General features: G+C 37.8%; 1 protein-coding gene across 7 annotated transcripts; it reads left to right on the top strand.

Moving 5' to 3' along the window:
• Positions 1 to 29,882: 29,882 nt before the first annotated feature.
• Positions 29,883 to 118,524, top strand: MME (membrane metalloendopeptidase). 7 transcript variants are annotated; one of them, XM_033203617.1, is made up of 25 exons: positions 30,599 to 30,728; positions 31,093 to 31,191; positions 32,275 to 32,321; positions 34,397 to 34,566; positions 35,296 to 35,331; positions 63,472 to 63,633; positions 64,952 to 65,032; positions 65,131 to 65,226; positions 65,338 to 65,456; positions 67,222 to 67,287; positions 75,832 to 75,966; positions 77,939 to 78,040; positions 79,763 to 79,899; positions 80,009 to 80,102; positions 81,220 to 81,348; positions 82,148 to 82,246; positions 84,670 to 84,750; positions 86,066 to 86,169; positions 95,184 to 95,242; positions 101,654 to 101,773; positions 103,249 to 103,382; positions 103,492 to 103,557; positions 107,213 to 107,308; positions 107,643 to 107,719; positions 117,279 to 118,524. In XM_033203617.1, the coding sequence occupies exons 4-25, from the start codon at positions 34,407 to 34,409 to the stop codon at positions 117,376 to 117,378; spliced, it is 2,253 nt and encodes a 750-aa protein (XP_033059508.1). In that variant the 5' UTR covers positions 30,599 to 30,728; positions 31,093 to 31,191; positions 32,275 to 32,321; positions 34,397 to 34,406; the 3' UTR covers positions 117,379 to 118,524. The 7 variants fall into 7 exon arrangements, with proteins under 7 accessions (XP_033059503.1, XP_033059534.1, XP_033059504.1 ...); XM_033203625.1 differs by lacking the exon at positions 31,093 to 31,191 and having other exon boundaries at positions 30,541 to 30,728; XM_033203634.1 differs by lacking the exon at positions 32,275 to 32,321 and having other exon boundaries at positions 30,541 to 30,728.
• The last annotated feature ends 25,655 nt before the right edge of the window (positions 118,525 to 144,179 follow it).

Genomic DNA, 144,179 nt, shown 5'->3' with positions numbered 1-144,179 from the left:
AGGAATTGCCACATTGGTTTCCGTGATGCGTGAATTGATTAACACTCCCACCAGGAGTGTATAAGTGTTCCCTTTTCCCTGCAACCTTGCCAATATGTTATTTTTTTGACTTTTTAATAATAACCATTCTGACTCATGTGAGATGGTATGCCATTATGGTTTTGATTTACATTTCCCTAATGATTAGTGACATTGGGTGTTTTTTCATATGCTTCTTAGCTGCATGTATGTTTTCTTTTGAAAAAAAAGTTTGTTGATGTCTTTGCTCACTTTTAATGGTGTTGTTTGGTTTTTGCTTGTACATTTGTTTAAGTTCCTTATAGGCTCTGGATGTTAGAACTTTGTCAGATGCATAGTTTGTAAATATTTTATCCCATTCGCTAGTTGTCTGTTTACTTTGTTAATAGTTTCTTTTACTGTGCAGAAGCTCTTTAGTTTAATTCAATCCCATTTGTCAATGTTTGCTCGTGTTGCAACTGCTTTTGGGGTCTTCATCATGAAATTTTTGCTGGTTCCTACGTGGTGACAGAAGTCTTGAGTGAATTGTGTTCTATAGTTGGGCAGAAAGCAAAACACATAAGTGATGTGTTTTGGATGTTTGAGCTGAGGATATTTCTAAGCAAAGTGTGGGAGGTTCAGCCTTATTTCTCCTTGTTGCTTGTAGAAAAATGTGGCAGAAAAGACATAAATTGAAGAAGAAACTGTTAAGCAAAAGAAACCAGAGTTTGATGATTTGGAAAATTCTCAGCCTATCAAATAGCATGCTCTGGAAGTAAGAACAAACATTCTGAACAACATTTTGCTGAAAAGATCACATGTGTAACTCAATAATCAGATCAACCCTCTCAGCAGAATCCAAAAATTTAGATGACATTATTCAAGAAAATGTCTGTGGAGGACTCTTGTTCAATAGCATGGACTGCCATGAATTCCATGGGAAACTAACAAGGCTTTTCAGAATGCTACAGTAGCAGAAACACTATGTAATGGTTTATTTTCACACTGCTATAAAGACATACCTGAAACTGGGTAATTTATAAAGAAAATAAGTTTAATTGACTCACAATTCTGCATGGCAAGGGAAGCCTCAGGAAACTTATGATCACAGTGGAAAGCAAAACAGGCACATCTTACATGTGAGAGGCAGGTGAGAGAAGTGAGTGCCAAGCAAAGGGGACGCTCCTTATAAACCCATCAGATCTCATTAGAACTAACTCACTATCATGAGAACAGCATGAGGGTAACTATCCCCATGATTTAATTATCTCCCTTAGGGTTCCTCCCATGACACATGGTATTATGGGAACTACAATTCAAGATGAGATTTGGGTGGGGATACAAAGCCTAACCATGTCATTCTGTCTCTGACCAAATCTCATGTCCTCACATTTCAAAACATAATCATGCCTTCCCAACAGTTCCCCCAAGTCTTAACTGATTCCAGCATTAACTCAAAAGTCCAAGTCCAAAATCTTATCTGAGACAAGGCAAGTCCCTTCTGCCTATGAGCCTATAAAATTAAGAGCAAATTAGTTACTTCCCAGATACAATGATGGTTCAGGCATTGGATAAATACATCTGTTACAAATAAGATAAACTGGCCAAAACAAAGAGGTTATAGGCTCCATACAAATCTGAAATCCAATAGGGCTGTTATTCAACCTTAATGTTCCAAAATAATCTCCTTTGATGCCACATCTCATATCCAGGTTATGCTGATGTAAGAGGTGGGCTTCACAGCCTGGGGCAGCTCCACCTGTGGTTTTCCAGGGTACAGTCCCCCATCCTGGCTGTTTTCACAAGCTGGCATTGAGTGCCTGTGGCTTTTCCAGGTGCAGAGTGTAAACTGTCAGTGGATCTCCCATTCTGGGGTCTGGAAGATGGCAGCCCTCTTCTCACAGCTCTACTGAGCAGTGTCTCTGTGGGGACTTTGTGTGGGAGCTCCCATCCTACATTTCCCTTCTGCACTGCCCTAGAAGAAGTTCTCTATGTGCACACCTCTGCCTGGGTATCCTGGCATTTCTGTCCATCCTCCGAAATCTAGACAGAGGTTCTCAAAGCTCATTTCTTATCTTCTGTGTACCTACAGAACAAACACCATGTGGAAGCCAAGTCTTGGGGCTTACACTCTCTGAAGCAATGACCTGAGCTGTATCTTGGCCCCTTTTAGCCACAACTGGAGCTGAAGTAGCTGGGATGCAGGACACCATGTATTGAGGCTGCACAGGGCAGGGGGGTGCCCTGGGTGCAGCCCATGAAACCATTTTTTCCTCCTAGGCCCCTGGACCTGTGATAGAAGGGGCTGTCATGAAGGCCTTTCACATGCCATGGAGACATTTTCCCCATTGTGTTGGTGATTAATATTCAGCTCCTCATTACTTATGCAAATTACTGGAGCAGGCTTAAATTTCTCCCCAGAAAATGGGTTTTCCTTTTCTGTTATATCATCAGGCTGCAAATTTTCCAAACTTTTATGCTCTGCCTTCTGTTGAATGCTTTACTGCTTAGAAATTTCTTCCACCAGGTACTCTAAATCATCTCTCTCAAGTTCAAAGTTCCACAGATCTCTAGGGCAGGAGTGAAATGCCACTAGTCTCTTTGCATAGAAAGAGTGACCTTTACTCCAGTTCCCAACAAGTTCCTCATTGCCATCTGAGACCACCTCAGCCTAGATTTTGCTGTTGATGTTACTATCAACATTTTGGCTAAAGCCATTCAACAAGTCACTGGGAATTTCCAAACTTTCCCACATTTTCCTGTTTTCCTCTGAGCCCACCAAACAGTTCCAATCTCTGCCCATTACCCACTTCCAAAGTCACTTCTGCATTTTTGGGTATCTTCACAGCAGCACCCTTTCTCTGCAATACAAATTTACTGTTTTAGTCTGTTTTCATGCTGCTTTAAAGACATACTCAAGACTGGGTAATTTATAAAGAAAAGAGGTTTAATTGACACAGTTCTGCATGTCTAGAGAGGCCTCAGAAAACTTACAATCATGACAGAAGATGAAACAGGCACATGGTGGCAGGCGAAATAAGTGAGTATGGAGTGAAGAAGAAGCCCCTTATAAAACCATCAGATCTCTTGAGTACTTATTCACTATGAGAACAGCATGAAGATAACTGCCCCAGTTATTCAATTACCTCCCATAGAGTCCTTCCCATGACATGTGGGGATTATGGAAATTACAATTCAAGATGAGATTTGGGTGGGGGCACAGTAAAACCATATCACACTACCAGCCTGGACTGAAAGGGGCAGAGATAAGACAAAATGAAGGAAGGCCACCCAATTTCTGGGATTCTAGCAAGAAATGGGCTGATAGGGCTATTCAGTCGCAAATATTTGCTTATCTTTAAGAGAAAGGAAGAATTACTCTGAGGGCAGAACCACAGATAGAAATATAAAGGCCAGAGATAGCAGGGTGACTACCATGGGCCCAGAAAACAGAGGATCAAATCTCAGAGGATCATTTTCAGGCCTTGAGCTGAATGTAGTTTGTCCTGCCAATTTTTGCACTTGCTTGAAACCAGTAACCCTTTTATAACTTCCAATTGCTCCCTATGGAAATGAAAATGTTTATCCTATGCCTATCCCAGTGGTCCACAGATGGAGAGGATTGCTAAGAATTGCCAGCAATCACCAGAAGCTGTTCTCCAAAACTGTGAGAGAATACATTTATGTTGTTGTGTTACCCAGTTTGTGGTAATTTGTTTCAGCAGTCCTAGTACACTAGTACAATGTAGAATTTACTTTTATTTCTTTGCTATTATTTTCTTATATGATGGATTTCAACTATTGGATTTTTTAGAACTATGTGTCCTTCTTTAATCATTTTTATTTTAGTGCTTTTTAGGTAGGCTTTATGCCACTCCCTTTTGCCTTAATTATTTTTCATTTGTTCTATTAAGACCTTCTGTTTGCTCCTAGATAACTTTGAAATATTCTTCCTTTCATGTTACTGAGAGGAATTTTTTATTCTTCACAGCTTCAATATGAGTATTTTTATATTTCTGATTTAGCATGAAGAGGAAGAGTGAAGTCAGGCTATGGACAATCACAGATAGATTACCTTGCCTGTGCACTCTCCCATATAATTTTGTTAAAAGTTCACTGTATAAGAAAAATGGCTAGACTGGGTACAGTGGCTCACACCTACAATCCGAGCACTTTGGGAGGCCAAGGTCGGCGGATCACTGAGGTCAGGAGTTCGAGACCAGCCTCGTCATCATGACGAAACCCTGTCTCTACAAAAAGTACGAAAATTATCTGGGCGTAGTGGATCACCCCTGTAGTCCCAGCTACTCAGAAGGCTGAGGCTGGAGAATCGCTTGAACCCAGGAGGCAGAGGTTGCAGTGAGCCGAGATCACACCATTGCACTCTAGCCTGGGCAACAAGAGTGAAACTCCGTCTCAAAAACAAAAACAAAAATAAACAAAACAAAACAAAAGGCTAAAGACTTCAGTGAGTACCTCACAAGGGCATATCCAAATGACTGATTAATATATGACTAAAAAACACTGAGTTTCCAGGGTTCTAGAACAATACTAAATGTCATTGATTGCTGGCATAAATTAGTTAACCACCTTGAAAAATTGTTTGGAGCGTCTATCTATATGTATGGTAATATATCATGTGTTTGCTCTATGAACCAGCAATTAAACTTCTAGACGAATACTCAACAGAGGTGTATTTATGTGTTTACAAAAAGACATGTAAAATATGTTCATAGCATTTCCAAACTGAAAGCTGATCAAAGAACTCAACTGTAAAATGGAAAAAAAAAAAAAAAAAAAAAAAAAAAAAGCCTTGTATGCTCACGCAATGGAATACATACAGTAATAAGAATGGACAAACTAAAACTACACACAGCAATATACTAAATCTCACAAACATAATATTGAGCAAAAAAGAGACTTAAAAAATCTATTGTATTGACTGGGTGTGGTGGCTCATGCCTGTAATCCCAGCACTTTGGGAGGCCAAGGCAGACAGATCACTTGAGATCAGGAGTTCAAGATCAGCCTGGCCCAACATGGTGAAACCCTGTCTCTACAAAAATATAAAAATCAGCCAGGCATGATGGCATGCGCCTGTTATCTCAGTTACTCAGGAGGCTGAGGCAGGAGAATGGCTTGAACCTGGGAAGTGGAGATTGCAGTGAGCCGAGATTGTGCCATTGCACTCTAGCCTGGGTGACAGAGCAAGACTCCGTCTCAAAAAAAAAAAAAAAAAAAAAAATATATATATATATATATAATTTACATAAATTTCAAAAACAGGCAGAACTAATCTGTGAAATTAAAAGTTAGGATAATGGTTATTCTTGGGAGAGGTGGATAATGACTACAAAGGAGCCCAAAGAGGTCCCTGAGGCACTAGCCATGTTCTGTTTCCTGATGTGATTGCTAGTTATGCAGGTGTTTAAACTTTGTGAATATTAATTGAGATGTATACTTATGACTTATTCATTTTTCTAATTGTATGCTATGACTCAACATTATAGGGTTGAATTATAGGATTTTTGTATTAAGTTCAGTGCCTTTAATTTACTCCTCCAGGTTAGGCTATTATTTGTTTGTTTGTTTTTACTTTAACTGCTCTTAGGATGTAGCTCGTTAATTCGCTTACCATCACTCACCAACTGCCACTATCAACCCCATCCCATCCAGTTTTTCTTCTCTGTTTTTAACTACAAATTGTTGGTTCATAGAAAGGGAAATTGAATTCCACCTGCAGCACTCCAAATGCCTCTTCCCTCAGATAATGTTGTTTTATTTCCTCTTCTAGCATCCTTTATACTAGATCTCTGAACAGTTTTAAAGATCAATTGATTTAGATGATTGTCATAATTTTTCAGACTTCTTTACTCAGCTTGCCCTGCCGTAGTGAGCCCTGGTAGACTTGCCAGCCTCTGGTGCATTGATAGGGAGTGAGTTACAAAATACTCTCAAAGTGTTTGGTGTGTTTTCCCCAAGCTGACCAGATATTTCTGGCATTCATTTTTTTTCGTTTGTTTGTTTGTTTGTTTGTTTTCAAATTGTGGTGACTTTGAGAGGGAGGGGAAGAGAGAAGTAAAGGGAATGGAGATCAATGACATTTTTTAGGATCTAATTCATCTCCTCTCCCCACACTGCTTACAGGATAAGTGGAGGAGGAAATCTTCACTATGCCTGTCATATTTTGCCTCTCTTTTCCTGTCTTGCTTATATATCTATATATTTGATTCTTGCTGCCACACTAAATTATTTTTTTGTACATCTTATAGTTGTTGTTTTAAACTTATTATTTATTTATTTTTGAAGAGAAAGGTCTATGATACAACTTTTTTCCACTATCTTTCCCCAGAAAGCACAGGACAAGTTTCTCTAAGAGCTATTATATATTCTAAGGTATACCAGTAGAGAGTCTATACAAAAACAAACAAACAGCAACAAAAATCAAAACAAAAAAACCTTGTATAAACCCCTATAAATAATGATAATAATAATAAATGCATACAGTAAGTCAAAAAATTTAATGAACACTCACACAATATTTGACCCAAGGTGTTATATAGTAGAATTCGATCAGTTCAGATCCAGAAGTAAGATGAACATCTCCCTCTCCTCAAAAGACAATTAAGCACTGCATACTTTCTCCTTGAAGGTAATGACAGTATCTTATTTACTATTCCCTAGCCTAACCGTACCACTAAGACTGTGGACAAAGTCCAGTTCTAAACAAATATTTGTGACTGAAGAACTTAATGGATGAATAAGAATGTTGTCTTAACAAATAAAATATAAACATAGCATGTTAATGTTAGAAAAAAGAGAAAAACAGAAAACGTCTCTTTACCATTTCTTTACACTTTTTAAAGCAATTTGCTAGCATTGTGCCAAAGAATCAATAAGCATTTAACTTAATAATTTAGAAAAAGAAAAACCTAAGGAAAAAATATTAAAAAGGCAACATTGGAATTGAATGTATAATAAAGAAATAAATAAGTTGAGAAAACCGTAAACTGACTCTCAAATGAACAAATAAATAGATTTTAAGCCTCACCAGGAAAGGATTGAAAACTAAAGCTCCACATTGATATATTTGAAAAATCCTAATATTTTGCCAATACTAAATGTAATTTCGTAGTAAAACACCCATTTCCAAAACTACTTCATGAAGAATAAGAATCTGTGAACTTGTCAAAGTATTCTCTCACCCAAGGCACAGGTTCCAAATGATTTCATAACTGAGTTATTTTAAATTCTCAAGGAATAAAAAATTCTTCTTCCTCTTAACTATTTCCAAGTTATAGAAAAAGAAGGATTGGCCAGATGTGGTGGCTCATGTCTGTAATCCCAGCACTGTGGGAGGCCAAGGTGAGAGAGGTCAGGAGTTTGAGACCAGCCTGGTCTACACGGCAAAACAATGTCTTGGTGGTGTATGCCTGTATTCCCAGCTACTCAAGAGGCTGAGGCTAGAGAATCACTTGAAGCCGGCGGGCAGAGGTTTCAGTCAGTGAGCCAAGATCACGCCACTGCACTCCAGCTAGGGCTACAAAGCAAAATTCTGTCTCAAAAAAAAAAAAAAAAAAAAAGGATCACTTTTAAGTGCACTTTATAAGGTTAGCATATTGATATCAAAACCTGCCCATAATGACATCAAAAAAGCTGATATTTATAAAGAGCTTTCTGTATACCAAGAACATTGTAAGTGTTCTAGAAATATAAATCTATTTATTCCACAAAATACTTACAAGACTGAGCATTTCTCTCATCTTACAGATGAGAAAACTTAGAGAAGTTAAATAACTTCTCCAGGATTCCACAATTAGTAAACAGTGGGACAGAGATGGAACCTAGGTAACTTGCATTGAGGAGATAAGCTATTAACCACTATTTTGTATGTTTCCCATAGAAAATAGAAACTATAGGCCTATTTCATTTATGAATGATGATGCCACCATCTGAGATAATTTACTAGAAAGTTTATTTCAAAAGTATATTAAATGAAAAAAAAAGAAAACACATCTAAATCATGATGAAAGTAGGGTTTATTAAAGAAAATTAAAAGTAGATTAATAGCATTAGAACTATATAATTCTTAAATTCCCATTTGAATTTTATGTAGTCTAATCAATCAGAAAAGATATACACACACACACATATATGGAACAAAAATTATCATTACTCATAAACAACATAATAAACACACAAATAAAATGAAAAAGAAATTAAACAATATGATAATTTGTTACATGGGCTGCTAAGTAGATTTTGTTGGGCAGGCAACTAAACCCAGAGTCTCAAAGTAGGAGTTGTTAATCAGTTGACTACTCTTTTGAACAATAACAATAAGGGTAGAAGGTGACCACAAACACTTTACTTGCCACTTAAAATTACTTTGGCCTACTAAGTCATAGATTACTAACTCTAGGAATAGATCTTCATACCTGCCCTTTGGGAGACTGGGAACAAGAATAACATGCTGAGAGGTTGCAGCAAAATTATGATTTCACAGCTGTGAGACAGCCACTTTGATCTGCAAATGTCCTCCCTTTGGGCTTGCTGAAAGCTGAAACCCCATTATTAAAGATCCTTCTTGCTGGCTGGAAGTTTTCATACTGTGTTAAATGAAATACTTATGGTTAAGATGGTTTACTAACTTTCAAAAGGCATTTCTACCTTAGGACAGGTAATTAAGGGTAAATATATTGGTTTCTCTGGTCCTTAGTTTACTCATTTGTAAAATGTAGCAGTTTGAACAAGATAATTCACATTTTCTTCCAACTCTAACACTTCATGATCCTAGAGTCCTCACAGTCTTCCCTGTAAGTAGGTGCTTACTGTTGAGATGGAGCAGAAGTTCTGAGGCCCTGATGATATCAAGAAGGAGCAAAATGGTGAGAGTGGGGAGGTGTAAGGGCAAGATTCAGGGAGGGTGTCTCACTTTAGGCCGCAATAACAGAATACCATTTCTCACCACAAAGAATTGCCACAATAATTATTTTGTGGCTTAAACAACAAATATTTATTTCGCACAGTTCTGAAGGGTGGAAGTCTGTAATCATAGTGCCAGCATGGTCAGGTTCTTGGTGAGGGCCCTTTTTTCCTGGTTATGTTCTCACCTGGATTTTCTTGGTGAGTACCTGCAGAAAGACAAACAGAGAGAGAGCACTTTTGCTCTATTCTCTTTCCCTTCTCATAAGGACACAATCCCATCATGGAGGCTCCACCCTCATAACCTCACTTAATTACTTTCCTAAGACCCCACCTCCTAACAATATCCCTTTGGAGTTTTGGTTTCACTGTATTAGTTTTGGGTGGATGCAAACATCAGAGGGCTAAAGACAAATTCTAAATCTTTCAGAACTTTGAAGTATATACCTTATCAAATGATCCTTTGCATGTAACACCTTTTAAAAGTGTATCAAGTTAAAAGCAGCTGTATAAATTAAAAATATCAAGCATTTTTCACTCAGCTTTATTCTGGGACAGGAAGTCACAGAGAGGAAAGCTAAGACTTTAACAACCACATTAAAAACTTGTATTTGTTACTGATGTATATAAATAAAATTAATTTTTATAGTGACTTTATATATCTCAACCTTACTAGATTTAGTTATTAATTCTAACAATTTATCTGTATGTAGGTTCTTTTTTTTTTTTTTTTTTTGAGACAGAGTCTTGCTCTGTTGCCCAGGCTGGAGTGAAGTGGCACAATCTTGGCTCACTGCAACCTCTGCCTCATGGGTTCAGGCAATTCTTGTGACTCAGCCCCCTGAGTAGCTGGGATTACAGGCACCTGCCACACTCCCGTTTAACTCTTGTATTTTCAGTAGATACAGGGTTTTGCCATGTTGTCCAGGCTGGTTTTGAACTCCTGGCCTCAAGTGATCTGTCCACCTCAGCCTCCCAAAGTGCTGGGATTACAGGCATGAGCCACCATGCCAAGCCAGTCATCTACTCTGTATGTTCTTTTACATTTTCTAGGTACATACATATTATTTGCAAATAACAGCAGTTTTACTTTCTTCTTTCCAAACCCTTTAACATTTTGATTTCTATGTATTGCCTTACCACTCTAGCTAGGATTTCCTATTCAAAGTTGAATAGGAAGGGTGCTAAATAGCATCCTTGCCTCATCCTTGCCATTGTAATTCTATTGTTTTACATATTTAATATTAATTTATATGTACCTATCTATTTACCTTTGCGCTGTTCTTTCTGAAATTTCACCTGCCTTCTTTTCTATCTGCAACAACACCCTTTAATATTTCTCTTGGTTTGGATCTGTTGGTAACAAATGCTATTTATTTTATGTTTATCCTTCAAAAACATATTTTTTCAAAATTTTGAAGGCTATCTTTTTGTTGTCTTTGGACATCATTCTTCCTGTTGGAAATTCAGCTACCAGCCTTATTTTTAGTTCTATGAGTTCAAGATTATTCTTCCTTCATTACCAGCAAGAGGCAAATGTAATGCTCTGTGTTGAAATATAATATCAAACTAAACTTAGAATTATTTCACATTATTTTACATACAATTTCCAGCATTCAATCAAAACTAACAAGGCACACGAGAATAAAAAAGAACAGAAACAAAACTTTGGGGAAACAATAGGCAATAGAAGCAGGCAAGTATCCAGAAATAATGATATTATTGGAATACATTTTAAAATAATTATGCTTATTATGTTCTGAGACATAAAAGACAAGCTTGAAAATATTGACACACAATGGAAACTTTAAAAAGGAAAGAACTGGCTGGGTGTGGTGTTTCACACCTGTTATCCGAGGCCCAGGGATCACAAGGTGAGGAGTTAGAGACCAGCCTGGCCAACATGGTAGAACCCTGTCTCTACTGAAAAAACAAAAATTAGCTGAGAGTGGTGGCACGTGCCTGCAATCCCAGCTACTCTGAAGGCTGGGGCAGGAGAATCGCTTGAACCTGGAAGGTGGAGGTTGCAGTGAGCCACGATCATGCCACTGCACTCCAGCCTGGGACAGAGTGAGATTCTGTCTCAAAAAAAGAAAAAAAAAGAAAGGAAAGAACTAAATCAAAAGTAAATATATAATTAATGACTTTATTAATTATATAAATATATGTTATATATTTGTCATAGAAATATGTCATTATATATTATATAGTTTGTAATGTATGATATTTATATATTATCTATCATATATATATGATAGATAATATATATTATGATTATATATAATATATTATATATAATATATAATTATTATATTATAACATGTTAATATATAATTATATCATATATAATATAGATGATAATAATATATTATATAATTATACAATATGTATATATAATCATATATCATATATATCATATCAATTGTATTATATAATCATATAATCAATTATATTATGTATAATATTAGATATATAATTATATATATATTAAGCACTATTTATAATTTATGATATATAATAAATTATATATAACATTATATATTATTTATATATTATATATTTTGAATATATAATTATACTGAAATTATGTGCTAAAAAATATAAAATTATTCCAAGCCTAGTATGATCTTCCTCCACAGAGGATTTACGTTAGCTTTTTGCTAGTGATGAAAGACTAATAATCTCGGATTTCCTTAGTTCAATTTTAGGGATATGTACATTTAAGCTGGAATTCCGTTTCTAGAAAAGACACGTTGCTTTCACTATACCCTATTCCTTAAGGCACGACCCTTTGGGGTCTTAAGATAAAGCACTAAGGGACTTACAAGTCCTTTTCCTATTGGAAGGACCTAGGCTTCATTTTTTTTTCCTTCTAGTACTGCAAAGCTGTCAAAAGCACTGCTCCTTTTCCAGCTCTCACACGTCTCTTCAGGAATTGACAGATGACCATAGAGAAAAAGTGCTCCAAATGGAGGTCTCACCACTTAAGTTTCCTTTTTCTCATGGACCTTGACCTCAGAGTTCATCACTATTTTATCATATCCTTTCTTTTTTAAAAAAATCATATCATATCATATCATATCATTTCTTTTTTTAATCATGTCATATCTTTTGTTTTCTTTTTATTTTTGCACAGTGGAGTTTTGTTATGAGTTGTGTAGTCCGCTATTACGCTTAAACACTTCTCTTTAATTCAAATTCCTTAGGTCTCGTGGTAATATATATATTTTAAATTTTCTCAACAATGATGTGGCTAGATAAAAGTTACTGACAAAGTGATCACAGAAATACCTTGTAAGTTTTAGCTTAAAAGAAGTCAAATATTTTTTAAATTATATTTCTATTTCCCAAAGTATCTTAGTCCATTTTTTGCTGCTATAACAGAACACCACAGACTGAATAATTTATGAGAAAGAGAAATTTACTTTCTCACATTTCTGGAGGCTGGGAAGTTCAAGCTCAATGTGCTGGCACCTGAGGACCTTCTTGCAGCATCAGAACATGTTGGAGGGGCAAAGATAGAGTTAGAGAGAGAGAGAGAGAGAGAGAGAGAGAGAGGCTGAACTCATCTTTTTATAAGGAACCTACTCACATGATAACATTAATCCACTCATAAGGGCAAAGCCCACAAGGCCTAATCACCTTTCAAAGGTCCCACTTCTTAACATCAGCACACTAGGGATCAAGCCTTCCCCATTTAAACTTTGTTAAACTTTGGGAGACATATTCAAACCATAGCATCAAGGTATAGATTGTGCAGAAATATTTATTTTGCAGGCACGATAAAATGATTCTTTGTGTATCATATGACTAATTTTCTTTTGCCAACTGATCTTAGAAAATTTTTTACCACATCATTGTCTTATAAAGGATGCAATTGTTGACTGGCAAAGGCAACTAAAGCATAAAATAATCTTTAAGAGAAAGTTATTCAGAATCATGTTTTATCATATGATGACCTACTTCCTGTTAGATGGTTAGAATCTAATAGTTAAAAGTAAAGTCTTTAGCAACAAAAATGCCTGTGTTTGAATTCTAGACTTGTCACTTGTTGGGGCAAATTAATCTCTCCCACCCTTAGTTTCCTCATGTATAAAATAGAAATAACAGTAGTATATACTTAATCAGAGATATTTTGGGAAACATTGCTTAGGAATGATTTATTTAGCACAATGCTTGGTATGTAGTAAATATGTTATAAAGAGTATTCTTTATTAGCCATTATACTAGACTGCAATTTCTCAACCTTGGCTCTATTATTGACATTTTGGACTGGACAACTCTTTTGTAGTCAGGGGCAGGGGGTGTCCTGTATATAATATGTCCAAAAGCACCTTGGCTTCTATTCATTAGCTGCCAGTAGCATCCCCTCAATGTGACAATCAAAAATGTCTACAGACATTGCAAAATTGTCCTCTTGAGAACCTCTGTGCCAGACCATTATATATATATAGAGAGAGAGAATAGTCATCATACTCAAATAGAAAGAATGTTAAATTTGGAATTAAAATACCTCAATTAATTTTCTAGATATTCCCTTTATTAGTTCTACGAAATTCAGAAATTTCTTTGATAAATCTTCATCTCAGTTTCCCCACTATGCATCTATACCTATATACAGACACATCTCATTTTTTACACTTTGCTTTACTGCACTTCAAGATAAGGCATTTTTTACAAATTGAAAGTTTTTGGCAATCCTGTGTCAGGCAAGTCTATCAGCATCATTTTTCCAACAGCATGTGTTTACTTCATGTCTCTGTGTTAGCAATTTTAGCAATAAAGACTTTCTTAATTAAGATATGTACTTTTTTTTAGAGATAATGCTATTGCTCATTTAATAGACCACAGTATAGTATAAACATACTTTTATATATACTAAGAAACCAAAAAAGCTGTGTGACTCATTTTATTATAATATTCACTTTATTGCTATGGTCTGAAACTGAGCCTCCGGTATCTCTGAGGTATACCTGAATGCATATATAAGCACATATGTTACATAAATGTGAGTATATATATATATATATATAGTATATATAGGTAGTAGTTTTTCTCACACTGAAAAAGATCACAACTAAATAGTAAACAAAAGCTCTATAAACTTTCTCAAAATTTCATTGGCCTGGTAAAGAAAAAAATAAACATTGTCTGTCAACAGATGGCCAATAACCCACACTCCAATTTTGAGTCCTACAGAAACAGAAAATTGGCCATCACATAACCTTTTACAGTCAAGTTGAATTTTACTAGGAAGTTAGGTCCTTGAGTCAGTGGGTAGACAAAAATCATGTAGAGCCAAAATGACCCTTGAAAACTCATTAGGAAGGTGCTAAATTGGAAAGTTGTAACATACCTCTCAGTAATTAAAAATATATATCTAGTGTTCTGTCCCATATTTGAATAGATAGCTGTTTCTTTCAATGAGCACCAGATGAAGGGTTTGGCTCATCCCTAGGGAACAATTTTGTGTTTTTGTTTTAAAAATATATTTAGGGCTGGAAGCGGTGGCCCACGCCTGTAATCCCAGCACTTTGGGAGGCCAAGGTGGGTGGAACACCTGAGGTCAGGAGTTCAAGACCAGCCTGGTCAACACGGCAAAACCTTGTCTCTACTAAAAATGCAAAAATTAGCCAGGCATGGTGATGGGCACCTGTAATCCCAGATACTCAGGAGGCTGAGACAGGAGAATCGCTTGAACCCGGGAGGTGGAGTTTGCAGTGAGCTGAGATCATGCTACTGCACTTCAGCCTGGGCAACAGAGTGAGACTCTGTCTCAAAAAAAATTATACATATGTAATATAACATATATATATATATATGCACTGTTCTAACCCTCTGATTTGCAAAATATTCAATAATGAAGGCACAAGAGAGGACAGTCATGCAGTCACAAAGGCAGAGATTGGGTGATTCATTAAGTGAGGCTAAGGAAAAAAGGTTTATGTCTCATTTCTCTTGTTGATTCTGAGGCATATACGAAATGTGTGAAATAATGAGGAATATAACACACTGTGTATATGTTATTTATTGAACTGCACATATCATGTCATATTTAGGTAACTCAATTATGTTGATGAGACTCTTCTGAATACTTTTTCACTCCTTCATGCCTTTGAACATGCTGTTACCTTCACTTGGAAAATCTTTCCCCTTGGTCTACTTAATGAGCTCCTAGATATGTTATTAATTTTCCAGGGATGCTGCAACAAAGTGCAACTGGTGCTTAAAACAAGAAAAATATATTGTCTCACCATTCCAGAGACTAGAAGTCTGAAATCAAGGTGCTGGCAGAACTGTGCTCTCTCTAAGACTTTCTAAGGGAGAAACCTTCCTTGACTCTTCTGGCTTCTGGTGTTTGTCATCAACCTTTGGCGTCGCTTGACTTGTAAGTGCATCACTCAATCTTTGCTTCTGTTATCACATGGCCATATTCTCCCTGACAGAAATAGTGTCTCTGTTTCTGTGTGTCTCCTCTTCATCTTACAAGGATACCAGTCATACTGCATAAGGGCCCACCTACTCCAGTATGACCTTTTCTTGGATAATTCCATCTGTGACAGTCCTGTTTCCAAATTAGATCACATGATTCCAGGAAGGACACAAATTTTGCAAGGACACTATTCAACCCAATAAAGTATCCTTTGGCAGTTTCCTCAAAGACAGTCTCATTTCTGAAGTGTGTGTGTGTGTATGTGTGTGTTTTCTTTTAACCCACCACTTTGGACATTCTTTCATCAAGACACATATAGCTGTAGCTACGGTTTCTCTCTCTTCCTCTCTGCCTTACTAGACTAAGACTTAAGGAAAGGATCATTCTATTTATCTCTATGTCTTAAGGACCTACCAGAATGGCTAGCATATGTGTATACTTAGTAAACATTTATGAAATAAAATGAATAAATTTCCCTTCCCTTAAGTCCTAAAGACCCTACAGATAGGAAGACAAATGGGGACACCTCCCCCAGCACCAACTATAGAAACGTGGAACAGGATGTAGTCACACTCAGCCTTCAACAAATAACAGCTTATAGTTATCTTTAACTTTTCTTGAAATCTATATGAATAAAGTGAAATTTTGTCTCTTTATCTGCTAGTACATAACAACAAAAAAAGTTGCATGATAGATTCTTAGCAAGCACAAAGGTTAAGTTTTGGATTGCTTAACTTAAAACATGAGCTAGATGACTTACGCTCATGTGGAGCCCTGGGAGGTGCCTGAAATAGACAGGCAGTCAGTCACCACCCAGAGCAAGCCCAGCTGAGGTAAAGCGAGAGGGTTGTGACTAATTAGGAGAAGCATTTCATACATAATATGACACTGTGGTCATAAAAGACAGTGCTTTCAAATACGGGCTCAAGTTGTAGAGATATATACTGATGTTCCAGATTGTTGTAGTTTCTGTGCAGTGGAGCTGCTTCTCACATAGTCAGTTCCATGAACTGCTTTTCATGGTGAGTAGGATGGGGATTTAATTATTTAAGTAATTCAGGAGTGTTTCGCTATTCACTTAACAGAGCAAAGGGCTGTTAGACCAGGACGATATTCTAGATGTCCTCTAGTCCAATTTTCATTTTATATAGAGGTGAAGCTAAGATTTAGAGTTAAATAAATATTCTACAGTCCAAAAATTAATTTTTAAAGAGCACTTAATGACAGAAAATTAGCATGTTATAGTACTATTTTTTAAGTATGTAACATTATGACAATCTAATTTTAAAAATGTGTATGAGCTTAGAAAAAGATTGAAAGAATATACAGTAAAAGGAAATAATCATAGATGTGAATATGCATGATTATTGTCCTCTTTTTTTTTTTTAAGTTTCCTGTTTTCCATAAATAAGTAATGAGTTGCTCTAGTTGATTCCAGGGCTGGTTTCCTAAACTTGTTTGCTCACTCTCTCCTTGCCTGCTCATTGCCATCTCCTCAACGCAATGGTGGAGGCACCTCCTAGTAAACCCTAATTTTCCATGGAGTAAGTATAGTTTGAAAATAATTGGGCTAAACATTAAATAATTTTTCCCCAAACTGAGTCATTTGTGTATTGTGGTAACGACTTTTGATGAATCTGAATATCAATAGAATATTACTTATGTAATATGTTTTCTATCAATTAACTCATTTCCCTTAACTAAAATACATGGTGTAACGACATTTTATATCGCTGTCACTGGCTGACCGACTGAAAATCTATGTCACTTACTAAAAAGTAAATACAATGAAAAAATGCAAACAAAAAATCCTAGCTTAGTACTCTCAACTGCTGAAGACTTGAGACTAAGGACTGCTCTCTGTTGAGAAAAGTGATCAACTATTATCACAGAGATGTTACACAAACATAATTTCCAAGTTGAGACTTTTTTCTTTACATAAGTAAATGAATCTAAAGAGAAGTCAAAATAGAATAGCATTCTTATAGTGAGATTTATCCTTATATAATAACTCTGTATACCCCTACAACCATCTCACCTACTACCATTAGAACTCATAGCATGTTTTAGAACTCACTCATTTAGAGACTATAGAGGAACCATGAGTAATAAGGCAGAATATTTAGGCTGGATTCATATAATGTATTTTCTGGATGTAGATAATGTTGAAGAAAGCTATGCTTTCCTTGTGCTTGCAAATGATTCTCCCAGAGACTTTATTTGTAGTTATTATTCCAAAAATTATTTGAAAGAAAACATGGGCAATTTGAAAAAAAAAAAAAAACCTCTCATTCAAAGATAAAATAGAGAGACTTTTGTATGTTTTAAAAATTTATATGACAGTTAGCTTTCGCAATTTATTTTCCTTTTTTTTTTTTTTTGTTTTTGTTTTTGAGACTGATTCTTACTCTGTCACCCAGGCCGGAGTGCAGCGGTGCGATCTTGGCTCACTGCAACCTCCTTCTCCCAGGTTCGAGCAATTCTTCTGCCTCGGCCTCCCGAGTAGCTGGAATTACAGGTGCGTGCCACCATGTCTGGCTAATTTTTGTATTTTTAGTCGAGACGGGGTTTCATTGTGTTGGTCAGGCTGGCCTTGAACTCCTGACCTCGTGATCTGCCCATCTCGGCCTCCCAAAGTGCTGGGATAACAGGTGGTCTTGAACTCCTGACCTCATGATCTGCCCACCTCGGCCTCCCAAAGTGCTGAGATTACAGGTGTGAGCCACAGCGCCCGGCCCTTATTTTCCTTTTAAAATACTTTTCAAGCACTCACCAAACAAGATATATGGATAACAAATAGACACATGAAAAGATACTTGACATCATTAGTCATTAAGGAAATGCAAATTAAAACCACAATACACTATCATACACCAATTATAATGGCTAAAACTAAAAAGATTGACTGTACCAAGTGTTAACAAGAATGTGGGGCAAATGGAATGCTTATACAGTACTGGTGTGAAAAATGCTACAACCACTTTGGAAAATAGTTTGGCAGTCTGTTAAACAGTTAAACTTTACTGTCATATGATTCAGCCATTGCACTCCTAGATATTTACCTAGGAAAAGTGAAAGCATATGTTCCTATAAAGATTTAAAAATGAATTTACATAGCAGCTTTATTTGTAATGGCCCCAAGTTATAAATTATATAAATTTCTATCAACAAGTGAATTGATAAACTAAGGTATATCCATTCAATGGAATACTATTCAATAATAAAAAAGAATGAACTAATGCTACTGCATGAATGAATATCAGCATAATTATGCTGAATGTAAAAAGGCAAAAAATAGTATATACTGTGTAATTAGATCTATATAAAATTCTAGAAAATGCAAACTAGTATACAAATGGTATACTAACAGAGAGAATAAGAGATAGGTAGGGAAGGGCAGCAGAGAGAGATTATCAAGGCACAAGAGTTACTTTTGGAAGGTGATGGATAAATTTATTATCTCAATGGGATGACTCTTTCATAATAAATGTCACATTTTATTAAATTATACACTTAAATATGTGCAGTTTATTGTTATGTCAATTATGCATTAACAACTGTTGAGGCCAAAATAATTCCTCCCAAAACTTGAATACTTTAGGCTGGTCTGACACGGTGTCACTGGTGTCACGGTATCAGCTACTTTTTTTTTGTTTCTATACTTTTAACTACATTTCCCATTCTAACAGGCCTAGCACGTGTAAAGTAGCACAAGTTTTATTAAATTAGGCTTAGCTGGCATAAAATCTGAAAATACAGAATTTTGCAGACCTAGAGAGTTATTGAAAGTTTCTGAACATCTGAGTGAGTAAAATATTCTGAGTTTCTATTTAATTGACCAGGAAATAATGTGAACAATGAATTGAGATAAAGAAAAGATGAAATAGTGTCTTTCTAAGGATAATGTTCAAAATGTTAGTATAATAATCCCGGAAAAATAAGAGAATAGAATTTCTGCTGGCTGATGTTGGCTTTGGAAATAAAATGTAGGGAAAAGGATTCAGGAGATCCTGTGGAGATCAAAATGCTGAGATCTGTAAATTCATTGTTTGTTGGGGAGTAATAAAGGACTCATCAAAGGCCACTAGGATGTGTCAAGCCTAGATGAACTGGAACAAGGCTGAGCCTTTAAAGTATATAAGTTCATGAGAGCATGGGTTTGTGAAACATTCTACAAATGAAAGGATAAGTGGGGAATAGGTTGGACTAATTGTTGTAGGTTTGGGAGTTGTCTGCCATGAGATCAGAGCTGAAATAATGATATGCATAAAAACAGTCCAGCAAGAATTCCTAGAAAGAGAGAGATGAAAGGACAAGAAAAGATGCTTTATTTAGTAGGCAAATGGAGGACAAAGAGGAGGGAGAGACCAGCACAATGTTGTAGAAGCTAGAAGAACCGAAAGTTCAAGAAATAGATGTATTAAAGATTAAGAAATGTCATCAGGCTAGAAATAATGGAGAAAATTAAAGATACTTTCAGTGAGAAGGATGAAAGAATTGATCAGCTTGGGGCAACTCAGAATTAAGAGAGGTTTGTTAAGGCCCAGAATGACCGAGCTCACACGTGAATGACTTGGAGGGAAGATGAACGTACCAGTAATTGAACAGCACTAACCTGGCCCTTTTTCTCTGAGACAACTTCAAATAATATTATTCATATCATTCCTTGCTATAATATGAAATTGTGCCTTAGTAATTTATTGGTGATATTACAGGAAGAGAAACATTGTACTTTATGGAGAATCCTCCTTACTTTTATTAATACCTACTTAAATAGTGACTGGAGAAATTAATATCACTCTGAATTTCTTAGCAGGAAGAAACTCACTGGGTTTCAAATGAGTAAAAAGCAATACCTTCAAATTAATGAAGTAGGAATAGGCTCCATTACCTTCAGCTATTTTAATACCCTAGTACTCAACAAGAATGTGACTCCCTCGCCCTTGTCCCTGTGATGTCGGTTGACGTCAGCAGAAGGACCTTATTGAGAACTACCTCCCTACCCAGCTCCAGAAGCAACAGGAAATGGGCATAACCACAGGGAACAGGAAGAGATTGTTTTCCCTTTGGAATGGAACTGCCGCCTCTACCAATAACCACTACATAAGACAGGTGGACAAGGCAAACAGACAACAACTCTCTTGTAAGAATACAGTTAGTGTGATAGAGACAAAAGCAAGACAATCACATTGTTTAATATTTTTGGAGCTATTTTTCAATTATATACAACATCGTACTAGTCAAATGGGCCCTCTTAATGCTTTTATTTCTTTAATTTTTCTGGCCTAGTTTTAAAATTTGCAGTGCATTAATATGCATTGAATACGCTTTTGTGAAATAACATCCTAAATCAGTATACTTGAAAAGATTTCTTACATTAAAAGCATCTTGTAACAAGGAGCAGTTCGTTTCTTTAGAACTTGGCATTGAGATATTTTAAACATTGCAATGAAAGCATACAACAGAAGCCACTATGTACATACATCTGCATAAACAGATCAGGATGAGTTTTTAAAAGTGTTCTTTTTGCTTGGACTTAAAGGATCTAGGTAAATGCAATAATCTGAATTGGTAAGAATCCTTGTGGTAAGAATGACCAGCTGATAAAAAAAATTAAGAATAATGGGGTTCAAGATAAACTTTATCTTTGCAAAAGGATTGGTATGGTATAAAGCATAAATAAATAAAGCACGGAACATAAAAGTCTAACATTTAGATATTTCTGTTTCACCTGGCACTTTTCCTGGAAGCATTATGGATCCAAGAGAAGTTAGGAATTGATTACATTTGGAATATGATTATTTCAAGTTAAGACACAAACTTTCCCACTCAGGAGTTGCTTAGAAGACGCATTTCTTCATCTTGCTTGTCCTAGTTTTGATTATTTGGAATCAGCAACTCTGCCAAACATCAGAGTCAGAAAGAACTAGAGATTTAAAGGTTAATCATGCCAAAATTGAACAGCTGTCCCCCTGAGAAAAATCTGGGGTGTTTGGGTTTATTCCTGTGACTGCTGCTGTGTAGTATTCAATACCCTGCTCTCGCCCCCAGCATCAGGGCCACAGCCGTCCACAGGAAATGCATCAGAGAGGTCTAATATGAATGAATCATATGCACATGTTCCTTGGTATGTGATGATGGGTAAACCAAAGGCTCAAAATCAGCCCTCCCTCCAGGCCAGAATTGGTTCCAGGCTTGTGAATGCAAAGTGGCCACACAAGCTGTGCTGTGAAACTACCCTCCTTTCCCCTTTCTCTATGTATTGCCAGTAAAGGAATTTTAGTGTGTTGCTGGGATGAAACACATAATCATCTTGGAGACATGAGGGGATGAGCATATCTCTGTAACTGAGCTTAGTCACATACGCGTGGCATGTGCAGCATGTCTGGGAGGGACTTTCATCCCCACTCCATCAGCACATGGAACAGTTTAGCCAGGGAATAGGCCCAATTCCATGTTTGGAAATTTAATTTTCAGTCACTCAGCTATAGTCAGTTGAAAAACTGTTTAGTGAGTGACTATTTTCAGATAATCATTTGGTAATCATAGGGTATTTTTTCTTGAATGAAATTTGAAGGTATAATATTTCTGAGTCTTATTTGTCCCATCATCACAGTTAATTATTGCATTTGGCACATAACAAATATTTAGATGTTTTACTAAATTGTCAGGAGCAGCAAATATCCCATTGTATGACAGCAATGCTACAATTTCAACATGATGTCCGTCATCCTAGCCACAACTCACCACCACCACTATCAGATGTTCCCTATCTCAGTGAAGTGGTAGATCTATCCAGTTGCCTGATACTGTAGTGGTCATTCCGGATTCTTTCTTCTTTATCTTCAATATGAAAAAGTCGCTAAGTCCTATGGATTTTACCTCAAAAATCTATCCAATTGCCTAAGATCACTTATTTATATTTAAAACATCTCTCATAAGAATCACTGTCCAAGCTCTTTAACAATCTCCTTGCCTCCATCCTCCTCATTCCCATCAATGCAACATAGGCATTATAACGGACATTCCGACCTTATTGCTCCATTGCACAAAATTCCACCATGCCAAAAAGAGTAAACACTTTTCTATCACATGCAAATCTACTGTAAATGCTTGTTTGCATTTTTCTTACCCACTAAACTGTGGATTCCCTGATTACATAATCATTACATCTTCTGTTTTCTTTGTATCTGTAATATTCTACGCAGAGTTTTCTTGCTTTTTCATTCAACATTATTTTTCTCATTTGTTTAGCTGCAACTGGTTATTTTGTATTCTGTGTAGTTTAGCTGCAGTTGGTTTGTTTGGTTGGTTGGTTGGTTGGTTGGTTTGTTGGTTTGTTTAGAGCAGTTGGTTATTTTGTATTCTGTGTAGTATTCTATTTTATGAATGTATTACCATTATCTATCCATTCTCTTATCAATGGACTTTTGTATTGTTTCTACTTTTTTTGAAAATTAATATAGACCACGTTGCTACAGAATCTTGCACATATCTGCAGGTTTTTTTCTGAGACTGTGCACCTAAAGGTAAATTTGTTGGGCTGTAAGTCATGTGTTTCTTTAACAATTCTGGATAATATAAATGTTTTATAAACTGGTTTACTGAAAGTTTACCAAAGTTTAGTTTTTTAAAAACTATGTTGGCCTATCAAAACTTTTATTAGCCTATAAAATGTAATGTTTAGAGTTATCGTTTCCATGGAAATCAATAGGATCTCTCCCAGAAAAAGTTCATTTGCATGATTTTAAACAAGAATCATTTGTATTGTTGTGTTTCCTACAAATTGCTAAACTAATCCATTTTCATCACTACCTATTTCCAACAAGGACAACTTTTTCCGAGTTGTGGAATAGCTTGGTCAAGGAAAAGTCAACCAAAGGTGCATATCTCAATAGAATCACATAATCTCTGGAGGATCCACTGGCCAGGAATCTGCAAACTACAACCAGTCAGCCAAATCCAACAGTGGTCAGTGGCCCATTTCAGAGCCTACAAGCTAAAAATGATGTTACATTTTTAAGAACAAACAGACACTAAAATGAAGAATAAATAGAAATGACCACAGCACAGGAGATGCACAGTCTCATGAATTAATAAGTAAATGTCAGCTAAAACTCCAAATAAAACCAAGTCTTATTCACCTGACTTCTTATATACCACTAATAAGAATATCAATTTAGACACTAGTCAGTGCATAAAGTCTACTAAGCCTTGTACACCACATTAGTTTGCTGTAAATAGAATGTTTTAAACAATAGTAGTGGGTAATAATAAAACACAATGGCATTAATTTTAGAAAAGAGTATGAATTTGTACAATCTGCCAAAAGAGGAAAAAAAAAAAAAAAAACAGTGTCCTTGTAAAGAACAAAACCAATTATTGGTTGTCTTTTCAGTAGGATTCTGAGCATTGGCTAGCACAAAGGCAGTGAAACTTGCTCTGTATCAAGCCAGATAATAAATATTTTAGGCTCTAAGGATGATTTAGGTCTCTGTTGCATATTCTTTTCTTCCCTTTTTTTTACAACCCCTCATTTAGGATATATCTATATATTTATATCAATGCCTGTTTATCTGTCTACCTATAGGACTGTAGATGGGTCTTTTAAGGTTATGTTTTCTCATTTGTTTCTCTTGTAAAAATGCAATTAGTTTTTTAATATTCATCTTATATCCAGCAATCATATTACTCTCTTATAAATATGAGTAAAATTTTATAGATTACTTTGATTTTTCAGTATTGATAATCACACTACATAATTTACCATTATTTAACTAGTTCTGTCTTCTTTTCTATTCACTTCCCTTCATCTCTCCTTCCTTTTCCTCTCTCTCTCTCTCTCTCTCTCTCTCTCTCTCTCTTTTTCCAACTACACCATCCAGGCCTTCTAACCCAATACTTACTATTGAACTCATATTTAATTTTAATATTGAAAGTAAAAGAAAGCTATCTTTGGTCATTTTTATGTACTACTGCATTCAGTTTACTTTCTTAGGATTTGTTGTTTTATTCTAACTTTCCAAGTTATATGCTCACCTCATTAAATTTTAGCTTTTTCCCTCTAAAATAAAATTATTTAAGGCTACAAATTTTCTGCTATTGATAGACACCTCGATTGATATATATTGATAAGAAATATTTTTATTGCATTCAGTTACAGGTTTCTTCACTTCAATCATGATTTGCTCTTGCTGTTTGATTTATGTGTGTTTTCTTTCTTTTTCTTTTTCTTTCTTTCTTTCTTCCTTCCTTTCCTTCCTTCCTCCCTCCCTCTTTCCTTTTCTTTTCTTTCTTTTCTTTTCTTTTTTTTTCTTTTTTTTTCCAGAGTCGTACTCTGTGACCCAGGCTGGAGTGCAGTGGTGTGATCTCGGCTCACTGCAATCTCTGCTTCCCGCATTCAAGTGATTCTCCTGACTCAGCCTCCTGAGTAGCTAGGATTACAGGAAGGTGCCACCACACCCATCAAATTTTTGTATTTTTAGTAGAGGGGGTGGTTTCTCCATGTTGGCCAGGCTGGTCTCAAACTCCTGACCTCAGGTGATCCTCTCGCCTCGGCTTCCCAAAGTGCTGGGAATACAGGCATGAGCTACCATGCCTGGCCAATTTATGTGTTATTTTAAGGTGTTGGTGTGCATTGTTTTACAATTTCTAGATGTATATGTGGTTTTATTTTTATTTAATCATGTTAAGGTCCAAAAATGTGTTATGAAAAGTCTTCGAGATTCACTGAAGCTTATTTAATAGTTTGGCGTATAATCAATGTTTATAAATATTTCATGGGTGCTAAAAAATGTATAGTCTCCAATTCTTAAGTGAATTGTTCTATATATTTCTATTGGATTATCTTTTAATAGTTACCCAGATCATCTATATCCTTACTGATTTGTACACTTGATTTATCAAATATTGAGAAAGGTGTATTAAAATCACCCAGTAACATGGGTGATTTTACCCTTTTAATTCTTATATTATTTTTGTAATATATACTTAAAATTTATGCTACTCAATGTAATCAAGCTTAGAATTTTATCATCCTGCTGAATTGATTGCTCTCTTTTTTTGGTAAAATTTTAGTTTTATTACAACCTTGCTATACCAGCAATCCTTCAGTTATATTTGTTTGATGTATTTTTTACATTATTTTACTTTCAACTATTCTATAGCCTTATGTTTTAGATGTGTCTCTTTCAAACAGAAGGCAGCTGGATTTTGTTTATTTGTTTGTTTTATGCCAATCTGTCTTCTAACTGGAGAATTTGGTTCAATTATATTTATTGCAATTAATATATTTTGATTTATTTCTAGCATTTTATACTTCCTATATTTTATGTTATACTTCCTATGCTTTTTTTCTGTCCTCCTTTAGATTGACTTATGTTTAATTTTGTTTTTTCTTTCTGTAAAACTTGACCTTATGCACTATATTTTATCTTTTTAGTGGTTATATTAGAACTTTTTACATACATAATTAATCTAATGAAGTCTAAAGTATACAATTAATCAATATCATTATCCTTCTTTCCAACAGTGTAAGTAAGGACTTCATTTTATTTATTTAGCCAGCGTCTCACTATGTTGCTCAGGCTGGTCTCAAACTTGGGCTCAAGTGCTTTTCCTGTCTCAGCCTCCTGAGTAGCTAGGACTACAGGTGCACATCACCAGGCTTGATTGAGTAAAGACTTTTGAGTGTTTTAATTGTAATTAAACTCTCCCAACTTACACACCCCTGTTGTCTGGTTTTTTAGTTGATCTTTTTTATCACCATTTTTTTATTTTTGTTAATGTTTGCTTAGATTTTTTCATGTTGTTACTATATTCTTTGATTATCATTCTTTCTCGCATATCAGATCTTCCATAAACTATTACTTTGCTTCATAAATTCATTCTCAAGAAGTTCTTTTGGTTAGAGTCAGTTGTGGTAAGTTTTTCAATTTTTATTTTGAACAGTCTAGCTCGGACTGCTTTACCATAAATCTTTAACTTGGAAATACTCAGGCTACACAATTAGTATAAATTCTAGCCCTGCATCCATCTGAAGTCTAGCTGAATCATGAATTCTTAGAGAAAGTTTTTGTTGTAAGATTACCAGCCTGAATCAGGACTGAAAAAAGCAAATAGATTTATGTTTCTTGTGGGAGAGCAGGGGTGAGGAGTAGGAGTTGGGGCTGAGTTTCATTTTTTGTTAGCCCACCTTTTCACTTTACTCTGAACTAGGCTTTGTATGAAGTCCCTCGGCACTTGCAAGTTCTGTTAAAGTGAAAACTCTCGGTCACTTAAGTCCAATGAGGCCTCCTGAAATGGATAGATACCACCAGGGCATCCATATCTTTCTTGATTTTTTTGTCCGTGTTACAGGAAAGACATCTTGATCCCCCAAAAGAGGGTTCTTGGACCTCTTGCAAGAAAGAATTCAGAATGAATCTACAAAGTGAAATCAAATTTATTAGGAAAGTAAAGGAATAAAGAATGGCTACTCAAAAAATAAATAAATAAATAAATAAAATAATGGCTACTCTATAGGCAGAGCAGCAGCATAGGCCGCTTGACTGAGTATACTTACAGTTATTTCTTCATTATATGCCAAACAAGGAGTAGATTATTCATGAGTTTTCAGGGAAAGGGGCAGAGATTTCCTGGAACTGAAGATCCCTCCCCTTTTTAGACTACGTAGGTTAACTTTTGGATGTTGCTATGGCACAGGTAAACTGTCATGGCACTGGTGGTAGTGTCTTTTAGCATGGTAATACATTATAATTCACAAATAATGAGCAGTGAAGACCACCAGTGGTCACTTTCGTGGCCATCTTGGTTTTGGTGGGTTTTGACTGACTTCTTTACAGTATCGTGTTTTATCAGCACCGTCTTTGTGACCTGTATCTTGTGCCAACCGAACTTCTATCTCATCCTATGACTAAGAATGTCTCACGTCCTGGGAATTCAGTCCAGCAGTTCTCAGCCTTATTTTACCTGGCACCTATTCAAGATGAAGTTGCTCTAGTCCAAATGCCTCTGAGAGTTCTCTTTGTTTTTGGCTTCTAAGGTTTTCCTTTACTTGCCTCCTGGCTCAATGGTGCATATAAAAATGCACTATTGCATTTTGAAAGGACTTAAAAAAAATTCATCAAGCATTTGTGTCACACCGGTGGTTTTTTAAGGATCTATTCTGCATATTGCTAGAACCAGTGCATTCCATTCTTAATAACTTATGTATGGTCACCAGGATGACTACGTTTTCCTCCATTCCTATAAGTAGCCAAACTGAGTGATCTTGGACCACCTCAGTAAGCCTCAGTTTTCTAAATTTACTTACTGTAAATACTTGAGGACTCTTTATTAGATCCCTTAAAAATTTTATCTCAAACTTGCATAAACTTCTGGGAGGAGATTTAGCATTCTTGATTTAAAAACAAACAAACAAACAACAACAACAACAAACCCCTAAGTTTCTAATGAACTTGAATGAAATCAAGATATTGTAAGGCAGGTGTGGGTAGTAGAAGCCTGTAATCCAAGCTACACAAGAGGCTGAGGCTGAATGATTGCTTGAGCCCAGAGTTAGAGACCAGCCTGGGCAACACAGTGAGACTCTCATCTAAAAACAAAACAAAGCAAAACAAAACAGAAAGAAAAGAGAAAAAGAAAAAAAGATTTGTTCTGGGAAAACAGTTAACAATCCATACTGTCGACTATCAGCTGAAATTCAGAGTCTAAAAATAACTTTAGGCATTTTTTTTTCTTTTGTCATAAAGTAAATCCCCCCCTCCCCTTTTTTTCCTTTAAATGTCCTCACCGCCAGGCATGGTAGTTAACACCTGTAATTCCAGCACTTTGGGAGACCGAGGTGCGTGGATCACTCGAGGCCAGGAGTTCGAGACCAGCCTGGTCAACATGGAGAAACCCTGAAACTAAAAGTACACACACACACACACACACACACACACATAAAATAATCTGGGTGTGGTGGCGTGTACCTGTATTTCCAGCTGCTCAGGAGGCTGAGGCAGGCGAATCGCTTGAACCCAGGAGGTAGTTAGTGGTGGGTCGAGATCACACTACTGCACTCCAGCCTGGGTGACAGCGCGAGACTCTGTAGGAAAATAAATAAATAAATAAATTCCCGTTGAGATGCTTTCCAGGGCGCTAGTCAAGCCCCGTATGCTTATTTGTGGGAGTGAAAACACCAATATTTCAGGATTGTTCTGAGGACTAAGTAGTGTCTGTAAGACACACAGAGAAAGCATAAATAGTCGTGAATAGCACTTGTTAGGTCTACACACTCCATTTCTCTATATCAATCGAATTATTTAAAGATTGGCTAGCTTTTTGGGGAAATGTCTCTCCATTGTATTCCACTTATCTTACTAGCATGAACTACCTTTTCTCCTTGCTTTTCAGCTTTCTCTCCTATGAAAAAGATGGAAAATGTTTTAGTACAAGAGGATCCTCTCAAGCAGTAAATCATTTTGATATTAAAAACAGATGATTGCAAACCCAATTTTACTTCAGTATGAGTTCCACAGGGGAGTGTGAGTGTGTGTGTGTGTGTGTGTGTGTGTGTCTGTAATTACATGTGATTCAAAAGAGGAAAGGGATCAGAATTAAAGGTACTTGTATACTAGAAGCAAAGAAAAAAGCAAGTTTAGTTCCTCAGAGCTCCTTGTTAATTATAGCTGCTAAAGGTAGCTTTTACAAAGAAACTGCCTTTGTGCCAAAAGTAGTTATTTCCTTGTTTGTATTTATCCCTTTGAGGAGGAATCGCTGTGTCTTGAGTGAAAGGGGTGCTCTGCTTGCCTGCATTAAACTGATGAGGGTCCAGGCGCATGACGGATGATTTCAGTAGGTAGAGCAGACACACTTTAGTTTTATTTCTCTCTTTCTCACACCCCACACTCAACCTCCGATGTATACACGTTACAAGATTCCCTGGAGTCAGGAGGTGGGAGCGGAGAGTTTCAGTACAGATCTTGACATCAGAGTACTCCGACCAAGAAAAAGAAAGAAAAAGGGAAGCGAGGTGGAAAAAGCAGGAGCAAGGAAAGAAAGAAGGAAAAGCGGAGGGCCACTAAGAAAAAAGAAAACGAAGGATGGAGGGAGAGAGGAAATTTAAGTGAAGAAGGAAGGAAGCTTGGATTCAGGAAGGAAAGGGAGCGAGAAAGAGAGCGAAAGAAGAGCGTGAGAAGAGGCAAGCATTACAGTCTCCGGTCCACAGGAGAGAGATGGAGCCCTCATCAGCACTAGAGAGTCCCAAAGAGCCAGTGTATTGTTTTCTTGAAAGCCCCGAAGCTAAGCAATTCCGAAAACGTTTAGCAAAGCCCTTCTGGGAATGGTGAGATGACGGGTGGGGAAGATAGGACATTCTCATTGCCACCGCCCGCCCCCCTCCCCTCCCCCCCCCCCCACGTCTCCCCGGCCGCCTCACATGTAGTGACTGGATTTGGGAGACCTAGCGGAAACATTCAGGTCACCCAGGGAACTGCTCCTCTCGTTGGTCCTGCAGCGGCGAGGCGGGGTGGCGGGGTGGCGGGGTGGCGGGGTGGCGGGGGGGGGCGGGGGGGCCGTGAGAGCGCCGAGACGCGCGGGGCGCGGAGATGTGCAAGTGGCGAAGCTTGACCGAGCGCAGACTGGAGCAGCTGCCTAACTCCTGGCGCGGGATCTGCTGAGAGGTCACGGTGAGTCTCTGCGGGTGCGGGTAGGAGGGATGCCGAGGTGCCTCGTCGCCCCCCGGCCCGGGAGGAGGCGGGTCCGGAACCTCCCCCTAGTCCGGCCTCAGCCCGGAGCCCGCGCGCCTTGGGCGGATGCACCGACTGAGCGGCGCTCGGCGGCGCTCCCAGCCAGCCAGTGCCACCCGGCCCCGCGCGCTCATTGGTCGGGATGTGTCAGCTCAGCAGCCTCCAACTTCTCCCGAATCCCACTGGTGAGTCCCAGGAGAGCGAGCTGAGGGAGAAAGGTCCAAAGGGCGCGAGCGCCCAGGGCGCTGGGAGCCCGTGGGACGGGCACGGGGAGGGCAGAGCCAGCGGAGAGGAGTTGCTGCCGGGAGGTGCGCTGAGCAGGGTCCGCAGCTAAGGTCCGGCGCGATCGGAGCGCCCAGGACCCTGCGGCCGTGGAGGAGGCGTGCCCTGGGAAGGAGCCGCTACTGGGACCTGAAGAGTGAGGGAAGGGAGAGGGGCCCGGAGGTTGACCTGGAGGAGGGCTCTGGAAGTCACGTCAGGTTGGCTCTTCAGGTTCATTTCCATAGTTCCCTGCGGCCTCTGCCTCGGGGAATTATGTTTGGTTACCGAGATCCGCTCTACCAGATTGCACCGGGGCTGATTTGGGGGCTGGGAATTTGCCATTCTGCTGTACAGACACCGAATTTTTTTTTTAAAGCAAGGTTTGTTTTCATTTTGGTTTCTGTCGGATTTTCTCATTTGTAACTCACTTTTCTATGTTTACTTTTCTTAACCGGAAGATCTTTTCATTATCCCACCTCTTCATCTTGCTTTTAACCTGATTTCCTATTACATAATTTATGCTTAAATCTCACAAGGGTTGGTCGGTGCGGGGTTGGGGTGTCCTTTTGTAGATGAAAGTTTAAGACTTCTTACTTAACTGATTTCAATCTATTTGTACTGTTTCAAAATAAGGGTAATTGCAATCAAATATCCCTCTTTAGCCTCTTGATCAAGTCGATTCCTCCCCCATGTATGATTCGAATGACAGTTTTATTAAACTGAAAACTAGTACCTGACTTGCAGCGTCAGCATTTGGAAACTGCTTATCGGCAAATCGACTGTATGAAGGCGTGTCACTTCATGCCCTGCCATTTTTGTGGGTTCCAGCACTTTAACAACTTGGTCATGTCTTGGACTTAACGCTGCGTCTTTGGTTGTAGAGCAGCACTAAGCAGGGGAGTAACACAGTTGGCACTCTGTGTCCAGAACTCCGTTTTCAGGCTGGGAAACACGTAATTAATGTCTGGGAAACAAGCAGATGATTTATCCTGAGTACCTCTGTCCTCAGCTTCTGCAGACACAGTCTAAATATGCAAACTGTTTCTCCTTCTTCCTGTGCCTCAGTTGCCATAATACAAACTGTAATGGCAAAGCACAGCTTCAGGAACCTGCAGATATAAGTTAATGTGATAATGTACTAGGAAGATGAAAATTGCTTAGCTAAGTCTAAGTCTGTAAGTCTATGAGGTTTCCTTTTTAACAAATCAGTTATTCAGGTTTCCTGCTTTCACTATCTGATATAGTTATGCTTATGCTCAGCTGGTATAAGAAATGCTGCTTTACATTGCTTTGAAATTCAGCTTACACTTAAAATAGTAATTTATTTTCTTGGTAATGTCGAGCTGAAGTTTGCGGGTTCTTGTTATCTTACACCTCCTAATTCTCTATTCTCGTCTGTGGCAGTGTCCACTTTTCCGTTTAAGCTTTTTATTTAACACATCTTCAGTTGAAGTGAAATATTTTAAGAATACAGGTATGTTTTTGCATACCCTGCTTTACATGGGATTACAAGCATCAACTTTTTTTTTTTTATTATTTTGTTTACTTGTCCCCCTTACTCTTCTCTTACATGAGATTGGGTGTGGTTAAGTTGGATATTCAGGTATCTGGGGGTTAGTCATATGCTCCACAGTGAGATTCTAGATACTGTCCCCTGATTTCTTAAAGAAAAATAGTGAACCTTCCAGAATTAACTGGAAATGAATGACAAAGTTAATTAGGAGATTAAACTTGCATCATTTCTGCTTTCGCTCAATGCTTTTGAAAAAACGTTACTAAGAGCAAAAGACTTCCTTTAAGAATTTACAGAGCATTTACAAGAGGGGGAGATGGAGGGAGACCTTGTAGATTATTCAAAGATTATATTGTTTTGATGCAGCTTCTCTCACTGTCTTCATTTCTCTGTAACTGTTTCTGCAAACTTAGGTGCTGAACCATAAAGAGCCCAGCTGCTTCAGTACGCAGTCTTAAGGGTAAGGAGAAGCCAAGGGAAAGTAACTTACAGGGAGAAACAAATGCTTATAGCTTTACTACACCACAAGGCTTGGAGTTGCCACAGAGCACCTGTAATTTAGCCCTGAGGCTGCCCTGGTTCACCTCTTCACTTTACAGGGACACTGACTGCCATTTCTAAGGAAGAACTAAAAAAACAAACAAACAACAAAAAAACGTCATTTTGTACCAGTAAAACATTTCTCTACATTGCCTTCTGAAATATGCAGGGGAACAATATTCAGGAAAGGGAAATACTTTAGCAAATGTGTTTCATATTCAGATGTTCTTTAGGACAGTCATGAAACATGGGGAGACTGGGAGACTTATTATTGTTTACCTCTCTGTAAGGTGTCCAAAGTATTATTAAATTTGTTCCCATCTTTTCTTTGCCCAACCAATACACTATTAAAATAGGACTACAATCAATGCAATTCCATATCATAACCCCAGGGGTGGTGAGACTAAGCCAGCATGCCTTACATAACCATTAAGTAAGACATTTTAACATTCAGATACATTACATTCCACTTTTATTGAGCAGACACAGTTTTCATTGTCTAATAAAATATTTTTATTTGATAGTCTGTCCTTGCTTATAGCCTCAGGTAATCAAGGGGACAGCATGTTTAAGACTTTGTATCCAGAACCTTAAGGTCTAGTTGTGGTTCGCTTATTAATAATTCACTGGGAAGGGTAATTTCTAGTTTTCTGCTGGGTCTCCCCACCACACTTCAAATGTAAAATATGTTTCTTCTTTCTCCTATGCCTCAGTTTCCACAAAACACACCTTTAGAGAATTGTGTGTATTCAACAAAGATCTTTAACTCTAAGAGCATTTCTGAGCTATCCCTGCATCCAGGGACCAAATTCTCAGAGCAGTTTGTATTGAGCTATAAACAGCTAATCTGTCAGTTTAAGATGTTCTTTCATACAGTCATGCAGCAAAATGGAAATTGTGTGTTCTAATCCTTGGAAACAGACTGATAAACTGTCACTAGGCCCCTGATAAAGTTTAATATTTAGGCTTATACCGCCTTATTTGTCCCCCTAAATTTCTACAATAAGATCTAAATTAGCTTTTACTGCATGATGATACAGCTTTATTTTCAACAATGACCGAGTGTGTCCTTTCCAAAGAATATTGACTCGTTGTGTAGTCTTAAACACATTGTCTGACTTCTCTGTGCCCCAGTTTCCCAATTCTTTATTCTCTTCTGTGGCAGTGTCCACTTTTTGGTTTAAAGTTGTTAACACATCTCCAGTTGAGGTGAAAGATTTTAAGAATACAGGTATGTTTTTGCATACCCTGCTTTACACAGGACTACAAGTATCAACTTGGTAACTTTTTGTATTATTTTGTTTACTTGTCCCTTTTACTCCTCTCTTAAATGGGATTGGGTGTGGTTAAGCTGGATATTCAGGTATCTTTCGGTACAGTGAGTGACCATTTTCAGAATGTTGTCTAACCAGTTAATAGATACCAGTATCAGTAGTAGTAGTAATTTTGAACTGTAAAAATAAAAGTTGTCTTTATGACTAAAATAAACTACCTCATGTGTTCATTCCTTTTGGTGTTTATCTATATTAATATTTCAAATTATTGCTTAGTCAAAACCCCAAGGTATTAGTCATTGGTTTTTGAGCTTATAAAGAAAGCCACTGGAGCAAGATATAAAATTAACCTTTGATGTTAGTCCAGAGTTCAAAAGGATGAGTTTAAAACTTTCTTAATGGTAGTATAGCAATTATTTGCTTATAAACTGCTGAATTAATCCTACTTGAGTATTTGACCAAGTCTTACTGTCTAATTTTGCTGAGATTTTCAGTAATATATCAAAACAAAACAAAACAACAGCAACAAAAAACAAAAGGTTGTGACTGAAACCTGTCGAATTCATTTGACTCTATATTCTTTGCATTCAGCAACAAAATTTTGACTTCTCAACAGCAAAAACATATTTCTATTTTAAAATAACTGAACCTTTTTACTTTCCGGTCACATTACGCATTTGGACATTTTCTTTTTTATCATTAGCATTTTCATTTTTTGCAGATTTTAGGTGATGGGCAGATCAGAAAGTCAGATGGATATAACTGATATCAACACTCCAAAACCAAAGAAGAAACAGCGATGGACCCCGCTGGAGATCAGCCTCTCGGTCCTTGTCCTGCTCCTCACCATCATAGCTGTGACAATGATCGCGCTCTATGCAACCTACGATGGTGAGTTACTCCCACACCTGTGCATCCATAAATGCAAAAGAGAAGGAAATCTTCCTCCATGCTTTTACCGTCTATCTAACAAATGTGTTAGGGATAGAGGCACTTAAAGACTGACACAGAGATTCATTTAAAAAATGTAACATCAGTATGTCAAAACAATTAACTTTGAAGTACAGTGCCTTTTATGTTTGAGCTGTTATTAATTGCAAGTATATTTAGTGTGCTCATGCTTACTTATGAGGAATCTCAAGTATGGTTTTATTTGATTAAAATATACACAATTTTATGGCCAGCTTTAGTAACAGGCATTAGTCAGTTTTTGTTGTGTCATTGAAATTCTAAAGGGCTTCACAGGAATTTAACAAATTTAATTTGAGTCTTGGAAGTTTTTCAAAACTAGGATTAAAAAAGATTGATTGTTTAATGGTTAAAAAAAATGATTACCAAGCAAAAACAACTGATTATTTCGATTTAATAGGCCTAGAGCTTAGTTGGTAGAGAAGATATAATAACACATTTTTCTTCATAATCAAAATTTTAAATTTAGATTTTACCTATTTTATTTTCTTATATTTTTTTCTAACCACTGGCAATGATATATAATGCTCAGTTTTTAGTTCTTGCTTTAAGAAATTGCTTATTTAATCGGCAGTTTTTAAAAGAACAAAAGAAAAACAAATTTAAAAATGTGCGTTGCCAGTATTTATGCATATTGTCTCCTTTTTCTAGATGGTATTTGCAAGTCATCAGACTGCATAAAATCAGGTAAGAAATGGTTTTTACATGTAATAGTTATACAACTGATGTATAATATCGAAAATTAAATGCTAATCTTAGTTTGCTTTGTTTACACTTTTATTCATTATAGATCAATTATTTATGTGTCTGGCTCTATAATCAAGGGAAATAAAATTATATTTAAGTAGTAGATTAATTAACTTGTCTACTGTGAAAAATATATTACTATTTTCAGCCCTGGGCTGTATAGCAGAGCAATAGAAAACTATTTCTCTATTTGTGTGGAGCTTGCCATGCAGTTGAAGAAAGAAAATGGACACATATGAAATGGTAAGCGTTGTATCATTGTGTTAAATTTCTCAATGCACCTCACTAGGTCGGTGAGAAGAAAGGAGTGAGATGTCGCATGTAAATCTAGATGGAGAAGTTAAAATTTGGGAAGAAATTTCTTTTTTTTTTTTTTTTTTTTTGAGACAGGGTCTCACTCTGTTGCCCAGGCTGGAGTGCAGTGACATGATCTCAGCTTACTGCAACCTCTGCCTCCTAGGTTCAAGGGATTCCCCTGCCTCAGCCTCCCAAGTAGCTGGGACTACAGGTGCCCACCACCACGCCTGGCTAATTTTTGTATTTTTAGGAGAGACGGGGTTTCACCGTATTGGTCAGGCTGGTCTCGAACTCCTGACCTCAGGTGATCTGCCTGCCTCGGCCTCCCAAAATGCTGGGATTACAGGCATGAGCCACTGCAGCCAGCCTTAAACTTGGGAAGAACCTTGAAGTAGGGCTGGAATTTAGATGTGGCAGTGCAGAAGAGGGAATTCCAAACACAACAGAAATAAACTATGTTATTGAGAAGTAGTAAAAATGTACGCATGATAGAAGGGCACATTGTGGAGAACCTTGAAAATCCATGTTTAGCCTTGATATTGTAATACAGGAGAAACAGATATTTTTGAACAGAGGAGTGACCAGGCCAAAGGTGAAAGATGATTCCGGGAATGGGAGGGATGGATTGAGCGAAAAGGAGGGCAGGCAGGTGGGGGCTGCATCTGTACTCCAAGTGTAAGCTAAAGAGGTTGGCCTGTGGTGAGATAAGGTGCTATTGAGATAATATGGAGGGAGAATTGAGTGACTCAATAGAACTGACTTGCTAAATAAAATGAATGAGTTGAGAATGATGCCAAGTTTTAAAATCCAAGGGACTAAAGAGAATGGTGGCAGCCCACACAGAAAGAGAGAGGTTATGAGGTGGATGTAGATGTGTTTGGTCTAAGCCATGGGTAACAGCCCCATGAGAATAGACAGCAGGAAGATAGAGGTGAAGTTCAAGAAGCTGGAATATGAATTTGGGATCTGTCGGTTTAAGAGTGATACTGGAAGCCTTGGGAGTATTTGAGTTCTCAAAAGAAGAGAAGAGGTTCAAGGGCTAAACTTAAAACAACATCAATGATTCGAAGAGAAGAAAAATAAGTCAGAGCAGAAAACAGAGAAGTGTATGGAGCTATATAAATCCCATCAATTAGAGTGTGGTGAAAATGGAAGTATTTCTTCTTTCATCAAGAAGAAAGAAGGTGGTAGCTGAGGGCAGCACCTTGGGATATGAACACAATGTTTGTGGCCTTTAACAAGAGATTCTAAACCTCCTTTCTAACATCTATGTGTCTTATAAGAGATAAATAAACTGCCCCAAATAATCTGAACCATTTTCTGCTGGATTTTTTTATTTATTTATTTATTTATTTATTTATTTTTTGAGGCAGGGTCTTGCTCTGTCACCCAGGCTGGAGTGTAGTGGTGTGATCATAGCTCACTGTAACCTTGATCTCCTGGGCTCAAGGCATCCTCCCACCTGCCTCCTGAGTAGCTGGGACTATAGGCACCTGCCACCATTCCCGGCTATGTTTTTTTTTTTTTTTTTAAGTTTTTTTTGTAGAGACAGGGTCTCTCTATGTTGCCCAGGCTTGGTTTTGAACTCCTGAGATCAAGCAGTCCTCCTACTTGTCTTCCCAAAGTGCTGGGATTACAGGCATAAGCCACTGCACCCAGTCTTGGATATTCTTTACATGAATTTTTGTTATTCACTGAACTTTGCAGAAGAATGACGGGAAAATATCTGGCAATTCCAGGTTATAGTCTAATGTCCTGAATCTATGCTCTTTGCTTTTTTTGTGTGTTGTTTTTTGATGTTTTATTTTGCTCTGGGTCACAAGTGCAATGGCCAGACACCCTGAGATGTGATGTGGGGAGCATGAGGGAAACTTGATTTAGATGTTAGCCATTTGCTCCTCAACATGGTGCGTTTTTCTCAAAAATAAAGTTTCTTTATTCCCCAGGGAAATGACTGCACAGGTACCTTGGCTGGGGGATCTCTGTGGTCATATGCGAAAGTCAGCATGTGTCCAAGTTGTCAAAGTTAACATTTACTTCCTCCCTGGATCCTCCTATGCTTCCTCTCTCTACCAGCTACCCTATTACATGCTCAGGCTGTCCTGTTTTGGGAAACTTCCACTCGCATATTGACTACTGAGGGTTAATTCGTCTATCTACAACACACTTGACATGTCTCTTTGGTGTCTTAATCTATAGGTTCTCTCTTCTCTCACTATTTTTCTTTTTTCTCTTCTTTTCCTTGAATTTTATTTTTGAAGAAACTGGATTTTTTGACTAGGTAGGCATGTTTTTATAAACGACAAGTGATTTTGCCTCAGAGATCTAGGCAGGTTTTTCTTCCCAAGGAGCAATGTGACATTCAGAATCTGGAATCTTAAATGTGACTTAATGTTTCGAGATATTGTTTTTAAATAGTGTTTGGCAAGTCTCACCTCACTAAAATGTATTTAACCTGTATCCTTTAATTGCAGCTTAGAAATTAAACCAAATGTATAACACCATGCAGAATATATTTTGGCAGAGAAATGTATACAATAGAAATAACTTCAGTGGGAAACAAGGTTGCTGTATAGCTATGTATTTTTCTTCATTCTGCTCTGTTGGTTCACAAGCCATTAGAATACTCGTTCACATTGGTAGTTACTGTTCTTCCTAGGAGAATAAATAAGATGACACACACCCTCATGGATACACTCTTCATACTCATAAACACACACACACACACAGAGTCTTCTGCTGGTTAGGAAATCTTTTCTGCCACAGAAAAATACAACTATTTCTTTTAGAAGTTGTTGCAAATTAGGAAAACCCTAGAGGAAATCTTGGATAAAAGCAAGTATTAAAGAAGACTGACAAGAGTAGACTAGATGGAAAGAAAAAGAAATAAGAAAAGAGAAGGCTGAGTGCGGTGGCTCACGCCTGTAATCCCAGCACTTTGGGAGGCTGAGGCGGACAGATCACCTGAGGTTGGGAGTTCAAGACCAGTCTGACCAACATGGAGAAATCTCATCTCTACTAAAAATGCAAAATTAGCCGGCTGTGGTGGTACATGCCTGTAACCAAAGCTATTCAGGAGGCTGAGGCAGGAGAATCACTTGAATCTGGGAGGCAGATGTTGTGGTGAGCCTAGATAGCACCATTGCACCACAGCCTGGGCAACAAGAGTGAAACTCCATCTGAAAAAAAAAAAAGAAAGAAAGAAAGAAATATGAAAAGAGAGATGTTGAAAAAATATAAAATATCTTACTAGCAAGTCTATAGGTCACTTTAAGAGAGTGGGGGGTTCAAACCTGAGCTCAGAAATTCTTGAGAATGGGAAAATGAAGTATTGACACTCAGGGTGCTTACATTATGTGAAAGATGGCCCCAACTTGAACCTTTCTCCCAGTGGAAAGGAATGTCACAGCAAATGGACTTTTCTCTTTGATCCTTTGAAGTCAAGGAATAGAAGTCAAGCCGTACCAAGACAGAAGTAAAATATTGCAGAAGGCTGTTTCAAATCTGTTTGGTGTTACGTATTTTAAATCTGAGCATCTAGGATTTAAATATTTATGATGTACATAAAATGATGTTTACGTATACTTTAAATTAACTTGCCTATATGTGTAATGCTCCAGTATAAAAGATTACACCAGACCTAAAGTAAAACAAATACCATTTAAGAAATAACATCTTAAGGCAGAGATCAAAATGCTTCACAGTATTATTCATCACTTATTTACCCTATAAGGTTGTCAAAAACTTAGAGTTATAGAACTTGTATGTGATTTTGCAGACTTTTCCATATAAATCTAAATCCTGAAACTGACTTCCATTGCATTGTAACCTTCCTAACTCAACTTTCAAGGAATCTTAGGCTTTAAATCAGGGTTTCTCAACTCACTATTGATATTTTTGTGCTGGAATTATTCTTTGCTGTGGGTGTTATTCTGTGTATTATAGGATATTTAGCAGCATCCCTGGCCTCTACCAACTAGATGTCCAGTGGCAGTCCTCTCCTAGTTGTGACAACCAAAAAATGTCTCTAGCCATTAATAAATGTCCCCTGCAGGCAGCACAGTCGCTTGTGACTGGGTACCACTGGTTTAAATGGCCTCAAGATGTTATCAGTGCGTCCCTCTCAATGGTAGGCAGGATAATGGCCTTTCAAAGATATTCACATTCAATTCCCAGAGCCTCTGAATATGTTGCCTTACATGACAGCATGCCTGTAATTCCAGCACTTTGGGAGGCCAAGGCAGGTGGATCGCTTGAGGTCAGGAGTTCAAGACCAGCCTGGCCAACATGGTGAAACCCCATCTCTACTAAAAATTCAAAAATCCGGGCATGATGGCACGCACCTGTAATCCCAGAGGGAGGAGAATTGCTTGAACCTGGGAGGCAAAGGTTGCAGCAAGCCAGGATTGCACCACTGCACTCCAGCCTGGACGACAAAGCAAGACTCCAAAAGAAAAAAAAAAAGACAACAGAGATTTGAGGGGTCTGCAAAAGCATATGTTAGAAGTGTGGTCCTAAATTATCCAGAGACCAGAGAAGCCAAGTTAAGATGTGATCCATACAGTTTACAAGAGAGAGTGGGACCACCTCCACCTGTGTAGTCACGCAGGTTGTACACTGCACATTTGTCGATGGCAGCCTTGACAGACAGGCTTGTGGAACATCAAGACCTGGATGAAACACCTCTCAGGACTGTCCACTCCTTTTATTTTAATTCTGCACGTATCAAGAAAATTTTTAATGATTATTTAATTATTAATACAAGGAGAGGTGGCATTCTGTTACTTGAAAGATATTTTCAGTATGGTGAGATAATGCACAGCAGTCCCGCTCTTATCCTCTGAGGATCTCCAAGACCTCAGTGGATGCCTGACACTGGACTGAACCAGTACTGAACCCTATATATGCTATTTTTTTATATACATACCTATGATATAGTTGAATTTATAAATTAGACATAGAGATTAATAACAATAATTAATAAAAAATAGAACAATTATGACACTATTCCAGCATCACTATTCTTATGGTTTGGGGCCATTATTAAGTAAAATAGGGTTACTTGAACACAAACACTATCATCCTGCAACAGTTGATATGATAATAATGGAGAAGGCTCCTTCATGACTTTCATCACGCTACTCAGAATGGTGCGTGATTTAAGACATATGAGTTGTCTGTTTCTGGAATTTTCTATTTAATATATTGGACTGTAGTTCACCTTGGGTAACTGAAACCATGGAAAGTGAAACCACACATAAGGGGGAGACTACTGTATGCACATGCCGATTTAATGATCAGATTTGTGTGCTTTGAGCTATGACCCTTGAACTGAAATGAAACTTGCAAATGTCTGCAAGGGCCATATCATGGTGATGCCCTAGGTGATGTATCTTGGCAACAGCTGGCCTTTTCCTGGCTGCAACAAGGCATCTCTGCTTTCTTGCCTGTTAACACCTTGAAACCTCCATGAAGAAAAACAGCACAATTAGGTAAATACAGGAAGGACTGACGGCTAACTCATGGGGGCTGCTGGCCCTGTAGCAATCTTTCAGTGTAGGAAATGAGGCTATTTCACTATGTGATTAAGTTTGGAAAAAATCTTTCATGGAATAAGAAAGCAGCAGACATCTTAGTATGAAGACCACTGAAGCACACCTTTGTTAATTTAAATGTGGCATGTGACAATTTGTTTTGGGTGGCTTCCCTGGCACAATTCTCGTGAAAATGGTATGGGGTATTACCTTACATTTATCCGGTCAAAATTAGCATCTTTCAATCAAATCCTTTCCAAGAAAGGGAATCAATTATATGATAAATATACAAATATATAACATGTGTTTTTTACTCTCCAGGGAAATTTTAAGCAAATAGTACATCATCATTTTTTTAATGAATGGTCAAGAAATTGAAAACATACATAAGTTGAATCAATGCCTGGTAAGCTAAGTGGTACTCCAAAGATTTATTTTATAGCTAAGGGGGTGGATACAAACTAGCTTAGGTTGGGATGAGAACCCTGGTTTGACATTTAACATTTTAGAATAAGAGACATAGAAAGATTCCTCTGTAGTTGAAGGATCCTGCTTTGTCCTACTCATAAGCAAATCCCTGGGGTGTAGCAAGGTGCTTTCTGGTAAACCTTTGGTATAATATGAAGCTCAAGTTGATAAAATAGATTAATTGAAGTAAATTGAAAAATACAGAATTTTAAAAACTGTAAGGAGAATGTTGCACAAGCATTTGAATCCTGTAAATTTTCATTCTTTAAGACCATTCAGAAAAGGAGATTTTGTCGGGGCCTGGTAGTGACTTGTTTTGATCCTATTTCTGAACTGACTGAAAACTAGAATACATTCTTTCTGTTCAAAACATCCTAGAAGGGCCACATATTAGTCAGCCCTTCTCCAGAGAACAGAACCAATGGTCTATATATATAAAGTCTCAATATCCAAAGGCTCAAGAACCTGGAGTTCTGATGTCTGAGAAAAGGAGAAGGTGGATGTCCCAGTTCCAGAAAAAACAGAGAATTTCTTCTCCCGCTGCCTTTTGTTTTATCTGGGCCCTCAGCAGATTGGATGATGCTCAGCCACAATGGCGGTTGAGTGTGGATCTTCTCTACTCCATCCACTGATTCGGATGCCACTCTCTTCCATAAACACCCTCACGGATGCACCCAGAAATAATGCTTTAGAAATAATGCTTTACCAGCTATCTGGGTATCTCTTAACCTGGTCAAGCTGACACCTAAAATTAACCACCACAGGCTACAATGAAAAAGATAGTTCCAACCGGGAGTGAGGATGTGGAGAAACTGAACCATCACTCATTAATGGTGGGAATGTACATTTTAGTACACCTGGATCAACATGTTAGAAACATTTTGGAAAACAGTTCGACAGTTTTTACAAAATGTTGAATATATACTTTCCAGACAACCCAGCAATTCTACTCCTAGGTATTACTTAAAATAAATGAAAACACATATCATCACAAGGACTTCTTTGTGATTGTTCATTACAGCATTATTTATAAAAGCCAAAATATGGAAACATTCCAAATGTGTATAAACAGGTGAATAAACAAAATGTCATATAGCTATGAACTATGATATCACACAGCAATAAAAAGGAGCAAACTATTGTTATGTGCAATGGTATAGATGAACATCAAAAATATTATGCTAAGTGAAATAAGCCAGACACAAACTGCATATTGTAAAATTCAATTTGTATGAAATTTCTAAAAGAGGAAAAACTGTAGGGGCAGAAGACAAATATTGATTGCCTGAGGCTGGAGATGAAGCAGGGATTGGCTGCAAATGGGCATAAGGGGACTTCTGGGGGTAATGGAAGTGTTCTAAAATTGGACTGTGACATGAGTACACTCATTTTGGCTAATGATCAAGTGTAAATTGTATTATGGTGATGGTTGCACAACTGTATAAATTTACCAAAAATTAATCAGGTGAATTTTATGGTATACCAATTAATAACCCAAAGCTGTTAAAAAAAAAAAAAAAAAAGCAAATGAAAATTCACCTTCATTCTTTCCCCCATCTCTCCAATGTCCATTTTTACATAGTTATCTCATGTTTTGATCTTATGCTTGCTATCATATATTGAGTCCATTGAGCTCCATTTTTGTAGTTTAAATGATTATATGTAGTTTTCAATGTCTACCAAATCTTCCCCCAAATAAACTCAAGCTTTTTAGTTTGAGTGAACCTCTATGATTTAATTATATTAGCATTATATTGATGAAAAGTCTCTGGAAATAGTAAATCAATTGGGAAGTTAAAATTATTTCAGGATTAGGTGTTGGAAGCCCTGTTTTTACCCCCTGGGGTTTCACTTACAGAGGAAGTCAAAGACATATGTGTCCAGGTGTACCAGCCATCTGGATCAAAGCCAGACCACTTGGTCTACCACAGAGCAGTTAGCAGTTCCTGCTTCTGGAAAAATGTGTTTGTTTTTCACACGGGTGCTGTGAGATGTTTCCCTTTCACCTTAACTGATAGAAAGCCAAGAACCAAGACAGGCGCAGTGGCTCATGTCTATAATCCCAGCACTTTGGGAGGCTGAGGCAGGTGGCTCACAAGGTCAAGAGTTCACGACCAGCCTGGCCCAGATGGTGAAACCCTGTCTCTACTAAAAATACAAAAATTAGTTGGGCGTGCTGATGGGCGCCTGTAATTCCAGCTACTCGGGAGGCTGAGGCACAAGAATTGCTTGAACCCGGGAGACGGAGTTTGCAGTGAGCTGAGATCTTGCCACGGCACTCCAGCTTGGGTGACAGAGTGAGACTCTGTCTCAAAAAAAAGGAAAGTCAAGAGCCAAATTTGAATTAACTTGAAATTATAGGACTTCTTTGTATAAACTTGCTTCATCAGCTTTATTCCTGTTCCTCTTTTCTTTCTCATACAATGTATATTAGTTTATGTATCCCTCTAAAGCCACTTTGAATTATTTTAGGAAGAATGTAGGTTAATAATTAGATGAATAGAATATAAATTCCAGCAACAGATATGTGCAGGAGAAGGGCTGTTAAATTATAAACTTTATTTCAAAGAGATGCAAGTGTTATGAGTAACTGAGGTACAATTTTTGGAAGCTTACTGCTTCTTTTTCCACTAAGCCAACTTTTAGCTTGGGAGATCTGGGATGTAAGTGTTGGCCACATCCTGTGTTATTGGTATGTGATCCTAATTAAGTCAGTTCAGCTTTCTGCATTTCATTTTCGTTATCTACAAAATTGGAATTAAAAGTGTCTCATTTTACAGGGAAACAGCAAAGACTAATGACAGCCTATTTCATGTTACACGTCCTTCAGGGAGATACACCATAGGTATAATGCACAGATATGATTCATATAACATCTTAGTTCATGAAAATTACAAATGCACTATTTAAAATTTTTTTATTGAGAATCAAATAAAAATCAAATCAAAAGGCAGTATATTTTTAAAAAGGAAGTTGTAGCCAGAGAGGGTGAGAAAGAAAGAGAGAATGCGGTACATTTGACATATTCTCAAATAAAAATGTGTCATCCTTTATTAACATTTTCTTTGATCACTGTGCTCTGTCTTAGCATGGGGGTGACAGTTCAGGCTTTGAATCAATTAGAATGAGCACGATCAGAAATGAACACTTGAATCTGTGTTTCCTGTAAAGAAAAACGTACCAACGGGGACACCTTAGTTTGCAAACCTAGCTAATCTGCACTCATCCTTGCCGTTACCCCTTTTCTTACCTCTGATTAATCCCTAAAAGTAAATAAGTCAGAGGCCTGCATCAGGAGAATAACTAGATCCTTGGTATTCAATGTGTGGTCCGTGGACCAACAACAGCAGCAGCCGCTGAGAATGTGCAAAAATGCAGAGTCTCAGGCCCCGCCTCAGACCTACTGAATCTGCATAGCTGCACTTTCAGTAGCTTCTTCAGGTGATCTGTTTGCACAATAAAGTTGAGAAGCACTGAAGAATAGTGATTTTCATATATGGCTGCTTATTACAATGATTTGGGAAGCTTTTGAAACATACCCATACTACTAAACCTTCTATTCTTCCTGGGCACACAAAATTTCCATTTCTTCAGTGGAGTAGTTTCTGTTATGTGTTAGGAGGAAAAGCAATTTAAGTAAATGAATAGATGTTAAGGGATATAGGAATTGCCTGGATATTTGCATTTTTTTAAAATAAGGTACATATTGACCAACTGATTGCTTTAACAGGTTCAATTTCAGACTGTGTGCTCAGTGAAGACTTTAAGTTAGAGGGGAGAGACATCGAGCCTGATTTTCTGCTCATCATAGACAAGTTGAACCTGGAATGTCTTCCTAAATTTCCCCAGTGTGATGCAGGCATGATATTTCTGTAGAGACAGTAGCACAACTTTTTTCCTCTTCCATTCATTTATTCATTTATCTATTCATTAGTTAATTAGTTGTATTTTTTAAATTTTATTTTTCATTTTCTTTTAGAGGCAAGGTCTCCTTGTGTTGCCCAGGCTGACCTCAAACTCCTGGGCTCAAGCAATCCACACGCCTCAGCCTCCCAAGCAGCTGGGACTACAGGCACATGCCACCATACTTGGCATTCATTTTTTTTTCTGCAAAAGCATTAATCAAGCACTTTCTAAATGTTGAACACTAGACATTGGAAATATGAACTAAAATACCCCCTGCCCTCAGGAAAATGATAATCTGGTCAGTGTGACAGACATAAACAAAATTACCATATTGTTTGATAAGTGCTATGATGGTGATAAGAAGATTTGTGTGCTACAGGGGCTCTGAGAGAGGCGCACTTAACCAGAGTAGATCTGGGAGTAGGCAGCTAAAGTGATAGCAGTGAGGCCAGGAAAGCAGTCCCACATCACCCACTAAGTTCTGAAGAGTTGGATTGCCCAACCAGTGGGAGCAGGGAAGAGCATGTGCATAGGCTGTATGCAAGATGGAGGCAAGAGCTCAGGGAGTTTAGGACCTACTAGTGGTTCATGATGGCTGGGATGTAGAAGCTATCAAGACATGATACTAGAGAAGTAACCAGGGCCCAGGTCACAAAGGGTCTTATATGCCATGATAAATGGGTTACATTATCTCCTGACATTTATAGAAAATGAATAAAATTTAAATGCCGCAGAGGGCATCTACGGGATTTTAAATAGGGGTGTGGCACTGTCAAGCAAATTGGCTGCTATCTATCTCACGCCAGGTAAAGTGGAGGCAAAGATTTACCCAAAGAAGGGAATAACATTTCAGTGGCCCTGGTGTGTGAGAGAGCTTGGCAAGATTGAGAAACTGAAAGAATATCTGTAAGGCTGTCATAGAGGGTGTGTATGAAAATATGAGAGTGAAGGCAAGATGGAGAAGTGTTCACTGTTGGCAAAAGAAATAACCAGGAGTTGAATTTTGTAGTCTGTGTTAAAGTGAATGCACTTCCTTCTAGTAGCCGTGGGAAGTCACAGAAAGAATGGTTTTAAATGATGCATGACTTTGTCAGAATTATTGAGAAAGATCACTGTCTAGAAATAAAGAATGGCTCTGGGCAGGAAATTGGGCTACTGCACTTATTTGGATGAGTATTATGGTTGCCTGGATTTGAATGGCAACAGTTTTTGTTGTTGTCGCTTGCTGTTGTTTGTTTGTTTTGAGACAGGGTCTCCCTTTGTCAGCCAGGCTGGAGTTCAGTGGCACAGTCACAGCTCACTGCAGCCTCAACTTCCCCAGACTCAGGCGATCCTCCCAACTCAGCCTTCTGAGTAGCTAGGATTATAGGCACGCACCACCATACCCCATAAGTTTTGTAATTTTCTGTAGACATGGGGTTTCACCATGTTGCCAGGCTGAGAAATGGATTGATTTGAGAAGTATTTACTGGGAAGTAGAATTCATAAGGCACAGTGTTTCTGTAAATAGGTGAGGTTGTGAAGGGGAAGTGAGGAGAAGGTAACTCAAGTTTCTGGCTTGGTAAATTGGTTGATAAGTCAGCCATTCACCAAGCTAGGGAACACTGAAGCAGAGCTTATTGGGTAATAGACTGGGACTAATGCAGTGAAGAGTTCACTTTGAGATAGTTTAAACTTGACATACTGTACATATTCGATGTGGTAGAGTTCAGGGAAAATGGTGTTGGAAATAAAGATTCGGGGGTCATCAGCATGTGGATGATATGGTTGAGATTTCCTAGGGAGGAAATGGAGAAGAGAACCCATAATTGCATCACATAAAGCAACATTTAAAAATGAGAAGAGGAAGAAACTCCAAAAGAAACTGAGAAGAAGTAATCAGAGAGGTAGAAGGAAAATCAGCAAAGTGTAAAATCACCAGAGCAAATGGAAGAGCAGATGTCAAAAATTAGAGAGTGATCGTTGGAATTAAGCACAGCTGAGAGGTTGAGTAGGCTAAATGTTGAAACAGAGAGGAAGACATTGAAGATTCCGGTGAAGATCAGGTGGAAAATTGATGATTTTGTCCATGGGGAAGTAAAAGAGGATGTATATCCAGAGAAAAGAATATAGGATAATTCTAAGATAAAGGATGGCCTCCTCCTTCCCCTTTTGTTTAATACTAGGGAGAAAGAAACCAAGATGGATGAAATGCAAATATATGTGGAGGCTAGGAGGGACAGGAAGTTGAATGGGTCATGATCCAGTTGCCTCTGTGAAGTAACAAGCAAAAATCTCCCCCTGGGAGTGAGCTGATAGAGAAAGTAAGGAGAGTATGAAAACTGGAAAGGCTCCATGTGAGGAGTGGGCCGTGCACACAGAATTGATGACTCTGTTGAAGTGGAAGGCTATAACTTGAAATGGCATTAAACCAGGCAGTTGTGGGATTTCTCAAGCATTACCGATAATAGCTTCAACAGATATTGTCAGCACTGTTTTAGATGCTAAGGATACCTAGCACCTAAACACAGAGGGAACAACACAATGTCCCTGCTCACAGGAGCTTACAGTAGTAAAGGAGACAGTAAATAAACACACACACGCATATAAAAAACATTATTAGACTAGAATTAGAAGGAAAAGGAAGGCAGCTGGATCAATTCAGAGTAAGCTCATTTGCAGGGGGCGAGGGAATGAAATACTTCGGTGAGATGATGTTTTCAGGGATGGCACCACAGGATGTACTGGATAGAAGATATAAAAGAAAGGTAAAGTAAAAACAGAGAGCTGGCTGGGTGCAGTGGCTCACGCCTGTAATCCCAGCACTTTGGGAAGCCAAGGCGGGCGGATCACCAGGTCAGGAGATCAAGACCATCCTGGCTAACATGGTAAAACCCTGTCTCCAGGCCTTATCCTCTAAGGAAGTTTTTTTTGTTAATCAAGACTTCCCTGAACTTCAAAGAAATTCTTATTTAAATAACTCCAAATCATTAAAGACTTCTAATAAGATATATTTGAGGATCCGGTAGTTACTTAAAAATACTCCCAGAAAAGAAAGCTTTTGTTACATTCTTTGGCTTAATTTTCTGGAGTAATGAAATTAGCTGAATGAAATTGGATGTTTCTGATACTTCTGCCAGTTTGACAGTAAATGAATTATTTTCAAAACATATGTATATAGCAATTAATGATATTACTAACTTAGAAGCCAAGAAGCAAAATAGTAATAACTGTGTTTGTGACAGAGAAATAATTGTAATAATGTTTGAATGAATCAGATATGCAAATAGTACTGTGATGCAATATATACACAATAATTAACTCAACTATGAATTACTCAGAGTACTGTAGATACTAGTCTAGCAAGGATCTGACAATATGTTGAGAAGAAATGATGCAAAGGAAATCTTGAAAGTTGCCTTAAAGAAACTCATATCATGCAACTATGAATCTTTGAATAGCTACTATAAAATAGTAGAACTGAGTGCTGTGGCACACACCTGTAGTCCAACTACTCAGGAGACTGAGGCAGCAGGATCACTGGAGCCCAGGAGTTGGAGATTAGCCTGGGCAACGTAGCAAGACCCCATCTCCAATAAATAAATAAGTAAATAAATAAATAAATAAATAAGTTAGTAGCAATGGGTGCTATGAAACTTTTTGATGTAGCTTGGATATTTGTCCTCACCCAAATGTCATGTTGAAATAATCCTCAGTGTTGGAGGTGGAGCCTGTGGGAGGTATTTATTATGGGGGCAGATCCCTAATGACTTGGTGCTGTCTTTGCAATAGTGAATGAGTTTTCATGAGATCTGGTTGCTTATAAGTGTGTGGCACCTCCCCACCCACTCTCTTCCTCCCATTCTTGCCATGTGAGATGCCTGCTCCTCCTTCACCTTCTCTCATAGGTGAAAGCTCCCCTGAGGCTTCCCAGAAAGGAGATGCTGGTGTTATGCTTCCTGTACAGCCTGTAGAGCCATGAGCCAATTAAACCTCTTTCCTTTATAAATTACTCAGTCTCCGTCATTTCTTTATAGCATTGCAAGAACAGCCTAATACACTTTGCATGGTGCATATCAACCATGGTAATAAAGTGAAAACAAAGAAGTGGGAAGCTTTGAAAAGCTGACAAATTAGTTGAGCTCCATATGGAACTCCAGCTGTAGGATCAGTCCCATTCCAGGCCCAGTTGCTCTCTGGGGCCAAGGTCAGTAGCTCAAATATTCCACGTCCAGTCAGCCCTACTCCTGGTGATCTGCCTCTGACCCCAGCTCTAGTAAATGGGTTTCTGCCTTTTCCCTTGGGGATCTCACTTCTGGCTCATTCCCCACTTCTGGAAAATGAGTTTCTTTTTTTCTTTTCTGTCTTCTGGGACTGAAATCTAGCTTAGCTCTTAACCTCATGACCTTTTGCCAGACCGTGGAGAACTGAAGTTTCCTTGGATCAACACACACCATCTACTGGTTATAGCTCCCTCCTCACAGCTGCCTTGGGTGCTCTCCCTGTGTGGCTTCTTTCTGTTGCTTGTAGCTAGAAACTTCTTCTGTTGATGGTCCTTTATAGTCTGACTAAACCAGCATTCAGTCTCACTGGGCTGGTCAAACCACTTCTACCAGAGCCCAGTTTATGTGAATGATGAATGTTTTACATGGAAAAAAAGTTTCTTCATTTACTGAGGAAGGAACAGCTTCACTGATTTTGTGTGCCAACACAGACATCCAAGGATCCTGCTTGTCCTTCACCTATCAGCCATCACAGCTATTAATTTTCAAAACCTAGGAGGGGGGGAATTGTTCTTTTGTTTATTTAGTAAAAGAAAATCTAATTATATGTTAAAAGTTGAAAAAATTTTAGATCCTGCCTATCTGACTTTAAAACGAGCAATAAAAGTCGTTTTTTATTCAGGGATAGTAGCAGGAAAAAGAAGCTAGTATCAGAATGTTTTAAGATTCTGATACAGTGCATGTGCGGGTTTCACTTTACAAATAGCAGACGGTGATGATTTACTATAAGAAGATGTAATTAATTGAGAATGAAGGATCCTTTTGGAGTGTCCATTATGGGCTAGTCGTTGTGCTAGGGGTAGGAATTAGAATCCTTTCCGTGGGTGGGGGTATGCTTAAAATTATTGCTTTTGTACTCTATGGATTACCTTGAAATATACTTTGAGTCATTTCTCAAAAATTGTGCATACCATACTGATCTGATAACTCATTGCACTGTTGCTCTGAGGCTCCATCCCCTCACCTAACCAGTGGTCATCCATTTTGCAGTCCACAAGAGCCCCGTCTGAATTCATGGAAAGAACTTGCTCGCACTTGGGCTTGATAAAGCATAAGTCAATTTGGCAAGGCATGTGTTAACAAGATGATTTAGAACTTTGCAAACAGCCAGAACCATAAAGACAGCTTGGAATAAAACTAAAGTTGTTCCCATGAGATGCCCATGATGAGGGCTTCTAGGGCAAGGCTGCCGTTTTCTGCAGCCTCAGCAAGAATGAGGTCTCTTTCCCATGATCATTTCCCTCTCCTTCACTGGGCAGGGTGACAAAGACCAGGCCTCTGCTCCCACCAGTCAACAACAGGCAGGGCTCCCAGCATGCCGAAAGTTGAGACCTACCTCTTCCTCCTTTATCTGTTCTTCAGAGGGTAGCCTACCTGTCCAAACCTGCAGAGAATCACTCTGCATGCCAGTCCTCTTTTGGTTGCCTCTTTTGTCAAAAGCGTCACTTACTTTCTCTGCCTGGGACACAGCTCAGAACTTGACTCAAATATTTGTTGAATGGCCAGAGGAATGATTGAATTGCTCCCCTCTCCTCTACCTTCGACTGGTAACTCCTCCTTCATTCCCAGAGCACCCTATACACTTTACCTGTAACTCATATCCCACTTGTTATCAGTTGTTCAGTCTGGTTTTTGTCCACTAAAATGTAAGTTTTGACTGTTTCTATTTTATTCATTATTTATTTCTAGCACCCAGCAGTGTGTAAGTTATAAATAAATATTGATTGAATAAATATACTCTCAGGTTCCTTATCTTGAAGTCACAAAAGTATTGATGCCTATACAAGGTGACTTGTAAACACACCTGATACACAAATATAGCTGCAGCAAGGAAACGTTTTCAGTCTAGTTAGGTCCTGCTTATGTAAGTCAGATTTCTCAGTTCAGTATTTCTGTATCAAGCCTCCTAGGTTTAGCCTCTTTCTATCTGATCCATCTTCTTTGCTAGCAATAAAGTCAATTACTCTCTTCTCAGTTGTCTAATTCACCTTGATAATTCTACCCTCCTAAGCTAGAACTAGGTTAATGAGGAAACAGTTTCTGGAGTGTTTCTCTTTCCTGCTATTTTTCTGTTTAAGGGAGAATCTCAACTAGTTTTCTACTTGGGTAAGCATTTCCAGCTCTCTAGGAGCAAAGTCTCTATCAGTCTGGTTTTTCTTTTCCAACTCTGGTTTGTTCTGAATTCCTCCCTTCTCAATAATTCATTTCTTCTTTCTTTTAACACTCTGTGTTCTTCTCTTGAACACCATTGTTTAGCTAAGTGTTGCTGTTCTTCAACAACCACCATCCTCTAAAACTCCTCTGTCCCTGCTCACTTCATTCATAACACATGAATTCAAATTCCTAGCCAGCTCACGCATACATGCATAAATTAATTTATGGAAGGACATTACAAGTGACTCCTTACCTCTAGGTTAGGAGGAGCTTTACTTATCAACTGACTGAAGCAGGAGCTTTACTTGTCAACTGAACACTGAGTAAGTTTGAGAATTGAAAATAAGACCTGAGCATCACAAAACAACCTTTCATATCTAGATATAGTGACCATGTAGGAGTTCACACACATTATAAAAGTCTTGTTTAGATGAAACCTGCAAGCTCTGTGAGGGCAGGGATTATGTCTGTTTATCACACCATGGTATGTTCAGTTCCTAATAGTGTCGGGTATATACAGGCCATCGATATTTGTTAAAATTAAATGAAAAGTTTCCGTCTTTTCGTGCTTCACAAGAAGAAAACCTTTTGGAGAAAGCAAATGATTTAACATAATCTTCTGGATCTTCTATGATAGAAAATAGCTATTTACTCAGTAAAAAATATAAACATGTGAAGCCGAACACTGCCTTGTGCCAATCAAATGTTTGGTTTACTAATAGTTACTCAATTTATTCGTGCTCTCTAGAGAAGAGCTTTTTCAGAATTTGATATCATTTTAGGCAGCATTCAAGAAGCACTGTCTACTCAGCTTGTCCTCTGGCTGTTGTCTTTTTGTACCACTCCCTAACCAAAATTGATGCAAAGGCAGGATGCTTTGAGTTACACTCAGTAATTACATATTATTGAAGTTGGCTGGTTATTCTTAACCAACAATATGATCCAAAATAACACAATGTTTAAACAGGAGGAACATGGGTGTGGAACCCCAGTGCTGCCTCTTCAGAGATGTCTGCCAGAGTGCAGGGAAGTTGGGATCTACCTGAAGAGTGTTACTAAGGGAACAATGGAGCCTTTTCATGACCTTCTATAGCTTTAGTTTAAAAAAGGAACATTATCATCATTTGCTAACATTATAATCAACAGCAGATCTCTGATAACTCATTTTAAGTGATATATTGTATTTAAATTACAGTATGATCCCTAATAGCTTTTTGCCAGCAGAGTCTTTCAGGATTCAAAATGCAAATTGTACCTGAAAAAGAAAAATTATTTTTAGACTTATGGCACTTTAACTGTATCACAGAGTACTTTTATTATTATTATTAATAGAATGTGTTTCGGTTGCGAATTCTGGAGGAATCCCTACAGGAAAATAATTGCCAGTCCTCCCTTGGCTCTGAGCCATTCATTGAAATGGGCTATGAGATAAGGCTGAAGAATTTCACTAATTTCGGGAGTGCCAACTGAAGATTATTATTGTGAATCCATTAGACATGAGATTTCTGTGATTATCTCAATGAGTTCTAAAATCCAGGGCCAAATGAGGTGAAAAAACTTTATACAATTATATACATGTTATAGAGCAATTAAAATTTTAATTGGGTGTCAAGAAAAACAGTGGTTACTCTATAACTTAATTTGGGTTATTTCTGCCTCTCTGTAGAGTTTCTGAAAATTTTTAAATGTTATTTGGAGTTAAAGCAGAATGATACTGAGGAAAAAGCATCAGCTTAAAATTAGACCTAGGCTCAGCTTTAGATGAATTCCTTAAATTTGTATTGGTGATCTTGAGTTTGCAACCACCCCATACCTAGATTTTCTTAAAATAGGAGTAATATGTCCTATTTTATAAAGCAGTTCTAAGGAAGAAAAATGATTAAAACCCAAGGCAGTTTCACATAGTATAAGATCCCAGATCCTGGCCACCAGGCTACTTGAGTTCAAAACACAGCATTATCCTTTGCCAACTATGTGAACTTGGACACAAATTACTTACCCTCAATTTCTATACTTGGAAGTTACCATACAGGGTTAAAAGAAAACAAACATTAAAGAAAGCATTTAAAAAACAGCCAGCATGAAGCTGGCACTTGGTGTTTGACGTATGTCAAGTGTTGGCCTCTATTGTTATTATTATTATTACATTTAAGAGTCTTTGGCTAAACCTAAATGAAAATCCTATAGTTTACATTATATATTTAAATCTGATAGTGAATTTATCTGATAGCAAGTGGATTCCAGGTTGATTATTCATATGTTTGTGCCTATGTGTGTGTATGCATATTTGTTGTATGTATAAGACCTATACATTTAAGATAAATTAGTCACATGTATATATGAAATATAGTTATAAACTACTCCTCAAACTAGAGCAGCAAAAATAGGTCTTTTGAGAGTACAGCTGTACAGAGTAAATTCACTACGCTTGGAAACTTCTTTCATATCTGCTTATGTAAGTCTGCAGCTAGTTTCTGAACAGTTGTATAGTGATGGTTTCTTGGTACTCACCAATTAGACAAGCATAAGTCATGACCTTGGCTTTCTTGGAACGTAACCAGTGGTTGACAGGGAGTGTTTGAGCTAAACGATAAACTAGCAGTCTAGATTACACTCAGCAGCTGGTATCCCCCACTTTCCATCTTTCTTCAACCAAGGCATCACAAAAGCAATTTGGGGGCAGGGATTTTCATTTAAAAATGAAGAGTGGATTGTGGAATCATCCTGAGTGTTTGTAATGAAAGCCATTTGGTTTTTATTAGTATTAGAGTCTATGTGCTTGCTAGTTTTCAGTCATTTTCTCTTCAAGAATGGTCCCCCAGATTCCAGTTTTCACATTGCTGCCTTTTGAATTGAATCCTTTGTGACCCGTTGTGATTACATTGCATTTTCCTTGTGTTCTTTTAAAAAGTTCTGACTTTCTCTGAATTTTGGTTGGGGGGATGGTGGGAGGAGGGTGGCAGCAAGGGAATGGGGTCAATTGTACTTTCAGAATGTTGTCAAAAGAGATTTTTAAATTGTCAAAAATTGTCTAGAAGTAATATCAAGCTTAGTGTCTGCTAATAAAGCAAGCATTTACAACAGAAAGTTCGGTCAAAAATGGGTGTCCTAAGGTCTTTACAAAAGAGCATTTGCTCCTGAGTGCCCCAACATTTCTCTGACCTCTGTTGGACACTTCTAGAACAGTTATAAATCAGGCTAATTATAATGATGTTAGGATACTGGTGTTGTGTGTTTGGGGTTAGGAAGCTGAGAACTTAAGCGATTTGAAGAGAACAAGCTGAAAACAGTTTTGTTCATATATGATTCCCTAAGCCTTAATTCAGTGCAGATTAAGAATAATCAATGGGCCTGGCGTGGTGGCTCACACCTGTAATCCCAGCACTTTGGGAGGCCGAGGCAGGTGGATCACCAGGTCAGAGATCGAGACCATCCTGGCTAACACGGTGAAACCCCATCTCTACTAAAAATACAAAAAACTAGCCGGGCGAGGTGGCGGGCGCCTGTAGTCCCAACTACTGGGGAGGCTGAGGCAGGAGAATGGCGTGAACCCGGGAGGTGGAGCTTGCAGTGAGCCGAGATCGCGCCACTGCACTCCAGCCTGGGCGACAGAGTGAGACTCCGTCTCAAAAAATAAAAAAGTCAAAAAAATAAAAAAGAATAGTCAATGGAGGGACCGGGCGCGGTGGCTCATGCCTGTAATCCCAGCACTTTGGAAGGCCGAGGCAGGTGGATCACGAGGTCAGGAATTTGAGACCAGCCTGGCCAACATAGTGAATCACCGTCTCTACTAACATACAAAAATTAGCTGGGCGTGGCGGTGGGCGCCTGTAATCCCAGCTACACGGAAGTCTGAGGCAGGAGAATTGATTGAGGCTGAGGCGGGAGAATTGCTTGAACCTGGGAGGTGGAGGTTGCAGTGAGCCGAGATTGCGCCATTGCACTCCAGCCTAGGCCACAAAGTGAGACTGTCTCAAAAAATAAAAAAGAATAGTCAATAGAGGAATTTTGTCACGACACCAGGGGTATATATGTGGTATGTATGTTGTAAATAGATGCCTAACCTATTTAAAACGTGGCTAATCTATAGTGACCAAGAGTTTTTAAAATAGAGTAGTAATTGAGAAAGAAATTATTTGTATCTTTTTCCCACTTAGTTTTCTTTCCTCTTTTGTACATTTTTCTAGATGCTTCAAAAAGACCCAAAGAAAAAAAGAATACAAGCACAGTCATTACTCATTATTTGTGGATTCTGTGTTTGCTAATTCGCCTACTGCCTAAAATGTATTTATTACCCCCAAATCACTACTTGCAGCTTTCTCACAGCCATTTACAGACATGCACACACTGGTGAAAAATCTTTCAGTCTTTCTACACAAATGTACTCAGCTGAGGTTGAACAAGGGAACCATAGACAAGGATCCTTTTTGTAGTCCATTTAGTCAACATTTTTTGCATTTTTGTGCTATTTGGTGATGATTTCACTGTTAAAATGGTCCACAACTGTAGTGTGGAAGTGCTATCTACTGTTTTGAAGCACAAGAAGGCTGTAATATACCTTACAGAGAAAATACATGCAATGGATAAACATTGTTCAGGCATCAATTATAGTACTGTTGGTGTGAGCTAAATGTTAGTGAATCAACAAAATATATTGAATAAGGTGTCTTCGAACAGAAACACACATAAAACAAGCCTATGTATTAATCATCTGTGTGACCAGAAGCTCACAGGAACCTAACCTTGTGTTTCCCCTAGGGTCAATGATTCAGTATTCACTAATTCAGTGTAGTAGTGACTTTATATAGAACAAAACTCATACAAATAACTAGAATAAACCACACTTGTTTTTTAATTCCTGTGAAATAATTCATATGGGAAACGATCAACAATCTGCTAAGTAATGATGAACATTAAAAAAATTAAACCCGGCCAGGCATCCCAGCTACTCAGGAGGCTGAGGCAGGAGAATGGTGTGAACCCAGGAGGTGGAGGTTGCACTGAGCATAGATCGCACAATTGCACTCCAGTCTGGGGGCCAAAAGTGAGATTTCATCTCAAAAAAAAAAAAAAATTAAAGCCATGTAAACGTACTACAGCATAAAACTTTATGCTATCTATTTTGTTCATTTGCTGTTTGTGACTATCGTATTTATGTCAACTTTCCCCTGTTTTATTGACAATTTCCCCAGGAGCACTAGACAATGTAGAAATTTCTTTAAACCCTCCCCCCTCCCCACCAGAAAACAAGCCTCCAGGGAATGTACATATATAAATACTAAAATAGTTGTTGTGTATATAGTGCCCCAAATCCTATTTTCAGTTAACAAACTATTGGTAATGTTGGAAAGCAAGGCATGCAGATAAGAAAGGGGAGATCTTGTGGCTTGGTGGCCATTCAAAGGCAGACTTAAGGTTGCCTCTTCTTAAGGGAGACATGTAGTGGGGTCCTGTGTAACTGAAATTTCACCGTGTCTAATCATGTCTAGCAGACTGATGGAATGCTGTGCCTCAAGTTTCTTCTGAGAGGCCTATGAGCCTCCTGAGATATCAACAAAAATGTTCCTTGGCCATCAGAAGCGAGAAGTGATTTTGAATATAGTACAATTTTGCTATTTTAATCACTCCAAAACCAGGCCTGTTGGTGCTTGTGGTTCTTGAGAGAGGAGGCCATGGGGGCAAAATTCAAGAGACCCGTTTACCTGTAGGCACAAGATCCCTGCTCAAGACTTGAGACAATGAAAGATGAGGAAAGGAGGTGTTTTCCCTACATCATCCAGCTTCAGCACCCAGCAGGAAGTGGATCATGGATGGGGACTAGGTAGGAGGCCATGGAGACTAAAGTCAGTGGAGCAGAGTGGAATCTTGGGGTCATGGGCTTATGCATGAGACACATGTGAGGTTCCTTGCAACACTTTGCCAGTCAATTATAAGAGACTGAAGTCACTGCAAAACATAGATTGCCATGATGTAAGCCAATTTGCATTTACAGACTGAAAAGGCAAAAGGAAATATTCCTACTTCAAGTAAGTATGGGACTATACTTTTTTGATATTGGATCTGTTGGTCCTCATTTCCATGTTTCTCTATTGTCTAATGTGGTGGTTCCCCCTGACTGCACATCAGACCGACTCTAGAAAATCTTAAAAAAATGTCTGGACTCACTCCAAAGATTCTGATTAAATTGATCAGGAGTAGATCCTGGGCATCCATATGTCTAAAAGGCTTCTCAGATGATTCACGTGTTTAGCCAGGGTTGACAAGTACTGCCCTAAAACATGTTGCTGAGATTTTTCACACCCCATTTTCCAGTGTGCTCCAAAGATAACTTAGGCAGGAACCCTGCTACATGTCCACTTCAAAAAGATGCACCCCTGAATGGGCCTTTGAGTGCATCCACCTAAAGTGGCCTCCACGCCACTTTCCTGTCTGGTTACTCCACTGTGAAAAATTCATCTGTGGACTCTCCAAGTCCTCATGCTGTACATTGTCCTGCCTTTCTCCCAGCACGAATTGTTGGTGATAAGTCCGACAGTGGGGAGGCTGTGGCTGCAGAATGGCAGGAAAGAGAGGAAGTAAAGGAGAAGGCAGGGCAAAGGAAGAGTAAAAGCGTACTTGGAAAGGAGTGGAAAGGAGGCCCATGCAAGGCACTGCTTCTCACATGCCCCCCACCAGCCATCTGCATCCAAAGCAGGGAGGGAAGAGTGTGGGCTCATAGCCATACACGTTTAAGTGCAAGCCTTGGGGCCCCATAATTTACTAGCAGCTTGATCTTGGAAAAATTACTTAATCTTGTACAACTAAAAAGCGGTGGAGCTCTGAGATTCAAAACTGGTCTGTCTGGCTTAAAAGAGCCCAAACGTTCTTCCCAGTATATACTACATCTCTCAATCCATACACACACAATAGACTTTTCAGTGAGGAATACAGTAATTAATAACTTCCCAGATGGCAGTCGAACTTGTTTTTAAATTCCTGTAGTCAAATAAGTTGGGGGAATGTTACAAGAAGATTAGTTAGAAAGAAAATGGTGTCATTTGTTATCAGCTCGAAACATTCAGAATTGTCATTTGTAAGAAATAAGCTCATTATTAATAGAAGATTACTTTTCTTGTCTTTGTGTGACCATTTTCTTAAATTAAAAATAAACTTTTTTCCCTTATTGTAAAAGCAATGCATGTTCATCTAATACAAATTGGAAAATAAAGATAAGCAAATAATACAAAATTAAACACACTCTTAATCCCTCTGCCCGGATCTAACTGCTGTAAATATGTTAGTATATATCCTTCTAGATTTTCTGTGCTTTTATACAGATTTTGAAAAATCATAGTATACGTTCTTTCACTTTAAACATCTGGTCAACAACATTCCATGTCAATACATTTGCCTTTACTACATTATTTTTTTATATCTGCTTATTAAGATGAATAATTTTGTCTGATTTTAAACCACATTTGTTTACTGAGATGTCAGAGACCCACAGATAAGGAAACATCTGAAGAGCCCAGGTGTGGCTATGTGGAGAGGCTGAGTAATTCAAAACAAAGTACAAAACATAAAAACAATTACAACCAGTTTGACAGTTGTATGTCTGTTTCCTACGGCCTTCTACCCACAAGTCTACCGCTGACTTCAAAGAAAAGTCAGCACAGAGGAGGTCCAGAGGATAAGGTGCAAAACGAGAATCAAACTCATGATAAGAGATTAAAGGAAGGTTGATCAAAGATCCAGCATAAAAGTGCTAGCCCATGACTTGACTTGGCCCCTGGCCCCAAAATATTCATCAGAACAGAGAGCTCTCTTTGAAGCGATTGGATGCATCCATGCTCAGACAAGCTCTCTGGTCCAAGGGAAATTTAAAGAGTGGCCCTGGAAGGAGTTAGCAGAGTTCCCTCTTCCTCTCTCTGCTCTGCACACCCCTCACAAACTGAATGTTATTTCTTTGGTTTGTTGTGCAGATGCCAGTAGTTCAACTGTACTTTTTGCCTCCTGGGAGATGTGAGAAGTACAGTTGCATTTACAGGATGGAGAATTTGCACTCATGATCAGAGAACTGAAACCTACAGCCATCCTTTTTATTCAGAGTGTTTAAGGACAGGTGGTATTTCCAAATAGGCAGTAGGACTTGTTCATGACTCTCCTTGTTCATTCTGCTTGTTCATTACTTGTTCACTATTTTCTGAGTAGAGTTTATTGCTCTGTGGTGTCGTGACAGAAGCCATTCATTTCCCATGAAAGGGGAAGAAAACAGAAGTGCCCCCTTCTGGCATAACCTTCACAACATTCAGCTTAAATGTTTTTAAGTATCTTAAAAGAGAAGAGTTATGTATTGCTAAGTGTGTTCTTAGAATGTCTGTAGTTAGCACTTCTTTCAGGCTCTAGTTTTCTGGTTTCTCATTTTGCGTAATAATCTTCTATGTATTTAGAATCTTTATTTTTCACCTTTCCCATTACCGTATTTTTACTTCCTTCAAAGTTCAAGGGAATTGCTTTTTCTCTTTACCTTTTTTAGATCAGTTTCCTAGCCTTTAACTGAAGTGTTAAAGTTGGAGTTCTTACTGGCAAGTCTTGGATTGAGCACAGTGTTAGGCTCTGTGAGAGAGAAAATGCATTTTCTATTTTCACAGAGCCACAGTCCAGGTGAGGAGATAATGAGTTTGCATGCAAAAAATGAGTATGTTGTGAGCTGATACAGACTTTTCTCAGGCCAGTCTTTCATAAAGAAGGAGTACTTGGAATGGGCTTTGAAAATGCCTGAAATTCCAAAATGAAATAATATGAAAGAGTATTTATTAGTACGTGTTGGGGCTGGGTAATATGGTCAAAGTTACAGAGGCAGAAAACCATAAGGTGTCTCACAGAAACTGAGTACACTCATTTAACTGTGACGGATGGCTCATGTGAGAAAGTAGCAAAGGAGAAGCTTCATTAGTTCTATTAGTGTTACAATGTGCTATGGAACCTGGATTTTATTATGATTGCAAAATGATGGTGTTGAAAATTTTGGAGTGGAAAATGACATTCTCAAGTATTTTGAGAACATGACTCTGCCTGTGGAGTACAGAATGGACGTGGGTAGGAAGAGGCCTGGAGCCACAACTTGGTCAAAAGTGCACAGAGTCTGAGAGAAAGACTTGAAACAGAATGGAAACAATGGGAAGGATGAAATGGACTCCGGAGGCAATGAACTGAGAACTGATCTGACCTCTGTGACGAGGTGAGAGGAGGGGAGTGATGAGCTGTAAGAGAAGATGGTAAGAAGACTCATAGATGATTCAGTCACAAATAAACATAATTGCACCCCTACTGCCTAGGTGCTAGGTGACACAAAGAGACTAATCACATCAACAAAATGGTTAGGTAGACAGAGTAGGTGTTTACAGTGAAAAACTCAAAGTAGTCTCATCTAAACATTGAAGACAGAGTGAGGCAATGAGCTCTCAGGAGTTGGGAGAAATATTCCTTGAAGTTTTGAGTCACAGAAGCATCAGGGAAGAGATGGAACATGAGCTGAACATTGAATGACGGGTAGAATTTGGAAAGAGTGACAAGGGCAATCAAAGCTGTGGGATGAGGAGGTTAAAACAAAGGCACAGGACTAAGAAAACACAAGGAGCATTTCTGACACACTGACGAGGTCCATCTGTTTGGAACAGAGTTTGCATAAAACACCAAAAGAGGAAAAGGGGAAGAAGGTAGGGTGATCCATTTAATCTGGTAAAGGTTTAGAAACCAAGTGAAAGATTTTATTTTTACTTCTGAGACAGAGTCTCTCTCTCTCACCTAAGCTGGAGTGCAGTGGCGCAATCTTGGTTCACTGCAACCTCCACCTCCTGAGTTCAAGCGATTCTCCTGCTTTAGCCTCCTGAGTAGCTGGGAATACAGGTGTCTGCCACCATGGGCAGACAATTTTTGTATTTTTAGCATAGTTTGGGTTTCACCATGTTGGCCAGGCTGGTGTCGAACTCCCAAAGTGCTGGCATTACAGGCATGAGCCACCGTGCCTGGCCAAGAGTTTATAATTTAACCTGGCAAATGTCAAGCCACTGACATTTTTCAGCGAGGTTGTGGCCGGTGTAAAAGAGTCTTTTGGGAAGTTTGGTTTGTGAAAGATATGTAGAATATATCAAGATGAAGAACTGGGTGACTTCTAGTCAAAAAGGAATGATGATGTAAACCAGTTACCAATGAGAATGAGAGGTATGGAAGAGGGGCAAAGGAATTACCAGTAAACCAAGGGGAAATGGAAATACAGTTTTACCCAAAGTTTCAAACCCAGGAGGCTATGATAGCAATGTGCCGAATACTAAGGCATAAAAATCATGAGAGGACTGGTTTGGTAACAGTCCTGAGCGTTTTGTATTAAAGAGCTGGGTCCTGAGGCTCCAGCCAGACAAGCAAACATTCTGAACAGGTGGTTCAAAGTAGGGGCTTGATGCTTAGCTGGAAACCATATTTACCATACCAAGTTTAAAAAATCCACACAATTCAGCAATTGTTTGAAGTTTTTAATTAATTAATTAATTCAGAAAGTGAAGTATTTTCAAAAGCTCATCTGAGAGCTCTATTCTCTTGATACAGATGAATTCTCAGTTGCTCTTTTGTTTTCATTCCAAAACAGTTCAACTTGTATGAGACTGAAAGTGGGGAGGGCAGGAGCAGAATTTTCTCTGTTCCAGGTATAGACATTATGGGTATTGGGCCATATTCTCGTCTTCATTGGTAATAATTCCTGTTTCATCCATCTTTCTATCAGTTGCAGGTCTTAGCAGAGTCAGCATCTTGATTGTAAATACTCAGTGTTGGTTGATTTGCATTTTCATCATAGTCCTGAAAGATAAAAGTGGACCTAAGAAAAACTAATAAGCTTACAGCGAGTTTTTTAATGACAGACTCTATATAAACAAATGCAAATTGGATGTCAAATCTGAATTACAAAATTTATTTGAGCAAGGTCCAGGAAGTAATAACAGTGGCTTCAGATCCTTTCTAAAATAATAAAAATTCATTAACAATCTTCCATGGCTTGGAGTCTCAGAGACATTCAAAAGTCACAGCACTTTGAAGAGCAGAGTTGGCAACTAGAGTTATCAGAGTGAAGAATGACATACTAACCTCAGGCGCAGGATGGCCAACTCAAAGTAGACCTCTATTCTTTGTTCTTCTGAGATAGGAAGCCAGAAAACTTAGTGATTCGGGGGTGGGGTGGGAAGGCTGTGGGACCCAGGGTGGAAGGACCCACACAGTTCAAAATAAAACGAACCAACTATAGTGAAGGAAAAGAGAACTGTGCACAGGTAGTATTCCTCGTCCACCTGAATTGACTTATATAAAAAAGAAAACGGAGCATCTGACAAATGGATGCAATCAAAAGGGAGCAATAAGCCTTTTTCTGCTTTTAAGCTTCTTAAGAAATAAACCCATCATTTTATCTAGTGTTTTCTCTGCTCTTGTAGCTGCTCGACTGATCCAAAACATGGATGCCACCACTGAGCCTTGTGCAGACTTCTTCAAATATGCCTGCGGAGGCTGGTTGAAACGCAATATCATTCCTGAGACCAGCTCCCGTTACGGCAACTTTGACATTTTAAGAGATGAACTAGAAGTCGTTTTGAAAGGTTAGTGGAGAGTGTGTCTGTGCATCAAAGATTTCTCTCTTAATATGTTCATTTTTTAAATATACAATTGTTAGCCATTACAAGGAATGTCACAGAAGATTAAAAAATTAATAATCCTTCCAGGATTTATGTGCCACCACCGAGTCACTTTGGTCATGGCAGACACCGAAATTAATATGCTGACATCTCTTAGCATTCCTGTTTTCCTTTATAGGTATGCAAATGATAAAGTTGTATCATCCCTAGAGATGGCAGTTTTGGGTTTTTGTTTGTTTGTTTTTTGAGATGGAATTTTGCTCTTGTCACCCAGGCTGAAGTGCAATGGTGCTATTTCGGCTCACTGCCACCTCTGCCTCCCAGGTTTAAGCAATTCTCCTGCCTCAGCCTCCCAAGTAGCTGAGATTATAGACACCTGCCATTACACCCAGCCAATTTTTGTATTTTTAGTAGAGACGGGGTTTCAACATGTTGGCCAAGCTGGTCTTGAACTCCTGACCTCAGTTGATCCACCAGCCTTGACCTCCCAAAGTGCTGGGATTACAGGCGTGAGCCACTATACTTAGCCAAGATGGTAGTTTTATGTCATTTTACAGTAGAAAAAAAATTAAATGATTGGCGCAGAAACCTACTTTTGTAGTCTCCCTACCCAAACCCTGTGTTAAAGTCACTGTAAGATGTTACTAAGATTTGCCTTCCCAGCATAGGTATATTCTAACCTGGCTAAGACTGTCTCCCTGGGAAGTTAAGAAATCTAGACAAGTCCCTCCTATCCTCTGTTCTGTGTTCTCCCCTCTTCTAGAAGTTATTTGTAGAAGAACAATTTTTGCTACTTTTTAACGTTGAAACAAGTAGGACAATTCAATTCATTCATTTGGAGCATGAACAGTACAGTCACACAAAGATAATTATTTTCCAGCCTTCAAAAGAACTATTCATACTAAATTCCAAATTCCTCTGTGTTATTGTTTTCTTTTTAATCTCAATTTCAAGAAAAGTAACTGTTACCTATGGCAGAGCAGTATGCATCACTGTTCATAAAAAAAAGATAATCTAGTCAAAAGGACTTTCTTCTAAATTGGCTGATTAAACTGACTCCCAGTTCTGTGCTAGGACTGATAATCTGGTAAGGGGTTTGGTTTTTCCTATAAGGTTTTGGAACTTGGGTGAGGAAATGAATGTACCTCCAGAAAAGCAAGTTTTTTTTCCTTTTTAACTGAACTCCCCTTGCAAATGTTAATTTACTGCAAATGAACAATTATGTTTGCATAGTGAAATAAGCAATTATGTTGATGCATTTTATTAAATGTCCTTATTTCAGATGTCCTTCAAGAACCCAAAACTGAAGATATAGTAGCAGTGCAGAAAGCAAAAACATTGTACAGGTCTTGTATAAATGAATGTAAGTGCTCTTCATTTGATTTCATTAGGAGTATGCATATATTGGTGCCAAACTATGCCTAGATTTCTAACTGAATTTATGTTTGTTGTCTTCAAAAGCTGCTATTGATAGCAGAGGTGGAGAACCTCTTCTGAAACTGTTACCAGACATATATGGGTGGCCAGTAGCAACAGAAAACTGGGAGCAAAAATATGGTAAGGCAATTTTCCTACTTAAAAAATAATTGCCACGTAAAATCTATGTTACTATAATATCGTTAATGAACTAAAGCTTCTAAAGATATATTTTATCTTTTATTGCTTTAGGTGCTTCTTGGACAGCTGAAAAAGCTATTGCACAACTGAATTCTAAATATGGGAAAAAAGTCCTTATTAATTTGTTTGTTGGCACTGATGATAAGAATTCTGTGAATCATGTAATTCATGTAAGTTTGTGTGGCAAATAACTAAAGTTACCTTTAAATTGTAACAAAACTCCCACACACATTGTTGCTATTGATATTTAGAAATAATGCTATTTTCAATTGAATTGAATAAGCAAGGAGGTAGTATATTCATGCTGTGTCCCTAATACCTGGAGTCCCAATTTTGCAAGTATTTTCTTAATGCTGTGTTTTAGACATTCACATCTTGCTTCTGCTACCTCTGTTTTAGATACCTCTCCCTTCACAAAACAAATGATAAGAAGGGCTCCAGGCCCCTCCTATGCAGAAAAAGTCCCTAATTTCTTTTTATGGTACTTGAAAGGAGCATGCTTTGGTTTATAGAAGTAATGCAGGTCTGGAAACCAAAAAATAATAATTGCTTTCAAAAAGAACATAGAAAAGGGATTTTAAACATAATTTTTTTCCTCACTAAAGAATAGCTGTACTTTTTTCTCAAAGGTAAAAAAAAAAGTCTTTCTTTTAAATTGGATTTATTGTATTTTTAAAAATGTAAACAATTTGATTTAGATATCACCTAAGACTAGATTAATGAATATGTTTGGAATGTACTGAAAAATTTAGAGTTTTTCTTTCCTCCTTTTTTATTTCTTGGTTTCCTGTATAAGGAATTATACCAAAAATTGCAGGTTACTGAATCACCTAATCATATCTGTGTCACTATTGCATAAATCTTTATGGTCATTTATATTAAAATCATGAAAGGAATTGAACCCAAATCTCCTGCAGGGGACTCTTTCTCTTCTGAAACTTTCTCCTTGCGGGATCACCTTGAGGGCCAGGGCGTGGGGAAGGATCAGGGCCCTTCAGGTGGAGATATCTTCTGGCTCTTTCCATACCAGTTCTTTGGGTTATGTTTCTTTCGTATTGGCCTAGGCCCTCCACAGCTGCTAGGATTCTCTCTTTAACCCAGAAATGCTCTGTTTCACCTCCACACTCATGTTGCCATGCAGTGAGTCAGAAACAATCTCGCAAAGCTGCAAGTATGCCCAGGTAGCTCTCACTTGGGTATTATAGATGAACTAGACACATTGGCGCAGAACTGAGTTTCATCTTTCACACCCTTAACTGCTATCTGGGTCTACTGAGGTTCTTCTGAGCAGAGCAGCTTTGAGGGGAACCATGGAGAAGTCGCTTCCATTCCCTTAGGGTAGAGAATCTTAAAAAACATATTCTGGCACAAGTTACATTAGCTAAAAGGTTCTGGAGTTATCTTAGAGGTTTTCCACTTCTCCTCCCCTTCTCCCCATCCATCCAAATCAACTTGAAGACTATTAACCCACTCCCTCCAATGAAAGGGGATCCCAACTAAGGGTGGGAGCAGATGAAAATGTTCCCAGGGGAGCACATTAGAATCTCCGGATTCTGTGAAATCCGGAGAAATCTGGGAAATCTGTGAATATATAATTTAGAAATTTCCAGGTCCTGGAATCTAACATGTTTTTGTTCACTTGCACCTTCTGCTCTGCATTAAAAATCCCTCCCAGTAAATCTTTTGTTCACTTTCTTTTGTTTTCCTTAAATATCTGCAGCACAGTCCTCCAGATTATCTAACTGCCCATTAGTATAACACTTACAAGTAGTGTAGAACCCATTTCCTAACTAGGTATTTACTCAGTGTCTGATGGTTACCCCTATAAACAGCAAGAGTAGGATCTTTGACATACATAGATAGACATGCTTGTATTTTTCTAACTTTTCTATATTCGCTGAATGATTTATTTTCTTTCATGTATATTTTTTACAGATTGATCAACCTCGACTTGGCCTCCCTTCTAGAGATTACTATGAATGCACTGGAATCTATAAAGTGGTAAAAAGAAAAAGAAAATAACCAAAACCAAACTACAGAACCATCTGGTGTAAACTTATAAGTAACAAGCAAGGCCAAAATCAAATTTAGCCCTCTGATGTTTTTCATTCATGACAGGGACTTAAAATCACACATAATAGTGAGCTGTCTTTGATAGAATGAATATTCTCAATAGAATGAATGAAGGTATTTTACAAAACTAGGAAATTTGAAATTCCTTATTTGTATCTTGGTTTTTTAGTATTTAAAACATATGATCTATTTTGTAAATTAAAGTATTTTAATCCATCTGTAAACTGCATTATTTAAAAAATGAGCAGATTTGTCACGGTCTAGGGTGGTGCTGGTGAGGACCGGAGGATCAGTGAGAGATACACTATGTAGCATCCTTCTGGAACCATCTGATTTGACTTTCAGAGAACTATGCAGGTAGTGACATTGGGCTCAGACAAACTTTTGCAGCTACCTTGTAACTCTAACATTCGCCAGGTAGCCAGTGGGCATCATATCCCATAGTGGACGTTTGGATGTTCTGGAGTGCTTTCTTATTGTCTCACAACCTTGTCTTCCTTGGGCTGATGTTCACGTGCTTATTTTATTTTATTTTATTTTATTTTTTTGAGATGGAGTCTTGCTCTGTCCTGTCACCCAGGCTAGAGTGCAGTGGCATGATCTTGGCTCACTGTACCCTCTGCCTCCCTGGTTCAAGCAATTCTCCCAGCCTCAGCCTCCCGATTACCTGAGATTACAGGCGACCGCCACCACACCCAGCTAATTTTTGTATTTTTAGTAGAGACGGGGTTTCACCATCTTGGCCAGTGTGGTCTCAAACTCCTGACCTTGTGATCCACCTGCCTCAGCCTCCCAAAGTGCTGGGATTACAGGTGTGGGCCCTGGCCCACGTGCTCTTCTCACAGAAGTAAGGAACAACAGGAGATAAAACTAGTAATCTTACACATTATTAGATATTGGGGAAAGGTGTTGGTTCTACAAAAGTTTTTCTTATAATTATTTTGTAGCTCAAAAGTAAATTATTTTTGATGATCCTAATGTCTCACAGTGTAGTGATGTGACTAAAATTACATTTTATTTTAAATTACTCGCTAAATATGTTTATGATTGGCGTTTATTTTGCCTAATTATGAAGTTCAAATAATATGGAATGAATTCACTGTAAGGTATCTTTTTGAATGACTGCACAACACTGAAATGCAGAAAAAGATCTATTATCAAAGGCCACAATTAATAGCACAGATAAATACATGGGTGTGGGATATTTGGGTTCAGTGCAATCTAGTTACTGTGTGGGGTAGAGCTACTGGCTTTAAGAGCTATGCAGCAGCTTTCTGTGACAGATTTGAAAGGGATTGAGGAATTTTGGTTCACTATTGTACATTTTTATCACCATCAACTGGGATGCTTTTCATATTTAGGATTGTGTTCTTATATCAAATTTTTCAAATCCTACAATACATACTTTTTTTTTACATTTTAATATTTCTGATATTAAGGTATACCTGGCAGTCAATGTATATATTTAAGGCAGTAAAAGTTTTTTTTTTTTTTTTTTAAGTGTTAAGATGTTGTATTCATGCATTTTATACTCAATGCTATCCTATAATCTCAGACAGGTCACAAACTGGCAGTCTTTGGCTCGAATATGATATAGAAGCATTTTTGTTTAACCTGTAGTGTTTTGTCTGTTTTTTTTAAATTTTGAATTAGTTGCCAATATTTTACAAAATTGAAAGATTTCATTTGAGAATCCAGATTTCTTAGTAAATCAGTAGAATTTGAGCCCCTAGCTTTCATTCTTATATGGCAGCAATTGGCCAGAGTGGTGGTGTGGTTGCTCCTTTTAGAAAGGGCATTTGTTGGCTGGGCGCGGTGGCTCGTGCCTGTAATCCCAGCACTTTGGGAGGCTGAGGCAGGTGGATCACCTGAGGTCGAGAGATCGAGACCAGCCTGACCAACATGGAGAAACTCCATCTCTACTAAAAATACAAAATTAGCCCGGCATGATGACCCATGCCAACTACTTGGGAACTTGGGAGGCTGAGGCAGGAGAATCACTTGAACCCAGGAAGTAAAGGTTGCAGTGAGCCAAGATCACACCATTGGACTCCAGCCTGGGCAACAAGAGCGAAACTCTGTCTCAAAAAAAAAAAAAAAAAAGGAAAAAGACAAAAAAAAGAAAGGGCATTTGTTCCAGGTTTGAACAGTCCTCATCAACATGATTCATTGATTTATATTGACTTCTCAGCTCCTGTAGGCACTTGATTTTGCGCATTAGTCTGGTCTTGGCTAAACCACAGCAGTAAAAATACAAATACAGTAGCTCAAACAAGAGAGAAGTTTACTTCTATCTGTCATGCCAGTCCAGAAGTAGACAGGCTGTCTAGATGAGGCAGGAAGCTCTGCTCCATGGGAATGTCTGGGAGCCAGCTTTCTTTGATTTTGTTGCTCTAACATCAGCCTCCTCTGGTGTTTTTCTTAGTCTATTTGGTCAGAGTTGGTTCGCCAGTGCCCTGTTCACATGTCAAGCCATAGGAAAAAGAAAAGAGGGAAGTGGTAGACAAATAGTTAACTTTTATGTAAATGGTGCAAAACTTGCATACATTCCATTGATTAAAACATTGTCATGTGGCCGCAACTAAATATAAAGGAGGCAGGAAAATGTAGTCTTGAGCAGAATGGCCATGTCTGTGCCTTGTTAAAAGTTGGTTGGCAGAGAGGAAGGTCGTATCATTTAAAAGATGAGGAGCACATATACCAATGTCATTTAGCAGAGTCTGCCACAGTTTATATCCACTGATCTAGGAAATACTGTATTTGTGATCAAATAACACAGTGGTGATCAAATCTAGAATCAGTAATATGTTTATAGAGTTTATGGCTGAGAAATCTAAGGCTCAGAAGTTTGCCCTCAACACTCAGCAAAAGAGTAGTATAGTGGCAAACTTTGCTCCTTCTCTCTTCTTCATTCTATTACATTATTACAATCTCTTAAGAGTTGGTACTTCATACTGGTAGAATTCTTTGAATGAGCAAATGATAGAGGAAACTCACCTGCACTGGCACGTACAGCCTGTAAGTTGTTCTCAGCTTAAATTAGGTGCTCTTCAACAATCTGAATCAGACTAGCAAACACGCACCATGCTTGCTGCCTCGCTCCTCTTCCACAACTATGTACTTTTGGTGACATCCTTCTTTCCTGCTAACCTGAGATCTTAGAATTCTTCTCAAGGCAGAGTGCTCCAAGCTGTAAGCAATCTCCTTTCAGTGGAAGGGAGTTGCATATAAAATAAAAGCTACATGTCATCCCAGAAATGGGTAATTATCTGAATATTTCTGCACCCTCTCCCTCTTTTTAAATCCATTCTTTTGGGCATGGAGGTGACAGTGTGTGTTGTTACAGTAAGAATTCCAATGTTATCCTTATTTTTCCCATGATATTTTCTACTCTCTCCTAATCCCTACCATCTGCAATCCCTCGGTTTCCCCTGCATATCTAGCAAGTTATCAAGTAAAATTAATTCTAATTTTTCCACTACTCTGCTATCTCTGAAAGAGGTCAACCACCTTAAGTATTTCTGTCTTGTGTCTTATTGCTTCATGAACAAAAAATGGTGAGAAGTGTGGAATAGCAAGTTTACCTTCAGCAGAGGAGTTATAAATCTGGAAGAAATGTTAATGTCAGTGTATCATTGGGCTTCAATGATTTTCTCCCTTACAGGCTTTTATATATACTTTTCCCTTTGCCTAGAACTTGCCCCCCTACACACACCACCTGCACACACTTTCCTCTAATATAGTTTTCCTGGCACCCAGGTTTCTGTATACTTCTTATTTAATGTCTTTTTTTTTTTCTATAAAACTGTAAATTAAATGGAAACAATGCTGTGTCTCATTGCCCTTTGCTCTTTTTCTGATACCTACCTCAGTTTCTGGTCCTTAAATACTACAGAATCAGTGAATGAATGATTGAGGGGGAAGATGGCAGGGAAGAGAGGAAACAAAAGAAAGAAGAACCCAATCTTCTGGAAGCCCTTCTTGTTTCCTTCCCTTGATTCTAGGAAACGTGAGCTTTAGGGCGTCAACAGCTAATAGCATACATTTCCTGAGCATTTTACAAACTCTGTGTTCTCTTGCCTCTTTTCAATCCCCAGTTATTTCTTTGCTAAACTCAGTTTGCTGAGGTATATTTATACAATCAATGGGTATCATGCACTTGCAATTTACATTATTTTATTGAAGATAACCAAGAGGAGTTTTGAGAATTGGCATAGGGTCACCAGCTTTTTTTGTCAAAGAAAGATGTTTTCAGACCAGAGAAGTCTGGCTTCCTTGCATATCGCTGTAGCCTATAATTTTAAAACTTTAGTGTGGGGTCTACCTTCTGCAGATATGCCTCAGAGCCTAAGGATCAGGGAGGGTCACACTCCCTCGTCAGTCAAAAGTACCCTAATCATAGGTCTCCTTGATCAGATTTTTAACTCAGCCCATTTCCCCAGGTCTTCTTTGATCCTTCCTTCCAGGATAACCCAGGTCATCCAGAGGAATCATCTTCCATAATCTTAAAACCAAACTTCTTATCAGCTATGAAAATAGCCCCTATAATTACTAAGACAGATCATTTCACTTTACAGAAATCCTTTTTTTTTTAATTATTTTTTTTGCTTTGGATACCCGCATAATGGAATTTTTGTGTTGTAATATTTGATTATTATTACAATCTAGAAAGGAAAAGTGATACAGAACAGTTGCATCATCTCAGAAAGGGGCCCATATTACCGTGTCTGCCATTCCTAACAAACTGTTCTCAAAGTATTCTCGTCAAGGAGCTTCTTGTGATATACCTTTGTTAAAGAGGTGGAACCTGAGTTCTGAGGTATTCTGATTATCTGAAGAGATTACTTAATGACACACTGCTACCTCAAAGAACAGAGTAGTGAGATTCAAAACAATTCTATTCATTACAGGGGTACGAATTTCTATGCTAGGCAAACAATATGAAAGATACACATGGCCCATAAACATAACCATGCCCATTCACAAAATTTTTAAATGGAACCAACCAGCCCCCTCATGTGAGAAAGTTCTTATATATTGATTCACTGAGAGGAATGAGGACCTTAATTTTCTTAAGGAATCACCTACCTTCAAAAGAGTCTGAACTCTGTATTGGGGGCAAATTGGAATTGGTCTCAAAGCTTCCCTTTCTCTACCTTCTTAGCGTATCAAGAGCAATTGTTATCTTACTTTGTTCTCCTTCATAAAGAAATCTGAAGGTTAGGAATCCAAAATATTTCAGCATAATTAGATAATAGGTATGTTTATGCTCTGTACTGATGTTTGTCTGAGAAGGAGAAATAAGTGAGGTTAGTGGTTTCCATCCCTAAGGACTACTTTGTGTGTGCCACTTACAGGGCTCTGTGAAGAAACACCTCACATATACACACACTTCAAAAGCCACTATGATTTATTTTACTTGTGCGTTTACACATCAACAAAATATTTCTTTGAGTAGAGCATTTCAGGGCTAAAAGAAAAGTGAGAAAACCACTGGGGCTAGAGTTTGAGAGCATAAGGAGGTGGGGAAGGAACTGGAGAGTAGAAGCTACAGGGTATACTGCTGCCGGGCATGGCTAGGGAGGAGAAGCCAGAGTTATAAAGAAGTTTAGAGCCTTCACAAAATCTGGGGTTCATAAAAATGGAGACATTTTAGGGATGAGGATAGAGGACTTGGAACATGGGCGTGATGGACTGAAACCAGAAAGTGATGACCCAGAGTCTGTGCGCCTAGATCAGAAAAGCCAGAAGAAGTCTCCAAATTGTACGTACCTGGGAAAGAGCACAGGCTGAGATTGGCCATCCTGTAGATGAGCAGGTGCAAGCTCGAACGGAGACTTAACAACAGGGGATTTTCTTTGTCCACCTACCCAATGTACAAGCTCAGAGAAACTGTTCAGGACTTAAGCTAAGAATAGAAGTTCCGAGGAAATACGAAGTGAAAGAAACTTAATATATTTACAATTTAACTTCATTTTTTTTTAATTCAACAGATCTTCATTGAGCTTATGCTATGTGACAAATACTTTTCTAGGCAGTAGCGATTCCAAGGAAACAAGGTCCTTGTTCTCATGAAACTCATGTCCTAATGGGAAGAGATAGACAATCAATAGCCAAGTAAATAATTTAAGGAAATGAGACAAATTGTGAGTGTTATTAAGAAAATAAATCAAGGTGATAGAATAACAAGTCACTTGTGTAAGGCATGGGTGATTCAATTTGGCTTGCTTAAACCATCTCTGACTGCTGTTTGTAGAATGTGTTTCAATGGAAGCAGAGAGATCAGAGAAGGCCACATGGTAATTCATGTGAAAGATAATGATGGACTCAGATGGTGGCAAGTCAGATAGAGAAATCTGAGCAGACCTGAGATAATCTTGTGTAGGTGGCTCTGTCATTATAGGGAAACAGTTTGTGTATTTTAAACTGCTCGGCCAATATGTGCCTCGGTGATACATGGCGGAGCTTGTCTCACTGCATAACACAGCTATGACATGATAAGACAGAGCTTGCAAGGGAAACTGCTGACCTCGCTTTGTCCTTTCTGGCACCAGGTGACTAATAGTCAGAAAGTTTCACTCAGTTCAGTTATCTGTGTTTAAGAAAGCAAAAGGGGGCTTTTAAACGTGAGATTTAGTGAATATGACAGAGAATGTTTGAGATCAACTGAACTCAGTTTGTAAAAAGAACTAGATTCAGCCCCCCAAGCATGGAATAAACCTTAGAAGTTATACAAGAAGTTGTACAAATCTTCAGGTTCTTATTAATAACCTGATGAAAGCCCCAAATGGTCCCTATGCTGGTCCGAGTTCGGGTCCTCTTAGGCCCCATGTTCCTCCTGCTCTAGCGTCCTGCTTGACTGGGGGCTATTTTTTATTTCCAGTGCCCAGAAATGGCTGCATGACTATGTTTGCAGTCTGCTGGAGGGAAGCAGGCCTCTGAGGTAGTGAGCATAGTACCGGATAGTTAGTGTTTCAACCCTTGCTCCACTCTCCCTCCAGCCACTGGTAATCCTCAGCATCTATTATTGCCCATCTCTATGTCCATAAGTACCCAACATTTAGATGTACCTTTGCACTCACAGTGAATATAAGGATGACCCTTTCACTTCTAATTGTTCAGAAAGGATGTAAAATATTCTTAAAACTGTGGAAATGTTAAAGCACATTATAGCACACTTTATAGCCTTTCTTTGTATTTACCCTGCAAACAAGTCTTTGAAGCATAGAAATCTCACCTATCCATAATCACAATTGACTGCTTTACTAAATTTTAAAATGAGATGGAATCGTAATGTATTTTAGTTGCTAATAGGTAATAATGGCTAATAAATAGCAATTAGTTCAAACCTAACGAAAGTGGGACTCTATTTCCTAGTGTTCTTGCCACTACGAACTTGAATAAGTCATTTACATATTCTGTAAAAGGTTAGTAATACAACTATTCTATAGTTTACTTTTGCAAATTAAGATGTATGTGAAGATAAAATATAAAGAATTTGAGTCATTAGAAGAAAACTAATATCTAAATCTATGGTATTTTATAGTGAAAGTTTACAGTAACAGGAGCTATTTATGGAATTAACTAAAACCTACAGGTGTGTGTTGGTGGAGCTCCTGACAATACGGCTTCATAAAAAAGAAACTGCTTGACTCAAGGAGACAGATAAAAAGATGTCTGATTTTACTATATGAGTTTATGGTCATTTTTCCATGAATAGTTGAGAAAATGATTATATATGAGCACAGAAAATCTAAGAAAAAGAGATTTGGTAAAGAAATAAATGACTATGGCTGGGCACAGTGGCTCGTGCCTGTAATCCCAGCACTTTGGGAGACCGAGGCAGGCGGATCACAAGGTCAAGAGTTTCAGACCAGCCTGGCCAACATAGTGAAATCCTGTCTCTACCGAAAATACAAAAAATTAGCTGGGTGTGGTGTAGTGGGCGCCTGTAATCCCAGCTACTTGGGACGCTGAGGCATGAGAATCACTTGAACCCTAGAGGTGGAGGTTGCAGTGAGCTGAGATAACGCCACTGCACTCCAGTCTGGGCAACAGTGCAAGACTCCATCTCAATAAAAAATAAAATAAAATTTAAAAAGAAACATATTATTGTTCATAGAAAAAATTAGTATATGTTACTGCTTATCAAGTGTTTTGCAACTCATTCTAATTAAGGCAAAATAACTTTATTGAAAATTGAAAATTACAAAGTCTCCATAACCAAGTGGTTGTACATTACTTAGTAATTTCAAAGTGATACCTCATTGCTCTCCTTTAAGCTCTAATTCAAAGATATATTGACTTTCTAAGAATCCGTGCAGGTCATTTCTTTAAGTATTTAGAAAAGGATTTTTATTTTACTAAGGTTATCTATTACCAAAGATTAATATTGAAATGAAAATAAATTTTAAGTACCATGATGAATATTTAGAGCTTCTCCAACAGTTTAGTACTATTTATTTCTTGCAGGCTTGTACAGCATATGTGGATTTTATGATTTCTGTGGCCAGACTGATTCGTCAGGAAGAAAGATTGCCCATCGATGAAAACCAGCTTGCTTTGGAAATGAATAAAGTTATGGAATTGGAAAAAGAAATTGCCAATGTAAAACGCATTTTTTTTTCTGATATACTGAATAATGTCAACCGCTTTTTTTTTTCTTTCCCCTCTCTATCATACTTTAAGAGTAAAAGATACAGCACTTTAACCAAGTAGTAAAAATGCATGGCTTGGTAATAGATCATTGACTTCAAAAGGACCTTTGAAACTAAAGAATTTTATAGTAAACTGGGTTCCTGACATTTAAAAGACACACTAAATTGGACAAATATTAAACTAGAAACACTTAATTGCCTGTTATAAGTGGATTTCATCAGAATTCTACCATTTACAGTCAAACTGTTGTTAGATGCCCTTCAGACTCAGGGTAAATGCAAAGCTGTTTTAGTTTAGATATGTATAGAATGTTACTTTATTTTAAAGTTTAAAGTGATCACAGAGATTGTCTCTATTTCTTTGCTAAGAAGTATTAAATCCCTGAACATAGCCATGTGACAATGTGATACCACTGAGTTCAAATTGTCAGGCTGCTGAGCTGGCAGAGGATAAGGCAATAATTTCGCAACAAAGCCCAAGGAGTGTATTCCTGAATTTCTTCTGGCTCTAGATCAACCCTTGGAGTCTGAGTTGGCACTTTCTTCCCTGATGATTCTTTGATAGGGCATTGCAGTCTCTGAGTATAAACAGCATCCAGGTTATTGATTAAACCTATGGTCAGAGTCAGTCTAGGACCCACAGAGTTCTCTTTGTCATTGCAAACTACAGCCTGCATCCCTGACTCCCTATCTACTTGCCCCTGCCATGTAAGCTCATCAGAATCTTGAAGAGTCAAGATCATGGAGGGCAATTTTAGCTTTCCTGGGGCTATGTGAAACCAAAAATCTCCTATCAGAACCAGGCTGTTCTTGGAGGGGCCACTGAATGAATGGCATTTGAATAGGTTACATGTGGTTCTGTGTTGGAAACAGACTTGCTAGAGGAGAAATGTTTCCTGCTCTGAGTTTTTGCGACTTGCACCTTCCCAGACCATGCTCTCCTTTGACCAGCATCAGCTCTGTAGTTGTTGTGTCTTATCTCAGCATTATGTGTCTATATTTTCAGTCTCGTATTAGACTCTTGTATTAGATTGGCATGAGGCCTTAGCCGTTGTTGAATCATTTATGCATCTCTAACAAAATCCAGCATAGTATTGCACTTAGGACATGTTCAATAAATAATTGTTTTCAGTACATGAATAGGTAAGTGACCTAAAGCGGAAACTGGAGCCATAGTCCCTGAGAAATAATTCCAATTTTAAACCTTTACCTTTTGTCTCTTCTCACTTAAAATTGCTTTTCCTCATTTCAGCCACTAGTTAGGGAGTTGTTATTGCAATTTTTTTTTTTTTAATTCAGTGAAAGAAATAAAATTGGATGCTGCTGCATGTAGAGCACTAAACTGGCCTGGCAGGGTGGGAGAACCGTCACAAAAGAAGGTCCATAATGTTGCCACTCTCAGATAACTTGCAACCAAATTGTGCTCTGTACCAGGAATTTTCTGTGTTACTTGCCATAAATTCTTGTAGAAACAGTGGCACCTAGTTTTCCTTGCTGAATTTTAACTAGGACACTGAATGGTAACGGTGAAGATGGGAGAAAGAGTATTTAAGAGAGAAATTGGAGATGACCATATCAAAGAAAGTTAAAATATGAAACATTCATAGACACAACTGAACTGGCCTTTAGCCATAGCTCATAAATATTGCTTATATGGTTGGCAGTTGTCAAAATGTAGAAAGATTTTTTAAAAATTTTAAACTTGACACCACAGCCAAATCTCAATAATTCTTACTAAATAAATATACTCCAAAAATCTCTTACATTTCACTTTTTTTGAAATGACAAAACAAACTACAAAAACAAGTACAGAATAGGACTTAAATTATGTTATATCTATCCTATATTTTACCCTCAAATATAGTTATGTTTTTCTACAGAATTCTTAATTCTAAAATAATGATTAAAAATTAAATCCATAGGCTACAGCTAAACCTGAAGATCGAAATGATCCAATGCTTCTTTATAACAAGATGACATTGGCCCAGATCCAAAGTAACTTTTCACTAGAGATCAATGGAAAGGTAAGTGGTAAGTTTTTTGTGCTCTCTTATTATGCCATTTTCTAAATTATAACATTGAAATATTCTTTCTAAAATTCATCAAGTTTTTATTTATTGAAATAAATGAACTTCAGTTCCTTTTTTTTTTTTTTTTTTTTTGAGACAGGGTCTCGTTCTGTTGCCCAGGCTGGAGTACAGTGACACAATCTTGGCTCACTGCAACCTCCACCTCCTAGGCTCAAGCAATTCTCCTGCCTCAGCCTCCCAAGTAGCTGGGATTACAGGCATGCACCACCACACCTGGCTAATTCCTGTATTTTTAGTAGAGATGAGGTTTGGCCAATCTGGTCTCGAACTCCTGAGCTCAAGTGATCCGCTGGCCATAGCCTCCCAAAGTGTTAGGATTACAGGTGTGAGACACCTCTCTCAGCTGGTAAAATTCCTTTTAAGGCAGCTATACAATACTAGAAACTCCCATAGGAAAGGGTTTGGAAAATACTAAAACTGAACATCTTTCTGAGAGGCCATTATATAGTCATCAGACTTGGAAAGTCACACAATAAAAGCACTAGATTTCCTTTTAACTCTGAAAAAGGATAATTTATTCATAGAACTTCCCATGTTCTCATCAAGGCCATCTACAGAGGTGTTCAGAACAATAATTCAGAAATGGAACACAAAAGAAAATCTCTCTTATAGATTCCATTTATAAACAGCAATTGACTTCTTTTTCCTTACCTAGTACTCAATAATCTCTTTTTGTGGCTATGCATTTATTCTTGTGTATTAGTTGACGCACACAGCCAAGAAATGAAGCAACATCTATGGGAAAATCTACAGACTACCACATTCAGCGATGACATTCTCTTTGGCACTAATTCTAGTTAACAAGGACTTTTCCAAAGGCATAAATTATTGAGTTAGATATCTTACGTATATTTTTTAATATAATAAGTGTTTAATAAATATGTTTTGAAAGAACTACCTAAATCACCAAAGGAAATGAAGAAAAGTGCATAGCATAGCACCCCATACTCAGTAGGTGTTGTGTGCTTGTGTTTGTGTGTGTAAAATACAGCCTAAGATATTGATAGTCTTAAACATTATCAATTCCCATTTAGAAAGACAAGATTTCATCTTTTGGCAACTCCAGACTTAGCTTCTGAAGTGTAAACATGGCATGCCTGTAGAGCCAATATTGATAATTGAAAAGATGCTGTTTTCTTTGACTTCATAATATCACTGTACCACTGCTATAACAGTATGTTTTCGTCTGTAATAGAATTTCCACTGAGATGTGTTACTGTGTTTGAATGGTTTATTAATATCCATTTTTAAAAGATAAACACTTTATACACGTTTCCATTTTTGCATCAACCAGAAAAGCTTTATTTTTAAATTTAAATTTAAATTCTATTTTTATTTCTGTATTGGTTAGACAAAGAAGATGACATTACGCCTAATTTCTAGGTATATGTTCCCTAAGCTTAAAGGCTTTGTTTTTACTCTTAAATGGTTGGTTTAATTATTCTATGTAAATAATCATTTGAAGAACTAGTTTTTATTTAAAAACTGATTGAAACAGTTGAGGAAGAATCCCAAGTGAATATCAAACTGATCAATGTGATAATTATGTGATGCAAGTGACACCCTTTAATGTCCAACCCTCTAACTGTAGCTGAATCTTGGAACCAAGAAGAGAAATACACAATTTCTGAATGTTTCATGCCTGCTTTTTTCCAGCCATTCAGCTGGTTAAATTTCACAAATGAAATCATGTCAACTGTGAATATTAGTATTACAAATGAGGAAGATGTGGTTGTTTATGCTCCAGAATATTTAACCAAACTTAAGCCCATTCTTACCAAATATTCTGCCAGGTAGGTATGTCACAGTCCCCATGTCTTCAAAGTTTGTATTTCATATCACTCTTCAGAAGCTTTGCAGCCTCATCTTTCCTGTTACTGGGTGGTGCTTTTTTTTATACAGAGATCTTCAAAATTTAATGTCCTGGAGATTCATAATGGATCTTGTAAGCAGCCTCAGCCGAACCTACAAGGAGTCCAGAAATGCTTTCCGCAAGGTGAAGAAAAAATCTCTCTTTTCTTAAGACTTAAAGCATAAAGTGATACATGGTTATGAAGGCTTGCCATGTACACTGCTAGGACATGGTGAACTTTGCGAAGGGACAAAATGCCAAAGTTGGTTATCTTGCACATATTTAGGATATGTTGCCGAGGAAGATAAGTCTTCATGGGCTTCACCATCTTATGATGGTCTACGTGGCACCATGATTGCATTGTCCTGTAAGGAGTCACATTTGGTTATTTAACCAGTTCGTGAAATAATACCGTCTTAATTTTTGTTGTTGTTGTTGTTATTGTGTTAAAAGTAATTTCGGGGTTATCTATTTTAATTAACTTGATTTTCAGGTGCTCATTGCACATTGGACATATACACAGATGGACTATATTGATGTGGGCGGTCTATTGAAAGTACCCCTACCTGGAGTTAAATAAGACCTTTTCTTAGCCTATACCTCTGTTATTTAAACCATCACCATTTTGGTACTATGGTGAGGGGAGTAGGCAGTAGAGGTTGAGGAAGGAGAGACTCCAGCAAACATGTTACTTGGAGTCTTGGAAAGAAAATAACGTTGATTGATTAAAATTTCCAGTTTTTATCTTTAAAAATAAAATGTAGACATCTTTTTAAATTAAAGAATTCAAAAATGGTATTGTGCTGAATCTCCCTTGCTTAGGCTATCCTGTTATTCTTAAATCTATACACATACAGGTTCTGTAAGTACTCAGAGTTCAGCTAAAACCTTGAAAAGCAGTAATGTGTTTTCTCATATACCATATTTCCCCCAATAGATTTATTGAATATAACTTCACATTTATGTTTGTGCAGTGGTTACAATGTTGTATTTTTTTCTAATGCTTTCTACAATGATACTAACTTGTAATAGCAAAAAGTTCTACTGGGGCATCTACTGAAAATATACCTAGTTTTCAGATCATATATAAGTAAACAATCCATTTGGATTAGATTTCATCATAGGCTAGGAATATATGCTTTGTGAGGAGAAGTGATGAATATTTCAAGAACTTAGACGAGACATTTGTGAAATGTGTGCTCTTAACATGCTCCAGACCTTTCCTTCTGGTCAAATGCCATTTCCTTTTCCTCTTCCATAGGCCCTTTATGGTACAACCTCAGAAACAGCAACTTGGAGACGCTGTGCAAACTATGTCAATGGGAATATGGAAAATGCTGTGGGGAGGCTTTATGTGGAAGCAGCATTTGCTGGAGAGAGTAAACACGTGGTAATGTTTTCAGAATGATACATTGTCAGTTATATAGGACACTATCAGTTTGTTCACATTGATGAGCGATTACAGTTCTCCATCATTTGGCTAAAATTTTATTAATTTAGGCAGAGAACCTCTGAATCATAATATGCCATTGTTTCCCAATAAATCTTCCCTTGCCTTCCCCAAGAGTCTAGTTATGTTTCTGCTCCTAATACTGTCTAGTCCAAAACCAGCTCACCGTTTTCCAGAAGCAGTGTATTTGGAGTACCCAGTAACATGTTCTATTTATACAGTCTTCTATTATTATTTATATAAACTCTTCTATTATCAAAATTGCCCCAAAATTAGTATTTTCTTAAAAACATAGAAAGTAAAACAGGATTCATTTGGAGTATAAGAAATGTGCTTTATTTTTCATTGTTAGGAAAATGAAGACAGTGGTATTTAATGGTATGGTGAAAGAATTTATTGAAATGTTGCTTTATGCTTAGCTAAACCACTAATGGTAATGACAACCCTAATATTTTATGTTAGTTCTCCCAGTATGATAGTGAAACCATTACATTCTGAAAGTGATTTTTACCTTATTGCATATATTAAGACCTATTTAATCAAGAGTGTTAATAATAGCAATATTGCTTTTAAAATATAATGGTCCCATATATCTGTTAGCTTAGGTCACAGTTTGTCTATAAATTTACATTTATTAACATATTAAGTCATACAAAGATAGCATGTAGCTCTATTTTTAAAAATCTGTGTTACAAAGAATGAATTAATGACCTATATTTGTCTTCTGTTCTAATTTGAGGTTGAGGATTTGATTGCACAGATCCGAGAAGTTTTTATTCAGACTTTAGATGACCTCACTTGGATGGATGCCGAGACCAAAAAGAGAGCTGAAGAAAAGGTAAAGAGCAAGCAGCTAACCAGCAAAGAAAAATCTGTATAGGAAAAATTAACTTTAAAAACATTTAGGAAAAAAAATATAATCAAAGATTGCATAAAAACTTGTAAGCTCTTTCAATATGTAATATTTCCCAAAAGAGTTTTTGTGGATAAAGATGTATTTCTACAATTTGAATCTTTTATCTCTGCAACCAATACTCTAGCAAGGTGAAAATGTTAAGTTTCTGTTCAAGCAAATGTAAGGTGGTGCATTATTGGTGCATTATAAGATCTATAATTAAAGAGATGTTGAAGAAGCTTTTTGATAACTATTCCTGCCCACCCATAATGTGTAGCTTTTATTGAGACCTCTGGTCTAGTTTTCTTTTAGAATTAAATCACATGGAAGGATTATCTTCTTTCAGCTCTCAAAGAGCCCTGAGTGGGTTAGGCCTAGAACCTCAGCCCCCAGTATTGCTATTTTTCCATCACTCTGGCCAGGTCTTCAGACATTCAGGTTGGATTTGCTCCTTTCATGCCACAGCTGTGCATGACATGGTTCTGCTTGGTAAAGCCAGTTGGATTGTTCTGGATCAGCATTTCCAAAGTGGTGTCATGAAATACTGGACATGCAAGTTGTTCCACAAGAGGCTCATGGTCAAAAGAGTTTAGTATACAATTCTCATAGGAAGGCTTCCCTCATCTCACCTGAGGCCAGGTTACATGCTCCTAGGGTGTGATTTTATCATACTTGGGAGTTAATATTTATTTCACTGCTTATCATTGCTGTTTACAATAAGCTCTTTATGGGTGGGGTTGGGGGGACAGAAAATATCGCCTAGCATTATATCCTCAGTCCTTTACAACATACGTGGCCTTTGGAAGACCCTTGAAATATGTTGAGTGAATAAATTGATAAATTAATTTCCCATCTTGGACATTTATAATAACTTATGATTCTAACCTTATAATCTAACCCATTTTTAATTGTAAGAAGTCCTGCAATAAAGAAACTTGCTTAATGTTTTTGCTACAGTATTTACCCAAAGTAATTGACAATAAATTTTTTTGTGTGTACTAGTTTATACTTTCTGTAGAATTTGTATCCTTTAGCACACTCTTTAAGGAAATGTCTTACAGGAAAGAAAGTATCATTGAGTGGGGGCTGGTTTGTCATGACTGATGGCAAACCTACAAGAAAATGGGTTTGGCCTCAGTGACATCAGTGATACATATGAGGTCTGATCCACTGACTGGGGAAACCCTGGGCTCATGTAACAGATTTTCGATAAAACCACATCCATTTGATGGCAAACCATGTAACTCGGAGATACAGGCTAAACTCCTCATGAAAATTTTAAATTAATTAAATTATTTGAGTGATATGAAGTGGTAGAATCAGAAGTCAAATATCATTGAGAAAACCAAGATAGAAATAAAACAAAAATAGAAATAGCAAGTAGTAAACAAGTGATAATGAAATAATAAAATAAGTAAAGTAAACCATTTTAAAATAATTTAAAATGAACTTTAGAAATAGTAGTAAATAGGCCGGGTGCAGTGGCTCACTGGTGTAATCCCAGCACTTTGGGAGGCCAAGGCAGGCAGATTGCTTGAGCCCAGGAGTTTCAGACTAGCCTGGGCAACGTGGCAAAACGCTGTCTCTACAAAAAGTACAAAAATTATCTGGAGTGGTGGTGCATATTTGGGAGGCTGAAATGGGAAGATCACTTGAGCCCAGGAGGTAGAGGTTGCAGTGAGCCCTGATTGAGCCACTGCACTTCAGCCTGGGCAACAGAGCAAGACCTTGTCTCAAAAGGAAAAAAAAAAAGAAAGAAAGATAGTAGTAAATACATGATAAATATGAGCTGGAATAACAAGGAAAACTCTGTTTTACATTTTCCTAATTAATGTCATTTATTGAACTTGAGAAGATAGATACACTGACTTTGGAGAATAAAGGAGAACATAAAAACTCCAGGAACCAATATTTAGGAATAATATTCACAGTAAACCTATAAGCCCATATCTGTTTTCTCAGCCAAATCAATAAGGCAGAAAGATAATTATAACCTGTTAGAATGGAAGCTCTAAATATTACTCCTTCTAAAAACTTGAAAAAATATAAAAGCCTTTGAGAGAAAAAGTTCATAAAACTACAAAATATGTGGAACAATGAGTTTTGTCAGTTTTCATGTTGGTTTTCCTGAGAAAGCTGCAGCCTGTAAGGATAAGGCATTAGAAACTCAATTTCAGACCCAATTTTCCTTTGTTCTTGAATCTCCCAGGAAAGAACCATTGCAAAGTTCTCTGTTTAAGAATGTCAGACACTCGTTTTATGAACAGTATGGATCAAGTTATTCAATTGCTAGTCATGGACAGATTATAAGTGTGTATCTGAAAGTTACATAATCATCTTCACATTCAATATTATAATTTTCATAGGCCTTAGCAATTAAAGAAAGGATCGGCTATCCTGATGACATTGTTTCAAATGATAACAAACTGAATAATGAGTACCTTGAGGTAAGTCTCTATAAAGACTCTGGACTACTGATACTTAGGGCTGATAGTAGCGTCATTTTTAGCTATGGGGTGCCTGAAATTATGTGAAGTAGCCGAAAACCACAGGTCATATTATATAAAGCCTTCAACGCTGGCAGTGCTGGTGCCAGAATGATATTTGTTTTAGCCTTTTTGTTTTCATTAGCCAGGATTATATTTGGTTATTGTTCATTTGGTTTCCATATATTCCATTTTAAAAACAGTGAGTAAAATCTGGTGTCCTTTAAAGAGTATCAAGGAAGGGATAGACATCAAGGTGTTGAACAACAGGCAAGCTCCTTATCACGTTTTCCACAGGCTTCGAGTTTTCCTCCACCTTCTAAGTTCTCCTCTACTGGATAAACCAGTTCATGCCTACTGTATTTTAAAAACAAAACAAAACAAACCCTGATATTTGAGAATTGGAAACTATTTTGTTCTGCGCTGGTAATGTAACAGCTAAAAGAGCAGAGAGTTGCTTTAAGTCACTACAGTGCTGATTTCAGATTCAACTGAAAGTCCTGTTGCTAACTTTGTGATCACCACAACTCCATGATATCCTGGTGACAGCGAGGTGATCCTTGCCCAGGTCCTGGGATGACAGTGATTCCTCATTCATTGATTACTAGTCTAGCATGGGGATTTGGAAGCCATACTGCCTCCTTCTCTCTTTCCATTTGCAGAAGAAACTTGACTTTCTCTTTTAAATGATCTGGTTACAGTTGCAAGCCCCAGGGGTCCTTATAGCAGGAGGGCAGTGGCTAGGAACATAGACTCAAAACCAAGTTCCTTGATTCCAGATCCCAGTTCCACCACTCAGTTTGACTAAATTGTATCTCAGTTTCCTTGACTTTAAAATGGGGATAGGAGCCCTTAGTTCATCGGTATTAAATGAGCATAATATTAGATTCTATTAGTATAATAGAATTGAATGAGTATAATGTATAATTTGAAGAACTTAGAACAGTACTTGGCACATGGTAAGTACTAAAGAAGAATGTATTATCCATATGTGTTATGTGAAGATTAATATCATTAAAGTGAGGTTTGTTTGACACTTGATTTCATTTGATTATCATAAAATAATAGACTGAATTTGTGATTTGGCTGGAGTACTGACCTGTGATATACTAATAGAATTAGGTTAATTGGAACTAGATCCTTTTTTGGTAAGTTTTTTAATGCTCTCTGTTAACTTTATTGACTGATATAATTTAAGAAAATCCCTATGTTTTTTAGCAAAAATTTTGAAGATATTGGTTTTAATATTTCTCCCCAAATCTTTTATATAATATAGTTGAACTACAAAGAAGATGAATACTTCGAGAACATAATTCAAAATCTGAAATTCAGCCAAAGTAAACAACTAAAGAAGCTCCGAGAAAAGGTGGACAAAGACGAGTGCGTATATTCTCGTTTCTAACGTGCTCATTTAGAAGCAGGTCTTTCCCTCCTTTCTTTGTTGGATTAAGTCAAAGAGCCTCAGTTAGAAAAATATTAAAAAGTACAAAGTCCTCTTTTTATTGAGAACTTCTAAAAGCATCTAATTATGGTATACTAAAGATATGGGTCAAGAATTTAACCAGATTAAAATACCTTTTCCATTAAAGTATCCTCAAATTTACATTTCTTTAGTTTTGCCTTATATCATTGCCTGTCAGCTCAATTTTATTTGTGAACAAGATTCTCAAAATCATCTTAGTTTAAGTAAGCCAATTCATAGCTCCTTTGAGCCTTCTCTTAGGCCTTACTCTGTGTCCAGAATTTTCTTCTGCTGACAGCCCCCTTTTTTCTATCAGTCAATCCCACAACTCCATCCCCTTCATAGATAATGTAAGACTTTTCTAATCGTGTGGTAGTCAAATAGGAGATACTGGGAACAATTCTTATTCATAGTCTTCTTATGCTCTTAATCTCTGCTTGTTAGTGACATCAGTACTTCATAGTATTAGTTTAGAGTTTATTTTTTCTATTAAATAGATATATCTAACATATTTACCAGCATGTGTGTTTATGCCCCTAAATTCCTAGAACCACTTATGTTGACTTTTTCTCCCTAGGCTCCTAGCCCCTAGAGAATAGGGGCTATTCCTTTTGACCATAAAGTTTCAGCATCTAGCATACTGAAGAATCTCAGTTAAAACTAAATTAATGACTGAGCGAGCAAGTGAAAAATAAATATACTAACTTGATTTGTGTAGTAACTAACACAATAACATGCCAAAGAGGTGCTTGTTTCATTCATGCATTCATTTATCCTTTCATGCATTTATTAACATTTTGGAACATGAAGTCCAGGTGTCATTGGGTACTAGGAGAATCAAAGGTGAACTTTGATTACATTACAAGAGCAGAAGACAGACAAGACATGATATAATAAACAGCACCACCAGGAGAGAAATGTCGTGCCAAGCAAAGTACAAAGTGCTGTGGGCTTATTTGATGCTAAGACTGTTCCGTTCTCAGTAAACCAAGTACAGGTTGGACAAAACTACTAATAGAAATGCAAATACATTTCAGTAATAAATCTAACTCAGCTGCTAAAATAAAAATGGTCACATCTGACTGGACCCAGTGGCTCACGTCTGTAATCCTAACACTTTGGGAGGTTGAGGCAGGCAGAGCATGGGTCAGGAGTTCGAGACCAGCCTGGCCAACATGATGAAACCCTGTCTCTACTGAAAATACAAAAATTAGCCAGGCATGGTGCCATGCGCCTATAATGCCAGCTACTCAGGAGGCTGAGGCAAGAAAATCACTTGAACCCAGGAGGTGGAGGTTGCAGTGAGCCAAGATGGCACCACTGCAGTCTAGCCTGAGCCACAGAGAGACACTCCATCTCAAAGAAAAAAAAAATGGTCACATCCAAACATTTCATTGTCATGGCTGGTGAATATATACAACATCATCTTTAACAAATTCAAGAAATTGAGGAAGTCAAGAAGTCTGCATGTGAGACACCTGAGTTAATCATTTAGCTAAAAGGCCCTCCCTCTGCTTTTATAAGTGGCTGGCACCTGCAAAGGGCAGGGATTTACATTTTTTTTTTTTTTTTTAAGATGGAGTCTCACTCTGTCACCCAGGCTACAGTGCAGTGGCACCATCTCGGCTCACTGCAGCCTCCGCCTCCCAGGTTCAAGTGATTCTCCTGCCCCAGCCTCCCGAGTAGCTGGGATTACAGGCGTATACCATCACGCCCAGCTAATTTTTGTATTTTTAGTAGAGACGGGGTTTCACCATGTTGGCCAGGCTGGTCTCGAACTCCTGACCTCAGATGATCCACCCGCCTCGACCTCCTAAAGGGATTTAAATTTTAAAAGCTCTTGCTTCATGTGGTTTCTGATGGCTAGTGTGTGTTTCCAAAAAAATCTCAAACATTATGTCTTAAGGATTTAGCGCCAGTTGGTAAAGAATTTTAAACATGTCATTATAACATACAGATAGTGCTGAATCGGGAATGTCATACCCTTTGGTTACTTAGTAATATTTCTAAAATATTTACTTCTAGTAACATGAATTTTCATTTAGAGTTCATAGAGCAAACGTAAATCTCTAAAGAAAAAGATGTACAAGAACAAAACAAAATGAGTCTCTTGTTGTTTTTAGACTTGATGTTATTTTGTTAGTTTCTCAGGACAGAACTTTCTGTGATGTAATTGTGATGGGTGTTGCTAGTGTTTGTGAATCATAACTGTTGAGCACTGGAGTTAACTTCTTGTAAAGTACAAAGAGGAATCTCACTGCTGCGTCTCTCTTGCTGTTCTGCATCGAAATGAAAGCATACTGACATTGACAGGAGCCAAGTCAATAAACATTTATTGAGCAGCTAGCCTGTGCAGAGCACTGTGCTAAACAAAGTAGATGATAAAGAGAACAACATGTTACCCTTTACTCAGGAGGCTATGATCTTAAGGGGTAGGTGATTAAAAATTAAATCTGATGAAAGGCAAGGTTTGGTTGGTGCTATTACCAGGAAACAAAGTGCTAGAACAGCACTTTTTTCAAACCACAAACCTTTACTTATTAGTAAAACACAATTTTTCAAACCACAATTAAACTTTTACTTATTAGTAAAATATTCTCTGGAACCAATATATCAGCATTTACATTAATATTGAGGTGAACAGAAATTCACTAAAAACAAAACAAAAATGATTGGCTCCTTTCTGTCTTCCCCTTGGTTGCTTCAAGCGTGGTGTTTTGTTTTGTTTTGTTTTTTCTCTAATCTGGTCCAAATGGATGGTGGCACACCTCTGAAATAAGTGGAACCCCTAAAGCTGGAAGCTCAACATCTGTAACTCCATGGTGCATAGAGAAAGTTCCTTAAAGGCCAGCACCACCAAAAATGGCAGAGCAGTTGGCACCCTGGGAAGTGACGCTGGAGTTTTGCCACTGCAATGAGTGCCTAACTAATACTCTTATAGTGTTCCAGTTCTGCCATTCACTACCTGTGGCCTTTTAAAAGCCCTGTGGTTTCCTTATTTATAAAGTGAGTAGGCTGTGCTAGACTGTAGAATGTGTCTAAGGTTCTTTCTGGCACTGAAATTCTGTGGACATTACTGTGCAGTTTTCATAAGAGCCAGGAAGTTTTCCTCCTTGTATTCTCCACATCAAATGACCCAAGGGAAAAAAACACAATCTTGAGCAGCAGCGAAATACCTCACTTCTTTCTAAAATCTCCCTTCTGATTTTTCCACTTCACCAATGTTTCGAGAACCAGCCTTCTTTCTAACTAAGTTCTGTATAGTTCAACTTGAATATCAAAGGAAAAATAATTATGCAGAACTTATATGGGTAAATATGATGGCCCAGCAGTGGAAAGCTGATAGTCTGTCCAGGGTAGGCAGGCAGAGCACTGGACACTTGAGGCAAATGACTCTCCATAAATGTAGACGGAGATGATTTGTAAAAAACATTATTTGACTCAGCAAATGTTAGCCAGAAAGAAGAGATACACTAAACTTGAACAAGTCACTTTAATTTCCCACGGCAGTATCTGCCATGGCATCCTCGTGTTCTGCACATGTTGCAAGAGATGAAAATTTTAGATTTTTAGCTTTTATGCTTCCATTAAGCCAACAGAGTCTTTGCAGATTTTCAGTGTGTTTTGGGGTTGTAAGCAAAATATGTTTTATTGGCAAAAAGATTTCTGCTTTTTAGTCAGCGTTTGATGAGGAATTCTGTTTTATTTTGTTTTGTTTTGTTTTCCAGAGGGGGAAGGGGAATTAGAAAAGGAAGCTGAGTAATTTAAAGGTTGATTTTAGGTAGTTCTTTTTTAAAAGCAAAACAAAACAAAAATATCGTCTCCAAACAAAACAATTAAAAGTTCCTAAACTTCCATTTAAACTGAAAGAACTTTGCAAAAGAATTCTGATGCATTTATTTCAGTGTCATCTATTGAAAGGACAACATTCAGCGGTACACAGTTTCTGATAGCCACCGCTCTCTACGACGTGCATAGCAACAGTGCCCTCTGCCCTCCTAGAGTCACAGGATGAAATGGGTCAGCACTCCGGGAGTTTGGAGGACCCAGTGATATACCAAGGCCCAAATAGCTGAGTGCCTATTGTGCTCCCACCACTGGTCTTAGCCCTAGGATTCAATTAACAACAAAACATGGAATATTCCTGCCTTCATGGAATTACCTTCCAATGAGCTAGGTAGACCACAGTCTTATGTCAAGTTATGTAAGTACTGAGGGTTATATAGTGTGGAATAGGTTTCACCTCTTTCCTGGAAGTTCTCAGAATTACTTTAAATCAGGAGAAAAGTCACCAAAGAAAATTCTGACAGAAACGATCCACCCACCAAAGTGTCTCCAAAATTAGGAATCTCTCCGAATTTAGCATACCAAGTGTGTGTGCACATATATGTGCACGTACACATATATAAGGCTAGCAAAGACTAAAAAGATTGTGCCTTGTTGCCAAACAGAACTACACACAAACAACTGGTAACATCTGGGAAAGAAGTAGTAATTTTCCATTACCTTTTGTTGAAAGAGAAGTGGTTTCTCCCAGTTTAGTGTCAGAATGAGAGTGCTAGCCTCAGACAGATTCAGGTAAGTCACCGGGAGTACTTCAGTTATGTTAACAACCAGTGTGCAGCAGTAGAAGTTCTTTGGTCCTACTGTGCTTCTGCCTTTGGGTAAAAAGTTACACTTAGGGATCATTGGGAAGAGCCTGTGCTCTGGCGTCATGGGGTAAGGGGAGTAGACCTGAGTCAGAAGTCCTGCTTTGCCTCCTAACCTCTGAACCTAGATTTTTTCCTTTATAATCTGGTGATAATAACTTCACTTTTGTCTCGCATGGTTGTGTTGTACATTGTGTAATGCACCTGGCACATAACTTCGGTGCTCATTAAATAGTAACCAGTGTGACATAGTAGTAAGAAATGATCATCTTCGTTTTTAAAGAGGATGGGAAGAAAATGGCATTAATTCCTGTAATGAAATTTTGTATATGGTGCAGATCAACAGCCTAGGAGTAGGAGATTTGATTGGAAGCTGAGCAGGTTCCTATTCTTCTTAGTTTAAATATGATTTTCCCAGTTATATAACATAGTTTGTAAGTGTATTAGGAAAGAGTTTAATAACCATATTGTGCCTCAGTTTCTATACCTGCAAATATATGGATGGTTTGAAAGATGAATAAAAGTATATGGAAAACTTCAAAGTCTTGATGAGAGAATGTTGATAAATGTAAAGGATTAGAGTGATTATTGTGATTACAAGATAAGAATTCTTTCCACCCAGGGGACTGGAGGAAGACAGAAAAACTATCGTATTGCACTGCTGATTTCAAAGGAGTTGCTTTGAGACTACTAAATGCTGAGAAATTGAACACTGGCAGTAAAGGCTCACTAATAATTTCATTGTTTTCAGTTTTTAAGTTACAAGAGAGTGGATGAAAAAAAATTTATTCTAGGTGCTTTTGCAATCTAGTGGGCTTATTATAACCAAAAAGCTATAGGATCAGTCTGTTGTCTTCTGCTCTCCTTCCCAGCTATAAAAATGATTTCTTCACACTTTCCTCAGCACTCAGTTTCTTCAGGGCAATAAGAGATAGAAGAGAAACACCTGGTTCCTCTGTCAAGTATATTTCAGTTCTATTCCCCACCCACATTGTTAGCTCAGCTTTGAGGGGCGTACTGCTTCTAGTGGCCCCTCTTTGTTTTACTGCCGAATGCCCCCAAACGAGAATAAGCTTACCTGACAAAATTACATCTCATAAATTAAAATAAGGTTTCTTCCTTCCTGCTTCCCCACTCTTCGCTTTATATCACATACATCCCCACATTCATACACATACAGACCACCAGAGGAAGGATGAGAAATGGGAGAAGAGAGTGGTTCATCTCTCAAGTCTGATACTGCTCTCTGGAGGCTGTTAGTGTTTGACCTCCACACTTTAAAGATATCTTCAGGTAACCTACACTATTATTTTAGGGCAAGAATCACCACCTTTTCACTCTCTCTTTGTGAATTTTCTCTTCTCTGTGCTGCCAGCCAGGGTCAAATTTGGGCTGCATTCAAACCAAAAGAATTTAGAGTTTTTGTTACATCACTGTTTAGTTGGCCCTGTTAATTTAGCTTTTGTATTAACATTGAGAGATATTTTGTGATTGATCACAAATATTAGACATTCAGTCTATAGCTGTTATCATCACCTTATTTAAGATGTAACGGTCTAATCACAGTACTTCCAGTTCTGATTATTACCAGGGAAAAAATGTCCTGAGCTTTTGGTAATTCCCCAGACTGGTTTGAGGGCACGTCAAGAAAGATCTCAAAGAAGAAAAGGGAAATCCTATAAGCTAGTGCTGTGTAAACCCAACACCATAATTCTAATTTTATTTGAATGTTCAGTGGTCATAAATAGCTACCTATTTTCTTTAAGGTATAATTCACAGTGGACATTTTAATAAGCAAAACGATTCCTGCTGGAAATTTGCAAACATAAATCAAATGCAATCTTAAAGCCCTTAACGTAATGTAACAGAAGAGCAGAAAAGCACTAAAACAAAAGGTATGACATTTAGTTCTACAAAAGCGATAGACAAAAGATGGATAATATATAAACTTCATTCATTGGTGTCCCACTTTTGTGATCTATTGTTGTCTGAAAAATTAATTTCATGTATCTTGTTCCTCTCCTCCATAATAACAATTTAAAAACAATTTGGATTGGCACCTTTTCTATTTCAGTATTAGGATTTCTGACTAGTCCAGAGCCAAAAAATATGCAATTGTTATTTGTAATTACCTGTAGAAGCCCATGTAGCATTCACTGTCACTAAACCAGAAGTTTGCAGTTGAGAAACTGAACCCTAGAACCCCTGGGACCTAGATAGCTGTTAAATTAACTTCTATAGCAGTTAAAATTTTAATAACTATAAGCTGTTTATGTAAAAAATTTGCTGCCATGTTTGCCATGAAAATGTCGGGGACACATCAGAATTACCTTTTTCCAATCATGCAAGGAACAATGTTTCCCCCTAGGAGTAGTAAGAGCACATTTTCCATTTTGACCTTCTTGCCAGACAGCCTGGAATCATATCTGAACCTGAATTACAGTAACTGTCTGAATATATATAAACATAGTCATAATATATTTCCTAATCATGATTTTTGCTTATTTTCTTTTATAATACTTCACAGTCACATAAATGCAATCTATTTGTTCTACATAGTTTCTGATCTCTCAATTTTAGTCTAATATCCCTGGGTTTACACATACATGCTTTTCTTGTGAGTCACCACAAATTATGTGGGAAGCAAATAGAGTTTAATTAAAATAAATAAAATTATATTGTTGTAATCATCAACCTGCAAGAAATACTGAAATAGTGATGACTCGGCTGTGATTAAATTAAGGAGGGCTGATATTATCAGTCCCCCCCATCCTGTTTAAAAATGCTTTCTCGATTTAAAACAACAGCAGTAACCAACTAAGGAAGAAACACGTTGATCAATCATTCTTCCCCATCTCCAAGCTTATTTTCTTCCTAAAGAAAAATTCACAGAAATGTTAACTAGATTTTTTTAAAGCCCCAAACCCTTTAAATAAAAAAGTCTTAATCAGGTTGTTGTAGACAAAACCCATTCTTTGAATTTATCAGTCAGTTGTTATATATCGCCCTCTGCTCCTTATTTTTAAGAGATCAAAATAAAATTCACTTCTGACATCCCAAAATAGTTACTGACATTGTAACTAAAGTGACATTGTAACTAAAGCCGACTTTGTACAGCTCACCTGGCAGAGCAGGGTTTAGAAACAGTTCTGATGTAACCTCATTGTACTAATTACTGTACACCCCTTCTGTGAGTAGGATAATTGCCATTCTAACAGTTGCCATGAAAGTAGAACAACTGCAGTGAAGCCATTAGATGATGATGTATGACTGCTTAAATGTATGCATGTGTGCTGACATTTAAGAGGTTATCTGAAGTCAAGCAGTATCCATTTTTCCAAAGAGCAAATAACGATACATGTAATAGTCTACTAAGATGAGAACTTTAGTCCTGTTGCACAAAATTTCTTAACACATGATTATTAATATATAGTCTTCATAACATCTGAGCAGAGAGACATGGGAACTTTGGCTCCTATCCTCGTCCCTCAAATTATCATCTGGGAGCCATTTGTTTGCCATTTTCTCATTCAGCCTATAGTTATTTATGCACTTTTCTCATCTCCTCAACTAAACTAGAGTCTCCTGAAGTCAGGAACTGTATTTTATAAAATCTCTAGGTTCTATACAGAGCCTTAGACGTAGTATAGACAGACAGAGACTGACAACTCTACTTAAGAATGACCTGGGTTTCGTTTTAAAGTCATACAAAAATATATCTTTGCTCAATTAGCTGGAATGTTGTATTTTTTGAAGATACTTTTAAAGGGCAATAATCAGAGACATATTACCCTGACACAACTGCTTGAGATATCTTAGTTCCCAAAAAGGTTCTTTGTAAACCAGGAATTAACTATTCTTAATATACTTGAATCTGAAGTTTTAATGACCCACAGACTTCAGTATTCTGTCAACTGCTCCAGAATGGTTGTCATAGTAACCTAGTATCAGGAACATAAACCTAAATAAATTTCAATACAATGTTACCCCATTGCAATTTCTGAAGTGATATATTTGAATAGGTTTTGCAACATCAGAGGCCTCCAAAAAAATCCATGCAAATAAAACAAAAGATTACACACTTGAATATATGCTGATGTTTTTCAAGAAATAGAAATGCCTTCAAATGAGCTCTCAACTAGTGAACTAATTTTAATTTGTTGATCATGTTTCAAACAGAAAGTTAAGATTCATCTAGAAATAGTAATATTGCTTTAATTGTGTGAGTGGGTTGAATCAGATAATGCGGTATCATTTGTAATGAGTTCTTATGTTTTCTACAGGTGGATAAGTGGAGCAGCTGTAGTCAATGCATTTTACTCTTCAGGAAGAAATCAGATAGGTAAGGTGTATTCTTAAATGATTATTTAATATTTCTCTATTGTTCCAAACCTGTAGCGCATTGTATGACCAATTACAGTACCTCTAAACAAGCACAGCTGAGGCTGAGTTATTGATCTACTGAATACATTTCTTGAAAGTAAATGCATCTGTGTACCTTTTTTCACTATAATAGGAAAATTCAGATTAGTACAAGTCATGTTAAGTAGTTTTCTTTTACAATATTCCTATTTATATCTAAAATGGTTTATCTTATTTCTAAATATTTTTATTTTATTTCTAAGTACCTTTTAAAAGTCCCTTGAATATATCTATATAAAGTCATATTGACTTTAGGACTCATTAAACATTAGCTTCTAAAAATGGTTTAAGGTTTCAAGAGCCAACTTTTCACAGATCTAGTCCTCCTGGCAATTCTGTATGCTGCCTCTGTGAGAGATGATCCTATTCTATGTCATCTCCATTCAGGAAGGCTCCAAGGGCTTTAGAGAGTTGGAATCTCAATTATATTAGATTGAATCATATGAAATTGTATTTACCTGGCCACAATTGATCAAAAAAAGAAAAAAATTTCATATGTTCACTTATAGTATTGTTACAGACATATACTTAGATTAATACATGAATAAATTATCATATATGATGAATAACTGAATGACATAATATGACAAAAATATTTCCTCTTCCTGGGAAGGCCTGGACATCTTTGAACATACATTGGATCACATATATCACTTATCACATACACTGGCTCATTTTATTTTCAAGGGGTTTTTAGCATTAGAAAGGTACTCAACTGATTCAGTACTGCTAGAAATATTCTAAACAAATAGTAGAGCAAGCTTCTGCAGGTGCATTCAGTTCTCCAGGTGCACTCAGTCCTGCCCTTCCTTTCTAAACGTGGTCTAGAATTAAGAGAGAAGATAACCTCAGCATTATTCTAAACCATTCTTCTTATATCTCAGAGTCTGTTGTAAGCCTCATTTTTATTGAATTCTATTACCAATTAGATTAGAAATTATAAAAACTCTTACAAGATATTTATCATTGGCTTTAAAAAAAAACCTTAAAATAAATTGTATATTTTTATGTTAAAGTTTGATTATACCTTTCCCCATTGCTTTCAACTCTAAAAAGAGTTAGGTTAAGAAGTTATCTACATTTTCTTCTAGTATTTTTATGATTTCTATTTTTGGAGTAAAACCTTAATACATCTGGAATTTACCGTGGTACATGACCTGAAACTGTATAAAGTAACCAGAAAAGATTATTTTGTATAACATATAAACAATAAGTAAGATATGTTTACTCAGATTAAAATTACTTAGCTCAAAGTCTAAGCTAATGTTTTCTGGCTAGGGAAATGATTGCCCCAACCCAGACCAGAACCTGCTTAATAATCAACTCATCAGAACCTATGAAGTCAGTCCTTTATATTATTTGAAACCATTCAGATCTTGTTTTAAAATGCCTTTATCTCTAGAGAGTCTTCACTTGAAGCCCTCTTTTTAATATTCAGTAGTTCTCTCAGTGTCTAGTTCATTGGGTCCTGAGACAAACAGAATAGTTAACTTTCAATGGAATCCCAAGTCAAAGCAAGGCAACTTAGACCCCTTAGTGCTGCATTAGAGCAGACTAAGGGATGCAGCTTCATTTCAGTCCAGCCCAGGGAGGACCCTGGATCCTATTGGACCTGGTGTTGATGCATCCTCAGTAGAACCACTCTGGCATGTTCAGTCCTTCAGCCCTTCTCTAGAGTAAGCTCAGGCATTTATGCCAAGACAGGACCTTGTTTGATTCTGAATGACCCCAAGTCCCTGGAGGTGGCTCAAAATTGGCCCACTTCAGAGATTCCCCGATCAGAGAAGAGCTGAAAATATTTTCATTTTGAGTATAATATCCTGAAGCCAAAGAGGCATACAGAAAAAGGAAAAGGAAGGTAAAAGTGCCGTATTTCACAAAATAGACAATAATCCTCTGGCAAATCAAAAATTAGCTATAATAACAATTCTGAATTATATAAAAAAGATCTTTCCCAAGATCCTTAAAATAAGGATCCAATGGAAATATAAAATAAGAAAACTTAACTTCTTTTCTTATGCTTGTCTGCTTCTTGAACAGCAAAGAGGAGAAATCCTTGAAATGTACACCTTTTTTCTTTGACAGTTTAAATCTTCAAAGTAGGGATTGTCTTACCTAAAAATAGTTGAAGAGTCAAATCTCCATCTTTTTTCTTGATAGGAATGTGTATGTGGTCTAGGTGTGGTGGCTCACGTCTGTAATCCAGCACGTTGGGAGGGTAAGGTGGGTGGATCACCTGAGGTCAAGAGTTCGAGACCAGCCTGGCCAACATGGTGAAACCCCATCTCCACTAAAAATACAAAAATTAGCCCACTGTGGTAGTGGTTGCCTGTAATCCCAGCTACTCAGAAGGCTGAGGCACGAGAATTGCTTTATCCCAAATGCAGAGGTTGCAATGAGCTGAGATCGCGCCACTGCACTCCAGCCTGGGTGACAAAGCAAAACTGTGTCTCAAAAAAAAACAAAAAGAAAAGAAAAACAAATGTGTATATGAATATAAATACACACATACATACCTATATACATGTCTTCTTCAACACTGTCTTAATGGATTTGGGATAATGTCCATTATAAAATTAGGATTGGTATAGAATAGCATGTGCCACCATAAGTGAGCCCCTCCCTCCACACACACACATAGACATACAAATACTCCAGATTAGATTGCATACACTTTCTCATGGGATTGGTCATTTTATGTTGTTATGTTAAAAAAAAAAAAAAAAGCACTTGTTTTGTTAAATAGAGACTTACTCATATCAATAATTTCTACTTCTTAATTCAGTTTTCACCATTTTGTTAGAACTCAAACATGTAAACTACATTCCAAGTTGTATGCATTCCTACCTCTTCATATCAACAAAAAAAGTCAATTTCCAAGAAAGAAGGCAAACTAAAAGTGCTTAATCCACTGTTCCTCTTCCTTACATGTTTACTTCATGGAGCTCTAGAAGGCCTCCATAACATGACATTAGGAAAGCTGCACTTCCATATTTTGTCATATGGTTCTCTGTAAGTTCTAGGTGCTGTTCAGTCATCGTATTAAACCTTAAAATCTCAGTCAAGGAAATGATTGAATGTATTCTCCTTTTCCATTAAAATTGCAGAATCTTTTAAATCATTTTTTTGATTTCTCAAATATATAAGTTCTTTAGTGTGTTCAGCCTGTGTCAAATATAAATACCTTGAGATAGTTAAATGGTCTAAATTGCCTTATTTATTCTTAGGAGTTTTATTTTCAGACTTGAAAATTAAGAGCGTTTCCAAACATATTATTACTCCATTTAATATAAAAAGAATGTTTCGGCTATGCATGGTGGCTCATGCCTGTAATCCCAGTACTTTGGAAAGCTGACGTGAGCTGATTGCTTGAGCTAAGTAGTTGATACCAGCCAGGGCAACACGGTAAAACCCTGTCTCTACCAAAAACTACAAAAAAAATTAACTGGGCATGGTGGTGCACGCCTGTGGTCTCAGCTACTTGAGAGGCTGAGGTGGGAAGATTTCTTGAGCCTGAAAGGTGGAGGTTGCAGTGAGCCAAGGTCACACCACTGCATTTCAGCCTGGGTGACAGAGTAAGACCCTGTCTCAAAAAACAAAAAAAAAAGGTTAATTAATTTGCACCAAAAACAATTACTCAATTGCTGCCTTAGGCTTTATATGAAATGTTCTAAAATTGAATTGCTAGCAGCCTTCAAAAATTAAAGTTGTGTTGGGGAGGCAAAAAGAAAAAAGGCGGGGGAAAGAGGAGACACAGTTTTTGCTTCATGGCCCAATGACTTATTTAATTAACTAACTTGTTGACAATCGTGAACATAAAAAATGCACAACTAAGCAGTTGGTTATAAACAACAGTTGTGACACCTACTAGGTAACAGCAGTAAGGCTAATGGGGAAAATCCTCCTTACAGAGATTTAGCTGACAAAGTAAAAAAGGAGGTCATAATTAGCAAAGTTGAACTTGAAGACTAATATTTAATAAGAACCATAAAAGTCTTATCACTTGCCTGAAGGATGGCATATCGGGGCATGATTAAAGCAGCAGGATCTTTATAGTTAATATTTAGTCTTGATAGCACGTTTCATAACAGCATTTTATATAATGGGTGGATTTTAATCAAAGTACATAGTGTGGGAGATAGCATTCACTTTAAGTTAATAAAGTACTGCACATAATTTTTATACTTTAAGCTAAAAATAATTTCATGGCTCCGTTTAGCTCAGGCTGCTACACGTGAGGTATAACTTTCATCAAAATTCTCTAAGGACAAAAGTACTTTTTTGTTGTTGTGTCATTTGACGGTTATGGCAACTTTCCAAATTTTTGTAGAGGTCTGGAGAGCAATTAAATTGCTCAGATACTTTGAAGTCTTCTTTGTAAATATCTAATATTTATCCCTGAAGCCCATGCAAGGTTATATTGTGTTCAGTCCACCTGAAAGACAAAGAAATAACATGTGCTACTCTGTGTTAACTAGATCTTAAAAATCTTAAGGTCAGGGCCCTTCTTTTATATTCTTAATGTCCTGCATGGCAATGACCCAGGGCTTTGCACTTAATAGGTGTTGATACTGAAGGTTTTTTTTTTATTACATAAAATAATGTTTCAGTTATTTAGTGGATACTAGAGTTTTAAGCCATTAAAGGTGGAATTACTAAACTATGAACATTTAATTAATTTAATTTTAATTTCTTTCTAAGGTCAAAGTTTAATGACCTCTAAGTAATATGATCCAAAATTTTATTAAACAGGGGAAGTATATTCCAAGGTAAGATAATCTCCATCTTTTATTAGTATTTAAGACATATTATTAGTATATTTCAGGAATAGTGAAATATAATTCATCAGAGTTTATATTATAAGAGGATACGGGATATGATGGAAGCAGAGAGGGGAGAGGACCCTGGAGCCATAGGCCAGAAAGATGTGTTTAGCTAGCAAGCAATGGTAAGCCTTCCAAAGACTTTTAGCAGGAGAGTGATGATGCCCAGATTTGTCTTTAATCTGGCTGCAGGATAGTTTCAGAGAGTAGATTAGATTTAGAATAGATTACAGTTGGGTGAGACAGAAAGTGGGAGACTGATCAGGAAATTCAGTCATTCCTAAGACAAGGAATGAGAGTATGTGTGGACAGTAATACTGACAGGAGGAGATAAAGATGCTCTTGAAAGCTACCTCACCCAGCCTCTGCCTAAGCAGACTTGTAAAAGACTGTAAAAGAAAGGAGACATCTAAGATAAACAGAAACATTCACTTTTGCTGATAGAGACCCTTCAAGTGCCATTAGCAGAAAAAGTACAGAGTGAGGGCCTAGAGGGGAAAATGAATTTGATGTTTGACACATTAAATATAACACGTTTGTGAGACATCTGAATGGAGGAAGTTAGCAAGTGAATGCAGATGTCAGAGTAGACATATTGAAAACTACTATTCATTTATTAATTTACTAAACTCTTTAGGACACATTAGTAAGTTAGGGTGATCATTCATTTATTTATCATTGATTATTCATTGATTCAACACATTTCCTAAGCACTGTTAATGTTCCAGGTACTATTCTAGTTTTAGGTATTGTTCAATTGTAGGTATTTAGATAATGAACTAGAAAAATGTATGAAATTAAAACATAAACAAATGTATGTACAGACACACAAATCTCTGCTCACCAAGGGCTAATACTTGAGGACCTGGAGTAGGATTGGGGCAGACAGGAAAAGGAAGGACTGTGATCATAAAGAAATAAATAGAATATGAGGTAGTCATAAGTGCCTTGATGAAAATAAGGTAAGGTTATGTGATAGAAGTATACCTACAATTGAAGGGCAATGTTTATTTAAGATATTATTGTAGATGGATACAATTTCTTCGATAACATTAAAAATAATACTGGTGTTATTGAGTAACTATTTCTTCCAAATGTTTACAAGGGTGAAAGAACCTTCTGAAAGAAGGTTACTAGTTCCCTTTGCTCCAAACTCCTTAGAGCACAAAACAATCTTAAAAGAGATTGTAAAGTGAATCATGATGATAAATCACAGATTATAGCCCCATTCCAGGGTGAACTCTGTTGTCATCCATAATAAAATGCCTGCATTGGCTTCTATTACAGAAGATTTTTGTATATAACTAAGTGAAACTGACATCGTGAACAGCAGCTTAGCCAGCACAAAGCCAAACCCCAAGCCTGCCATCACTTAATAATGCCATGGTGGCATGCACCTGTAGTCCCAGCTACTCAGGAGGCTGAGGAGGGAGGACTGTCTCTAAGAAAATAAAACTTTTTTAAAAATTATGCCACAAATAATCTCTAACTATCTTCTCTCCTTGTAGTCTTCCCAGCTGGCATTCTGCAGCCCCCCTTCTTTAGTGCCCAGCAGTCCAACTCATTGAACTATGGGGGCATCGGCATGGTCATAGGACATGAAATCACCCATGGCTTTGATGACAATGGTAAAGTGCAGTTGACATTTTCCTTTGGCTGAGGTATATGCTCATAAATTTGATTAAGAGTTATTATAATTTATTACTACAAAGCTACATTTATTCAAACATGTATCGTTTCTCTAATTTTCACCACACTTTCAATTTTCCCTTTAAATTGTTGTTTAAAGAGATCAAAAAAATTCTCATAGTGAGGTGAGCAATGTGTGCTTTACACTCTGGCAGAATGAAGTAAATATTCCTATTGGGAAAATACTATGGTGTTTGTCAGCAGCAGTGATAATGTTGGTCTTAGTTTCCTGATTGTATATGACGTGTCTTGTCATACTCTTAAAAGACAGGCTGCATGTATATGTCTTAAAATAAGATGTAAAAATCAGAAAATATTGTCTCTGCAAGTGCTCATAAGACTCTTAAGCTGCTTTGGGTCAGAGACTTTTTTTTTTTTAATCTTGTACCTACTACCTAGTTCAGTCTTTGCAAACAGGCACTTAAATGCCACCCTAAATGGCAAAATCAATTTAGAGTTTCAATCAAAGCTGAATTCCTGAGAGGAATAAAGACATGAAATAGTAAAGAGGTGATAGCTAAATCTATGACAAATTTCATTCACAAATGGAAAGAAAGTAGAAAGAGAACAATAAAGAGAAAATAATCCCCATTTTAGAGAGCCAGAGAAAGAAAAAGAGACAGGAATGTTAGAATTCTTAAAAAGACTTACTAAGTGTCTATTAATTCAAACTATGCAACAATCTTTACAGGTAGGTTCTAATACTGTTTCTATTTTCCAAGTGGAAAAAAATAAAAGCATATGAAAGATGTGCCCAAAGATACAAAGATAGGAACTGGTGGAACCAGCAGGTGTGTTCAAGTAGGTTGCCTATATAGCCCTTTTCTTAATCACTACATCATAGACAAATATGAAAAAGATGGTAATATTAAGTGTCAAAACACATGATACATATAAATGCAATTGGAGCTCAAAAGGGAGAAAGATCGATGTAGTTTATGGTTGGCAGGGAAGCTACAGGAGAAAAAGACTTTTGTGTGTGCTCGAGATAGAGGCAAACTATGAGCCCACATTGTCCTATGAAGGGTCCAGTAATATAAAAATGCCAGAATAAAAATGTTGACCATTTAAAAAATCTCGAAATATCAAACTAAACAGACTTGGGTCAGGTAAAAACCATTCAACAGAACAAGGCATAACTTCAAGAATATTTTGTCTGGCGGCCTCTTCTGAGATATCAAGAGCCAAATGGGTGAAATGTCTGGGTCAATGCTGAGACACATCAGCAAAGAAAGCTCTGGCATTCCAGGCTTTGCCAACTCTGTGATAAGGAGGGATGACAGTTTCTCTCATTGTCTGCCTAATTTAATGTTCTGTCACACAGCAGTATTTCAGTTCTTGCACTTTGAATTAAAGATATCTTATAATTCTTGTTGCAATGAGTTCCCATTTTACTTAAATAAATATGTTATAGGCAGAAACTTTAACAAAGATGGAGACCTCGTTGACTGGTGGACTCAACAGTCTGCAAGTAACTTTAAAGAGCAATCCCAGTGCATGGTGTATCAGTATGGAAACTTTTCCTGGGACCTGGCAGGTGGACAGCACGTATGTCATTAGCATTTTCTTGAAAAGTTTTAGACACGTTCAATCTTCAGTGTATTGCTGGTGTTTTTTTTTTAAAAAAACAATCCTAATAAAGTGTCTTTTTTAACAGCTCAATGGAATTAATACACTGGGAGAAAACATTGCTGATAATGGAGGTATTGGTCAAGCATACAGAGTAAGTAAAAAGATTTTCTTTCCATTTTAGTGATTTAGAGTGTTTCTCATATTTAATAATTCATGTACAACCTTTTGCAAAAAAAGAAACTCCTATAATATAAGCAGTAAAAGATGAATAGAAAATGGGAAAAAATATGAGGAGAAAGAGTTGTGAATATGCTAACCATAAGGGTCAATACATTGATGTGACAGAGCTGAACACTTAAGTTTGCAAAGAGCCAAGAAGAAGAGAAAACATGGAATATTATATCAACTGAAATGAGTAGATAGTGGGTTCACAAAGGAGGCAATATTTTTCTAAGAAATAATACTTGAAATAATTTTTTTTAGAAGAGATGTCCCATAAGAAGGATTATTTCAGGGTCATTGACCAATATAAGAAACAGGACCTTCAGTTTTGTTGCAGGTGAAGTAGCATTTGGCAACAAAAATCAATGTAAACCACAGGCATATTAAACCATAGTTCACATATAATACAGTAAGGGACTGATGTGGTATGGTTCCAGCACATGGCCTTGTAGTCAATCACACTATTATACACAGAGGACTATTATCAGTAGAGCATCGCTTAGAATCCCATTTAGCCTTCCATTCATTCTTGCGTTCAATACATATTCATTGAGGCTTAATAGGTTTGGCACTATTCTAAGAGCTGGAGATAAAGCAGTGAATGCTTTATAAAAGGTCATTATTTGAGGATCTGAGCAAGGGTTAAAAAAGAGTCTGGTAGATGCCATGTGCATAAGAAAAAGCAGGGAATTTCATAAAAGGGTGGAGGAATGATGGTCTAGGAAGCAACAAAGAGGGATGAGGGTGATTTTGAGTGTTTTTCTCAACTATGAAGTAGCCCATATGTAGGAGAACAAGCAGCGTCTACTTGAGATGTCACAAGGAACAAGTTGTTCCTAGGCTAGAACTAGGCTTCTCTAAGACAAGGATGGATGGAATGATCCGTGGAGAAAATGAGGATGTAGAATCATTTGTTCGTTATAGAAATGTTTGGATTAGAGTGGAGGAGGAGAAAATCGATGGTTGGGTTAGGGAAGGGGAACACCAGAGAAGTGGAGGAAGAGGTGACTGATGCAGCGTGCAATTTGGCAGTGACCAAAGATGATCAGAGTGTGAAGCTTGGAAGATTAAGTCAGCTACAGGTTTCCAAAAGAATAAGTCCAGCCAGTTCCAGGGGCATGGTAGATTGCTGCTGCTTTGAATGCTTAGCGATTTTTTTACTCATTGCCAGACACTTTGCATTTTACTCCTTTTTTTTTTTTTTTTTTTTTTTTGGAGATGGAGTCTCATTCTGTTGCCCAGTCTGGAGTGCAGTGGCATAATCTTGGCTCACTGCAACCTCTGCCTCCTGGATTCAAGCGATTCTCCTGCCTCAGCCTCCCAAGTAATTGGGATTACAGGCATGTGCCACCATGCCTGGCTAATTTTTGTATTTGTAGTAGAGATGGGATTTTGCCATGTTGACCAGGCTGGTCTCAAACTCCTGAACATCAAGCGATCCACTTGCCTTGGCCTCCTAAAGTGCTGGGGATACAGGCATGAGCCACTGTGGCTGACGACATTTTACCTCTTTGGGTGCTGGATGTTCTTTTGTTCCTATACATATTCTTTTTTTTTTTTTTTTTTTTTTTTGAGAGGGAGTCTCACTCTGTCACCCAGGCTGGAGTGCAGTGGTGGGATCTCGGCTCACTGCAAGCTCCGCCTCTCGGGTTTACGCCATTCTCCTGCCTCAGCCTCCTGAGTAGCTGGGACTACAGGCGCCCGCCACCTCGCCCAGCTAATTTTTTGTATTTTTAGTAGACACGGGGTTTCACTGTGTTAGCCAGGATGGTCTCGATCTCCTGACCTCATGATCCGCCTGTCTTGGCCTCCCGAAGTGCTGGGATTACAGGCATGAGCCACCGTGCCTGGCCTTTTCCTATATATATTCTTGAGCTTTATTCTAGGATACAGTTAAAATCCTGGAAAATGGTTTGATCCTTTTGGGTCTTGCTTTTGTAACTATTCGTTGAGATGGGGGCAGTGTTCAGTCTAGGCACATTATTCTCAACTGCTGAGATAAGAATCTACTCTGTGAATCTTGGAGTTTTCCATTCTCATCCTGTGTAAGTACCATAAATTGTTATCTCTAGTCCTTTTGGGATATTGTTTTCCTAGCATTGAGTATTTTGCTCACACACATCTTCAGATCAAGACTAAGCTGAATGCTTGAGGATAGCCATCTATAATCTCTGAGGTTCTCTTTTTGTGTAGCTTTCTCCTCTTTAGTAACCTGTTCTTGGTGTCCCTGAACTCTCAGCTCCTTCTCCTCAACTCAAGGAGTCTCCCCAGCTCTGACTGGTTTTCTCCTACGATGTGGCCTGAAAACTCTCAGGATAATAAGCTCAGCAGGATAGGACTCACTGAGAGTAATGTTTAACATCTCTCAGGGTCATTCTCCTTTTGCCTGATGTTCAGTGTTACGCAAACCATTATTTTAAATATTTTGTTCATCATTTAGTTGTTTCAGCAAGAAGTTAAATCCAGTCCCTATCACTCCATCTTGACTGAAGTGGAAGGCATTGGCACTCAATATTCCCATGGTGATTCTGATACACAGCCAGATTGATAATCACTGCTATAAAATCCAGCCAAAGTTGGGATTGATAGTACTTCCACGGAGATCCTTACCTAGAGCAAGTACAGAATTGTAATGATGATGCAAATGACAATTGTGCAAATATTTTATTACATTTTGAAAATATGTAAATTCTTAACATGTAATACCTTGCCCCCCTGCTAGATTTCAAGCTCTCTAAGAGGGAGCAGGTGCAAGCCTTTCCCATATCCCCAGCATTGTTACATAGTAGAGGTTCAGTAAGTCTATGTCGATGGTAAGTGGCAGAAATGAAATATATCTTCTGCTCATCTAGTTGGTCACCTTCCTTTGTATTAAATTGAAATGACACATCTAGAACGATTATTATGAATTCCTTTTAAAAGTTTATTTAGTAGAGGAAAACTCATTTTTTTCAGTAGTGCGCATAAATCTTTAAGAATTAAGAGCACTTTTTGACATTCAAATTACCTAAATATTTTCCTTCAAATGTACCTGAGACTTTGTCCATTTTTTCCTGTCTTCAAAAGACCAGAATAGTTGCATTTTATTGTCCTCAGACTCATAGGAGACTAGGCCTCTAAGGGATCTCAAGAGAACCCTTTGACTTGGTAAGAGTCACTCGAACTTAGTCTGGTGAGTCTATTTTGCTAAGAGAGTAGTAACTAAGTTAAATGTAGCAATTGTAGACTTACTTGGCAATTCATTTGTCCTGACTAGTCTTATTCATCAATTTATAAAACAACATTTAGATAAGTTTTTCATCGTTTAGGTCATCCATTCATTCAATTGACATTTATGGATCACCTAACATGTACCAGGCTCTTGTCATCTACTAATCAGTATCTTGTTCTTTTCAGAGCATTTGTAAATAAATTTGATTTGCCTTTCTAATCCATAAAATAGCTGTAGGTTACCATAACTAAATGTATTATTAGGGTGATTTTAATATAAAATATTAATTACTTGGTGACAAGATCTTTTACATAGGTTTATATATAACCTAAGGAATTATAATTATTGTTTTTCTATTTTATCAACTGCCTAGGCCTATCAGAATTATGTTAAAAAGAATGGTGAAGAAAAATTACTTCCTGGACTTGACCTAAATCACAAACAACTATTCTTCTTGAACTTTGCACAGGTATTGTGTCTTTCTTGATTGACAGATATGAAAAACATTTTGAGTTATAATTTCACAGTAAGTTAGATGTTACATGCTGAATTCTCTTGTTTTAATCAATTGTGGCAGAGCATTTGACTTGATTCACTTTCATTGTTTATAATAGACTGTTGTATCATATTAATGATAAATAACTATGTTCCTTGTTGCCTTTCATTGAACATTATTTGAAGAGAGAATGGTTGAGGAATGCAGAATTCCAATTTAATTTTTCTCCCTCCCCTCAATTTGCTAAACCAAATAATCCTTGATTGAACCTGAGTACAGACTTTGCTTTTCCTATTCCTATCTCTAGGTGTGGTGTGGAACCTATAGGCCAGAGTATGCAGTCAACTCCATTAAAACAGATGTGCACAGTCCAGGCAATTTCAGGTGCGTGGGTATGAACAGCAATCAAGGTGCTCTTATATTGGGTCCATTGCTTGCACATTTGGAATTTAGACTTTTCTAACTCTGATTCTTTTACATTGGGAAATTCAGTGCTTTTTTTTTTTTTTTTTTTGAGAGTCACAGATAGGATCGAGAGAACACATTAGAGCATTCTACATAAGCATCACCTTGGCCACTCTCTTTCTTCAAATCTACAATAATTATAATTCCTTAGAATGTATGAGGCTCAGGGCTTGATCCATTCCAGCAAAGATGTCGTCTCAGAACAGTGGCTCAATTTAAAGCTAGCACAAAGACATTTCTTTTTTTTTTTTTTTTTTTTTTTTTTTGAGACGGAGTCTCGCTCTGCCGCCCAGGCAGTGGCCGGGTCTCAGCTCACTGCAAGCTCCGCCTCCTGGGTTTAGGCCATTCTCCTGCCTCAGCCTCCCAAGCAGCTGGGACTACAGGCGCCCGCCATGTCGCCCGGCTAGTTTTTTTGTATTTTTTAGTAGAGACGGGGTTTCACCATGTTAGCCAGGATGGTCTCGATCTCCTGACCTCGTGATCCGCCCGTCTCGGCCTCCCAAAGTGCTGGGATTACAGGCTTGAGCCACCGCGCCCGGCCACAAAGACATTTCTAAGAGGCTGTGAATGGTTTAGGCTCAGACCCAATGAGCTCCAAACTGCGAAGAAAAATTTCAACACAAAGGAAAACTTCCTACTAATTAATTAGAGGTTTTTCAATATGGAATAACATTCCCAAAGCTTCAGGAGAGAGTACATTGAAGCAGAGGTCAGAACAGCCCATCAAGGATGTGAGAGAAAAATGCTCTACAGGGTAGAAAATTATTTGTATATTTAAGTTTTTATTGTTGTTCTGGTTCCAAAGATCCCTCATCGACTATTTTTCATTCATAACAATAGAAGTGTGTGTGTGTATGTATGTGTGTGTTTTAAGGGTAAATGGAATGCCAACGTTTTGTCAAGGAAATTATTATTTTCTCTGAAGGTAAGGAGATTTTCTTGGCAAGATCTAGAAGAAGTTAAAGTTCTTCCCAAATTAGAAAATCTAAGAGAACAATGATTGAAGAGAGTCCCTTCTAACCAACATTTGAATGTTAAATCTCAGATCCTATGTATTTGTTTAAGAACTGAATTCCTAATGCTATCCCTTTCCCATGTACTAGAACACTTAGTCACTCATTTGCTGATCAACAACACCTCTCAGGCAAGAAAGTTTAAAAGAAAAAAAAAACCTAAAAAATTTGTAGGGTAGTTGGAAAATGGAGAACAAGTTGGAAAATCTTGAGAACAAAAGAGAACTAATGGGCTAAATTTCAAAAGCTCTACATAAAATGAATGTAAGCATACTGCCCAGATCATTTACTCTTGGGAAAAAACACATTCAATTATGGAGAAAAACACATTCAGTTATGAAACAGTAGAGTAGCTCATTTAAAAATTAAAGAATTTACTCAGCTTGTTAGTATCATCATTGTCATCATCAACATCATCATCATCATCATCATCATCTAGTATTTGCCTTAATATTTCTTTCAATATTCATTCACTCAATAATTACTTATGGTATGCCTATTATCTCTGTAATCCAAACTAAGTTTAGTTCTGCTAAGATATTCAAATTAATTGCTTTATAGGTAATGAGCAACAGAAGTGACTGGATTAATTCCCATTTTGGTTTATTCAAGAAACTTTTAATTTTTTTAAAGTTGTCTTTTTCTTTACTAAAGTGAACTTAAGCTTTGAAGTAAGAAACACTTGAGTTCCAACCATGGCTTCACTACTTACTAGCCTTAATGTAACCTCTGTGCCTCAGTTTCTTGATATGTAAAATGAGGATTAAATTATCATGAGAGTTGCTCAAGGATTAACGTTAATATAAATGAAGAGCCTATGTTGTGTGTGTGTGTTTGAAAGTTCATACTAGGATAATTTGTAGACAAGAGTTATGAACAGAATAAGAATTCTTATGTATTTTGCAATAGTTCCGTATCAGTCAAGGCCTTTTTGGTGCTCATTTCTTATGTTCTGCACATTTCAGATGTTAGTAACTGATCAGTGGTTAAGTAAAATGTAGATAAATATATAACTGTTTTCTAGCTCCAATTTTAAACTGAAAACAATATTTTGCTATAAATAAGTTAAATTATTTGTATATTTAAGTTTTTATTGTTGTTCTGGTTCCAAAGATCCCTCATCGACTATTTTTCATTCATAACAATAGAAGTGTGTGTGTGTATGTATGTGTGTGTTTTAAGGGTAAATGGAATGCCAACGTTTTGTCAAGGAAATTATTATTTTCTCTGAAGGTAAGGAGATTTTCTTGGCAAGATCTAGAAGAAGTTAAAGTTCTTCCCAAATTAGAAAATCTAAGAGAACAATGATTGAAGAGAGTCCCTTCTAACCAACATTTGAATGTTAAATCTCAGATCCTATGTATTTGTTTAAGAACTGAATTCCTAATGCTATCCCTTTCCCATGTACTAGAACACTTAGTCACTCATTTGCTGATCAACAACACCTCTCAGGCAAGAAAGTTTAAAAGAAAAAAAAAACCTAAAAAATTTGTAGGGTAGTTGGAAAATGGAGAACAAGTTGGAAAATCTTGAGAACAAAAGAGAACTAATGGGCTAAATTTCAAAAGCTCTACATAAAATGAATGTAAGCATACTGCCCAGATCATTTACTCTTGGGAAAAAACACATTCAATTATGGAGAAAAACACATTCAGTTATGAAACAGTAGAGTAGCTCATTTAAAAATTAAAGAATTTACTCAGCTTGTTAGTATCATCATTGTCATCATCAACATCATCATCATCATCATCATCATCTAGTATTTGCCTTAATATTTCTTTCAATATTCATTCACTCAATAATTACTTATGGTATGCCTATTATCTCTGTAATCCAAACTAAGTTTAGTTCTGCTAAGATATTCAAATTAATTGCTTTATAGGTAATGAGCAACAGAAGTGACTGGATTAATTCCCATTTTGGTTTATTCAAGAAACTTTTAATTTTTTTAAAGTTGTCTTTTTCTTTACTAAAGTGAACTTAAGCTTTGAAGTAAGAAACACTTGAGTTCCAACCATGGCTTCACTACTTACTAGCCTTAATGTAACCTCTGTGCCTCAGTTTCTTGATATGTAAAATGAGGATTAAATTATCATGAGAGTTGCTCAAGGATTAACGTTAATATAAATGAAGAGCCTATGTTGTGTGTGTGTGTTTGAAAGTTCATACTAGGATAATTTGTAGACAAGAGTTATGAACAGAATAAGAATTCTTATGTATTTTGCAATAGTTCCGTATCAGTCAAGGCCTTTTTGGTGCTCATTTCTTATGTTCTGCACATTTCAGATGTTAGTAACTGATCAGTGGTTAAGTAAAATGTAGATAAATATATAACTGTTTTCTAGCTCCAATTTTAAACTGAAAACAATATTTTGCTATAAATAAGTTAAATTATTTGTATATTTAAGTTTTTATTGTTGCTCTGGTTCCAAAGATCCCTCATCGACTATTTTTCATTCATAACAATTGTGTGTGTGTGCGTGTGTGTGTGTGTGTGTGTGTGTTTTAAGGGTAAATGGAATGCCAACCTTTTGTCAAGGAAATTATTATTTTCTCTGGAGGTAAGGAGATTTTCTTGGCAAAAGGTTGAGCTTACATTTAGTTTTGGAAACAGACCACTTCCTGGCTGTACAAAGTAAAACATATCTTTTAAGGAACTTTAAAAACTAATAGATGCCAAGTTGCTATTTAAGAATTGTGCTTGGTGGTTATATAGAAATATTTATGAATTAGATATTTGTAACCTTATATTTAAACAGCCATAGTATTAAAACAAAAGGCAAAATACGCTTGATACAAAGCTACATTTATAAAACTGTATTTGCTATGTCTAACCTATTGTTGTTTTATTCTTCATGACTAAAGCTTTATTTATGTACTTTAAAATAAACTGGAGAAGTTAAGGTATAAGAATCTAATTCTAAGGATAGCAGCTAGCATTTATAAGCTCATACAAACCACCATACAACCTAATTTGTCAAGGGTTTGCCCTGCATATCTCCATAAACTAAAACAGATATCCATAAAAATCTAGGTGAATTTCAGTAATATTATTGTAATACCTAGTATATCTACCATCCTCAGAGAATGAGAGGTTGCAAATTAAGTTTGATAGGTAAAGTTTGTCTCTTTTAAGTATCAACATTTTTATCTTAACAACTGGATTAAAATTTCTCGATTAAAAATGTATTTCTGCCTTCCTACCTTAAAACAATATACTGGAAAAAAAACTAACCTTTTAAAAAATTTGATGGCACAGACTACTTTATGATTATTAGTTATGCTTTTACTGTTTATGAATTTATTCTGTGGAGCTATTTATTCTTATATCAATTGTGATGCTTTTTTATTTATTTTGGCTTTTTATTAGGGTTTTTCTGTGTGTTTGTTTCTTTCCCAGTTTTCTTTCCTATTATTGTATTGCCTGCCTTTAGTTCCCTAATTCCTCCATTTTGATTAGCTCAGAAAACATGTTGTTAAAATTAAGTGGTGTTTAAGCCAAAAACATTTTTCTTTTAGTAGTCTAGAAATTGAATCTATAATTTAAGTATTGACTTCATTTTGGAAATCCAGTTTATGATTAGCCATCTAAAGTCATTTCAGGGAATGGTTATTATAATATTTATATGTAATCTATAAATATGTTTCTAAAATTATTTAGTTGTAATTTGCTACATAATATGTAAGGGTCTGATAATTTTGTAAAGCAAGTCCAAATAGACAAACTGATTTAAGTGCTTAGATTGCTCAACCTTATCTTCCAGTCAGGAAGAAAGGCACTTTTTAGAACTGACACCACTAGCAAAGTAAGAAATGTTTTTCAAAGCTTAATTTCTAATATTTTTGATGGAATATTTTGTCTAGTGTTTTATATAGACGTGCTCAACTAATAAGGCTATTTTGTTCCTTCATAACTCTGTAATTTAGCAGGCTAATAAGCCCTCTTTGAAATTCTTCTGTTTCTTCAATTTCCCTTCAATATTAGCATTGGTTCCTGATATTTTATAGATATCAGTATAGATTTTAGTGAGTTTTGTAGAATTTATATTAGCCCCTCCAATCTTTAGCTGATAACTAGAAATCTATTCCAGCATTTATTTCTTTATGAATGTATAGCAGAACATACACTCATCAATATGACTTTGCTTTGAAAGAACCATAAAAATTAGTTAATGATGAAGATTGGATAGCTTATTCCTGAATGAAACCAGTTAACTTTGTAGCTAAGTCATTCATTTACAAGAATTAACAAAAGGTTGTCTGAGGACCCATTAATTGCACACAGTAATTCAGAAGTCCAGTTGTAGTATGCAGGAATAGTCAGATAGTATATAAAGTCCATTCTTGGTCACAATGCCAAATCTCTTAGATGTTTTTAATGCAAGTAACTGTTTGCCAAGGGAATAAACATCAGCAGTACAATAAGTTATTTTACATAATAAAGTAAAAATTTCAAGTAAATCACCTTAAGAAATCATCAATAAAAGCTTTATTATCTTCTGTTATTAGAAACACAAGTACACAGTTTTATACAGCATGCAATTCATGTACATATCTTCTAATAACAGAAGATAATTCATGTAATACGATCTCACTCTTAGAAAAAAGATGTATTTTATTAATAATGTATTCACTTTTCAAAATAGATTATCTAGGCCTGGTACAGTCGCTCACACCTGTTAATTCCACACTTTGGGAGGCCAAGGAGGGAGGATCACTTGAGCTCAGGAGTTCAAGACCAACCTGGGTGACATAGTGGGACCTCATCTCTATTAAAAACAAAAAAATTGCCCAGCCATGGTGGTACATGCCTGTAGTCCCAGCTACTTGGGAGGCTGAGGCAGGAGGATCACTTGAACTCAGGAGGTCAAGGCTGCAGTGAGTCATGATCGCACCACTGCACGCCAGCCTAAGTGACAGAGGGAGACCCTATCTCAGAAAAAAATAGATGATCTATTCAAAGATTTGATGTCATAAACACCAAACATTAACTAAGAAAGTAAGTGAAGCCCTAGTGTGTTGTTGACCTATTCAGGATCAAATTAAGTAGAGTCTTTGGATGGAGAGCCGATGGGCAGAATGGGCGTGGAGAGCTGAGTGCACGGCAGGCTGAGTGTTTCTGCAGTGCCCACTCTCTGCAGTGTTATCTGAAGACTTTTCTTTGAGGTGTTTTTCTGTTTGTTGTTCTAACTTAATTTTGAGATTTATGAATATAAATCCTAAAAATACTTTTTAAGAAAAATATAAAATTAAGTAGTGGGTTTGGACATTTTTACTGAAGTACTTGTTCCCATATGATTAAATCTAAGACAGAATCCTTTGGAAAAAATTAATAAAATAAAAACAAAAACTACAGCTCTTCCAATCAATGACTCGTGGCTTACCTGGTCAACCAGGGAGCTTGCTCCCCAGTGTGAGGAATGCCCAGGATGGCAGGATGACTGTCTTTAGCCAGTATCTAGGCATCCTGAATTGGGAAGAAGGTTGCATTAATAAATCAAAGCTCCTCTCTAACATAAAGAATCCTTGAGTCCCACAACCTGAAAGACTAAAGACCAACGCAAATTCCTAATTTCTAAGCTCTTTTGATTCCTACACAAACAGTCACTTTTGACTACATTATATAAGTGAATTTTTTTTGACTTATGAACAATGGAAATTTATTTCTCACGGTTCTGGAGACTGGAAGTCTAAGATCAGGGTGCCAGCATGATCGGGTTCTGGTGAAGGCCATCTTCTGGTTTCCAAACTGCAGATTTCTCCTTGTACTCTCACATGGTCCAAAGAGTGAATGTGTTTTTCAATATTTCAGATGTAAGAAATGGACTTTTTTTTTTTTAATCAAATTAAGCCAAACTCTAAGCTCTTAGACTAAGCTAGGAGATGAGCCATTTACTTTCAGTGACTTTTCAACGTACTCTTTCAGGGTTATTCAGGAATCTGAAATCATCACACAGGCATAGAAATTAGAGAATAGCTTCCATCTTCAGTCCACCATGGTCACTGCTGACATCCGTGCAGTCCAAATCCTCCCAGTCAGTGGTTCCATTTCCTTCCAATGCTCATGAGCTCCAGAGCCTCCACTCTTCAGGTCCAGGTTCTCCAACAACCATGCGCCATGCTATCAGAGGGACTCTCAGAGCCGTGCTCAGAGCGGGAAGCATCTCCTTATCATTCACACAACCTGCCTTTACTGGAACTCACGCCATTCTTGGGAAGGCCAATCATCTCCCTGTCAAATGGACTAACATATAAATTTCTCAGCTCCTGGCTCCACTTCACAACCCCAGGAGATTATTTTCATTTTTAAGACTCCTCTAGGGGTCCTAAAAAACGAACAACTAAAAAAGGTTACATCCTCCAGGAAAGACAGGGGAGTTGTGGTGGAGAGGAATAGAGAAGTTAGTTGATGCACTGATGGGTGACATATTAGAAAGTCAGACTTACAAAAAAATCCACATGGATCTCTATTTTCTGGAATGAGGAAACGGAAAGAAAATGCTTTCTTTCTCTTCCTGTTGGTCCATAATATCAAACAAACAACAGAAACACTAAGTAGTGTTTTTCTTCCTAATGCCCTATTGCTTCTCTACAGGTAATCGCTGTGACCAACCAGGTCACAGGTTCATTCATTCAGTATGTACTGAGTCCTGTGCTGGACTTTGGGGGCACAGCAGGGAGCAAGACATACACAGCACAGCATCTTCCCTCAGTATCTGTGGGGGATTGGTTCCCCCCCTGCAGATACCAAAATTTGTGGATGCTCAACTTCGTGATATAAATGGTGCAGTATTTGCATATAACCTATACACCTTCTCCCTCCTGTACTTTGTCACCTCTAGATTACTTATAATACCTAATACAATGTAAATGCTGTGTAAATATTTGTTATACTGTATTCTTTAGGGATTAATGATAAGGAAAATAAGTCCACACGTGTTCAGTACAGACACAATATTTCTCCCACATATATTCAGCCACATTTGGTTGAATCCACAGATGTGGAACTCAAGGATACAAAGGCTGTATTTTGTCCTCATAGAAATTAGTCTAGTGTCTAGTGGGTGTGTCAGGAAGTAAAAAAGGAGAACAAATCATTGTAAATGTGGTAAGTGCTTCGATAGGGATAGTCCCTGAGAGAGGAGTTAGTTTAGATGGCATTCAAAGAAGGGGTCCAAGGAGGGGATATTTAAGCAAAGGCATGAAGGCTGAGGAGTTAGCCATGTACTGACTGCTGAGTAAATTTCCAGGGAGTGGGACCTGCAGGTAGCAGGAGGCCCTGAAGAGGGACAAGGTTTGGCTGGTCTGAGGAATTGAAGGTAGATCAGCATAGTTTGAGCCTAAGGAGGAACAGGAAGAGAAATGTACTACCAGGAGGCTAGAGAGGAGACTGGAGCCATCAGGAGGACATTGGAGGCCATGAACAGGAGTGTAAATTTCCTTCAAGTCCATAGAAGGCTTTAAATAAGAGATTATGGAATCTGATTTAAATTTTAAAGATCATTCTGACTGTGGTGTGGAGAATGGTTGGAGGAGAGAGAAGTGCTAAGATGTACACATGGTAGTACACCTGCCACATAGGGAGAGCTCCATAAATCAAAATGGACTCACCTGTCACTTATGCCTAGTCCTTGCACCACTCCAGTCCACTTGTCTCTGGGCACCTCCTCCCAACCCAAGCAAGTATGGTGGGCTGGCCTCAGCAGGAAGAGAAGGGAAGGAGGTGGTTCAGGGTTCAGGGTGGGTGTGAAAACATCACCTCTGCATCAATGTACTGACCCATCTCTCCCTCAAATGCTGCTAGGTGCAGATAGGGAACTGGACTGTGTTGTTTTTGCCCACTGGGGTCAGAGATAAGAGGAAAGTGGCATTTTGCCAGCCCTTTCCAGTTATTCAGGCTGAATCCAGTTTCTGATATTTAAGGAGCCCTTTTGGAAAAAGGAAAATAATCCTTTATCAAATCAACAAAAAATATCTATTTAAAGTCTATTATGTTTAAGTCATTATGTGAGCCCTTTCAAGACATAGTGAGAGGTCATGATTATATTCTTTGACCAAACACTTATTATAATACAACTCCAAATAGCTGCATTTTCAAATGTGAATTATTCATTTGTTTTATAAACACATATAATGCTTATAAATTACTAACTCTCCATGACAACCTTAAGATGCATGTTCTATCTTGGTGCAGACACCAAGGCACAAAGAAGCTTCATAAGCAAGATTCAAGCCATGTAGTCTGTCTCCCAAATCTGTGCTTTTAACTCCTGTACTTTGTTACCTCTCCATTTAAAAATTCTGTTAATGAGAAGGCACTGACTCATTGTACCAGGATATTTTAAGTTTCACTTTAAACTCCAAATTCATTCACTTGACCTGCAGAGGAAAATGCTGCAGGGCTCCAGTGTGGTATGGACATGAGTATCAAATGCTGATGGTGACTTTTTTTGTTTGTTTCAAAGGATTATTGGGACTTTGCAGAACTCTGCAGAGTTTTCAGAAGCCTTTCACTGCCGCAAGAATTCATACATGAATCCAGAAAAGAAATGCCGGGTTTGGTGATCTTCAAAAGAAGCAGTGCAGCCCTCGGCTAGACTTGCCAACACCACAGAAACGGGGAACTCTCTAACTGAGAGAAAATGGGCCCTAGGGGTCACTGTACTGACTTGGGGGTGATTAACAGAGAGCGGAGCATCACAATACAAATAACATTAGGTTGTTCTAGAAAGGGTGTGGAGGGAGCAAGGGGGTCTGAGGTCTATCAAGTCAATCACTTCTCACTGTGTAAATAATGCTTAATTTCTAAAGATAATGTTACTGTTTTTTTCTGTTTCTCATATGGTCTACCAGTTTGCTGATGTCCCTAGAAAACAATGCAGAACCTTTGAGGTAGATCAGGATTTCGAATCCAAAGGGAAAAGAAGATGTGGAAGAATACAGTTAGGCACCAGAAGAACAGTAGGTGACACTATAGTTTCAAGCACATTGCCTAACTACTAGTTTTTGCTTTTATTTGCAACATTTACAGTCCTTTGAAATGCTTCCAAAGAATTCTTATACACATTGGGGCCTTGGAGCTTATACAGTTTTAAACTCATTTTTGCCATACATCAGTTATTCATTCTGTGATCATTTATTTGAAGCACTCTTAGAGCAAAAAATGAATGTCTAAAATTGTTTTTTGTTGTACCTGCTTTGACTGATACTGAGGTTCTTAAGGCTTCCTGCAATTTTCTAAGCAATTTCTTGCTCTCTCTCTCTCTCTCTCTAAAAACTTGGTATTTTTAAGAGATTTATATAAATGTAAAAATAATAATTTTTATATTTAATTATTAACTACATTTATGAGTAACTATTATTATAGGTAATCAATGAATATTGAAGTTTCAGCTTAAAATAAATAGCTGTGAACCAAGATCTGTAAAGTGATATGCAGATGAAAATTTGAGACTATTCAAACTTATAAATCATATTGATGAAAAACTTTTAGCACAAACTTTAGGGTAAAAATTGCCATTGGACAGTTGTCTAGAGATATATATACTTGTGGTTTTCAAATTGGACTTTCAAGACTAAATCTGTCTCTTAGAGTATCTCTGATAAAAAGGCAAATCTGCATCTATGTAGCTCTGCGTCTCCTGTCTTTTCAGGTTTGTCATTCAAAATATTTTGATAATAAATTGAAATTGTGAACTCATTACTCCCTAAGACTTTGTGACAGCTGTCTAACTTCAGAAGTGCATTTCTGAATAGAAATGGGAGACCTCTGATGGACCTTCTAGAATTCTAAGTCACAAAGAGTTCTGGAAAAGAACTGTTTAGTGTTTGATAGGAATTCATCTTTTGAGCCTTCTATTCCTCTCTTTTCCTGTTCTATTGACTATTTTAGTTTATTACCTGATTGACATTTTACAAAAGAGGTGCACTTCCAAAATTCTTACTTTTCCTAACAAAAGATGAAAGCAGGGCTTTTCTATCTAAATAATGAGTATTAGTTCCCTGCCTCTTGAAAAATGCCCATTTGCCTTTAAAAAAAAGTTACAGAAATATAACATAGGTACGTAAATTGCATAAAGCATAAGTATACAGTTCAATAAACTTAACTTTAACTGAACAATGAACCTGTAGCCAGCACCTGTAAGAAACAGAGCAGTACTAACACTCTAGAAGCACCTCCTTGTCCCTTTGTTTCTCCCAGAACGAGAACTATCCTGACTTCTAATATCATTCACTAGCTTTGCCTGGTTTTGTCTTTTATATAGATAGAATCAATCAGTATGTATTCTTTTGTGCCTGGCTTCTTTCTCTCAGCCTTAACATTTGTGAGATTCCTCTGTATTGTTGTGCTGATTGTGGATCTCATTCTCATTACAGAATAATGTTCTATTGTGGGACTTATTACAATTTGTTCGTCCTATTGTTGATGGGCACTTGAGAACTTTCCAGTTTGGCGCTATTACAAATAGTACAACTATGAATGTACTGCTTGTTACCATCTTACTTGAGCCTTCAATGGACTTATTTCTTCAAGTCCTTCCAAAAAGTATTACAAGCATTGAAATTACAGTTTCAGGCCAACTGTGGATACCCTTACCCTTTCCTCCTTTATCACAACCACCATTATAATGGGTAATTTCAAGTATACTTATATCTATATTTCCTTAAAGTAAATTTAAAATTTACCTAAGTGATATATCTAGTTGAAGTAATAGGAGCTTCTAGCTCTAATAAAACAGCTATCTCTTAACTTATTTTATTTCCATCATGTCAGAGCAGGTGAAGAGCCAGAAGTGAAGAGTGACTAGTGGAAATCATAAAAAGCCACTAGACTCTTCACTGTTAGCTTTTTAAAACATCAGGCTCGCATCCCTATGGAGGAACAACTCTGCCTGGATCCCCTCTGTATGTAAATATAAGATTTTCTGGGCCTAAAGGATAGATCAAAGTCAAAATAGCAATACCTCCCTATCCCTAACACATCCAGACATCATGAATTTTACATGGTACTCTTGTTGAATTCTATAGGGCCTTCTGATGTCTCTAAAATACTACCTATTCTCTAGAGTTGTTACATCAGATAAGACATATCTCTAATCCCATCCATAAATCCAGTTCACTATGGCTGAGTTCTGGTCAAAGAAAGAAAGTTTAGAAGCTGAGACACAAAGGATTGGGAGCTGATGAAACTCACAAATGACAGTAGGAAGAAGCTCTTGACAATACCTGTTGGGAAGGAGTCTGCCTCCATGCCACAGTGTTTGAGTGGATTGCAGGTGCAAGGTGGAAAGGATGCTGTCCAAAGAAAAGAGTCCTTGTTCCAGCCCTATTCTGCCAATCCTGACAGGGTGACCTTGGGTATTTGCTGTGTTCTTTTGGGCCTCTGCTTCTCTCACCTAAAAAACAAGAGAATTAGATTATATCAGTGGTTCTCAGCAAGAGAAGGAGTATGTGTCCAATGCTGCCTTCCCATGAATCTGTCTCCCAGTTATGAATCAGTGAGCAGGATAACCTGAAAACTCCATTTAAGGCCGGGCGCGGTGGCTCAAGCCTGTAATCCCAGCACTTTGGGAGGCCGAGACGGGCGGATCACGAGGTCAGGAGATCGAGACCATCCTGGCTAACACGGTGAAACCCCGTCTCTACTAAAAATACAAAAACTAGCCGGGCGAGGTGGCGGGCGCCTGTAGTCCCAGCTACTCGGGAGGCTGAGGCAGGAGAATGGCGTAAACCCGGGAGGCGGAGCTTGCAGTGAGCTGAGATCCGGCCACTGCACTCCAGTCCGGGCAACAGAGCGAGACTCTCCTCAAAAAAAAAAAAAAAAAAAAAAAAAAAAAAAAAAAAAAAAAACTCCCATTTAAGTGTCTGGAGTTAGAAAATTTTAGTCCAATAACAAGTACCAAAGTTTTATCAAGTTTGGGTCTGTGCTGCTGTTACTATTAACCATTTAAGTGGGGCAAAACCTTGGTAATTTTCTCAAAAGCATTTATCATTCCTGTTGCCACAGATGGAGTATTCATGCTCAAACTAAAAGATATTTGTTATTTTGGAAAGAAGAAAGACTCTATTCTCAAAGTTTGCTAATCAGAAATTTTTATCAGTTTCAAGTCTCAAAGATACAAAATAAAAACAAACATTTTTGATACTATTGCTTTTATGCCTAGTCAATTCGCTTCCAAACTGCCAACTCCTGTGTAAATCTCTACCCCATTTATGTCTTGCAAAAATATTAAGATTAAATGGAGCTTTTATCTCTGTAATCTTGTACTTCCTGCTAGCTTCAAATTGAATTTTTAGAAAATGAATGATACAAACTTTGTATCCAATATGTCCTTGTTTTCCCCACCCTTTTTCAGAGATCACTGTGATTTTCTGATTGGATTTTTTTTCAAAAGTTAAGTGAAATGGCCATCAAATGTTATAGGGAGTCACTAGCATAATCAGATGACGTAGGCAAAAGCCAAAAGTAAGTGTCTTTGTCCACAGTCTCCAGGCTGAAGAAGTTGACCATTTGGTTGGTCAGGTGGAGAGAGGCGTCACATCTGGCTGGTGTCAACGTGGCACATGTTTATCTCATTCTAATCTTCTATCTAACAATGTTTTCTTAATTTCTGCTTCTTTGTATTTTGTATTTCCTCTAAAACAGTGAGAAACACTACTTTCATTTTCAACCTCCCAGACAAAATGTTGTGTTTCTGTTTTGCCTGACAAAACAGATCTTCTCAGTTGTACAAAGGAAGTCGGGCAGGAAAATAATCATTGGCTGTTGCCAGAAATAATGATGAGTTTCCAACTTGGGAAGTATAGAAAGACTGGAAAGCCTAATGTTTATGATAAATTTTTATACTCTGGATTTTCCTTCTACTCAGAAACTAACAATTTTGCAGGTATTAGGCATACTAGCATCCCATTTCACCCTTATAAATACACTTGATAGAATCTGCAACCTGACATTTATGCTATATCCAGGAAGACAAATGGAGTCAAGTATCTGTATTATCGTTTTACCTTGGTGTAAATCCTTCTTACGTGCTATGAATGCTCTATGTCCTCTGACATACAGCATCAGAGATGTCATGCTAAGACATATGGCAGCTTTATAATACCAAAGAAATCGGGATTCAAACACTAACTAGGGCTGGGTGCAATGCCTCACACCTGTAATCCTAGCACTTTGGGAGTCTGAGGCAGGAAGATTGCTTGAGCCCAGGAGTTCGAGACCAGCATGGGTAACACAAGGAGACCCCATCTCTACAAAAAGTAAAATACAAAATTAGCCAGGCATAGTGGCACATGCCTGTGGCCCCAGCTACTCAAGAGGCTGAGGTGGAAGGATCACTTAAGCCCAGGAGGTCAAAGCTGTAATGAGCCGTGATTATGCCACTGCACTCCAGCCTAGACAACAGAAAGCCAGAAAACCTAACCAGCAGAAAATATTTAGATGTAGTAAGTGAAAATACAAAAAGGGCACAATGTTGAGTATGTATTATCATATCAACTATGTTAAAATATTATTCCATAGAAAAAGAGTTGGAAGAATATATGCCAAAAATTAACCGGGGCTATCTCTGGGTTGTAGTATTATAAGTGGTTCTTATTTTCCTTTTTTGGTTTTCTACATTTTAAGTTTTTCTGTAATAGGAAAATGTTACTCCTAAAAAGTCATTTTTAAAATATTATTTGGAAGGAAAAAGAAAAGGAATATGAAAGGGAGGGGAGTGAGGGGGAAATTGACCCAAAAAGAAAAATAAAACTTCCCTGAATAAAAGGGTTGTTCATTCTTTAAGGACCTATTCAGTTTGATGTCTCAGGCAACTTAGACCCAAGGAACCTGGTGTAATAGATTTTGGTCAAGAGCTTGCTGCCCCCAGGACAGGCCAGATCTGTTTATAAAGTAACTTTGACATACACTGTATAACACAGAATGGAGGAAGTTGCTGGACCTTCCTCTGATAGTTAAAGTGCTTCTGTGAGAACAAAGCATGTAATCTAGAGGAGGTTTTGGGCTTTTTCTAAAAATGCTAAAAGGTTGACTGATCCACCACCTTCTCCCACCTGGTCCTTCACACCTCCCCAATGCACCCAAAACCCCAGCATTTGCCAAACCCTGATGCAGATGAGGATACAATGTATGGCTGTGAAACAAACCGGTAGATTATGCAGTAATTAGATCTAAATGCTTCACCTGGTAGACACCACGATTCACCTGGTGGTCAGCTGCTAAAATTTAGAGGTTGAATAGGGAGGAAACAATGGGATACAGCTAATCCCAGGTGACTCACTGTTTAAATATGCTTAAATTTGATAAGACTTTAGTTGCAAATGTGAAAGTCAAAATCACGCTAAATAAGCCAAAACTAGAGTTTTTTTGACCCACCTTACCAAATATGGGGTGAGCGTGAGTAAATGGGCCTTCTTTCCTTGTCTACTTTATTGTTGCAGACTTGCTTTCTCTAAAGTAAAGTCATGATGGTCAGTCACACTCAGGCTCAGAGATTCTCCATTTCCTCTCCAAGAGAAGGACAGATTTCTTATCACGGTACGCATTGGACAAATCCTGGAGGAAAACCGATTGGCTTATTTTGGAAACATGCCCACCCCTGTGGACAACGCATGAGGAATTGGGGAGGTTGTAGAACTTACAATCTTTCATCTCCCATGGAGCCAAAGAAGGACAATTTCTCAAAAGAAGAAAAGCACCATTCCAAGAAGAAGAAGAGGAAGAAGAAGCAGAAGCAGAAAAGAAGAAAAAGACATTAAAACACCAGTAATTACCAGATAATTCTGAAAAGCTTCACAAAACATTTTGGGTTGGATTATATTGTGCATATTACTCTTAGAATAAATGTTATCTTTTCATTTTGTTTGATCAAAAAGAAGACATTATAGCATTTAGTTAGATTTAATATTTAAGAAAATGAAGTTATTAATAAAGAAGAGTGGGAACAAAGAGCAATGATACTATTTATTGTGAGCTGGGCACATAATTTAGGTTGTTTGCATAAAGTGTTCATTTAATATAGCTAACCTGTGAGGTTAATGTTAATGTTAGTACTCCCATTTCTTTCCTTTTTTTTTTTTTTTTTTTTTTGAGATGGAATTTTACTCTTTGCCCCAGGCTGGAGTGCAATGGCAGGATCTCGGCTCACTGCAACCTCCGCCTTCTGGTTTCAAGCGATTCTTCTGCCTCAGCCTCCTGAGTAGCTGGGATTACAGGCGCCCACCACCATGCCTGGCTAATTTTTGTATTTTTAGTAGAGACAGGGTTTCACCATTTTGGCCAGGATGGTCTTGAACTCCTGACCTTGTGATCTCAAAGTTCTGGGATTACAGGCGTGAGCCACTCTGCCCAGCCAGTAACCCCATTTTGTGGATGGTGAATTTAAGTTTCAGAGAGTTTAACTGATACATCCAGATTCACACAGAAAATGACAAGACCAGGGACGAAACCAAGTTATATTGAAGTGCAAAGTCTATGTAAATTTACTATCAAATCTGTACCTCACTATAAAATGCACTTAATCCTATCAAAATCAACTCATTGGCCGGGCGAGGTGGCTCACGCCTATAATCCCAGCACTTTGGGAGGCCAAGGCAGGCGATCACGAGGTCAGGAGAGCGAGACCATCCTGGCTAACATGGTGAAACCCCATCTCTACTAAAAATACAAAAAATTAACCGGACATAGTGGTGGGTGCCTTTAGTCCCAGCTACTCGGGAGGTTGAGGCAGGAGAATGGCGTGAACCCGGGAGGCAGAGCATGCAGTGAGCTGAGATTGTGCCACTGCACTCCAGCCTGGGTGACAGAGCAAGACTCCGTCTAAAAGAAAAAAAAAAAAAAAATCAACTGATTACTTATAGCTAATAAAAAGTAGTATATTTTTAAATTTTATTACTTATATGTTTCCTATTTTAAAAGAATACATATTAAGTATTTTAAGTAATTATATCAATAAACATTTATTAATCATCTGATATGTTCAAGATACTATACTGGAAACACAAAATTAGAAAAGAAAAGCAAGATAAAGCAATATTGTTTAGCCAGTACTGTACTTCTCTACTACATGTGCTCACTTATTCATTGATGAAACATTGAGCATTATTTATGTGTAGTGCACTATACTAGATCCATTAGAAGATAAATGAAAACAATTGTCCTTTTAATATAGTAGAGACACTAAAAATGTACACAAACATATTACACAGCTAAACATATGGTATGCCAAGAGATATAGAGAAAACAAAATTTGAAAATTGAGGAGAATTTCCTTTCCTATCATGGCGAAAACATCCTGGATGGGATAGACTGTAACTTGCATTTGACAATATGGCTGGGATTTTGGCAATTAAAGCAGAGCATAAGGAAATATTTTGGCCTGAGAGTATCTCAGATGCAAGATTAGACAACAAAATAGTAAGAACCCCACAATTACTCTGTAGCAGTGCTAACTCTGAAAGAACATAGCAATGGGACCTATGCACTCTGAGTCTGTTGACACAGTTATTCATTATTTACAGTTACCTTTTTGATGCCTGTACCAAGAAAAGCCTTCCTTATGTATTTGAACATCTTATGCTACTCTCAAAGTTTATTCATGATCATTCTACTATGAAAGATGCCTTGAGCATTTCTTGGCATTTTGCTAGAAGCATGATAGGATAACATTTCATCCTATTCCTGAGAATGTAGAATTCTCCTTTTATTTCCGCCCTGTTGCTAATTCATTGCACTGAGCAAATAACTAACTTTTCTGCATTTCTATTGTCTCAGAATTAAAATCATAGTTAAGATCAAGGCCTTGTGATAAGCAGAAGGCAGACAGGTAGCATTTTGCAAACCACACTTCTTGAGAATGGTGAGAGATATCAGAGTGCTCAGGAACTAGAGAACAGTGTTGTGAAACATCTGAATCCAGAGAGAGTCAGATAGACCCAGGGACACAGAAGATCAAAGCAAAGACCCTCCAAATGTCTATAAGCATTTGACTCCTCAATTTCCTCCTCTGCAAAATGGCCATAATCACTTGCACCTCTCTGGGAAGGATACTGTACCAGTTGCCAACAAATTATATTTGCAACTGCATTAAAATGTAAGACCTTTATTCTTACCTCTGACTTTTCCCTGGCATTAGTTAAGCTCTATGGATCTTTAAAAATCAGGGCTTTTGGCTAAAAGACCAGGATTTTGTTTTTTGTCTTTTTACCATATTATCTTTCATGTTGCTTTCAGGAATCACTTGCTTGATCCCTTTTGAATCATTTTTCTCACTAGACACTCTTGAAACAGAAAAGGCATAAAAAGTGCAATCCTCTAAATAGTAAGAGATTTCTTCAAAAGTTAAAAAAGAGAAAGCAGAAACATACTCAAAACAAAATTGAAGTGGTTTTTGTTTCTTTTTTTTTTTTTTTTTTTTGAGACGGAGTCTTACTCTGTCACTCAGGCTGGAGTGCAGTGTTGCAATCTGGCTCACTGCAACCTCTGCCTTCCGGGTTCAAGCAATTCTTCTGCCTCACCCTCAGCTAGGATTACAGGTATGCACCATCACACCCGGCTAATTTTTATATTTTTAGTGGAGACAGGTTTTCACTATGTTGGCCAGGCTGGGTCTCAAACTACTGACCTCAAGCGATCTGCCCGCCTAGGCCTCCCAAAGTGCTGGGATTACAGGTGTAAACCAAGCACCTGGTCCAAAATTGAAGTTTTGAGCAAGATGCTAATTTTGGGGAAAACAGTTTATAGCATTATGCAGATATCTTCACTTTGCTCAGAAAATGTCATTGGCCCGGAGACCTTAGGAAAGCCGTTTAACTCCTTTGAAACTTAGTTTGCTCAGAAAGGAACTATGAAAATGTAAACACGTTTTTGCCATTTAGGTGTGTTATAGGCAGAGTAATGGTCCCCCAAGGATGTTCATATGCTAATTCCCAAAAGTTATGAATATGTCAGAGTATATTGCAAAGGGGAACTAAAGGTTTCAGATGGAATAAAGGTTGCTAATCAGCTGGCATTAAGATGATGAGAGTAGGCTGGATTATGCAGGTGGATAATAACCCAATGTAATAAGGGTTCTCAAAAGTGGAAAAGGTAAGCAGAAGAGCAAGTCAGAGTGATGTGATGTGAGGAGGGCTTGACCTGCTCTTGCTGACGTTGAGGACAGACAAGAAGGGTGACAGGCCAAGGAATAAAGACAGCTTCTAGAGGCTGAAAAAGGCAAGGAAATTGAGTCTCTTCTGGAGCCCACAGAAAGGACCACAGTCCTTCTGACACCATTGTTTTGGCTCAGTGAGACCACGTCAGATTTCTGACCTGTGGAACTGTAAGATAAGTTTGTGTTGTTGGGGACCACTAAGTTTATGGTAATTTGTTATAGCAGCTATAGAAAACACATAGTATAAGTAATTATTTGGCAAATAATACTCCAGAATTATTTAAACATTTTGAAAAGAATTCTAATCTCACATATTCTAGTGGTAAAGTATATGCAACTATAAAAATTTTATCTCAAACTACTTACTGTTCTTCACTTAGCTGTTTTTAAATGGTGACTATAGGGATACAACATCAATTTGATATAACTAGAGATGAGTTGGTATTATTTTAAACTAAAATTAGTGGTCATAATTGATTCACTCATGCAAAGACTAAAACATTGGTCTTTATAAAGTAAACATAATTCATCATACAGAGAGGTTAGGTATTTGGCAGTTAACAAGCCTTGCCTATCACCCACCTTTTGTCCCAGCATGCAAACTAATTAACCACTGAGAGGATCTTCCCTGTATAAGCACTAATATGTCAGGAAAATATTTATGGCTTTATCCACTAAAGTAGCTAAAGTATAAATTGTTTAGGCAAAGCGTTGAGAAAATAGAAACTCGGGACCATAGAAATACTAATCATAAGGCAGCCTTCAGATTTTACTTCACTTGGCACACTGTATTTTCCTGAAAGTTATTTATATGTATTATTTTTACCTTAGGCAAGCTAATAATGAATTGCTCTGTTCTAAGGAACTTCAGCACTTCAGCTTTAAAGAGCATGTCATTAAAAAGATATATATATTCCAAGTGCTTAAGCATTATGAATAAAGAAGGATGGTCACACTGGCAAGTGTGTGCTGTCCTTGTAATAACATAAAGAATGTTGCTGGTTTTTAAGTGTACAGCATCTATAAGTTCTATACTTACATTGCTCAGGGCTTCCTCGACCTTTGAGTTCTGCATATAGCAAAGTACATGAACAAAGCCCAGCCCACAATGTGCCGGAGCCAGCCTCAACAGTTCATGAGAGCTGATTGCTAAATTTTCAGAAATCCCATGAGCTAGTTGATGTTATACTGGTAGCTTGAAATCAGCCAACACTATAAGTCAGGTTTGGTTGGCTTACTTTTCCTGGAGAATCAGCTGTTCAGCATTTGCACTTTACAAAGGCAATTTACAGTCCAGGAAGTGAAACCAGGGTCATCATCTAAAGCATATACAATCTAGGGGACTTCTTATCTTAGTTAGAATAGACTTGCGTATTTATAGCTTTTCGGACAGATGGCTATAATTTTCTTATTCTTACAAAATTGGTATGCTAAAGGAACTTTCCAACAGATGAAAGTCAAGTATCTCGAGGAAGAGGTGCCTTTTTCTACTTCACACAATGGCAATATGTGTGTTAATGCCAACCTGAGGGATTAACCTAAGTCAGTGCTAAAGACTGAATGTTTATGTCCCCCAAATTCCTGTGAAACCTAATTCTTAAAGAGGCAATATTATAAGGTGGCACCTTTGGGAGGTGATTAGATCAAGAGAGTGGAAGCTCCATGTTTGAGATTAGTGTCCTTGTAAAAAAGACCCCAGAGAGATCCCTGGCCCTTTCTGCCATGTGAAGAAACAGTCAAAAGACAGCCATCCATGAATCAGGATGAAGGTCCTCACCAGACACTGAATCTACTGGTGCTGTGATCTTGGACTTTCCAGCCTCCAGAACTGTGAGAAATTTCTGTTGTTTCTAAGATACTTAGTCTACAATTTTCTGTAATAGTAGCCTGAACTGACTTAAGATTATCAGAATAAATAGAATATGATATAGGATTCAATAATGATGGAAGTGATGGAGGAATCAAATGAAGAAATTACATTTACCTATGAATATTTGCAAAGTCTTTAGTAAAATGTGTCATTGAGGTAGGTTTTAAAGATGGACAGATTTTTTTTTCCCAAGAGTGAATGGTAGGATGGGAATTCCAAGAGAAGAAGACAACCTGAATCAACATTCATAATTGGGTCAGTTCTTCGAGTCAGTCGGGTTATCTCAAACTAACCAGATAAAAGAGTTATTTTTCAAGGTAGTTCAGATCCAAACTGGCGGCATCTAGAATTCAAACTAAGAAGTTTTAATTTTGGAAGTGCACTTGAAATTTTAAAGCCATATTTTCTGCCAAAAAGAGGATTGCACTAACATGAAAATAGAGACCTAGTAGACAACACAAGAGCAGACTTCATGTCTGTTTTTTCACCATTGAAACTTCAGGACTTGTTACAGCACCAAGCATATTTTAGCACTCTTTCTTTTTTTCTGTTTGGGAACTAAAAGGTGAGTTTATGCCATTGTCCTTAATTATTTTACCACAAAACACACCTGTTGAAATATCTTCAGCATATCCAACTAAGCCAACCCCCGAACCATCTCTTGAGTCATTTTATAAAACGATTTTTGTATCCTTTCCCCTGGTAAAACATCTTGCCAGATTAAAATGCTAAGAAACAAAATTAATGATAAGAAGAACATAATTAGAAAAATTGTTGACAAAAGGCTAGAACACGAGAAACTTGGTTAATAGTATAGTTGTCATTCTGTCACAGAGCTGTGAATCAGCAGCAGCAAATGGTACTCAAAGTGAGATCAAGGCAGAAAAGAAACTGAAGTTGAATAAAATGAGATACTTTCGTGAAGAGGCCTGTTTTATTTCAGCCTCAAGATTGCCTGTTCCTGAATAGAAAGGGTGCTACACTGGCACCCTTCCCTCCTTTGGGAATCCTGGCAAATCAGTGACAGGACAAGTGTGGTGGGGCAGTAAGGATAACTGGCTTGAATCTCTACCTGATGAGGACTCAAGCACTAGATGGAACAGATCAAGAGCACTAAGTGTGAGGTCCGTATTTATAAAACGATAAACAGAGATGGTAGAGAAAGCGTCACAGTAAATGTCAAACAGTCTATCTTAACCCTCATCATCACGTGTAGACAAATTCCAGACCCTCTTAAGCTCCTCTCAAATACTTTTGAGTCCTGCATGGCCCACACGTAAGTCCCATATCAAACCAAGTTAGGGCCCTTGACTACTAAAGAATTCCCTGCTTCCCAGCTCCAGTCTTCTGCAAAGATTTCCTCTGTCAATGCCAATTCCTAATGCAGCAGTTATGCTCCAATGCCCACAAAGGGGGCTACTGCTGCCAATCCACACCAAAGGGACAGCCACAACTACCTGTCCCTGGTGATATATCTCTGAGCATGCTGATGCCAGACATTGATGGCATTGTCATCTGACCCAAGGGCACTATCTCTTGTTACTGCCAAAGATGCCAGCATAGAATCTTTCCATTGCATCAACTACTAGATGATTGAAATCTCACGTTCCCACATCTGATGGCTTTTTATGGGGGGAGGGGAACATATCTCTGTCTATCATGTTTCTGTTTGCTGACTTCTTCACGTAGGACTCAAATTTGAACTTATGGTGACATTCCAAGTGACAGACAATGCAATGAGCTTAGAATCTTTTCCTTCCCAAACCAAACTTTTGAATTTCAACTCACTTCTCTTAGGTTAAATTATCTCCTATGAGGCTCCTCACTTCATTCTAAAATTCCTACTGAGATACTTCAGCCCCTAGACAGGGCTGATACTCAGCTGGTACGTGCCTAGGTAGGTGTGCCATCCGTCCACAGCTGGCACCCATTCTGATTGACTGGTGTTAAATATTCTGGCTAATTGCCTAACTCCAGGCCTACCTCAGCCCTAGGGTAAACACAGTGGAGGCTCACAGAATCGTACTTTTAAAAATATCAGAGGAAAATGTTTTCCATGCCTTAGTTTCTTAATACTGAGAAAAATATAAGATTGCTACATCATATTAAAGGTATTGACGTTATTTGAGGAGACGTCAGTGCTTCTCACTTACAGATGAATACACTGCAGTGTAGTACAGAATATGACAAAACGGATTCCTTCTGATACTGAAGCATGACCTGAAGGTCCCAAAGTGGTTTGTCAGGTAAAAACTACTAATTGTGTCTCAGCATCCATTCTCTTTTTTTTTTTTTTTCATCACAGAATTCCCCAGTTTTATCTAAGCACATAGCCAACCTGGCTAGAGACTTCATTTTCCAGCCAGGAGTGGACATGTGATTAGAATAGAATATGAGGTGAAGCTCTATATACTACCTAGGTCACATCATTTAGAAATGAAGTTGCTTGAACTGCAAGGTGCAGTCTGGACTTGACAAATGTGGTGCTGATGAGCCAGCCTCAAGCTGGGATGGTAAAGTAACAAGATAGAAAACACCTGGGTCACTGGTCATTCTCACTGTTGACCTATTCTGGACTGTCGGGAGAGAAATAAACTCCTATCTTGTATGAATTTGACTTGTTAACTTTGAGTTTTTTTGTTTTCGTTTCTTTGGTGGAGGAGGAATGTCTCTTTGTTACAGCAACTTAGTCTGTGTGCTGACAAATGCAAAGAGCTATCAGTCTCTGGAAGAAATAAACAGATGTTTAAATATGTGTATAGGAATGACCAGAGAAGTGCATGATAGAACTCCAGGGACTGTGTAGTCATCATGGAAATAACATTTATCGGAAAGAAAAACTGTAGGCTTAAACTTTAGATGTTAGATGCTAAAAGTTAAATGCTTAATGACATTCTGGAAATCTACCCAATTCAGGGTTTAAAGACAAAAAAGAATTATGTTACAATAATTTCCTAATGATGTCCTCTGTAGCCACTTCTCTCATATGACCTTCCAGCCAATCACAGGAGAATGAATGAATGAGTTACATTTTTAAAGTTGTTGGATTTGTTGGGGGCAATTAATACTGGCTACTAAAACACACACTCCCAAAATTTAAAAACAAAATAAAAGTTTTGTTCTCCCTCACACAAAGTCCTATGCAACTAGGCAGGTTTCCTGGAAGGCTCTTCTCTAACCTGTGACTCCACTATCTGGGCTCCTTCTAGATTTTTTGTTTTTAAAACAGGATCTCACTCTGTTACCCAGGCTGGAGTGCAGTGGCATGATAACGGCTCACTGTAGCCTCAACACCCAGGGCTCAAGCAATCCTCCTACCTAACCCCCAAGTAGCTAGGGCCACAGGCACGTGCCACCACACCTGGGTAATTTTAAATTTTTTCTAGGGATAGTTTACCCTATGTTATCAAGGCTGGTCTCAAACTCCTGAGCTCAAACAATCCTCCTCCATTGACCTCCCAGAGCTCTGGGATTACAGGTGTGAGCCACCATGCCCACCTTCTAGTATTTTTACTTACCATCTTGAAATTATTTTCTTCCCAACATGTCAGTGGAGGGAGGCGGTAGAGAGAGAGCCTGGGGAAGACACAGAGGACATTGAGCCTGAACCTGCAAGCGAGGGCCCAAATTTTCACATGATTTCATTGATCAGAACTAGTCATGTTCAAGACTAGGAAATGTAGCGAGTTCATACATATTCATAAATGTTCTGTCTCTTCCACAGCAGTTATTTTGCCTGCTCTAAAAAGCAACATCCTTAAACATTGGTTGTAAATTTATTGTCCTTTTAACTGCTGCTCTCTGCACTTCTGCACTGCAGTTCTGTAACTGCTGCTCTCTGCGGTTAAGTACGCCCTTAAATGTAGTGTCTAACATATGCCAGAGTTAGGAAGGATCCAGAGCAGTCCTCATTCTGCAGTGTTGGTCCTAATTTTATGAGGGTTAAGAGATTAAAATTTATTTTCTCATTACATTTGAGATCCTTGGTGAAATGCTAAAATTGCATTCTTAGTTCCAACCCAGAGCTTAGTTGGCCTTATCAAGATATAGCTATAAACGGTTGTATGATGGGCCAGGAGATAGATGTGTGCACTCACTCAGGCTGTGTGTCCTTAACTGGCTGAGCATATTTGGGAGAGTCACGCTCTCTGGACTCCATGTCCTCATCTGGGAGCCAATAAGCAAGCAAAACACTGAAACTAGAGAGGATGGAGTGGAACTAGGTGATTCCTGAGGTGTCTGTCCCATCTAACAGTCAGTGGATCTCTAATTTTAAATTTTACGTCTTAGAAACCAGGGCTTTTGAAGAGCTTTCTAGACCTTGTACATTTTTACTTTCAGATGCTCTATCCTATTTCATATTAAACATTGAAATGTACACAGATCCCATATGAAATATGGTTTATGTATAACTATACAAAAGTTTTCATATGTTGGAGCCAATAACCTTTTCAAGTCTAAACTTTTTTTACTGATGTTAACACTGTGCCTAGAGGGCTTAATGATACATTAATCCTCCAAAAAACCATTCTACAGATTCTCACAAAATGGGTTTCAGTACAGCTCAGTGTGTTCCACAGTGCAGAACTCCTACGAAATGGAACAGATGTTAAAACACTTTATCCCTAAGAGACAGTGACCACACAAGTCACTACCCTCACTTGGGAAAACAAGAGAGCTGGAACAAGAATTGGCAGAAAGGGCAACCTAACGTGACAAATAGATCCAAAGCTATTTGAGCAATGTGGGCCCACTGATGGCTCGTACACACTCTCAGAACATGACTGTGGAGAAACTGGGTGCGTTTAAAACAGTTTAAAGTTCTGAAAGGAAATTTTATATTGTGTGAGAACATTATTTACAGTAGTTGAGCTGCAAGAAAATGGGGAGCAGATATCATAAAAATTAAAAATTGCATGGGTTATTAGCCTTAATGGTCTCTGATCTGAACAAATTCAGCAGGTTAAACACTTCCTAGCAAAGATTAGGCAGCTTGTTCAATCAATATGCCACACTACCCTTCCAGAAAGAATTGTTGCTAACGTTTAGATTGGCTGTATTACCCAGAAGGGCAATCCAGCTGGAGACATTACTGAGGGACTTGTGAAAAGAGCAACACTTCTTCAAAAGGACTTTCTCTCCAGGAACCTTCTGCCTCTGAGCAGAGAACAGGAAAATCATGGCCTGTAAAGCTGCCTCTGCCTAGCCAGGCAAGTACCCGCTTACACTGTTCCCTTCCTAGGATTCTACCTCTTCCCTGATGAGTCATCTTGGGGTCAGTGCAGATAATCTGAACTGATGAAGACTTTGACAACCCAAGAAATTCTTGTTAATAGGCTTACTGACATGCAATGTCAAAATAAGATCACATTTGTGGCCATGCAGTCTTCCAAAATGTCTCTCACCACTGGTTAATCTGGTGGCTAAGAGGCTTACGCATCACTTAGGTCTTCAAAAGGAAGACAGAGACTGCTTCTTTCTTGACACTAATAAAGCTGAATAATTACGCAATAAATGCCGGCAAGATACCAGCTTTGTTAAAAAATATAAAACAGATATAATAATCCCTTTGTTTATCTGAATGCCTGTGGCTTATGAACCTTGAAGAACAAACTTAGAATTACTTGACATTCTCAGTTTTGAACATTATGACTTTTTTTTAACTCTAAGATCACAAATAAACTTGTCATGTAAGGCCAGTATTTAAAATTAGTGAAAATAGGCCGAAAAATATTTAAAAACCGTGGCTCATTCTGAAATCAACTGCATTTGGCAAGTATCTCACTAATTACAAACTTTTGTAATTTGGAGTTAGGCCAAGCCATTAAGATAGTCTATACAAAATAGTCCAGGCTAATAAAGTAGCCCAAAAATTAAGATGAATCCAAAATGAGGAGACCAGTTGCCTAACACCTGGTAGTTAATAAAAACCGAAATCAAATGGTAAGAATAGCCAGAGGAATGGTTGAAGCATGTAAAGGTGACTATTTACAGACAACGAAGGAACCCTGCAAAAAAGGGAAAGAATTCAAGTTTCCTGAGCTAATGAAGTCTATTTCAAACAATTCAAGTATAAATCACAGAAAATCTTAGCACCAACACTTAACTTGAATTTGATGGAGGTAGGTAAAAGTAGAAAATCTATGCCCCATTTATAAGTATACATGGAAAAATTGACGATTAAAAATGTAAATAGTCTTATCGTTATTTTTTTACTAACAACCTCAAAAGGAAATAAAACAGAATTGGAAGGAAGGAGGCCTGTCCTGAAAAAAAAAACATGACCTGGAGCAAGTTCTTCAACTTCACATGCTTCCATTTCTCATCTAAATTGAGGTACTGGGACTGGATGATGTCTAAAATCTGTTCCAGCTCCAACACTGTTTTTCACGAAAACACTTTTGAAGCCTCAGCATGACTAAATAAAGGGAGCGATATGTTACTGTGAAGAATAAAAACAAAAGCCTGGGGGGAGCACATGCTTGCTTTATTTCTTACCATTGAATTAGGTCCATCATGCCTAAATTCAAGGCTCTCTCCTAATTTCCATAACAGGGCATTGTTACTCATGCCTGCTAAACAACATGGCTGCCTTCAGGATATTGTACGAACTCCCCTATGCATTTTTCAATGTGCTCTGCTTTGAGGTGTATTTCTCATGGGATACCCACAACAAAAACATTTACCTTTGCCTTATCACAATAATCACTGTTTAAGGAGCAAAGTTTATTTTTTTTTCTCCATCGGGACCAGTTCTAAGGCATTTAATGAAGTGGGTCCTTGGAGCCTTACCCTCTTTGCCCATAGCTTTGATAGCATCCTTTCCTCGAGTTCCCTACCTTTGGCTTCCCTAGACCTCACATCCAGGAACCTGCCTGTGGGGCCAGTTCCCCACATGCAGAAGCACAGGCTTCCCATGGGAAGAAAAGACAAGCTTTTCAAAGGCAGACACCCACGCCGATCTCAATGCCTGGCACAGGATCGGAGCTTAATAAATACTAAGTAAACGACTCAAAGCATTTCGGACCTAACAACTCTGACCCCATATTTTCTCAAGACTGCTCACTTATCTAATAAACAGTCCCAACCCTCAAGAGCCATTGGATGCTCATATGTTCATGTGACAATCTCCTAGATCAGGGGAAAGCATTGGAAAAGGAGCTGCAGAGACCAAATGCCTTTACCCTAAATAAAACTCAGAATAGGAAGTGGAAGAGCAGTTCAGAATTCTTCAGGTTTACAATATATATTTTCCATACTGCAACCTCATCCTTCAGTGACTTATCTTTAAAAATTACAGTGTAGAGAAGTAAAATTTTCACTTACTTAAAGTCACTAGTATGGGCAATTTTAAGACTTAATGGACAGAATGAAGAAGAATGGAAAAAGGAGCAGGAGAAAAGGGAAGTCCTTTTATTGAGCTCTGCGAAATTACAGGTACACTTCTGGGTACTTACGTAGGGCGTCTTATTTAGGCCTCAAGCTATTAGATCTTCCCTTTACAAAGAAAATGAGGTTTGCTGAAGTTGGTTTGCTCAAACAGGATTCCTTAGCCGGAAAAATACCAGAGCGAGGACTGAAATCTAGCTCTTTTGTTGTTGTTATTGCTATTTATCTCTTTGAAAAAAGCGTTTCCAGTTGTGCTTGACTCAGGTATAACATAGCAATCAAAGGAATCACAGTAAATCTGCATTCCCACAGCTCATGAAGCATTCAGTTTCTCTCCACTAGACCTTGTAAGTACCCTGTACCTTTGGAGCCTAACTCAACATTCCCGAGAAATTTCTACTTCTTATTCACCTTACTTTACACCATTGCTTGACAATAATATGCAACTGTTATGATTTAAATTGTGTCCTTCCAAAAGATGTTGAAGTCCTAACCCACAGTACCTGTGAATGTGACCATGTTTGGAAATAGAATCTTTGCAGATAAGGCGAGGTCATTAGGTAGCCCCTAACCCAGTATAACTCCTGTCTTTATAAGAAGGGGAAATTTGGGGCTGGGCACGGTGGCTCACGCCTGTAATCCTAGCACTTTGGGAGGCCAAGGCGGGCAGATCACGAGGTCCGGAGTTCGAGACCAGCCTGACCAACATGGTGAAATACCGTCTCTACTAAAAAAAATACAAAAATTAGCCGGGCGTGGTGGTGGGCCCCTGTAATCCCAGCTACTCAGGAGACTGAGGCAGAAGAATCGATTGAACCTGGGAGGCGGAGGTTGCAGTGAGTTGAGATCGCACCACTGCACTCCAGCCTGGGCAACAGAGCAAGACTCTGTCATAAATAAATAAATAAATAAATAGAAGGGAAATTTGGACACTAAGACAAACATGCACGCAGAGAGAATGCCCACATGAAGACGAAGGCAGAGATTGGGAAAGCAAGTCAGGAAACACCAAAGACTGTCAGCAAACCACTGGAAGAAGTTAGGTGAGAGGCATGGAACAGATGCTTCCTTACAGCCTTACTGACACCTTGATCTTGGACTTCTAGCTTCCAGAACCCTGAGATAATTTTCTGTTGTTTAAGCCACCATGCTTGTTGTACAGCAGCCCGAGGAAATTAAGACAGCCACCATTTAGCAAGCACCAAGACATGGGGCAAAAGCAAATAGCTGCAAATCACATAACACAAAATTATTCCGAAAAATAAAAATTCAGAAGGCAAAAGTAATACCATATTTGATCAATATTTATTCTACTCTGATCACTACTGTATTTAGAAAATGAGGCCATCAGACAAAACCAAGTATTTTAATTACATGAATTGCTCACAATATAAAAGCTTTTAGAATGGTAAGTAATTTTAATGCTTCCTGGAACTGTATTTTTCCAACATTCAAGCCTATGATATTGACAAATGTATTTTTAATTCACAGAGGAAATTGATATTGCTCAGAAACCGAAAGATGTTTAACTAATACAACTCAGTCATAAATTTCAGCTCAGTGCAGGCAGGTCGTGATTCTGATGATCCAAGGAGTGAACAGTGACAGGCTTTACAGATACATTTTCCTAGAACCTTCAGCACTAGCCTCCAACAGCCCAATCCTGGTCATGCTTTCATATGCATTTCCAGTTTGCTTTAAAAAGCACAAAGGGAATAGAATTCAAACAGTATGGAAAATAAGATTGTGTTTTAGTCAACCCAATTCAATTTGTTGGCAAATATTGAACTTCATTTGTGAATTATGTGGAAAATTGCCAGAGCACTGAGATAACCGTTCTTCCACTGTGTATCACATGAAGTTAGTTGGCACCAAGAAAAGAAAAAGAGAACACGATCATAGCTTATATAGATCAGCACATTCTGTAGATATTTTTCATCAGTCATCAAACACCACATTTTTTCTGGCCCCAGCTCATTGGAATACATTATTCAAGAAACTATTTAAAAATTAACTGAGTGACTATTAAATTTGTATTTGTTCAACAAATACTTATTTTCCTTCTAGTGTGGGACAGGCACTGTCCTAGGACACCATGATAAACAGAACTAATACAATTTCTGCCCTCATGAAAACTACCCTTGAGCTCCCGCAAACTTTTGTTTGGTACAAAGGGAGTGCTTAGAAATTTAATATTCCCACAAGAAGTTTATGGTGTATTGTAATGGCCAGCCCTACATGGATCTCTCAACTGACAATATAATATACAACACAGGATTAATGACCCAATAGTGACATTAATAATTATATCTGAGTTAAGTAAAGAAGATTATTGTTTGAAACAGACTCCTGTTGCTTTCCTGCCTGGAACCCCCTTCTTCTAGGAAGTGGCCCATTCCCCATTCAACATCCATTACTAAAGCAGAGGCAGCTATGTTTCAATGTGACCCTGCCCCCAGAACTATACACATCCCCTGCAATTATTGCTGATGTAACATGGATTGTGATAACTGCTAAGATTGAAGTGAAACTCAGAAGCAGCTAAAGTTTTCCTATCCCTTGAAATCTAGAGAAGATTGACATAAATCCCCCTTTTTTCCCTTGACTCATGAGCACCTGCAGCCTTGACTTTCTGCTCTGTCAACTTCTTATTTTTTTAACTCTATGCCTTTTTAGTGTATATTTATTTCCACTGCTTTTAAACCAAATATGCCTCTCCAAAATAAATAACTACGTTTTCATGAGACTGTTGAATGTGTGGCATACTTCACTGAAAGCTTTAGAAATACAGATGGGATGCACAATATAAGGATACAAATGCCCTGTTGTAAGTCTTTAAGCTGCTCTGCCATGTTACTCAATATTTTTGCCCAGTTCCCTCTACTCACTAATTTCTATTCATTTCTCATTCACAACCATTGGACCATTTATTTTATCGCCAGATCTTTTGCTAACATGTTACTTATTTGGGGGATTATGAAGACCTTTTCCCAAAGATGATTTCTTTCGTAAGAATAATTCTGTTACCTGGTAATGAGATTTTTTTTTTTTTTTTTACTCCACTACAGACTATTTGTCAAGTACTTTAGGAAAAATATGAAAAGGAAATAGTCATGTTGAGAAGGCTTAAGTGAGGAAGCAACAGTTAGTTGGGTTTTCAAGGATTGACAAGCTTCTTCCGGCTCATTAAAAAATGAAGGCATCACGTAAGAAAGCGTAGAGCAATGTAAGAATACAGAGCAGGGGCCAGGAGCCTGAAGTGATAATTCAGGCATCTCCCAAGTAGAACTGCAGGTCAAATTGAAAAGGTGCTTTGTAGTGAGAGAGGGAGAACTCTATAAAATGGTCTTGAAAAAAGCATAGATGAATGCATAGAAGTAAGGCTTTATTATGGATTTCCATAAGATTTGCTCATCATGAAATGAAGAATCTTTGTTTCAAGATACCGGCTTTAGAACTTTGTATGGATTCAGTGACACGTGTTAGGTACTTCGTATGTGACAGGCACACTGTTAAGAATCAGTGATATAAGATAAATAAATGCTCTGAAAGCTAATGTACTGGGAAGAATCTAGTGCAAAACTTTCTACCCAGGGTACTAGGAAGGCTATAACACCTGTATCTATAAATGCTTCAAGATATTGATCTCTTCAGTCTTTGGGACAACTAGGAGGAAACTTCAGTAGCCGGAATCTATATCTCTTTCCAGCCACAAGCACACCTTTGCATTGACATCAATGTGCAATGCAAACATGGCATGCTGTGGATGCCATTAAGAAGCACTGGCAGAGAATTATGATGCCATTGCACAAGTCCAGATGAGCTGAATCAGGCTGCAGCTGTGGTGATGGTAAAGAGCACATGGACTTGGGAGCTACTTATGAGGCAGAATCAACAGATGTTGCTAATTGAGTTCTTGTAGGCGGTAAGGATGAGGGAGAGGACAATGGATTCAGCATGAGAGGTGTTTAGAAGGATGGGCTTCTACAATGTGCCATCCATCAGGGAGGAGTAGAGAAAGGTTTGGAGAATCTCGCTCTGGTAACACCTTCCCGCCCCACATATTTCCTGCCTTAAAGAGTTTAAAACGTGATCAAAAAAATCTAACACTGACTACCCGCTCGGGACCCCTTCCACGTGTGGAAGCTTTGTACTGTCACTCTGCTCAGTATTGCCTACGACTTTTTTCTCTCAGTCAAAAAATAAAAATAAAAATAATAAAATGGTTGAACCTGGTTCTTGGGGGAGAGATTTTATAGCCAAGAACTGGTGAGAAATTCTGAATTGCAATTATTCGTTTTCTTTAAACTTTTCCCTTGAAACTCCCTGAAATATGAATTTGACATAGTCTTAGCAGTATCTCAGAAGGACACATCAGAATTGGGATTTTTATAGGACTTTCAGGTCGAAGTTCAAGTTGTTTAAGGTGAGGGTGGGGCTTTCAAAGTGAGGAACTGATTGGGATTCAGCAAAGTCTGTGACATAATAGTTTAAGATTGATGGGTCCAGCAAGGCAATGGTCTTAAAGCCAATCTTGATATGTAAACAGTGATAAGCAAGAATTTGCCCAGATGAGCAGACTGTTGTCTCCAATTAGTTGATATGTAGGAGTTGCCTGAAACAAATAGAGACGTTATTTATTGGTTAAAGTATTTCTTCCCAAGACAAAATTTTCCCGAAACAAACAACAAATTCCTGTTGACTTAGATTGTCTATAGCTTTGTTGTCATAGACAGTCTCAGTTATCACTCTCAACTTTCCAAAAAATGTTGTTTTATGTCTATGCCCAACTAGGATGAAACTTAGCTACTATGTCTAGTTACCAGAACTTCCCCATCCATCTAAGACAAGAACTCCCTCAAGCAAATCCTGAGTAAACACACACGCCTCTACTCCACTCCTGACTGCAAACGTGGATTTTTGCAGTAAGGTAATGACTAAGAATAAGTGCTTTGTAAGTGGTGATGTGGATTGAAGACACAAAGGAAATTAAAGACAGCAGGATTTTTTGTTTTGCTTTGTTTTGTTTTATTTGAGATGGAGTTTTGCTCTTGTAGTCCAGGCTGGAGTGCAATGGCACAATCTCAGCTCACTGCAGGTTCTGCCTCCCAGGTTCAAGTGATTCTCCTGCCTCAGCCTCCCGAGTAGCTGGGATCACAGGTGCCCGCCACCACACCCAGCTAATTTTTGTATTTTTAGTAGAGACTGGGTTTTGCCATGCTAGCCAGGCTGGTCTTGAACTCCTGACCTCAGATAATCCACAGGTCTCAGCCTCCCAAAGTGCTGGGATTACAGGTGTAAGCCACTGTGCCTGGCCAAAGACAGCAGACTTTAAGGGGTGGTCATTTTAACAGGTTGCAAGACTGCTAGAGAAAATTACATAATACAGACTGCACGGTTCCCAACATCACATGAGCTCTCAAAGCTATCTGAAATCTTTCTATATTTTCTTAATAGGTTTATTTCTCAATTTCCATAAAAGGAACTTCATGCATTCTCCAGTTTCCTCATAACTCTAAATCAACTATCCCCTTTTACTCCCAGCATATGACCTTGGTTACTATTTCAAAGATAAAAGAGAATCAAGTGGATTTAGACTAAAGTTAAGTTACTGCCATCTAAGTTAAAACTTTCTGCCAGATGTGGTGACCCATACCTGTGATCCAAGCACTTTGGGAGGCCAAGGCAGGAGGTCTGCTTGAGTCTAGGAGTTTGAGACCAGCCTGGGTAACACAGTAGACCCCATCTGTATAAAAAGTAAAAACAAATAAAGTAGGTGGGGGGAGGGAGGAGGGATAGCATTAGGAGATATACCTAATGTAAATGATGAGTTACTGGGTGCAGCACATCAACATGGCACATGTATACATATGTAACAAACCTGCACATTATGCACATGTACCCTAGAACATAAAGTATAATAATAACAAAATAAAAATAAATGAAATCCCCCCAAAAGTTAAAATGTACAAGTATCTGCATTTATCCTTTTCTACTTGTCTCCTACTGAATTGAAGGAGACAGCATTCCTCCTCCTTTATCTGAAGCGTGCTCATCTCCTCAAGTACATTGCTCTATTAATTATTTCCACACCTCTATGTATACTCTTTTTCTTCTTAATCGAATCTCTGTCTTCTGGTTATCTTTTGGCCAGTTTGCCACTTCTTTCAATTTCTTCTTCAGCCACCTAATCCTTTGACTGTTTTGTAAATACTTGTCTTCCTCACAGTTCTGTCCAAAAGTGTCTTTTCTTCTTATTTTCTATGCTCTTCTTTCATAATCTTCTCTCTATGTATGCCTTGAACTGTCACCTGGGACTCTCAACTTTGTGTCATCTGTACAGTTCTCTCTCTAGAGCTCTACTCTATGCATTTGAGTATGCATGTTTAATTGGCCATTGTCCTTTCATATGAAACTCAATATGTCTAAAATGGAACCAGACATTTTTCCCTTGGAATCGGCCTCTCTTCGTATCTTTGAGAATGATGCTATCATTCATGCCATTACACGTAGTACCTGGCTGTCTTTTTTACTCCTTTTCTGTCATCAATTCCCATATTCAATCAATCACTAAATTCTGAATTCTATGGATATCTCCTACATGTCTGCATGTCACCATTTCACTGACTCTTCCCTAGTTTAAGCCAATACTATATGAGTTGCTGAAATCACCTTTCATTATCCATCCTTATCCCTTCTAATGTATTCTACACATGCAGTCCTGCATATACCTCTTAATGTCTCTTTGTTTCTCTTTGATAAGCTGCATAATTCTAACCAGAGTTTACTAGGCATTATTTGATCTATCTTTTCTGAATAATTTCTTTTATAGCCACATCCTTTTGTGGTGTGTGTGTGTGTGTGTGTGTGTATACACACACACCACATATATATGTGTGTGTGTGGTGTATATATATATATGTCTATAGATAGATAGATAGATAGATAGATAGATAGATAGATAGATATACACCACACACACACACATATATATATATAGACATCCAGGACAATGTTATAGCAAACATCAAGTGCAGTTCAGATGGTAAATAATATTTGTTGAATAAATAGTTGCATAATGAAATCCTATATTTTTTGGTCTCTTTAGATGGCTCTACTCTCTGATATTCTCTTACCTTAAAGAAAATCTAGGACAGGTAATCTAGGACAGGTCTAATCCCTCAAACAAGTTACAGCTCTTTCATCCTAACATGTCTTCCATATTGGTATCTCAACTCAAAGCATTTTCTGTACAAGGATCTGGCTGATCTCCCAGATATCAATGTTTAAATCAAGGCAAGGTCTAGCTTCTCTCTCTCTTCATTTTTGTCACTATCATCCCTCAGCAGTTTGTCCCATCGTCTTTCTTTCTTTTCTAGTGCTTCTGGGTTTTGTATTTTTTAATTTTTACTTTCATAAAGTTAAATCTGTGCGTCACTTAGAAAGTCAAATAGTTTCACAAAACTTGTTAAGAAAAACAGCAATCCCCAGCCCTATAACCTATTTTCCACACTCCAGAGCAACCACTTACAAAATGTTTAGCTTTCTAAATGGCATGCTTGAACTGCTACTTTTTGACATTTTTTTCATTATTATTATACTTTAAGTTCTAGGGTACATGTGCACAACGTGCAGGTTTGTTACATATGTATACATGTGCCATTTTGGTGTGCTGCACCCATTAACTCATCATTTACATTAGGTATCTCCTAATGCTATCCCTCCCCTCTACCCCCTCCCCACAATAGGACCCGGTGTGTGATGTTCCCCTTCCAGAGTCCAAGTGATCTCATTGTTCAATTCCCACCTATGAGTGAGGACATGAAGTATTTGGTTTTCTGTTCTTGCGATAGGTTGCTGAGAATGATGGTTTCCAGCGGCATCCATGTCCCTACAAAGGACAAGAACTCATCCTTTTTTATGGCTACATAGTATTCCATGGTGTATATGTGCCA

Source organism: Trachypithecus francoisi, unplaced genomic scaffold (assembly GCF_009764315.1).
Source record: "Trachypithecus francoisi isolate TF-2019V2 unplaced genomic scaffold, Tfra_2.0 Lachesis_group0, whole genome shotgun sequence".
In the NCBI taxonomy this organism is placed as follows: Eukaryota; Metazoa; Chordata; class Mammalia; order Primates; family Cercopithecidae; genus Trachypithecus; species Trachypithecus francoisi.
Note: the sequence above shows the minus strand (reverse complement) of the source record. Positions and strands in the feature narration are given on the sequence as shown.

What these genes read in the sequence shown, in the direction of transcription:
- MME (XM_033203612.1), top strand. Translation starts at nt 34,407, where the DNA reads ATGGGCAGATCAGAAAGTCAGATGGATATAACTGATATCAACACTCCA. An exon ending in CTGGAGAGAGTAAACACGTG is followed by an intron (nt 81,349 to 82,147) that starts GTAATGTTTTCA and finishes TTCTAATTTGAG; the next exon opens with GTTGAGGATTTGATTGCACA. An exon ending in ACCTGGCAGGTGGACAGCAC is followed by an intron (nt 103,383 to 103,491) that starts GTATGTCATTAG and finishes CTTTTTTAACAG; the next exon opens with CTCAATGGAATTAATACACT.